The sequence below is a fragment of the Ranitomeya imitator genome, chromosome 2 (assembly GCF_032444005.1).
Source record: "Ranitomeya imitator isolate aRanImi1 chromosome 2, aRanImi1.pri, whole genome shotgun sequence".
NCBI classification, from domain to species: domain Eukaryota; kingdom Metazoa; phylum Chordata; class Amphibia; order Anura; family Dendrobatidae; genus Ranitomeya; species Ranitomeya imitator.
This window is the reverse complement of record NC_091283.1, coordinates 7,035,895-7,180,073: the sequence shown is the minus strand read 5'-3', so window position 1 is coordinate 7,180,073 and position 144,179 is coordinate 7,035,895.

The following is a 144,179-nucleotide window of genomic DNA, read 5'->3' as shown; positions in this document are numbered from 1 at the left end:
CCACCATCAGTAGAGAAATACATCGCCAGAACCACCATCAGTACATGAAAACATCAACAGAAACACCATCAGTGCATGAATACATCAAAAGAAACAACATCAGTACATGAATACATCAACAGAAACAGCATCAGTACATGAATACATCAACAGAAATACCATCAGTACATAAATACATAACCAAGCTTAGTACAGCAATCAATTGCATTGTCAGTTCAGCCCCATGTACAAATGTATCACATGAACCTTCAACTCCCAGTATGCCCTTAAAAATTGTAAGGTAGTACACAATGTTGCTGCTATTAGCCATCATCAGACTGCGGACTTTGCAGAAACCACAGTACTAATGAGACACAGACTCATAAACAAATATTTACATCCAAGTACTTTATAGACTTCTTCATCTCTGATTGGAATAATTCTCTTTCTTTTGTTCTTCATCTTGTTCAGACGCCATGATGACTTTTCTCATTTACAACTCGTCTCTGCAGACTTCCATCTTGTATGATCTTCTGCAGCACATCCCAACATGGTGCCCTTATTAATAACAGCATGATTATAATGCTCATGCATAAAAATATCTGCCATGTGCTGTGTCCCTGAGTAAATATTTGCCCCTCACTTTGTTCCTTGCACAAAATATGACGCTACACTAGTAGCTTTCCATTCTGGGCCCCATCTTCATGCTATTATCTGACACTGTGTCCCCCCTATAGTGCTCATTCACTATACTGAATCCCATTATTGTACTCCCTCTCCTTAGCATACTGTTCTGTCTTTGCTATGTCATCACACTGCCCCCCATGCTGTCTCCCACACTACCCAGTCTCTATTCAGTGCCATCTCAAACTTTTCTCCCCCGATATTATCCGCTTACACTATTCCCCGCAATAGTTTCTTCAAACATTTCCTCCTACATCTTCATACTGTGTCCTCATACATTTCACACCCTCATTCTCCATAGAGTCTTTTCATATATCTCCATTTCCCATACTGTTTACACATCCATTGCCTTTGCTCCTTATACTGTTCCCTCACATATTTCACACTGTCCATACTGTCTTCTCACGGAACCCACTCGCTCCCTATACTATCATATTGTCTCATTACAGGTTCCCCTTGCTGTCCAAACTATCATCCTGTCTCCTTACAGGTCTCCTTCGCTCCCCATACTGTGACCATACCAATACCCCCACCCCCTTCCTCATACTGTGTCTGTGCACCAATCCCCCCACTTCTCATACTGTCTTTGCACTACTTACCCTCTCATACTGTGTCCGCACCAATTCACCCTCTCACACCTCTTATTGCATCCACACCAAACTCCCCACACTTCTCTTTATACTATGTCCACACTAATCTCCCTCTGGCTACTCATTCTGTGCCCACATCAATTCCTCCCTCTCTCTCCTCATACTGTGTCCGCCCCAATACGCTGCTCTTTATACTATATCTGCATAACCCCTCACTCTTCATACTGTGTCCACACTAAGCTCCTCTATCCTCATAGTGTATCTGCACCATTCCCTTCTCTCTTTACAATGTCTGCACAACCCCACCGCTCCTCATACTGTGTCCACACTAATCCCCCTCCTCATTCTGTCTTGCACAAATGCCCCGCACCCTCTCCTCAGTGTATCTGAACACTCTGCTCCTTATAGTGTGTCCACACCAATCGTTATACCCCCATTTAATTTACGGAGCAGGCCGGAGCGAGCCGTCCCCTCCCCCACAGATGGCATACGTGCAGGCCGTCATGACAGGAGTTTGGGAGCAGAAGGTCAGAAGAGGTAGGGGTTGTTTATGGGAGGAGGGTCGTATGCATGAGGAGGGGGTTTATAGGGTAGGAGGGGGTGGTGCTTACCAGTTCCCGCTCTGGAAGAGATCGGCACCATGTCGGACATTGACGGCGTGCTGCAGCAGCTGCGGGCGGAGGTGGAGAATCAGCCTCCTGGCTGGCTGGAAGCCCAGGTGGCTGGAATACTGGGGAGCGGCAGCGGAGATGTGCAGGCTGCGTCCAGCGGTGAGCGGCACTCCCGGCGCATACGGCCTCCAGAGCGGCTGTCCCCTGATGCCCTCCAACCCCAGCGCAGGCGCAGGAGCTCCTCCAGGGACCCTCCGGACCGAGCGCCCACCTGCAATCATCCTAGCAGGGCCCAGTCCGAGAGGAATCCGCCTGCTGCGCTGGGGCCTGCGGCGGTGGAGAGACCTGCTTCTCCTGCACTTCGGGGGGCGGGGCCTCCATGCGTCGGAGCTTCATGTGCCGGTGACGTCACGGTGGGTCGCCGTGGTGCAGCTCCTGCCGGGCGACCTGCTCCTGCCACAGCACAGCGACAGCAAGGGAGAGCCACTACTGCAGCGGCCGCAGCGCCGCCGGTTCCCTGGGGCTGCCAGGCCCGTCCAGCGAGCCGGGATCATCGCCAGGGTCGTCAGCCGGATCTGGAAAGAGCCGTGGTCGGGGGTCCGAGGAGCCTGCATCCTACGGTGGGCCTGCGCCGGGTGTCCTTTCCCACTGGGCCGCATCGGGATCGTCGGCAGCGGGCCTGGACGGGGCCGGATCTTCTCTTTTCTCATCACGTGGTGAGACGCAGCCTCGCGGGGTTCCACGGAGCGGAGCGGGAGGAGATGACGGCCGGACGAGCGGGATGTCGGCGGCTGGGGGGACCCCGGCTCCCCTGCAGCCTGGTGAGCAAGACTTTATGTCTGTTTTGTTACCGGCGCTATCTTTTTCCCTGGCGGTTGGGGTTAGTCAGGTGAGTGGGGTGGCGGTTTTGGGGGAGCAAGGAGTGATTCGGTCGGCTTCGGGGAACGAAGGGGTGGGCGAGTTGTTGTCTAGTGTCTGTGAGTTGCTCGCACGATTGGGAGGTGCTAGGTCGGTGCCGTCCCCTTTGGCCGCTTGGATTGGTCCTACGGATTTGGGTTTGGGGGTGTCGGGAGGGGATGCATTGGCACCCAGTAGCTAATCTGAGCCCGTGTCGGTGTCTGTGCAGACCGAAAAGGAGAAGGAAGGCGGGATTTGTTTGGATGATAAAGCGCGGGGTGAGGTTTATGTCTGTTTTGAGGGGCCGCTTGGGGCTCATTTGAAAAAGAAGGTGAGGGAGAAGATCTGGAAAGACGAATACGTGGAAATTTTTTCGCTTCTTCCGTTAGAAAAGTTTAATTTGGACAAGAGCAAAAAGGAGGACAGTAAGAAAGAGGATGAGGAAAAGCGGAGGTGGCGTCTTATCCCGCAGACTTTTGTGAACTTGTTGCAAATGTTCGCGATTCTGGCGAGCGTTGTTGGTGAAAAGGCGCCTGAGAATTGTTCGGCACTATTCTGTTACATGGATTCGATAGGCAAGGTGCACAGGGCGTATGGGGGTCAGGCTTGGCTCCGGTACGACGAACAGTTTAGGCAGCGGAAGGCGGTTCGTCCGGCGATCTGGTGGGATCAAAAAGACATTGGTTTGTGGTTGCGGGTAATGGCGCCGACGAAATTTGTTCATTCCTTTCAGGGCGGGGCCGGAAATGCCGGCCAAACCGCGGCACAAGGAAGTTCTTCTGGATCAAGAAGTCAGTCTGGGCAATCGGGGGGCCAGAAGCACGGTTTGTGTTGGCAGTTTAACGACGGCCAGTGCAAATTCAGGGCCACTTGTAACATAGTAACATAGTAACATAGTTAGTAAGGCCGAAAAAAGACATTTGTCCATCCAGTTCAGCCTATATTCCATCATAATAAATACCCAGATCTACGTCCTTCTACAGAACCTAATAATTGTATGATACAATATTGTTCTGCTCCAGGAAGACATCCAGGCCTCTCTTGAACCCCTCGACTGAGTTCGCCATCACCACCTCCTCAGGCAAGCAATTCCAGATTCTCACTGCCCTAACAGTAAAGAATCCTCTTCTATGTTGGTGGAAAAACCTTCTCTCCTCCAGACGCAAAGAATGCCCCCTTGTACCCGTCACCTTCCTTGGTATAAACAGATCCTCAGCGAGATATTTGTATTGTCCCCTTATATACTTATACATGGTTATTAGATCGCCCCTCAGTCGTCTTTTTTCTAGACTAAATAATCCTAATTTCGCTAATCTATCTGGGTATTGTAGTTCTCCCATCCCCTTTATTAATTTTGTTGCCCTCCTTTGTACTCTCTCTAGTTCCATTATATCCTTCCTGAGCACCGGTGCCCAAAACTGGACACTTGTAAGTTCAAGCACGCGTGCTCGCATTGCAGCGGATCCTCCCATGGCGCCGCTAAGTGCTTCAAGAAAAAGGGAAAGCCCGATGGTAATTCAAAAGGGGGTGACGTCAGTGAGGCTGGACGCGATGGTCTCCTTTCTAAATAGGTTCCCGGATAGGCCGAAAGCAGAGTTGTTGTTTTTAGGTTTTCGTGATGGTTTTCGGATACCCGCCCCTCGTTTTGGGATTCCTCAAGTTTTGAGGAATTTGAGATCCGCAGTTTTGCACGCGGCGGTTGAAGATTTGGTTGTTTCACCATTGGGTGTGGTTCCGAAGAAGGAGCCTAACAAGTTTACGCTAATTCAGCACTTGTCATACCCCACGGGGCGGTCTGTGAATGACGGGATAGACCCGGAGCTTTGTTCCGTGGTTTATACGTCTTTTGACGAGGCAACACGCTTGGTGTGTAGCTGCGGCAGGGGCGCGTTGTTGGCTAAAACCGATATCGAGGTGGCTTTTTGGTTACTTCCCGTTCATCCGGAGAGCGTGAGACTGTTGGGTTGTTATTGGGAGGTTCTATGTTGATAGATGTTTGCCGATTAGTTGTTCGTTGTCCTGCGCATACTTTGAGGCTTTTAGTTCCTTTCTTGAGTCGGTTGTTTGGGATGTGTCGGGTTTGGCCTCAGTGGTACATTATTTGGACGACTTTTTGTGCATCGGGCCTGCTCAGTCCAGTTGTTGTGACGTGGCATTGCAGACAGTGTTTTGGGTGGCAGAACGGTTCGGTGTTCCTTTGGCGCCTGGAAAAACCGAGCGGCCCAGTACGTGTATTTCTTATTTTTTGGGCATTGTCATTGATTCCGTTGAATGGGAGTTTCGGTTACCTGAGGAAAAAGTGGTCGGTTTAAGAAGCGAGGTGGCTCGTGCGCGTCACTTAAAAAAGTTGCCTTTGCGGGAGGTTCAGTCCCATCTCGGCAAAAACGTGACTTTGTTGGAGATTTTTCCTATCTTGGTTGTCGTTTATTTGTGGAAAGAGAATTTGCGCAATCGCAGGGTTCAGTTCAATTGTGATAACATGGCAATTGTTTACGTTATCAACAGCCTAACGGCATCTTCTCCGCCAGTCATCAGGGTTTTGCGTCAGTTGGTGTTGTTTTGCATGTCGATCAATGCGTATGTTACGGCGTCTCATGTGCCTGGGGTTGAGAACTCCATTGCTGTTGATCTGATTTTCAATTGTTCTTGGATGGTAGCCCTGAAAACCAGATCACAAGAACCACCAGAATATCAAGGAATCACCTGCTACATTACAAAGCTAAAGAAGAAAATAACCGGGAGCCTCTAGCAGTCACCTACAATCCAAATCTGGAGGTGCTGAGGGGAGCTGCACGGAAATTGCAACATTTAGGCCATGTTCACACAGTGCGTTTTTTACCGCGGAACCGCGGCGGTTTTGCCGCTGCGGTTCCGCAGCTGTTTTCCATGCAGGGTACAGTACACTGTACCCTATGGAAAACAGGACACACTGTGCACATGGTCCGGAAATTGTAAAAAAAAAGACGCGCTGAATAGCTCCCGGAAAAAAGAAGGAGCATGTCAATTCTTTTTCCGGAGCCGCAGCGGTTCTGCACCCATAGACCTCCATTGTGAGGTCCAAACCGCAGTAAAACCCGCAGATCAAAAATATATCTGCGGGTCTTACTGCGGTTTGATGTGCAGAACCGCTGCAGCAGGAAGTGCGGGGAGCGGGCGGAAGTGCGTGGGCGGAGTGTGGCTGCCCCCCCGTGTTCCGATCCCGCCCCCCCGTGCTCCGATGCCCCCCCCCAGTGCTCCGATGCCCCCCCCCAGTGCTCTGATGCCCCCCCCGTGCCCTAATCTCCCCCCCTTATACTCACCCGGCGTCCCGGAGTCCGTCCGGCCGTCTTCTCCCTGGGCGCCGCCATCTTGCAAAATGGCGGGCGCATGCGCAGTGTGCCCGCCGAATCTGCCGGCCGGCAGATTCGTTCCAAAGTGCATTTTGATCACTGAGATATAACCTATCTCAGTGATCAAAATAAAAAAATAGTAAATGACACCCCCCCCCCCCTTTGTCACCCCCATAGGTAGGGACAATAAAAAAAATAAAGAATTTTTTTTTTTTTTTTTCACTAAGGTTAGAATAGGGGTAGGGGTAGGGTTAGGGGTAGGGTTAGGGTTAGGGGTAGGGTTAGGGTTAGGGGTCGGGGTAGGGTTAGGGGTAGGGTTAGGGTTAGGTTTAGGGGTAGGGGTAGGGGTAGGGTTAGGGGTAGGGGTAGGGGTAGGGGTAGGGTTAGGGTATTTTCAGCCATTTTAACCCTAAAAAAATTCCTAGAAAACACACAGACTCTGGCTAGAAAACTGCATCAAAAAAACGCATCAAAAAACGCATCAAAAAACGCATCAAAAAACGCATCAAAAACGGACCAAAAAAGGACCAAAAAAAGGACCTGCGTTTTCTGCCAAGAGCTGCAGTTTTTTAAAAAACAGTCAGGAAAAAAAAAGGATGGAAATCCTGAACGTGTGAACATACCCTTACTGCAAAAAGATGCCCGCTTACAATCCATTTTTCCAGACCCCCCACTACTGTGTTTTAGGCAGCCCCCAAATCTAAGAAGCATCATTGTCAAGAGCCCCCTGTCCTCTCCAACAGCTGCAGGAACCTTTCCTTGCAACCAGAAAACACGTAAAACCCGTCCATTTATAATGACCACGGACAAGATAAAGATCACCAATTCACATCAGGACTACAAGATCTCAGGTACTTTCAGCTGCGCCACTCCCAATGTGGTGTACCTAATTATATGTACTAAATGTCCAACTGGGGGTCTGTATGTGGGGGAGACAGGGCAGAAGCTTAGAACAAGAATGAACTCCGATCGCCACACAATAAGAGAAAAAAGAATGGATCTACCTGTGGCAATACATTTCTGTCTCCCAAATCATAACATTATGGACATGAAATTACTTGTATTGAAAGGAAACTTCAAATCGCAGAAAGACAGGAGAGTCTGGGAATATAAACTGATGACGACCTTTGACACTCTTAATGCAGGAATGAATGTGTCGCACGGATTTATGTCTTTTTACATCAACTAAGGAACTTGCCCATCAGACCATGTGGGGTCATCACAACAGAGACCCTAATCACAGGACAATAAAACAATCCTTATCTAAGAATTGGCCCAATATTTATGGACGTAACTGTTTATCACCCATGGTAATTCTGCTTCATGTCACCTGGCTTATCCATGGTTTTTTTCCCCCTTATTTACTTTTTTTTTTCCTATACTATGTTGTGCATAAATATGTGATTCTTCGGAATTTGTTTTAGTCTTTGCCTGATGAAGAGACCTGTGTAGTCTCGAAAGCTGCAATTTGTTACCATCTTTTCAGTTAGCCATTAAAAGGTATCAACCACTGAGGACTCTCAATTCTAAATATTTTTCTAACAAATCTTTGGACACTTCAGCTCCAGTGCAGCGCATATCTGACTGATGTTCACCGTGCCTCTACTGCACTGGAGAGTGAGGTCAGCAGCATAGTCAAATTACCTGGTCACAGACTCCCACTCCGGGGGGACGGCAAAATGTAGCTGCCAGGGAGACATGACGGACACCTCATCAGACGGCCTGATGATGCCCCACTGCTAAATGTGCCTGGAGCAAATACCTCTCCTGCTGACCCCCCAGAACCACCCCTGCTCTGGAGGGAACATGTTCTGTGCAGTGATGGATCGCACTTCTCTATCTGCATCTGATGGAGGGGTCTGGGTTTGGTGATTCCAGGATGACATTACCACCTGACTGCATTGTGCCCCCTGTACAGATGGTGAAGGGGGATGATGCTATGTGCTCATTATCAGGGGGCAGCCACGGAAACTCAAGTCCAGGAAAATCTTAAACTTCAGCACAAGACATTGTGGACAATTGTAGCTCCAGGTTTGTGGGAACAGTTTGGGAAGACCCTTATCTGCCTCAAATGACGGCGCCCAGTGCACAAGATCCACACAGACATGGGAGTAGAACATGACTGGTTACACAGAGTCTGGACCCCAGCCCCTTCCAATACCACAGAGAATGTGAGCCCAACTTCCCCCTAATATCAGGGTCTGACCCCACAAATCTTCTCGATAAAGGGGAGAAAATCTCACAGACTCCTCCAAATTCTTGTAAAAATCTTTCCCAGAAGAGCGAGAGCCGTTATATCTGCAGAGGACCAACTCCATATTAATGTCCATAGATGAAGGATGGGAGGTCAGATTAACTTCTGGAGGGAACGGAGCACATACTTTTCACCATAAGATAGATAGATAGATAACAGAAAGATAATAGATAGATAATCAATAGATAATAGACAGATAATAGACAGATAGATAATATATAGATAATAGATAGATAATAGATAGATGATAGATAGATAGATAATATATAGATAGATAGATAATAGACAGATAGATAATAGAGATAGATAGATAGATAGATAATAGATAGATGATAGATAGATAGATAGATAGATAGATAGATAGATAATATATAGATAGATAATAGAGATAGATAGATAGACAGATAATAGATAGATAGATAATAGATAGATGATAGATAATAGATAGATAGATAGATAGATAGATAGATAGATAGATAATATATAGATAATAGACAGATAATAGACAGATAGATAATAGAGATAGATAATAGATAAATAATAGATAGATAGATAGATAGATAGATAGATAGATAGATAGATAGATAGATAATAGATAGGCATTATATATACAGTCTGCACAGACAATATGATGCAGACATAGGATTTTCTTCATTGATATCATATTCTTTGAAGTTTTCTCTTCTGTGAAGGAGCCATAAATAAAGTAACTTATTTCCATACCACCTTTTATTTCCTGACTCTTATGTTGGGTTTTGGTACCATACATCAAAGAGAAAGCAAAAATCCGCCTCCAGGATTATATGAGAGGGGACAAGTCCCAGAGCCTCCTGCTCTTCTGTCATTGTTTTTTGAGATATTTGTGTCCTGTATTTTGTTACATTGTTTCATTCTTGCTACATGTAAATATTGAACATAAAACAAATACAATGGATATTAGTAAGTATTGTAGCATAGCACTAGTGGAGCCAATGTACTGTATCTAATTCAACCATGTGTGATACCGTCTGCTGAGCTGTGTATCTAATCCTCTCTTGTGTGATACTGTCTGCTGAACGGTGTATCTAAAAATCTCTTGTGTGATACCGTCTGCTGAGCTGTGTATCTAATCCTCTCTTGTGTGATACTGTCTGCTGAACGGTGTATCTAAACATCTCTTGTGTTATACTGTCTGCTGATCTGTGTATCTAATCTAGCAATGTGTGATACTGTCTGCTGAGCTGTGTATCTAATATCGTCTTATGTGATACTGCTTCCTGGAACCATTTGTATTGGGGACGTGTTGGGGCACAGATTTCCAGAGGATGGGGAATATTCGGGAGAAGTTTTGGAGGCAATAGGGTGAGGAACGAATAAGTGAGAAGGAGAGAAGGAGGTCTTGGGAGGACCGGAGATTACGTGAGGGAAGATATTGGGATCTATTGATCTATTACTTTTTTATATAGTAGATGTTATTTAAAGGGCCGTTGGAATGTGAGGATTGGGATCCTGATTAGAGATGAGCTAAACTTTCAAGGTTCAGTTCGGTTCTAAAAAGCTAAAGTGGCACCAATTTCCACTAAGTAAAAGCAGTATAATGGCCTCTGAAACACCTTCTACTACAGGCAGCCCACCAGATGGAGACCCAACTTTGAGTCTTCACATTTCAAAAAATTGTTTGTAACATCAGCAGTAGTAACAGCATAGCACAGAAGATGGCACAGACTGCAATAACACGAGATCAATACATGACACTAAAAACAACACCATCATCTAGTCTACCCAGTCTGCAACTAGAGTGCAAAAGTGATTGCAGACCCATGACTTGTTCATCTTAATGAAAGTTAGGAGTTCTACACTTTCAGGGGACAGCCGGCTGCGCTTATACGTCAGGACACCAACAGCAGCGCTGAAGAAAAGTTCTGAGAGAACGCTCGCAGCTGGGCATGACAAAACTTCCAAGGCGTGACATGCGAGTTCATTGCCACTCTTCCATTTTTGAAGACCAAAACAGAAAAGGGTCCAATCCCCCTGATGGCATTGATATTACATAGTAACATAGTAACATAGTTAGTAAGGCCGAAAAAAGACATTTGTCCATCCAGTTCAGCCTATATTCCATCATAATAAATCCCCAGATCTACGTCCTTCTACAGAACCTAATAATTGTATGATACAATATTGTTCTGCTCCAGGAAGACATCCAGGCCTCTCTTGAACCCCTCGACTGAGTTCGCCATCACCACCTCCTCAGGCAAGCAATTCCAGATTCTCACTGCCCTAACAGTAAAGAATCCTCTTCTATGTTGGTGGAAAAACCTTCTCTCCTCCAGACGCAAAGAATGCCCCCTTGTGCCCGTCACCTTCCTTGGTATAAACAGATCCTCAGCGAGATATTTGTATTGTCCCCTTATATACTTATACATGGTTATTAGATCGCCCCTCAGTCGTCTTTTTTCTAGACTAAATAATCCTAATTTCGCTAATCTATCTGGGTATTGTAGTTCTCCCATCCCCTTTATTAATTTTGTTGCCCTCCTTTGTACTCTCTCTAGTTCCATTATATCCTTCCTGAGCACCGGTGCCCAAAACTGGGCACAGTACTCCATGTGCGGTCTAACTAGGGATTTGTACAGAGGCAGTATAATGCTCTCATCATGTGTATCCAGACCTCTTTTAATGCACCCCATGATCCTGTTTGCCTTGGCAGCTGCTGCCTGGCACTGGCTGCTCCAGGTAAGTTTATCATTAACTAGGATCCCCAAGTCCTTCTCCCTGTCAGATTTACCCAGTGGTTTCCCGTTCAGTGTGTAATGGTGATATTGATTCCTTCTTCCCATGTGTATAACCTTACATTTATCATTGTTAAACCTCATCTGCCACCTTTCAGCCCAAGTTTCCAACTTATCCAGATCCATCTGTTGCAGAATACTATCTTCTCTTGTATTAACTGCTTTACATAGTTTTGTATCATCTGCAAATATCGATATTTTACTGTGTAAACCTTCTACCAGATCATTAATGAATATGTTGAAGAGAACAGGTCCCAATACTGACCCCTGCGGTACCCCACTGGTCACAGCGACCCAGTTAGAGACTATACCATTTATAACCACCCTCTGCTTTCTATCACTAAGCCAGTTACTAACCCATTTACACACATTTTCCCCCAGACCAAGCATTCTCATTTTGTGTACCAACCTCTTGTGCGGCACGGTATCAAACGCTTTGGAAAAATCGAGATATACCACGTCCAATGACTCACCGTGGTCCAGCCTATAGCTTACCTCTTCATAAAAACTGATTAGATTGGTTTGACAGGAGCGATTTCTCATAAACCCATGCTGATATGGAGTTAAACAGTTATTCTCATTGAGATAATCCAGAATAACATCCCTCAGAAACCCTTCAAATATTTTACCAACAATAGAGGTTAGACTTACTGGCCTATAATTTCCAGGTTCACTTTTAGAGCCCTTTTTGAATATTGGCACCACATTTGCTATGCACCAGTCCTGCGGAACAGACCCTGTCGCTATAGAGTCCCTAAAAATAAGAAATAATGGTTTATCTATTACATTACTTAGTTCTCTTAGTACTCGTGGGTGTATGCCATCCGGACCCGGAGATTTATCTATTTTAATCTTATTTAGCCGGTTTCGCACCTCTTCTTGGGTTAGATTGGTGACCCTTAATATAGGGTTTTCATTGTTTCTTGGGATTTCACCTAGCATTTCATTTTCCACCGTGAATACCGTGGAGAAGAAGGTGTTTAATATGTTAGCTTTTTCCTCGTCATCTACAACCATTCTTTCCTCACTATTTTTTAAGGGGCCTACATTTTCAGTTTTTATTCTTTTACTATTGATATAGTTGAAGAACAGTTTGGGATTAGTTTTACTCTCCTTAGCAATGTGCTTCTCTGTTTCCTTTTTGGCAGCTTTAATTAGTTTTTTAGATAAAGTATTTTTCTCCCTATAGTTTTTTAGAGCTTCAATGGTGCCATCCTGCTTTAGTAGTGCAAATGCTTTCTTTTTACTGTTAATTGCCTGTCTTACTTCTTTGTTTAGCCACATTGGGTTTTTCCTATTTCTAGTCCTTTTATTCCCACAAGGTATAAACCGCTTACACTGCCTATTTAGGATGTTCTTAAACATTTCCCATTTATTATCTGTATTCTTATTTCTGAGGATATTGTCCCAGTCTACCAGATTAAGGGCATCTCTAAGCTGGTCAAACTTTGCCTTCCTAAAGTTCAATGTTTTTGTGACTCCCTGACAAGTCCCCCTAGTGAAAGACAGGTTAAACTGTACAATATTGTGGTCGCTATTTCCTAGATGCCCGACCACCTGCAGATTTGTTATTCTGTCAGGTCTATTAGATAGTATTAGGTCTAAAAGTGCTGCTCCTCTGGTTGGATTCTGCACCAATTGTGAAAGATAATTTTTCTTGGTTATTAGCAGAAACCTGTTGCCTTTATGGGTTTCACAGGTTTCTGTTTCCCAGTTAATATCCGGGTAGTTAAAGTCCCCCATAACCAGGACCTCATTATGGGTTGCAGCTTCATCTATCTGCTTTAGAAGTAGACTTTCCATGGTTTCTGTTATATTTGGGGGTTTGTAACAGACCCCAATGAGAATTTTGTTACCATTTTTCACTCCATGAATTTCGACCCATATGGACTCGACATCCTCATTTCCTTCGCTAATATCCTCCCTTAAAGTGGACTTTAGACAAGACTTTACATAGAGACAAACCCCTCCTCCTCTCCGATTTTTACGATCCTTTCTAAACAGACTGTAACCCTGTAAGTTAACTGCCCAGTCATAGCTTTCATCTAACCATGTCTCGGTTATTCCCACTATGTCAAAGTTACCTGTAGATACTTCTGCTTCTAGTTCTTCCATCTTGTTTGTCAGGCTTCTGGCGTTTGCGAGCATGCAGTTTAGAGGATTTTGTTTTGTTCCAATCTCCTCGCTGTGGATTGTTTTAGAAATGTTCTTACCTCCCTTCTGAGTATGTTTTCCTGGATCTTCTTTGTTCAAGTCTAATGTTTTTCTTCCCGTCCCCTCTTCTTCTAGTTTAACGCCCTCCTGATGAGTGTAGCGAGTCTTCTGGCGAATGTGTGTTTCCCAGGTTTGTTGAGGTGTAGTCCGTCTCTGGCGAGGAGTCCATCGTACAAGTAATTCACACCGTGGTCCAGGAATCCGAATCCTTGTTGTCTGCACCATCGTCTTAGCCAGTTGTTTGCATCAAGGATCCTGTTCCATCTCCTGGTGCCATGCCCGTCTACTGGAAGGATAGAAGAAAAAACTACCTGTGCATCCAGTTCCTTTACTTTCTTCCCCAACTCTTCAAAGTCTTTGCAGATTGTCGGTAGGTCCTTCCTTGCCGTGTCATTGGTGCCAACATGTATCAGAAGAAATGGGTGGACGTCCTTGGAGCTGAAGAGCTTTGGTATCCTATCGGTCACATCCTTGATCATCGCACCTGGAAGGCAGCATACTTCTCTTGCAGTTATGTCCGGTCTGCAGATGGCTGCTTCTGTGCCTCTCAGTAGTGAGTCTCCCACCACCACCACTCTTCATTGCTTCTTGGCTGTACTTTTTGCTGTCACTTGTTGCTGTGTGCCCGGTTCTTCAGTTGTGTGGTTGGTGATTTCTCCATGGTCTTCTTGCTTCTTTTGGTCACATGCTTCCACTCATCTGCTTTTGGAGGTTCTCTGACACTTTTTTCACCTTCTGTGACCAGTAGAGATGCTTCTGTTCTGTCTAGAAAGTCTTCATTCTCTTTGATGAGTTTCAAAGTTGCTATTCTTTCTTCCAGACCCCGCACCTTTTCTTCTAAAAGGGCCACTAGTCTACACTTCTGACAGGTGAAATTGGATTCTTCTTCTGGTCGATCTGTGAACATGTAGCACATGCTGCAGCTCACCATGTAGGTTGTCACATCTGCCATGTTGCTCCTAGATCCTTCTGACTTGCTGTGTGTTTTCCTTCTTGTGTAATCTACTCAGCCAAGCTCTCTTGCAATAATGTCCTACAGGCAAAAATTTGCGCGCCGTTGAGCTCTAGATACTCCTGCACCATCCTGTCCAGTCATTCACAACGTGTCACACTTTTACTCTGTTCTGCTGGTGCACGTGCTGGTCTAACAAATGATTTACAGCTATTAGCCAGCTTGATCACATGTGGGGATTCCCTAGCAACCAGGCTACCCCCACATGTATCAGCCTTGCTAGTAGCGGTAAATCATTCAGCTGAGGCTATGAAAACGTAATCTCCGAGCAGTTATAAATACTCGGAGACCACCCGAGCGTGCTCGGGAAAACCCGAGCAACGAGTATACTCGCTCATCACTAGCGATGGTGCCTTGACGTTCCCGGGCATGGACGTTTAGAACTGGGATGCACATTGTTTGCCTCACTGCTGTCTTGGGGAAAACCTCTCTTAAGATTGTCTACAAGTGTGTTTCGATACTCCAGCATGCGAACCTTCCGTTCCAGAGGGAAGCATCTGGCTAAATTTATTATTGTACCGTGGATCTAACAGAGTGGCCACCCAGTAGTCAGCACTATTTCTAACCCTAAGAATACGGGCATCATGTTGAAGTGCAGCAAGAAGGCGCTCATGTGTCGGGCGCTTCCATGAGGTCCAAGTCCATGCTGTGTTGGTGGTGGGGCAACACTCAAGGTTGCTTTCTCTGTGCAACCATGGACAGCAGAGAGCATATCATTATCCTCTTCATCTCCTGACTGTTGTGAGTCTATCTCCTTGTCCTCCTCTATTTATTCCTCGGCTTCTGCATCTTCACTAACAGTTTGTCTGGTACTATGAGCCCTCCTTGATCGCTGTAATCCTCCCTCCCATGGCACTGGCATGTGCGATGACAGTCTGAAAATTTGAGTTATTGTTATCCCTTTTGCATCCTCCTGTTTCCACCTCTTCCTCTTGGACCACCGCCTCCTCCTGCAGACTATTCAAAGTTTGCTCCATCATATAGATGACCGGAATAGTGATGCTAATGATGGCGTCGTCAGCGCTAACTATCTTGGTAGCCATTTCAAAACTGTGCAGAAGGGTGCAGAGGTCCTTTATCTGTGCACACTCCACAAGTATGATTTGCACCATGTTCATACTGTGTTGGCCCAGGCTATGCAAAAGGACATCCTGCACCAGGGCTCATCCCTGCTGCCACAGCCGCTGCAATATGTGCAGAGTGGAATTCCACCATGTTGGAACATCGTTAATCAAACAATTAACGGGTAGGCCGAAAGACCTCTGTAGCGATGCAAGTTGATGATCTACAGGGTGTGATCGTTGGAAGTGAGCATACAGCGATCGTGCTTTCTGCAGCAGCACATCCAGGCCAGGATAGTGGTGGAAAAATTGCTGTACCACCAGACTGAGGACGTGGGCCATGCGAGGCACATGTGGGAGGCTGCCAAGGCATAGGGCCGCCACCAGGTTTGCACGTTATCACACACAGGCTCCAGGTTTACTGGTAGACATCCATTGCTCTAACTCTGCCTGGAGAGCTGTCCACAACTCTTCAGCTGTATGACTGCGATCTACAAGGCATATTAATTTAAGCACTGCGTGATTGCGGTGAGCCCTTGCTGCACAATACAGAGGTGGGGGAGATTCTATCTGCACTATTGAAATGCGTGTCTCATTAAGGGAGAGGCTGAGGGTGCAGGTGGAGGCCCTAGAGGAGGTGGCAGGGGCAGAAACAGTGGAGGAACTGTGGAAAAAAAAGGTTTGTCCTGCAAGCCTTAGGGATTCAAAGACTTGTGGAGCAGCCCCTTCCCCACATGCCCCCACAGCCACCAGAGTCACCCAGTGCACAGTCATCGAGATGTAACGCCCCTGTCCTTGTTTGCTCATCCTGGTGTCAGTGGTGAAATGCACCTTGGCTGACAGATTTTTTCAGGGAATAGGTGAAATTGTAAAATTGTTTTTTTCCCCAAAATTCACGTAACTAAGGGAAAAAATAAACATTGTCCTGAGCGTGTCCATATCCTCTGACTTTTCTATTGCAATACCTAATAATATCTCTCAGATTGGCCGCAATTCACTATATAGAAAGCAAATAATGACTCCAAGAGCAATTTATTCCTGTATGTAAGATCTCGGCAGGACGACTTCCTCAAATATAAAGTGATGACATAATGAAGATGAAGATGGCTCGTTCTCGTGTTTGCGTGGGTTTTCTTCAGGTTCTCCGGTTTCCTCCCACATTCCACATATTGATAGGGAATTTAGATTGTGAGCCTCATCGGAGACAGTGATGATAATGTGTGCAAACTGTAAAGCTCTGCAGAATATGTTATCGCTATATAAAAATAAAGATTATTATTATTATGGCTCAGACCAGGACTGAAATGCTCTGACAGATCAGATTGTGGGCAGTTGAGCTGTCAAATTAGCGCTGTTCCTGTATAAAGAGCGAGGAGTGTGCACAGCGGTGCGGCTGCCATCACATCACTACAACCCAGTGACAGGTTTACAGCATTCCTCTCCATAAATCCAGGATGATGCTTATCTGTCCGGGCTTCTAATTTACCTCCTTTTATCAGTCCACGGAAGCAGATTATTATTGTTTATTTTTATAGCGACATTTATTCCATGTGAGGAGGGGTATACATAATAAAACCAAGTACAGTACAAGTCACGACTGGTACAGGAGGAGAGAGGACCCTGCCCACGAGGGCTCACAATCTACAAGGGATGGGTGAGGATGCAGTAGGAGAGAGGACCCTGCCCGCGAGGGCTCACAATCTACAAGGGATGAGTGAGGATACAGGAGGAGAGAGGACCCTGCCCGCGAGGGCTCACAATCTACAAGGGATGGGTGAGAATACAGGAGGAGAGAGGACCCTGCCCGCGAGGGCTCACAATCTACAAGGGATGGGTGAGAATACAGGAGGAGAGAGGACCCTGCCCGCGAGGGCTCACAATCTACAAGGGATGAGTGAGGATACAGGAGGAGAGAGGACCCTGCCCGCGAGGGCTCACAATCTACAAGGGATGGGTGAGGATACAGGAGGAGAGAGGACCCTGCCCGCGAGGGCTCACAATCTACAAGGGATGAGTGAGGATACAGGAGGAGAGAGGACCCTGCCCGCGAGGGCTCACAATCTACAAGGGATGGGTGAGGATACAGTAGGAGAGAGGACCCTGCCCGCGAGGGCTCACAGTCTACAAGGGATGGGTGAGGATACAGGAGGAGAGAGGACCCTGCCCGCGAGGGCTCACAATGTACAAGGGATGGGTGAGGATACAGGAGGAGTGGACCCTGCCCGCGAGGGCTCACAATCTACAAGGGATGGGTGAGGATACAGGAGGAGAGAGGACCCTGCCCGCGAGGGCTCACAATCTACAAGGGATGAGTGAGGATACAGGAGGAGAGAGGACCCTGCCCGCGAGGGCTCACAATCTACAAGGGATGGGTGAGGATACAGTAGGAGAGAGGACCCTGCCCGCGAGGGCTCACAGTCTACAAGGGATGGGTGAGGATACAGGAGGAGAGAGGACCCTGCCCGCGAGGGCTCACAATGTACAAGGGATGGGTGAGGATACAGGAGGAGTGGACCCTGCCCGCGAGGGCTCACAATCTACAAGGGATGGGTGAGGATACAGGAGGAGAGAGGACCCTGCCCGCGAGGGCTCACAATCTACAAGGGATGGGTGAGGATACAGGAGGAGAGAGGACCCTGCCTGCGAGGGCTCACAATCTACAAGGGATGGGTGAGAATACAGTAGGAGAAAGGACCCTGCCCACGAGGGCTCACAGTCTACAAGGGATGGGTGAGGATACAGGAGGAGAGAGGACCCTGCCCACGAGGGCTCACAATCTACAAGAGATGGGTGAGGATACAGGAGGAGAGAGGACCCTGCCCACGAGGGCTCACAATCTACAAGGGATGGGTGAGGATACAGGAGGAGAGAGGACCCTGCCCGCGAGGGCTCACAATCTACAAGGGATGGGTGAGGATACCGGAAGAGAGAGGTCCCTGCCCGCTAGGGCTCACAATCTACAAGTGATGGGTGAAAATACAGTAGGCGAGAGGACCCTGCCCGCGAGGGCTCACAATCTACAGGGAATGAGTGAGAATACAGGAGGAGAGATGTCCCTGCCCGCGAGGGCACACAATCTACAAGGGATGGGTGAGGATACAGGAGGAGAGAGGACCCTGCCTGCGAGGGCTCACAATCTACAAGGGATGGGTGAGAATACAGTAGGCGAGAGGACCCTGCCCACGAGGGCTCACAATCTACAAGGGATGGGTGAGGATATAGGAGGAGAGAGGACCCTGCCTGCAAGGGCTCACAATCTACAAGGGATGGGTGAGAATACAGGAGGAGAGAGGACCCTGCCCGCGAGGGCTCACAATCTACAAGGAATGAGTGAGAATACAGGAGGAGAGAGGTCCCTGCCCGCGAGGGCTGACAATCTACAAGGGATGGGTGAGGATACAGGAGGAGAGGGGACCCTGCCCGTGAGGGCTCACAATCTACAAGGGATGGGTGAGGATACAGGAGGAGAGGGGACCCTGCCCGTGAGGGCTCACAATCTACAAGGGATGGGTGAGAATACAGTAGGAGAGAGGACCCTGCCCGTGAGGGCTCACAATCTACAAGGGATGGGTGAGGATACAGGAGGAGAGAGGACCCTGCCCGCGAGGGCTTACAGTCTACAAGGGATGGGTGAGAATACAGTAGGCGAGAGGACCCTGCCCACGAGGGCTCACAAACTACAAGGGATGGGTGAGAATACAGTAGGTGAGGATAGAGCTGGTCATGCAGCGGTTTGGTCGATCGGTGATTACTGCAGGTTGTACATAGTAACATACATAGTAACATAGTTAGTAAGGCCGAAAAAAGACATTTGTCCATCCAGTTCAGCCTATATTCCATCATAATAAATCCCCAGATCTACGTCCTTCTACAGAACCTAATAATTGTATGATACAATATTGTTCTGCTCCAGGAAGACATCCAGGCCTCTCTTGAACCCCTCGACTGAAGGTTGTAGGCTTGCCGGAAGAGGTGGGTCTTCATGTTCTTTTTGAAGGTTTCGATGGTAGGCAAGAGTCTGATATGTTGTGCCAGAGAGTTCCAGAGTAGGGGTGATGAGTGGGAGAAATCTTCAGTTCCCTTCTAATGACTGCACGGGGATCTGCTGCAATCTCTATTCCATAGCCCCGACACCAATTGTTACCAGACCAACCATTAACTATCCGCACTGGGGTACAGTGGTAAGGGCCATAGGTGGACCCATTTATCTGAGATCCAGAGAGTCTATTTTTAAAGATTTTCTTTAAGAAAATGTAACAAAATGGAGGCCACTCATCTCACCACCTTAGTCCCCATCAGATCCTCTGGACGATCCCTCTGTGGCTCTTCCAGGATTTTGCGCTGAGATTCCGGTGCCACGTAGAGTTCGGACATCATGACTTGAACATGGAGCTGACGAGGCCTCGGGTGACGCCAATTGTGATGTGCCAAAGGCCTTGCAGGCACCAGAAGAGCTGAAGAGGATGTTGCATATGCAGTGCCGCTTGGGGCTGTGCGGTGCCGGATGGGGCTGTGCGGCTGGTCAGAGGGGGGTTGTGGTGAGAGGACAGGAGAGCGACGAGGTGAGTATTTTCGTTTTCACCCCACATTGTTTTGCTCTGGAGTCAGTATAATAAAGAACACTTCCATTTGCTTTGATTTCTGTTGATCCAAATTGAATTTCCTGTGAAAAGAATTGAGCGATCTGTCGAAATCACATTCCAGCAGATTTGCTCCGAGTCCTCACTGGTCCAACTCTACGCCGCACATGAACCCAAGACAGATATTAGCAGCCACCTATATCCATGAATTACACAGCTGAGCTCGCTGCCATGCAGAGCAAAAATGGAGACAAAATATTTTCAAGATTCTACAAGCTGAAACCACAATAAGTTTTCCTTATACAATGAAGTTCCCAAGACAACATATCGACCAAAGCCGCTGCCATTGTGCCGCCTCCCTGCTGCTCCCCGCACTCTTTGTATACAGCGTTACATCTGCGATGATGTCACTGTCCACATCACATGACACGTCCAGCCAATCACTATCCTCAGTGTTGATGACAAGATCGTGGGGGATTGGCTGCAATGGTCACATGATTTGGAGCATGACATCACCGCCTCTGTAATCCAGTGGAGGCCGCACGGAGGTAGCGCTGGAGCAACAAGGACCTCAATACTTGAGTATTAACCAGAATATCGCTACTATGCCTCACTGCCGCCTTTGCCGCCCTTTTACCTTCTCTAAGACAGACAATCCCTTCAGATTTTGTTCACAGGTTTCGCGACCTAAAAACCAATGTCAACTAAAATGTCAGCTGCAAATATAAAGAATTCAAGTCTTTCATGAGATGAAGCCTTCCAAGAAAGTGATACTTTCCCCCCACAATGTAATAATAATCCATAAAATCTACTGATAGTACAGGGGCGGTGTGAGGAGGCAGGAGAGGCGTGCGCCCCGTCAGTCCCCGGCGTCATTGCAGGACCGTCATGTCCGCTCTCCGATGATATACAGGCAGGAAGGATCGCCAGCAATTACTAAACAGGAAGGATCGACATTCGCCAGCAATTACTAAACCTTCTACTTTTCTGTGTTAAACTTGGTAAAATGGATCCAGCGAGGTCCGGAGTTCAGCCGCTCAATTAGAAATAAAGCTAATGAAATGCAGCTGCTCTTCCATCTCCCCTGGCTGCTAACATTGCCTTCTCCGGACATATCCATACAATTAAATCCTGCCTGACAGACTATAAAACGCCGGCGCGTCCCAGAGAGTAAACTGCATGTTGTGTGGGAATCGATTGACATTGAGCCGATCTTAAGATTCCGCACTTGTCGCCTTCCCATGATTTCCTCCTCGCCGGCGGTTACACCGAGCCGCGCTTCTATTTTATGGGCGCTGCTATTGGCGCCACTTATGGACCTGTCACCAGGAATATATTCATACGCGGCTGCGAGCGTTCACCTGCGGCTCAGGAGAACAACGGATGAGGCGCGTGCAGAGCCGGGGCGCCGTCCCAGCGCAGCTTCCTCTTATTATCCATTTTTACATCAGTTTCTAGTAGAAGAGTCTGTTCTCACGGGACGATGTGAAGAATATTCTCCTCTGCGGGATTCACGATGGAAATGATCTTACAAGTGGTTACATTGTAGCGAGCAGAGATAAGGAACGGTCAGAGCTCTATCTCTTAATATGCGGATTACGGCTGCGACTCCGGCGGAAGATATTTTATATGCAATGATTGAGGTGACGTTCTGTGCATGGAAGGTCGCCGGTAATAGGAGAACACAACGTGCTGTAATCAGGCCCGACCTCGACGGCTGCCGGACAAAGCCTTCTATTAATGCGACAGATCAGCAAACCTTCTAGTTCATCTAATTTTTCCCCAAATTTAAATTCGTAGTGAATTTATTCATAGCAAATCCCATGTACGACAAAGCCTCCAAATACCCAGAAAAGACGTAGATGTGTGCAACACCCTGAGGTCCCCTAGGGCTGCACTGGACACTTCTAGCTTTTTAACGCGAGCCCAACCTAAGGCCAAATGAAGTCTGAGTACAGGCCCAGATGCAGGGAGAATAGTAGGAAAACAAGTGTTAGATACACCGACAATTCTGCAAGTTTTCCCTCCTACAAAGAATGAAGAGGTCTGTCATTTTTCTACACTTCATCTGTGAGAGACAGAATGTAACAATAAAACACAAACAATGCATGATTCTTACATAATTAACCCCTGAAGGTGGATTGCACGTTAATGACCGGGCCAATTTTTACAATTCTGATCACTGTCATTTTATGTGGTTATAACTCTGGAAGGCTTCAACGGATCCCAGTTGTTGTTTTTTTTGTGATATATTATACTTCAAGATAGTGGTAACATTTATGATTTGTGTTTATTTGAGAAAAAAAAGGAAATTTCGCAATTTTCCAACTTTGAATTTTCATGCCCTTAAATCACAGAAATATGTGACACAAAATAGTTAATAAATAACATTCCCCACATGTCTACTTAAGGGTGGTTTCACATTTGCGGCAAAAAACGCAAAAAACGCATGCGTTTTTTTCCCTATATTTAACATAAAAAACGCATGCCTTTTTTTGTATGCGTTTTGACGCGTTTTTGCAATGCATGCGGTTTTCTTCTGCATGCGTTGTGTTGCAGAAATGCAACATGTAGTATTTTTAGCGGCCTTTTTTTTGCCGGGAAAAAACGCATGCGTTTTTTTTGCGGCAAAAAAATGCATTGCTGTCTATGTAAACGCATGCGTTTTTAACCACATGCGTTTGCTTGCATTAAAAACGCATGCATTTTTAAAAAAAAAACATAAAAACACACTGATAAACCACCCCACACCATAAAATTGATAAAGGGATCCTACCCCTATCCCTAAAGGGATCCTAACCCTAACCCTACCCCTAACCCTAACCCTACCCCTAACTCTAATCCCTTTAAGGGTAGGGTTACGGTTAGGGGTAGCGTTAGGAGTAGGGTTAGGGTTAGGGGTAGGGTTAGGGTTAGGATCCCTTTAGGGTTAGGGTTAGGGTAGGGTTAGGGTTAGGGGTAGGGTTAGGATCCCTTTAGGGTTAGGGTTAGGGTTAGGATCCCTACCCCTAACCCTAGCTCTTTCTGTTTGTAGTGGGTTTTTACTTTATTTTGATGATTGGCAGCTGTCACACATTTATCTGCATGCGTTTAAAAAACGCAAACGCATGAAAAAACGCATGTAAACGCTTCAAAACGCCGCGTTTTTTTCACCACATGCAAAAACGCATGCGTTAAAAAAACGCAGCGTTTGCACGCGTTTACATGCGTTTTTTCACCATGCGTTTTTTTTTTAAACGCATGCGTTTTGAAACCAGCCTTTCATCAGCACAATTTTGGGACCCAATTTTGTTTTCTTAGGATGTTATAAGGGTTAAAATTTGACCAGCGATTTTTCATTTTTTCAAACAAAATTTACAAAACCATTTATTTAGGGACCACCTCACATTTAAAGTTACTTTGAGGGGTCTATAAGATAGAAGATACCCAAAAGTGACACCGTTCTAAAATCCGCACCCCTCAAGGTGCTGAAAACCACATGCAAAAGTTTACCATCTCTTCAGGGGCTTCACAGAATTTTACATTTGAGCGGTGAAGAAAGAATAAATTACATTTTTACCACTAAAACGTTGTTTTAGCCCCAAGTTTTTAATTTTTCTAAGGGCTAATAAGATTTTTTTATTACAACAAACTGAGGTCCGTTTTTTCCTGAGTGCGCCAATACCCTACATGTAATCGGGAAATATTTTTCAGGCACAGCGCACAGCTCAGAAGGCGAGGAGCGCCAGATTTTACTGTTATGGTTTGTTTGAACCCCCCATAAATGACCCCATTTTACAAACTAAACCCCTCAATGAATTCATCTAGGGCTGCAGTGATCATATTCACATCACAGTTGTGTCACAGAATTTTATACCATTGGGCAGTGAAGAAAAAAAATGAATTTTTTTACCACCCAAAATTTAGTTTTATCCAGAGATTTTACATTTTACACAATAATTGAGTGAAAAAGGCACCAAAATTTGTCCCACAATTTCTACTGAACATTGCAGTACCCCATATGTGGCTGTACAGTACTACTTGGCCATACGGGGAGACTCGGGAGGAACGGAGCGATATTTGCCTCCTGGAGCGCAGATTTTCCTAGAACCTTTCCCGGACTCCATATACAGAGTCCTTGATTGCTAGAAGAGCAGAATCCCCCCCTCACATGACCCCATTTTGGAAATTATACCTTTTTGGGAATTTATCTGCAGGTGTAGTGACGATTTTGACTCCATAGGTATTTTCCAGAAACAAGCAGCAATGAATTTTGCTGAGTGAAAATTGCAAACGTTAATACGTTATAGTGACCAGTACGTTATAGTGACCAGTACGTTATAGTGACCAGTACGTTATAGTGACCAGTACGTTACAGTGACCAGTACGTTATAGTGACCAGTACGTTGTAGTGACCAGTACGTTGTAGTGACCAGTATGCTGCAGTGACCAGTACGTTGTTGTGACCAGTACGTTATAGTGACCAGTACGTTATAGTGACCAGTACGTTATAGTGACCAGTACGTTATAGTGACCAGTACGTTATAGTGACCAGTATGTTATAGTGACCAGTACGTTACAGTGACCAGTACGTTGTAGTGACCAGTATGCTGCAGTCACCAGTACGTTGTTGTGACCAGTACGTTATAGTGACCAGTACGTTATAGTGACCAGTATGCTGCAGTGACCAGTACGTTGTTGTGACCAGTACGTTATAGTGACCAGTACATTACAGTGACCAGTATGTTATAGTGACCAGTACGTTATAGTGACCAGTACGTTATAGTGACCAGTACGTTATAGTGACCAGTATGTTATAGTGACCAGTGCGTTATAGTGACCAGTACGTTATAGTGACCAGTACGTTATAGTGACCACTGCGTTGTTGTGACCAGTACGTTATAGTGACCAGTACGTTATAGTAACCTGTACATTGTTGTGACCAGTACGTTATAGTGACCAGTACGTTATAGTGACCAGTACGTTATAGTGAACAGTACGTTATAGTGACCACTGCGTTGTTGTGACCAGTACGTTATAGTGACCAGTACGTTATAGTGACCTGTACATTGTTGTGACCAGTACGTTATAGTGACCAGTACGTTATAGTGACCAGTACGTTATAGTGACCAGTATGTTACAGTGACCAGTACGTTATAGTGACCAGAACGTTGTTGTGACCAGTACATTACAGTGACCACTATGTTGTTGTGACCAGTACGTTATAGTCACCAGTACGTTGTTGTGACCAGTACGTTGTTGTGACCAGTACATTATAGTGACCAGTACGTTATAGTGACCAGTACGTTATAGTTACTAGTACGTTATAGTGACCAGTATGTTATAGTGACCAGTACGTTGTTGTGACCAGTACGTTATAGTGACCAGTACGTTATAGTGACCAGTACGTTATAGTGACCACTACGTTATAGTGAACAGTACGTTATAGTGACCAGTACGTTATAGTGACCAGTACGTTATAGTGACCACTACGTTATAGTGAACAGTACGTTATAGTGACTACTACGTTGTTGTGACCAGTACGTTATAGTGAACAGTACGTTATAGTGACTACTACGTTGTTGTGACCAGTATGTTATAGTGACCAGAACGTTGTTGTGACCAGTACATTACAGTGACCACTACGTTATAGTGAACAGTACGTTATAGTGGCAGACGCGGTACTGAATAAGGTGCGCGTCTCTGACTGGGGAGCACATAGAGAGAGCTGCACGTAAAGGTGGTCTGTGCCAGTTCCCCCCTAGCATCACTCCCCCCTTAGTGATGCACTAATTGGAAGACCCCCAGCCGGCCAGTGGGCACTAGAGGGGAGGGGTCCTACGGCCACTCCTACAGGGGTTAAATCCAGGTGTCCGGCCGAGAACTTTCTCTTTCACTCTCGGCAGGACACCTGGAAGCGTTTGTGCCTGCATCCCTGTAGTAATGTCGGACCCCCTGGTCGAGGCCCTGCGGAAAGGATTGGAACAGAGAGGTGAGCACTGGCTTCAGGCCATCCTTACCGGCCTCAGGGCTCACCTTCCTGGGCCTTCTCCTGACCCCGCTCTGTCTTTCCTCACCCCTTCGTCCCCTGGCCCCATAGGTCCGTCCTCCATTACCCCTTTGTCCCCTGGTCCCGTATGTCCGTCCTATATTACCCCATCGCCCTCTGGTCCCCTGGGTCCGTCCCCCAGTATCCCTTCTCCAGGGCTGTTCTCCCTCACCCCTCCGCCATCGGGCCCCCTCGGGCCTAGCTCACCTCCAATACCTTCGGGAGCACCAGCACCCTGCGGTCCGTCGTTTGGCCCGGCCCCGATCTGTGGACAGAGGCCCCTCTCTGCGCCGCTGTCGGTGCCGGACCCCTCGGCTGTAGGGGGTCTGGGGGCCTCTCGAAGGCGGCGGGGTAGAGCCGGGCGTCGCACCCGTCGGAGGGTGGCCGGCATCTCCTCGCCGGCTCTTGTCCGGACTCCGGTGGGGGCAGATGGCAGTGATGGGCAGCCGGCTCCGTCCCGGCTGTGCGGGGCTACATCCGGCGGCGCCCGGCGGCGGACGGTGTCGCCCCCTTCCCCGGCCGCTCCGGAGAGGCCGGTGGTGGCGCCGGGTGGCAGGCGATCCGCCCGCTTACTCCGCGCCCCGGAGCGGCTCCAGGTCGGGGAGGGGAGGGCCTCGCCGCCTCGCAGCTGCAGGCGTCTTCCGGAGGCCTCGGACACCGCTCGGAGTGCTGGGGAGGCTCCGCCCAGCCACTTCCGGTCCCCGCCCACCCACTTCCGGTCGCGGCAGATCAGCGCTGAACACAGCGCTGGCCAGTCCTCGGTTGCCTTCCCTGCGGGCACATATACGCCGCCCGCAGGGGGTAACCTGGGGGCTGGTGTTAACCCATCACGTTCACCACAGTGCGCTGATCGGTCGAACTCGACCGATCAGCGTGCTGATTTATCACCTGGCCTGACCACCAGCCTACCCCCGGCAGACGCAGCCCTGATGCCTGTACGGGGGTATCAGGGGTCAGGCCGGAGAGGTCACAGGGCGGCTGAAGAGCGCGTTGTTCGGTCCCATGGGACCGAGCTAGGCGCTCAACAGCCGCGCAGCGGGAATCATGGCGACACCTCAGTAAACGCACCAAGCACAAACACATTATCACCTCCCCCCACTGCCCAAAACCTAAATAAAAATTATCCGGTAACCGCTGCCCCGTCAAATCCCAGCAATGGGGATGAATATGGTTACCTCCTGACGCCCCCCCTTCCGATTAGCGTTACAGGACCATCTACGGCCAATTATCCCCCTCTGTCTACTGATAGAATCCCCCCCATTGCACCGCATAATAACGGCGGACGAAGGCGTAGGCGCCGCACGTCCTCCCAATCTTCCTCCGATAACTCCCGTCGCCGTTCCCGCTACTCCTCTAAACGCCCCTCCCGTCACCGCCGCAGATGCAGCTCCCATAGGAGCCGCCGCAGATCCCGGGCCTCAGGATGGCTTTCATCAGCAACATCCGAGGGGTCCGAGGTATCGCTAAGTCCGGATAAGATTCATCGTGAACGTGGCAAGTCCTCTAAATTGCGGGCACCCTCTAGGGCTTTCAGCCGGGGAGAACAATCCCCCGCGGCTTCCAGCCACAACAACCATCACGCAGTCGCTGAAGACGGAGCCATCAATCCGCCACTATGTGGTAGTAATCGGGCTCCCCCCGCGGCTTTCAGCCACAACTACCACCGCGCAGTCGCTGAAGACGGAGCCATCAATCCGCCACTATGTGGTAGTAATCGGGCTCCAACGCACGATACTCAGCACATCAGCCAGTCCCACGCTGTAGCGGGAGCCAGAGTTTCCCCGTCCTGCGACATCCCCCCGTCAACATCGGCGGGGGTTCCTCCAGGATCGGTGTCCACTCGTCCAGAATCACACAGCGGTGAGTGTTCCAAGGGTAGCGAGGAAACGTTACGCTACGGGGTTAATGTGAAGGAAATGGAGCTAACTTCAGCGTTAAAGGAGATAATCCTGCAATTATCTCAGGCAAGGGGAAATGTGGTGAACAATTCAAAACCACAATCCGCTACTCTACACAAAGACGCCTTCTTCTGCGGGATCAGTCCGCTAGGCGCTCATATAGATCTAGACACTAGACAGAAGATATGGAGCAATGATTACATAGATATATGGTCGCTGTTATCAGCCGACCAACAAACGGTGGATAAAGCGAACGATAGGGGTTTTGATAGGGGGAGATCGAAAATTGCTCTAACCATGAATAATTGGATCCAGGCCTTCGCAGTATTGGGCTGTATTATGGGCCAGAAACATCCGGAACGCTGCTCCGAATTGTTTATATATCAGGACATGATATATAGTTCGTACAAGTCGCACGGCGGTTCAGCCTGGCGAAGGTACGACGAGGAGTTCCGCAGGCGTCTGGCCCTACAGCCCAATCTAGGCTGGGGGGTAAAAGCGACAGACGTGTGGTTGCGTATGATGTCTCAAAAGCAGCCCCCCTTTTCAGCCACGACCACTAATTACTCCGGAGCCGCAGGTCAGAACTCAGTGGTCGTGCGAAAACCCGGGGCCTGCTGGCTATATAACGAGGGGAACTGCCGTTTCCACGCGCTATGCAAATTCAGACACGAATGCTCCGCTTGCGGGGGGGGACACCAAGCATCGAGGTGCACTCGTCAGCCGCACAAAGGGCCTACAAGGCAGAACCCCAGTGAGCGTAACCGCGATGGCCCCCTGGCTAAAGCTCTACCCCAATAAGAAGGCGGCTCAGCAGCTGCAGGCGGGATTCTCCGACGGGTTCTTTATTCCCTTTAGGCTAACAAGAACGCCAACCCTATCCGATAACCTTAAATCGGCTCGCGAATTCCCCAAAATTCTTAGGCAAAAAATTGGAAAGGAGGTAGAATTGGGTAGGGTAGCAGGCCCCTTTACGTCGCTCCCCTTCAAAAACATTAAAATATCACCGTTAGGCATCATACCAAAAAAGGAACCCGGTAAATACCGCCTAATCCATCATTTATCTCACCCAAAGGGCGATTCGGTTAACGACGCCATTACTCCAGAAGAAGCTTCTGTCTCATACGCGTCTTTTGATAGGGCGGTAGAATTAGTGCGGGCAGCCGGGACCGGCGCCCTGCTCGCCAAATCGGACATTGAATCGGCATTCCGTTTACTACCCGTGCACCCCGAATGTTTCAACCTTCTGGGCTGCAAAGTGGACCAACACTATTACTTCGACATGTGCCTCCCAATGGGATGTTCCATCTCATGTCACTATTTCGAGCTATTCAGCACCTTCCTAGATTGGGTAGTTCGGTACGAGACGGGCAGTAAATCCCTAATTCACTACCTCGACGATTTCCTGTTCGTCGGCCCCAGAAATTCTAAACTCTGCTCCGATCTACTAGAAAAATTCAAATCTATCTCACTCAAATTCGGCGTGCCATTGTCACCGGAGAAAACGGAGGGTCCATGTAATGTATTGCCCTTTCTTGGGCATTGAAATAGACACCAACTTGATGGTGTTCCGCTTACCAGAGGATAAAATACAAAAAACCCTGCAAATGTTGAAAGGCTTCCGCGAAGTTAAAAAGGTAACCCTACAGCAAATGCAGGCGTTATTGGGGCTACTGACGTTTGCCTGCCGCGTAATGCCGGTCGGCAGAGCATTCTCACGCAGACTATCTCTGGCAACAAAAGGCGCTTCGCAGCCCGGCCATAGAATTAGGCTCACTCGTTCGCTAAAAGCAGATCTGCTGGTATGGCAGACGTTCCTGCAATCGTACAACGGTCACACGTGTGTCATGGCTAGAGAGATCACAAGCAAGGAATTAGGGCTGACAATAGGGTGGAACAAAAAGGAGGGTTTCGCAGCAATCTATAAAAACCAATGGTGCAAATCTGGTTGGCCAGAAAGATGGACGACAACAAAGTGGGGGCAAGACCCAGCCCTATGGGAATTGTTTGCGGTAGTAGCAGCGTTGGAGATATGGGCCGATCTGTTGAGGAACATGAACATTCGTTTCCAAACTAAAAATGTGAAAACAGCGAGGAGTCTAAATCACATGTCGTCTTCATCCTTGCCCATACTCGCTCTCTTGCGACGGCTCGCACTGATATGCCTAGAAAACAATATTTGGTGTAGAGCCACCGTGGTGGCAGAGGTTGACGAGAATATCATTAACCCATTGTTATTTTCCAATTGGCAGGCTTTCAGAATCCAGCAGCCCAACGCGCAACCCCTGGGTATCCTGTGTCCACTGTCCCTGTGGGATACAGTGGCCAATCATTGATGCCCTTAATCCGGGCCTCCGTTTCGCCAGCTACCTGGCAGGTGTATGGTAAGGCTTGGGAGGAGTGGTGCTCACTAATTCGGGGTAGGCCAGTCGATAAATGCGATCAAGCACGAAGCGCGGTGACGACTGATTTTCTAATGCGGATGAGAGGCGATGGGGCGTCGGGCACCTCGGCACAACGGAAATTATCGGGGCTAGCATTTTTCTTTCAATTATTGGGATGGGTAGACGTAACTAAGTCCTTCTGCATAAGACAAGCCATAAAAGGTTGGAAAAGGCTTCAGCCAAGCCAAGAATGTCGCCGCCCCATTTCACTGAGACTATTGCAGGACCTGATTGCGTTATCCCCGTCAGTCTGCTCATCGCAATACGAGGCAGCCCTCTTATCGGCAGCTTTTGCGACCGTCTTTTTCGGAGCACTGCGTATCAATGAATTGCTACCGCGGTCAAAAAACGCGTCGGAAGGCGGCCTAATTAATGAGGACATAGTAATATGCAGCGACGCCCTGCGCATCAGGGTTAGAAAATCCAAATGCGATCCCACCGGTAGGGGAACATGGGTCCTGGTTAACTCCACTGATGGCCCAGCTTGCCCGCTAAAAATGGTTAGAAGATTCGCCGAGATAAGACACGCTGGTAGATTTTTCTTCACTCATACAGACGGGTCCCCCCTGACCAAGTACCAATTCCAGGCGATATTCAAGCTATGCTTGGAAAAAAACGGCGCAAACCCAAAAGAGTACGGAACACATTCGTTCAGGATAGGGGCAGCCACAGAAGCGGCTAGGGCAGGAGTGTCAGAGGCCGAGGTGCAGAGAATGGGTCGGTGGAAGTCCGCATGCTTCGCCAGATACATTAGACCCGACTTGCTTAATTAACATGTGTTGTCTCTTACAGGGGTTGAAGTTTGGGTGGTAGGAGATTCCTACGTTTACTGGGCCGAAAAGAGGGCCGAACAGCGGCCAGGAGGGATAAATCTTTACCTCCCGGGCATAAAAGTTAAATGGAGGGGTGTCAGAGGCCTCCAGTGGAAACAGGTGTTCAAAGAGATGGTTGGAATAGCAAGGATGGCGGAACACCCGGTGATAATGGTGGTACACGCGTGTGGCAATGACCTTGGCAAACAAAAGGTGGCCGAATTGTAAAAATGGGTGACAACTGATATGGAAAGGTTCAGCTGTCTATTCAGGAACATGATACTGGTGTGGTCGGATATAACACCACGGGCCGTCTGGCGAGGAGCAAGAGATAAAAAAGCCATAGAGTGGACAAGGAGCAAATTCAATGCTCGATATTGGAAAATATGTGAGAGGAAGAGGCGGTATCGTGATCCGTCACCACCAGCTACAAGGGGATAACACGCCACAACTAAGACCGGACGGCGTTCACCTAACGGACATTGGCCTCGATATTTTTCTGTCTGGTTTACAGGATGGCGTTGAACAGGCCCTAACATCGAGGGGTGGGGTCGGAGTCCCGCGTAGGTAGTACACGGGATCCTCCGTGGCGGAAGAAGCGGAGGAGGGCAAAGGTCGTAACCGCTCGTTGGGCCAATTCCCCTGTCGATCACGGACAGGAGCTCGGCGCGAGCCGCTCGTTACGATATGTAATTGCCCTTTCTCTGCTTATTTAATTAATAAACTGTGACCGACCTGTTCAACCCACCTAGGACTGTGTGTGTTTCATTACGGGATTGATGGGAGGGGGGAAGGCACTGGTTACGACACCCAGGTCTCCACAGTCTGGCAGACGCGGTACTGAATAAGGTACGCGTCTCTGACTGGGGAGCACACAGAGAGCTGCACGTAAAGGTGGTCTGTGCCAGATCCCCCCCTAGCATCACTCCCCCCCCCCCCTTTAGTGATGCACTAATTGGAAGACCCCCAGCCGGCCAGTGGGCACTAGAGGGGAGGGGTCCTACGGCCACTCCTACAGGGGTTAAATCCAGGTGTCCGGCCGAGAACTTTCTCTTTCACTCTCGGCAGGACACCTGGAAGCGTTTGTCCCACCCACCCTCCCTTTTAAAGGCTAATTATGATACTAACCCGCAGGAGAATGTAAATGTGTAAATTATGTTGTAATATTTAAAAAAAAAAAAAAAAAAAAAAAAGTGTTTTTTTTTTGCATACGTATGTGATATAACTAACCCTGGTAACCTTTATTAAGTCACAGCGGAAGAAGCGGGGGAGGGCAAAGGTCGTAACCGCTCGTTAGGCCAATTCCCCTGTCGATCACGGACAGGAGCTCGGCGCGAGCCGCTCGTTACGATATGTAATTGCCCTTTCTCTGCTTATTTAATTAATAAACTGTGACCGACCTGTTCAACCCACCTAGGACTGTGTGTGTTTTATTACGGGATTGATGGGAGGGGGGAAGGCACTGGTTACGACACCCAGGTCTCCACAGTCTGACCAGTACGTTGTTGTGACCAGTACATTATAGTGACCAGTACGTTATAGTGACCACTGCGTTGTTGTGACCAGTACGTTATAGTGACCAGTACGTTATAGTGACCAGTACGTTATAGTGACCAGAACGTTGTTGTGACCAGTACATTACAGTGACCAGTACGTTATAGTGACCAGTACGTTATAGTGACCACTACGTTGTTGTGACCAGTACGTTATAGTGACCAGTACGTTATAGTGACCAGTACGTTATAGTGACCAGTACGTTATAGTGACCAGAACGTTGTTGTGACCAGTACATTACAGTGACCACTACGTTATAGTGACCAGTACGTTATAGTGACCACTACGTTGTTGTGACCAGTACGTTATAGTGACCAGTACGTTATAGTGAACAGTACGTTATAGTGACCACTGCGTTGTTGTGACCAGTACGTTATAGTGACCAGTACGTTATAGTGACCACTGCGTTGTTGTGACCAGTACGTTATAGTGACCAGTACGTTATAGTGACCAGTACGTTATAGTGACCACTGCGTTGTTGTGACCAGTACGTTATAGTGACCAGTACGTTATTGTGACCAGTACGTTATAGTGACCAGTACGTTATAGTGACCAGTACGTTATAGTGACCAGTACGCTGTAGTGTCTAGTATGCTGCCTTCACCAGTACGTCATGCCCATCCTGAGCTTCTGGAGACACCCATGAATTAGGCGGGCTCTCAGCGCTTCAGAAATGCCAAACATGTGGACGCTATATGTGGTTTAGCCAGACTGCGGCTCAGAAGGAAGGAGGCATTTGGATTTGAGTGCGGAGAATTATCTGAATTTCTTTTGGGGGGTGAGGCGCTACTTTGTTTTTTCAGAGCCTTTGTACTACCAGTAACGCGGAAGCCCAATATATTTCCATGAACAGATGAAAGACCTTCGTGGGGACTTGCTATTTTTGAGGATTGAGTTGAAGATTTTATTGGGAATATGTTACATACTCCTTAGTGACAGAACCGACTTTGTCTTTAATGACCAAGTCAATTTTTGCAATTTTGACTACTCTCTGGAACGCTTCAACGGATCCCTCTGATTCTGAGATTGTTCTTTGTGACATATCATACTTGAAGTTAGTGGTAAAATGTCTTGGATATAACTTGCGTTTATTTATGAAAAAAAAACAGTAATTTGGCAAAAATTTTGAAAAATGTTTCAATTTTCCAACTTTTAATTTTTGTACCTTTAAATAAAAGTCATATCACACAAAATAGTTAAAAAATAACATTTCCCACATATCTGCTTTACATCAGCACAATTTTGGAAACATAATTTTTTTGTTAGGAAGTTATAAGGGTTAAAAGTTGACCAGCAATTTCTCATTTTTACAACAAAATTTACAAAACCATTTTTTTTATTTTTTTAGGGACCACATTACATTTGAAGTGAGTTTGGGGGGTCAATATGACAAAATATACCCAAAAGTGACACCTTTCTAAAAACTGCCCCCTTCAAGGTGCGCAAAACCACATTCAAGAAGTTTATTAACCCTTCAGGTGCTTCACGAGAACTAAAGCAATGTGGAAGGAAAAATTGAACATTTTACATTTTTCACAAAAAATTTACTTTAGACCCAAACTTTGCTATTTTCACAACTGTATTAGTAGAAAATGAGCCACAAAATTTGTTGAACAATTTCTCCTGAGTACACCGATACACCTATGTGGGGGAAAACAACTGTTTGGGCGCATAGCAAGGCTCAGAAGGGAAGGAGCACCGTTTGACTTTTTAACCCAAAATTGGCTGGAATCAATGGTGGGCGTCATGTTGTGTTTAGAGACCCCCTGGTGTACCTAAACAGTGGAAACCCCCAAACTTAACCACAACCCTAACACAGCCCTACCCCTGACACTGTATATCGCCTGTGTACAGACAACACAAGACCAACCATTAAAAACAATGTGAGATAAGGCCTGTATATAGACGACATATGATACACCATTAACAACAACATAAGATAACGCCTGTATATCACCTGTATATAGAAGACACAGGATCCACCATTAACAGCAACACAAGATAACGCCTGTATATCACCTGTATATAGACGACACAGGATCCACCATTAACAACAACATAAGATAACGCCTGTATATCACCTGTATATAGACGACACAGGATCCACCATTAACAACAACATAAGATAACGCCTGTATATCACTTGTATATAGACGACACAGGATCCACCATTAACAACAACACAAGATAACGCCTGTATATCACCTGTATATAGACGACACAGGATCCACCATTAACAACAACAGAAGATAACGCCTGTATATCACCTGTATATAGAAGACACAGGATCCACCATTAACAACAACACAAGATAACGCCTGTATATCACCTGTATATAGACGACACAAGATCCACCATTTACAACAACATAAGATAACGCCTGTATATCACCTGTATATAGACGACACAGGATCCACCATTAACAACAACATAAGATAACGCCTGTATATCACCTGTATATAGACGACACAGGATCCACGATTTACAACAACACAAGATAACGCCTGGATATCACCTGTATATAGACGACACAGGATCCACCATTACCAACAACATAAGATAACGCCTGTATATCACCTGTATATAGATGACACAGGATCCACCATTTACAACAACACAAGATAACGCCTGTATATCACCTATATATAGACGACACAGGATCCACCATTAACAACAACACAAGATAACGCCTGTATATCACCTGTATATAGATGACACAGGATCCACCATTAACAACAACACAAGATAACGCCTGTATATCACCTGTATATAGACGACACAGGATCCACCATTAACAACAACACAAGATAACGCCTGTATATCACCTGTATATAGACAACACAGGATCCACCATTAACAACAACACAAGATAGCGCCTGTATATCACCTGTATATAGACGACACAGGATCCACCATTTACAACAACACAAGATAACGCCTGTATATCACCTGTATATAGACGACACAGGATCCACCATTTACAACAACACAAGATAACGCCTGTATATCACCTGTACATAGAAGACACAGGATCCACCATTAACAACAACACAAGATAACGCCTGTATATCACCTGTATATAGACGACACAGGATCCACCATTAACAACAACACAAGATAACGCCTGTATATCACCTGTATATAGACGACACAGGATCCACCATTAACAACAACACAAGATAACGCCTGTATATCACCTGTATATAGACGACACAGGATCCACCATTAACAACAACACAAGATAGCGCCTGTATATCACCTGTACATAGAAGACACAGGATCCACCATTAACAACAACACAAGATAACGCCTGTATATCACCTGTATATAGACGACACAGGATGCACCATTTACAACAACACAAGATAACGCCTGTATATCACCTGTATATAGACGACACAGGATCCACCATTAACAACAACACAAGATAACGCCTGTATATCACCTGTATATAGAAGACACAGGATCCACCATTAACAACAACACAAGATAACGCCTGTATATCACCTGTATATAGATGACACAGGATCCACCATTTACAACAACCTAAGATAACACCTGTATATCATCTGTACATAGACGACACAGGATCCACCATTTACAACAACACAAGATAACACCTGTATATCACCTGTATATACACAACACAGGATCCACCATTTACAACAACACAAGATAACGCCTGTATATCACCTGTATATAGACGACATATGATCCACCATTATCAACAACACAAGATAACGCCTGTATATCACCTGTATATAGACGACACAGGATCCACCATTAACAACAACACAAGATAACGCCTGTATATCACCTGTATATAGACGACACAGGATCCACCATTAACAACAACACAAGATAACGCCTGTATATCACCTGTATATAGACGACACAGGATCCACCATTAACAACAACACAAGATAACGCCTGTATATCACCTGTATATAGACGACACAGGATCCACCATTTACAACAACACAAGATAACGCCTGTATATCACCTGTATATAGACGACACAGGATCCACCATTTACAACAACACAAGATAACGCCTGTATATGACCTGTATATAGACGACACAGGATCCACCATTAACAACAACACAAGAAAACGCCTGTATATCACCTGTATATAGACGACACAGGATCAACCATTTACAACAACACAAGATAACGCCTGTATATCACCTGCATATACACAACACAGGATCCACCATTAACAACAACACAAGATATCGCCTGTATATCACCTGTATATAGACGACACAGGATCCACCATTTACAACAACACAAGATAACGCCTGTATATCACCTGTATATAGACGACACAGGATCCACCATTTACAACAACCTAAGATAACGCCTGTATATCATCTGTACATAGACGACACAGGATCCACCATTTACAACAACACAAGATAACACCTGTATATCACCTGTATATACACAACACAGGATCCACCATTAACAACAACACAAGATAACGCCTGTATATCACCTGTATATAGACGACACAGGATCCACCATTTACAACAACACAAGATAACGCCTGTATATCACCTGTATATAGACGACACAGGATCCACCATTTACAACAACACAAGATAACGCCTGTATATCACCTGTATATAGACGACACAGGATCCACCATTAACAACAACACAAGATAACGCCTGTATATCACCTGTATATACACAACACAGGATCCACCATTAACAACAACACAAGATAACGCCTGTATATCACCTGTATATACACAACACAGGATCCACCATTAACAACAACACAAGATAACGCCTGTATATCACCTGTATATAGACGACACAGGATCCACCATTTACAACAACACAAGATAACGCCTGTATATGACCTGTATATAGACGACACAGGATCCACCATTAACAACAACACAAGATAACGCCTGTATATCACCTGTATATAGACGACACAGGATCAACCATTTACAACAACACAAGATAACGCCTGTATATCACCTGTATATACACAACACAGGATCCACCATTAACAACAACACAAGATAACGCCTGTATATCGCCTGTATATAGACGACACAGGATCCACCATTAACAACAACACAAGATAACGCCTGTATATCACCTGTATATAGAAGACACAGGATCCACCATTTACAACAACACAAGATAACGCCTGTATATCACCTGTATATACACAACACAGGATCCACCATTAACAACAACACAAGATAACGCCTGTATATCATCTGTATATAGACGACACAGGATCCACCATTAACAACAACACAAGATAACGCCTGTATATCACCTGTATATAGACGACACAGGATCAACCATTTACAACAACACAAGATACCGCCTGTATATCACCTGTATATAGAAGACACAGGATCCACCATTTACAACAACACAACATAACGCCTGTATATCACCTGTATATAGACGACACAGGATCCACCATTAACAACAACACAAGATAACGCCTGTATATCACCTGTATATAGACGACACAGGATCCACCATTAACAACAACACAAGATAACACCTGTATATCACCTGTATATAGACGACACAGGATCCACCATTAACAACAACATAAGATAACGCCTGTATATCACCTGTATATACACAACACAGGATCCACCATTAACAACAACACAAGATAACGCCTGTATATCACCTGTATATAGATGACACAGGATCCACCATTAACAACAACACAAGATAGCGCCTGTATATCACCTGTATATAGACAACACAGGATCCACCATTAACAACAACACAAGATAACGCCTGTATATCACCTGTATATAGACGACACAGGATCCACCATTATCAACAACACAAGATAACGCCTGTATATCACCTGTATATAGACGACACAGGATCCACCATTAACAGCAACATAAGATAACGCCTGTATATCACCTGTATATAGACGACACAGGATCCACCATTAAAAACAACGCAAGATAACACCTGTATATCACCTGTATATAGACGACACAGGATCCACCATTATCAACAACATAAGATAACGCCTGTATATCACCTGTATATAGAAGACACAGGATCCACCATTAAAAACAACGCAAGATAACGCCTGTATATCACCTGTATATAGACGACACAGGATCCACCATTATCAACAACACAAGATAACGCCTGTATATCACCTGTATATAGAAGACACAGGATCCACCATTAACAACAACACAAGATAACGCCTGTATATCACCTGTATATAGACGACACAGGATCCACCATTAACAACAACACAAGATAACGCCTGTATATTACCTGTATATAGACGACACAGGATCCACCATTAACAACAACACAAGATAACACCTGTATATCACCTGTATATAGACGACACAGGATCCACCATTATCAACAACACAAGATAACGCCTGTATATCACCTGTGTATAGATGACACAGGATCCACCATTAACAACAACGCAAGATAACGCCTGTATATCACCTGTATATAGAAGACACAGGATCCACCATTTACAACAACACAAGATAACGCCTGTATATCACCTGTATATAGAAGACACAGGATCCACCATTAACAACAACACAAGATAACGCCTGTATATCACCTGTATATAGACGACACGGGATCCACCATGAACAACAACACAAGATAGCGCCTGTATATCACCTGTATATAGACGACACAGGATCCACCATTAACAACAACGCAAGATAACGCCTGTATATCACCTGTATATAGAAGACACAGGATCCACCATTTACAACAACACAAGATAACGCCTGTATATCACCTGTACATAGATGACACAGGATCCACCATTTACAACAACACAAGATAACGCCTGTATATCACCTGTATATAGACGACACAGGATCCACCATTAACAACAACACAAGATAACGCCTGTATATCACCTGTATATAGAAGACACAGGATCCACCATTAACAACAACACAAGATAACGCCTGTATATCACCTGTATATAGACGACACAGGATCCACCATTAACAACAACACAAGATAACGCCTGTATATCACCTGTATATAGACGACACAGGATCCACCATTAACAACAACACAAGATAACGCCTGTATATCACCTGTATATAGACGACACAGGATCCACCATTAACAACAACACAAGATAACGCCTGTATATCACCTGTATATAGACGACACAGGATCCACCATTAACAACAACACAAGATAACGCCTGTATATCACCTGTATATAGACGACACAGGATCCACCATTATCAACAACACAAGATAACGCCTGTATATCACCTGTGTATAGAAGACACAGGATCCACCATTAACAACAACACAAGATAACGCCTGTATATCACCTGTATATAGAAGACACAGGATCCACCATTAACAACAACACAAGATAACGCCTGTATATCACCTGTATATAGACGATACAGGATCCACCATTATCAACAACACAAGATAACGCCTGTATATCACCTGTATATAGACGACACGGGATCCACCATTAACAACAACACAAGATAACGCCTGTATATCACCTGTATATAGACGACACAGGATCCACCATTAACAACAACGCAAGATAACGCCTGTATATCACCTGTATATAGAAGACACAGGATCCACCATTTACAACAACACAAGATAACGCCTGTATATCACCTGTATATAAACGACACAGGATCCACCATTAACAACAACACAAGATAACGCCTGTATATCATCTGTACATAGATGACACAGGATCCACCATTAACAACAACACAAGATAACGCCTGTATATCACCTGTATATAGAAGACACAGGATCCACCATTAACAACAACACAAGATAACGCCTGTATATCACCTGTATATAGAAGACACAGGATCCACCATTAACAACAACACAAGATAACGCCTGTATATCATCTGTACATAGATGACACAGGATCCACCATTAACAACAACACAAGATAACGCCTGTATATCACCTGTATATAGACGACACAGGATCCACCATTAACAACAACACAAGATAACGCCTGTATATCATCTGTACATAGATGACACAGGATCCACCATTAACAATAACACAAGATAACGCCTGTATATCACCTGTATATAGACGACACAGGATCCACCATTAACAACAACACAAGATAACGCCTGTATATCATCTGTACATAGATGACACAGGATCCACCATTAACAACAACACAAGATAACGCCTGTATATCATCTGTACATAGATGACACAGGATCCACCATTATCAACAACATAAGATGACACCTGTATATCACCTGTATATAGACGACACAGGATCCACCATTAACAACAACACAAGATAACGCCTGTATATCACCTGTACATAGATGACACAGGATCCACCATTTACAACAACACAAGATAACGCCTGTATATCACCTGTATATAGACGACACAGGATCCACCATTTACAACAACATAAGATAACGCCTGTATATCACCTGTACATAGATGACACAGGAACCACCATTAACAACAACACAAGATAACGCCTGTATATCACCTGTATATAGACGACACAGGATCCACCATTTACAACAACACAAGATAACGCCTGTATATCACCTGTATATAGAAGACACAGGATCCACCATTTACAACAACACAAGATAACGCCTGTATATCACCTGTACATAGATGACACAGGATCCACCATTAACAACAACACAAGATAACGCCTGTATATCACCTGTATATAGACGACACAGGATCCACCATTTACAACAACACAAGATAACGCCTGTATATCTCCTGTATATAGAAGACACAGGATCCACCATTAACAACAACACAAGATAACGCCTGTATATCACCTGTATATAGACGACACAGGATCCACCATTATCAACAACACAAGATAACGCCTGTATATCACCTGTATATAGACGACACAGGATCCACCATTAACAACAACACAAGATAACGCCTGTATATCACCTGTACATAGATGACACAGGATCCACCATTTACAACAACACAAGATAACGCCTGTATATCACCTGTATATAGACGACACAGGATCCACCATTAACAACAACACAAGATAACGCCTGTATATCTCCTGTATATAGACGACACAGGATCCACCATTAACAACAACACAAGATAACGCCTGTATATCACCTGTATATAGACGACACAGGATCCACCATTAACAACAACACAAGATAACGCCTGTATATCACCTGTATATAGACGACACAGGATCCACCATTAACAACAACACAAGATAGCGCCTGTATATCTCCTGTATATAGACGACACAGGATACACCATTAACAACAACACAAGATAACGCCTGTATATCACCTGTATATAGACGACACAGGATCCACCATTAACAACAACACAAGATAACGCCTGTATATCACCTGTATATAGACGACACAGGATCCACCATTAAAAACAACATAAGATAACGCCTGTATATCACCTGTATATAGACGACACAGGATCCACCACTAACAACAACGCAAGATAGCGCCTGTATATCTCCTGTATATAGACGACACAGGATCCACCATTAACAACAACACAAGATAACGCCTGTATATCACCTGTATATAGACGACACAGGATCCACCATTAACAACAACACAAGATAACGCCTGTATATCACCTGTATATAGACGACACAGGATCCACCATTAAAAACAACACAAGATAACGCCTGTATATCACCTGTATATAGACGACACAGGATCCACCATTAAAAACAACATAAGATAACGCCTGTATATCACCTGTATATAGACGACACAGGATCCACCATTAAAAACAACATAAGATAACGCCTGTATATCACCTGTATATAGACGACACAGGATCCACCATTAACAACAACACAAGATAACGCCTGTATATCACCTGTATATAGACGACACAGGATCCACCATTAACAACAACGCAAGATAACGCCTGTATATCACCTGTATATAGATGACACAGGATCCACCATTAACAACAACACAAGATAACGCCTGTATATCACCTGTATATAGACGACACAGGATCCACCATTAACAACAACGCAAGATAACGCCTGTATATCACCTGTATATAGACGACACAGGATCCACCATTAACAACAACACAAGATAACGCCTGTATATCACCTGTATATAGAAGACACAGGATCCAACATTTACAACAACACAAGATAACGCCTGTATATCACCTGTATATAGACGACACAGGATCCACCATTAACAACAACACAAGATAACGCCTGTATATCACCTGTACATAGATGACACAGGATCCACCATTAACAACAACACAAGATAACGCCTGTATATCACCTGTATATAGACGACACAGGATCCACCATTAACAACAACACAAGATAACGCCTGTATATCACCTGTATATAGACGACACAGGATCCACCATTAACAACAACACAAGATAACGCCTGTATATCACCTGTATATAGACGACACAGGATCCACCATTTACAACAACATAAGATAACGCCTGTATATCACCTGTATATAAACGACACAGGATCCACCATTAACAACAACACAAGATAACGCCTGTATATCACCTGTATATAGACGACACAGGATCCACCATTAAAAACAACATAAGATAACGCCTGTATATCACCTGTATATAGACGACACAGGATCCACCATTTACAACAACACAAGATAACGCCTGTATATCACCTGTATATAGACGACACAGGATCCACCATTTACAACAACACAAGATAACGCCTGTATATCGCCTGTATATAGAAGACACAGGATCCACCATTAACAACAACACAAGATAACGCCTGTATATCACCTGTATATAGACGACACAGGATCCACCATTTACAACAACACAAGATAACGCCTGTATATCACCTGTATATAGAAGACACAGGATCCACCATTAACAACAACACAAGATAACGCCTGTATATGACCTGTATATAGACGACACAGGATCCACCATTTACAACAACACAAGATAATGCCTGTATATCACCTGTATATAGACGACACAGGATCCACCATTAACAACAACACAAGATAACGCCTGTATATCACCTGTATATAGACGACACAGGATCCACCATTAACAACAACACAAGATAGCGCCTGTATATCACCTGTATATAGACGACACAGGATCCACCATTTACAACAACACAAGATAACGCCTGTATATCACCTGTATATAGATGACACAGGATCCACCATTTACAACAACCTAAGATAACGCCTGTATATCATCTGTACATAGACGACACAGGATCCACCATTTACAACAACACAAGATAACACCTGTATATCACCTGTATATACACAACACAGGATCCACCATTAACAACAACACAAGATAACGCCTGTATATCACCTGTATATAGACGACACAGGATCCACCATTAACAACAACACAAGATAACGCCTGTATATCACCTGTATATAGACGACACAGGATCCACCACTAACAACAACGCAAGATAGCGCCTGTATATCTCCTGTATATAGACGACACAGGATCCACCATTAACAACAACACAAGATAACGCCTGTATATCACCTGTATATAGACGACACAGGATCCACCATTAACAACAACACAAGATAACGCCTGTATATCACCTGTATATAGACGACACAGGATCCACCATTAAAAACAACACAAGATAACGCCTGTATATCACCTGTATATAGACGACACAGGATCCACCATTAAAAACAACATAAGATAACGCCTGTATATCACCTGTATATAGACGACACAGGATCCACCATTAAAAACAACATAAGATAACGCCTGTATATCACCTGTATATAGACGACACAGGATCCACCATTAACAACAACACAAGATAACGCCTGTATATCACCTGTATATAGACGACACAGGATCCACCATTAACAACAACGCAAGATAACGCCTGTATATCACCTGTATATAGATGACACAGGATCCACCATTAACAACAACACAAGATAACGCCTGTATATCACCTGTATATAGACGACACAGGATCCACCATTAACAACAACGCAAGATAACGCCTGTATATCACCTGTATATAGACGACACAGGATCCACCATTAACAACAACACAAGATAACGCCTGTATATCACCTGTATATAGAAGACACAGGATCCAACATTTACAACAACACAAGATAACGCCTGTATATCACCTGTATATAGACGACACAGGATCCACCATTAACAACAACACAAGATAACGCCTGTATATCACCTGTACATAGATGACACAGGATCCACCATTAACAACAACACAAGATAACGCCTGTATATCACCTGTATATAGACGACACAGGATCCACCATTAACAACAACACAAGATAACGCCTGTATATCACCTGTATATAGACGACACAGGATCCACCATTAACAACAACACAAGATAACGCCTGTATATCACCTGTATATAGACGACACAGGATCCACCATTTACAACAACATAAGATAACGCCTGTATATCACCTGTATATAAACGACACAGGATCCACCATTAACAACAACACAAGATAACGCCTGTATATCACCTGTATATAGACGACACAGGATCCACCATTAAAAACAACATAAGATAACGCCTGTATATCACCTGTATATAGACGACACAGGATCCACCAATTACAACAACACAAGATAACGCCTGTATATCACCTGTATATAGACGACACAGGATCCACCATTTACAACAACACAAGATAACGCCTGTATATCGCCTGTATATAGAAGACACAGGATCCACCATTAACAACAACACAAGATAACGCCTGTATATCACCTGTATATAGACGACACAGGATCCACCATTTACAACAACACAAGATAACGCCTGTATATCACCTGTATATAGAAGACACAGGATCCACCATTAACAACAACACAAGATAACGCCTGTATATGACCTGTATATAGACGACACAGGATCCACCATTTACAACAACACAAGATAATGCCTGTATATCACCTGTATATAGACGACACAGGATCCACCATTAACAACAACACAAGATAGCGCCTGTATATCACCTGTATATAGACGACACAGGATCCACCATTTACAACAACACAAGATAACGCCTGTATATCACCTGTATATAGATGACACAGGATCCACCATTTACAACAACCTAAGATAACGCCTGTATATCATCTGTACATAGACGACACAGGATCCACCATTTACAACAACACAAGATAACACCTGTATATCACCTGTATATACACAACACAGGATCCACCATTAACAACAACACAAGATAACGCCTGTATATCACCTGTATATAGACGACACAGGATCCACCATTAACAACAACACAAGATAACGCCTGTATATCACCTGTATATAGACGACACAGGATCCACCATTTACAACAACACAAGATAACGCCTGTATATGACCTGTATATAGACGACACAGGATCCACCATTTACAACAACACAAGATAACGCCTGTATATCTCCTGTATATAGACGACACAGGATCAACCATTTACAACAACACAAGATAACGCCTGTATATCACCTGTATATAGACGACACAGGATCCACCATTAACAACAACACAAGATAACGCCTGTATATCACCTGTATATAGACGACACAGGATCCACCATTTACAACAACACAAGATAACGCCTGTATATCACCTGTATATACACGACACAGGATCCACCATTAACAACAACACAAGATAACGCCTGTATATCACCTGTATATAGATGACACAGGATCCACCATTAACAACAACACAAGATAACGCCTGTATATCACCTGTATATACACAACACAGGATCCACCATTAACAACAACACAAGATAACGCCTGTATATCACCTGTATATAGACGACACAGGATCAACCATTTACAACAACACAAGATAACGCCTGTATATCACCTGTATATACACAACACAGGATCCACCATTAACAACAACACAAGATAACGCCTGTATATCACCTGTATATAGACGACACAGGATCCACCATTTACAACAACACAAGATAACGCCTGTATATCACCTGTATATAGACGACACAGGATCAACCATTTACAACAACACAAGATAACGCCTGTATATCACCTGTATATAGACGACACAGGATCCACCATTAACAACAACACAAGATAACGCCTGTATATCACCTGTATATAGACGACACAGGATCCACCATTAACAACAACACAAGATAACGCCTGTATATCACCTGTATATAGACGACACAGGATCCACCATTAACAACAACACAAGATAACGCCTGTATATCACCTGTATATAGACGACACAGGATCCACCATTTACAACAACACAAGATAACGCCTGTATATCACCTGTATATACACAACACAGGATCCACCATTAACAACAACACAAGATAACGCCTGTATATCACCTGTATATACACAACACAGGATCCACCATTAACAACAACACAAGATAACGCCTGTATATCACCTGTATATAGACGACACAGGATCCACCATTTACAACAACACAAGATAACGCCTGTATATGACCTGTATATAGACGACACAGGATCCACCATTAACAACAACACAAGATAACGCCTGTATATCACCTGTATATAGACGACACAGGATCAACCATTTACAACAACACAAGATAACGCCTGTATATCACCTGTATATACACAACACAGGATCCACCATTAACAACAACACAAGATAACGCCTGTATATGACCTGTATATAGATGACACAGGATCCACCATTAACAACAACACAAGATAACGCCTGTATATCACCTGTATATAGACGACACAGGATCCACCATTAACAACAACACAAGATAACACCTGTATATGACCTGTATATAGATGACACAGGATCCACCATTAACAACAACACAAGATAACGCCTGTATATCACCTGTATATAGACGACACAGGATCAACCATTTACAACAACACAAGATAACGCCTGTATATCACCTGTATATACACAACACAGGATCCACCATTAACAACAACACAAGATAACGCCTGTATATCACCTGTATATAGACGACACAGGATCCACCATGTACAACAACACAAGATAACGCCTGTATATGACCTGTATATAGACGACACAGGATCAACCATTTACAACAACACAAGATAACGCCTGTATATCACCTGTATATAGAAGACACAGGATCCACCATTAACAACAACACAAGATAATGCCTGTATATCACCTGTATATAGACGACACAGGATCCACCATTAACAACAACACAAGATAACGCCTGTATATCACCTGTATATACACGACACAGGATCCACCATTAACAACAACACAAGATAACGCCTGTATATCTCCTGTATATAGACGACACAGGATCCACCATTAACAACAACATAAGATAACGCCTGTATATCACCTGTATATAGAAGACACAGGATCCACCATTTACAACAACACAAGATAATGCCTGTATATCACCTGTATATAGAAGACACAGGATCCACCATTAACAACAACACAAGATAATGCCTGTATATCACCTGTATATAGACGACACAGGATCCACCATTAACAACAATACAAGATAACACCTGTATATCACCTGTATATAGACGACACAGGATCCACCATTAACAACAACATAAGATAACGCCTGTATATCACCTGTATATACACAACACAGGATCCACCATTAACAACAACACAAGATAACGCCTGTATATCACCTGTATATAGATGACACAGGATCCACCATTAACAACAACACAAGATAGCGCCTGTATATCACCTGTATATAGACGACACAGGATCCACCATTAACAACAACACAAGATGACGCCTGTATATCACCTGTATATAGACGACACAGGATCCACCATTTACAACAACACAAGATAACGCCTGTATATCACCTGTATATAGATGACACAGGATCCACCATTTACAACAACCTAAGATAACGCCTGTATATCATCTGTACATAGACGACACAGGATCCACCATTTACAACAACACAAGATAACACCTGTACATCACCTGTATATAGACGACACAGGATCCACCATTAACAACAACATAAGATAACGCCTGTATATCACCTGTATATACACAACACAGGATCCACCATTAACAACAACACAAGATAACGCCTGTATATCACCTGTATATAGACGACACAGGATCCACCATTTACAACAACACAAGATAACGCCTGTATATCACCTGTATATAGACGACACAGGATCCACCATTAACAACAACACAAGATAACGCCTGTATATCACCTGTATATAGACGACACAGGATCCACCATTAACAACAACACAAGATAACGCCTGTATATCACCTGTATATAGACGACACAGGATCCACCATTTACAACAACCTAAGATAACGCCTGTATATCATCTGTACATAGATGACACAGGATCCACCATTTACAACAACACAAGATAACACCTGTATATCACCTGTATATACACAACACAGGATCCACCATTAACAACAACACAAGATAACGCCTGTATATCACCTGTATATAGACGACACAGGATCCACCATTTACAACAACACAAGATAACGCCTGTATATGACCTGTATATAGACGACACAGGATCCACCATTAACAACAACACAAGATAACGCCTGTATATCACCTGTATATAGACGACACAGGATCAACCATTTACAACAACACAAGATAACGCCTGTATATCACCTGTATATACACAACACAGGATCCACCATTAACAACAACACAAGATAACGCCTGTATATCACCTGTATATACACAACACAGGATCCACCATTTACAACAACACAAGATAACGCCTGTATATCACCTGTATATAGACGACACAGGATCCACCATTTACAACAACCTAAGATAACGCCTGTATATCATCTGTACATAGACGACACAGGATCCACCATTTACAACAACACAAGATAACGCCTGTATATGACCTGTATATAGATGACACAGGATCCACCATTTACAACAACACAAGATAACACCTGTACATCACCTGTATATAGACGACACAGGATCCACCATTAACAACAACACAAGATAACGCCTGTATATCACCTGTATATAGACGACACAGGATCCACCATTAACAACAACACAAGATAACGCCTGTATATCACCTGTATATAGACGACACAGGATCAACCATTTACAACAACACAAGATAACGCCTGTATATCACCTGTATATACACAACACAGGATCCACCATTAACAACAACACAAGATATCGCCTGTATATCACCTGTATATAGACGACACAGGATCCACCATTTACAACAACACAAGATAACGCCTGTATATCACCTGTATATAGACGACACAGGATCCACCATTAACAACAACACAAGATAACGCCTGTATATCACCTGTATATAGACGACACAGGATCAACCATTTACAACAACACAAGATAACGCCTGTATATCACCTGTATATACACAACACAGGATCCACCATTAACAACAACACAAGATAACGCCTGTATATCACCTGTATATAGACGACACAGGATCCACCATTTACAACAACACAAGATAACACCTGTATATCACCTGTATATACACAACACAGGATCCACCATTAACAACAACACAAGATAACGCCTGTATATCACCTGTATATAGACGACACAGGATCCACCATTTACAACAACACAAGATAACGCCTGTATATGACCTGTATATAGACGACACAGGATCCACCATTAACAACAACACAAGATAACGCCTGTATATCACCTGTATATAGACGACACAGGATCAACCATTTACAACAACACAAGATAACGCCTGTATATCACCTGTATATAGACGACACAGGATCCACCATTAACAACAACACAAGATAACGCTTGTATATCACCTGTATATAGACGACACAGGATCCACCATTAACAACAACACAAGATAACGCCTGTATATCACCTGTATATAGACGACACAGGATCCACCATTAACAACAACACAAGATAACGCCTGTATATCACCTGTATATACACAACACAGGATCCACCATTAACAACAACACAAGATAACGCCTGTATATCACCTGTATATACACAACACAGGATCCACCATTAACAACAACACAAGATAACGCCTGTATATCACCTGTATATAGACGACACAGGATCCACCATTTACAACAACACAAGATAACGCCTGTATATGACCTGTATATAGACGACACAGGATCCACCATTAACAACAACACAAGATAACGCCTGTATATCACCTGTATATAGACGAAACAGGATCAACCATTTACAACAACACAAGATAACGCCTGTATATCACCTGTATATAGACGACACAGGATCCACCATTTACAACAACACAAGATAACGCCTGTATATCACCTGTATATAGACGACACAGGATCCACCATTTACAACAACACAAGATAACGCCTGTATATCACCTGTATATACACAACACAGGATCCACCATTAACAACAACACAAGATAACGCCTGTATATCACCTGTATATAGACGACACAGGATCCACCATTAACAACAACACAAGATAACGCCTGTATATCACCTGTATATAGACGACACAGGATCAACCATGTACAACAACACAAGATAACGCCTGTATATCACCTGTATATAGAAGACACAGGATCCACCATTAACAACAACACAAGATAACGCCTGTATATCACCTGTATATAGACGACACAGGATCCACCATTTACAACAACATAAGATAACGCCTGTATATCACTTGTATATAGACGACACAGGATCCACCATTTACAACAACACAACATAACGCCTGTATATCACCTGTATATAGACGACACAGGATCCACCATTAACAACAACACAAGATAACGCCTGTATATCACCTGTATATAGACGACACAGGATCCACCATTAACAACAACACAAGATAACGCCTGTATATCACCTGTATATAGACGACACAGGATCCACTATTAACAACAACATAAGATAACGCCTGTATATCACCTGTATATACACAACACAGGATCCACCATTAACAACAACACAAGATAACGCCTGTATATCACCTGTATATAGATGACACAGGATCCACCATTAACAACAACACAAGATAGCGCCTGTATATCACCTGTATATAGACGACACAGGATCCACCATTATCAACAAAACAAGATAACGCCTGTATATCACCTGTATATAGACGACACAGGATCCACCATTAACAGCAACATAAGATAACGCCTGTATATCACCTGTATATAGAAGACACAGGATCCACCATTAAAAACAACGCAAGATAACGCCTGTATATCACCTGTATATAGACGACACAGGATCCACCATTATCAACAACATAAGATAACGCCTGTATATCACCTGTATATAGAAGACACAGGATCCACCATTAAAAACAACGCAAGATAACGCCTGTATATCACCTGTATATAGACGACACAGGATCCACCATTATCAACAACACAAGATAACGCCTGTATATCACCTGTATATAGACGACACAGGATCCACCATTAACAACAACACAAGATAACGCCTGTATATCTCCTGTATATAGACGACACAGGATCCACCATTAACAACAACACAAGATAACGCCTGTATATCACCTGTATATAGATGACACAGGATCCACCATTTACAACAACACAAGATAACGCCTGTATATCACCTGTATATAGGCGACACAGGATCCACCATTAACAACAACACAAGATAACGCCTGTATATCACCTGTATATAGACGACACAGGATCCACCATTGTCAACAACACAAGATAACGCCTGTATATCACCTGTGTATAGAAGACACAGGATCCACCATTAACAACAACACAAGATAACGCCTGTATATCACCTGTATATAGACGACACGGGATCCACCATTAACAACAACACAAGATAACGCCTGTATATCACCTGTATATAGACGACACAGGATCCACCATTAACAACAACGCAAGATAACGCCTGTATATCACCTGTATATAGACGACACAGGATCCACCATTAACAACAACACAAGATAACGCCTGTATATCACCTGTATATAGACGACACAGGAGCCACCATTTACAACAACACAAGATAACGCCTGTATATCACCTGTATATAGAAGACACAGGATCCACCATTAACAACAACACAAGATAACGCCTGTATATCACCTGTATATAGACGACACAGGATCCACCATTAACAACAACACAAGATAACGCCTGTATATCACCTGTATATAGACGACACAGGATCCACCATTAACAACAACACAAGATAACGCCTGTATATCACCTGTATATAGACGACACAGGATCCACCATTAACAACAACACAAGATAACGCCTGTATATCACCTGTATATAGACGACACAGGATCCACCATTAACAACAACACAAGATAACACCTGTATATCACCTGTATATAGACGACACAGGATCCACCATTATCAACAACACAAGATAACGCCTGTATATCACCTGTATATAGACGACACAGGATCCACCATAATCAACAACACAAGATAACGCCTGTATATCACCTGTGTATAGAAGACACAGGATCCACCATTAACAACAACACAAGATAACGCCTGTATATCACCTGTATATAGAAGACACAGGATCCACCATTAACAACAACACAAGATAACGCCTGTATATCACCTGTATATAGACGATACAGGATCCACCATTATCAACAACACAAGATAACGCCTGTATATCACCTGTATATAGACGACACGGGATCCACCATTAACAACAACACAAGATAACGCCTGTATATCACCTGTATATAGACGACACAGGATCCACCATTAACAACAACGCATGATAACGCCTGTATATCACCTGTATATAGACGACACAGGATCCACCATTTACAACAACACAAGATAACGCCTGTATATCACCTGTATATAGACGACACAGGATCCACCATTAACAACAACACAAGATAACGCCTGTATATCACCTGTATAGAGACGACACAGGATCCACCATTTACAACAACACAAGATAACGCCTGTATATCACCTGTATATAGACGACACAGGATCCACCATTTACAACAACACAAGATAACGCCTGTATATCACCTGTATATAGACGACACGGGATCCACCATTAACAACAACACAAGATAACGCCTGTATATCACCTGTATATAGACGACACAGGATCCACCATTATCAACAACACAAGATAACACCTGTACATCACCTGTATATAGAAGACACAGGATCCACCATTATCAACAACATAAGATAACGCCTGTATATCACCTGTATATAGACGACACAGGATCCACCATTTACAACAACACAAGATAACGCCTGTATATCTCCTGTATATAGAAGACACAGGATCCACCATTTACAACAACACAAGATAACGCCTGTATATCACCTGTATATAGACGATACAGGATCCACCATTATCAACAACACAAGATAACGCCTGTATATCACCTGTATATAGACGACACGGGATCCACCATTAACAACAACACAAGATAACGCCTGTATATCACCTGTATATAGACGACACAGGATCCACCATTAACAACAACGCAAGATAACGCCTGTATATCACCTGTATATAGACGACACAGGATCCACCATTTACAACAACACAAGATAACGCCTGTATATCACCTGTATATAGACGACACAGGATCCACCATTAACAACAACACAAGATAACGCCTGTATATCTCCTGTATATTGACGACACAGGATCCACCATTAACAACAACGCAAGATAACGCCTGTATATCACCTGTATATAGACGACACAGGATCCACCATTTACAACAACGCAAGATAACGCCTGTATATCACCTGTATATAGACGACACAGGATCCACCATTAACAACAACACAAGATAACGCCTGTATATCACCTGTATATAGACGACACAGGATCCACCATTTACAACAACACAAGATAACGCCTGTATATCACCTGTATATAGGCGACACAGGATCCACCATTTACAACAACATAAGATAACACCTGTTATGGCTGGCAATCAGGCAACACAGCGTGCAGTAATCAGCGCACATACAGAGATCTGGCAATAACCAAAAACAATAGGACGAGCTCTGAGACGTGGAATCTCTGTAGACTGCAGTACCTGATCTATCCTCACACAACTATAAGCAGCAGTGGATTGCGCCTATCACTACCTATGCAACTCGGCACTGCCTGAGGAGCTGACTAGCCTGAAGAAAGAAATACAAGCCTGACTTACCTCAGAGAAATACCCCAAAGGAATAGGCAGCCCCCCACATATAATGACTGTTAGCAAGATGAAAAGACAAACGTAGAAATGAAATAGATTCAGCAAAGTGAGGCCCGATATTCTAGACAGAGCGAGGATAGCAAAGAGAACTATGCAGTCTACAAAAAACCCTAAAACGAAAACCACGCAAAGGGGCAAAAAGACCCACCGTGCCGAACTAACAGCACGGCGGTGCACCCCTTTGCTTCTCAGAGCTTCCAGCAAAAGTTAATAGCAAGCTGGACAGAAAAAACAGAAAACAAACTAGAAGCACTTATCTAGCAGAGCAGCAGGCCCAAGGAAAGATGCAGTAGCTCAGATCCAACACTGGAACATTGACAAGGAGCAAGGAAGACAGACTCAGGTGGAGCTAAATAGCAAGGCAGCCAACGAGCTCACCAAAACACCTGAGGGAGGAAGCCCAGAGACTGCAATACCACTTGTGACCACAGAAGTGAACTCAGCCACAGAATTCACAACAGTACCTCCCCCTTGAGGAGGGGTCACCGAACCCTCACCAGAACCCCAGGCCGACCAGGATGAGCCACATGAAAGGCACGAACAAGATCTGGGGCATGGACATCAGAGGCAAAAACCCAGGAATTATCTTCCTGAGCATAACCCTTCCATTTGACCAGATACTGGAGTTTCCGTCTAGAGACACGAGAATCCAAAATCTTCTCCACAATATACTCCAATTCCCCCTCCACCAAAACAGGGGCAGGAGGCTCCACAGATGGAACCATAGGTGCCACGTATCTCCTCAACAACGACCTATGGAATACATTATGTATGGAAAAGGAGTCTGGGAGGATCAGACGAAAAGACACCGGATTGAGAATCTCAGAAATCCTATACGGACCAATAAAACGAGGTTTAAATTTAGGAGAGGAAACCTTCATAGGAATATGACGAGAAGATAACCAAACCAGATCCCCAACACGAAGTCGGGGTCCCACACGGCGTCTGCGATTAGCGAAAAGCTGAGCCTTCTCCTGGGACAAGGTCAAATTGTCCACTACCTGAGTCCAGATCTGCTGCAACCTGTCCACCACAGAATCCACACCAGGACAGTCCGAAGACTCAACCTGTCCTGAAGAGAAACGAGGATGGAACCCAGAATTGCAGAAAAATGGAGAGACCAAGGTAGCCGAGCTGGCCCGATTATTAAGGGCGAACTCAGCCAACGGCAAAAATGACACCCAATCATCCTGGTCAGCGGAAACAAAACATCTCAGATATGTTTCCAAGGTCTGAGTGGTTCGTTCGGTCTGGCCATTAGTCTGAGGATGGAAGGCCGAGGAGAAAGATAGGTCAATGCCCATCCTACCACAAAAGGCTCGCCAGAACCTCGAGACAAACTGGGAACCTCTGTCAGAAACAATATTCTCAGGAATGCCATGTAAACGAACCACATGCTGGAAGAACAAAGGCACCAAATCAGAGGAGGAAGGCAATTTAACCAAGGGCACCAGATGGACCATTTTAGAAAAGCGATCACAGACCACCCAAATGACCGACATTTTTTGAGAAACGGGAAGGTCAGAAATGAAATCCATCGAAATATGTGTCCAAGGCCTCTTCGGGACCGGCAAGGGCAAAAGCAACCCACTGGCACGTGAACAGCAGGGCTTAGCCCTAACACAAATTCCACAGGACTGCACAAAAGCACGCACATCCCGTGACAGAGATGGCCACCAGAAGGATCTAGCAACCAACTCCCTGGTACCAAAGATTCCTGGATGACCGGCCAGCACCGAACAATGAAGTTCAGAGATAACTTTACTAGTCCACCTATCAGGGACGAACAGTTTCTCGGCCGGACAACGATCAGGTTTATTAGCCTGAAATTTCTGCAACACTCTCCGCAAATCAGGGGAGATGGCAGACACAATGACTCCTTCCTTGAGGATACTCGCCGGCTCAGATAACCCCGGAGAGTCGGGCACAAAACTCCTAGACAGAGCATCCGCCTTCACATTTCTAGAGCCCGGAAGGTATGAAATCACAAAATCAAAACGAGCAAAAAATAACGACCAACGGGCCTGTCTAGGATTCAAGCGCTTGGCAGACTCAAGATAAGTAAGGTTCTTATGATCAGTCAAAACCACCACGCGATGCTTAGCACCCTCAAGCCAATGACGCCACTCCTCGAATGCCCACTTCATGGCCAGCAACTCTCGGTTGCCCACATCATAATTACGCTCAGCAGCAGAAAATTTCCTGGAAAATAAAGCACATGGTTTGAACACTGAGCAATCAGAACCTCTCTGTGACAAAACCGCCCCTGCTCCAATCTCAGAAGCATCAACCTCGACCTGGAACGGAAGAGAAACATCAGGTTGACACAACACAGGGGCACAGCAAAAACGATGCTTCAACTCCTGAAAAGCTTCCACGGCAGCAGAAGACCAATTAACCAAATCAGCACCCTTCTTGGTCAAATCGGTCAATGGTCTGGCAATGCTAGAAAAATTACAGATGAAGCGACGATAAAAATTAGCAAAGCCCAGGAATTTCTGCAGACTTTTTAGAGATGTCGGCTGAGTCCAATCCTGGATGGCTTGGACCTTAACTGGATCCATCTCGATAGTAGAAGGGGAAAAGATGAACCCCAAAAATGAAACTTTCTGCACACCGAAGAGACACTTTGATCCCTTCACGAACAAGGAATTAGCACGCAGTACCTGGAAAACCATTCTGACTTGCTTCACATGAGACTCCCAATCATCTGAGAAGATCAAAATGTCATCCAAGTAAACAATCAAGAATTTATCCAGATACTCACGGAAAATGTCATGCATAAAAGACTGAAAAACAGATGGAGCATTGGCAAGTCCGAACGGCATCACCAGATACTCAAAATGACCCTCGGGCGTATTAAATGCCGTTTTCCATTCATCTCCCTGCCTGATTCTCACCAGATTATACGCACCACGAAGATCAATCTTAGTAAACCAACTAGCCCCCTTAATCCGAGCAAACAAGTCAGAAATCAATGGCAAGGGATACTGAAACTTAACAGTGATCTTATTAAGAAGGCGGTAATCAATACACGGTCTTAGCGAACCATCCTTCTTGGCTACAAAAAAGAACCCTGCTCCCAATGGTGACGACGATGGGCGAATATGTCCCTTCTCCAGGGACTCCTTCACATAACTGCGCATAGCGGTGTGTTCAGGTACGGACAAATTAAATAAACGACCCTTAGGGAATTTACTACCAGGAATCAAATCGATAGCACAATCACAATTCCTATGCGGAGGTAGGGCATCAGACTTGGACTCTTCAAATACATCCTGAAAGTCCGACAAGAACTCTGGGATGTCAGAAGGAATGGATGACGAAATAGACAAAAATGGAACATCACCATGTACCCCCTGACAACCCCAGCTGGTTACCGACATAGAGTTCCAATCCAATACTGGATTATGGGTTTGTAGCCATGGCAACCCCAACACGACCACATCATGCAAATTATGCAGTACCAGAAAGCGAATAACTTCCTGATGTGCAGGAGCCATGCACATGGTCAGCTGGGCCCAGTACTGAGGCTTATTCTTGGCCAAAGGTGTAGCATCAATTCCTCTCAACGGAATAGGACACCGCAAAGGCTCCAAGAAAAATCCACAACGTTTAGCATAATCCAAATCCATCAGATTCAGGGCAGCGCCTGAATCCACAAACGCCATGACAGAATACGATGACAAAGAGCACATTAACGTAATGGACAAAAGGAATTTGGACTGTACAGTACCAATAACGGCAGAGCTATCGAACCGCTTAGTGCGCTTAGGACAATCAGAAATAGCATGAGTAGAATCACCACAATAGAAACACAGTCTGTTCAGACGTCTGTATTCCTGCCGTTCTACTTTAGTCATAGTCCTGTCGCACTGCATAGGCTCAGGTTTACTCTCAGACAATACCGCCAGATGGTGCACAGATTTACGCTCGCGCAAGCGACGACCGATCTGAATGGCCAAGGACATAGACTCATTCAAACCAGCAGGCATAGGAAATCCCACCATGACATCCTTAAGAGCCTCAGAGAGACCCTTCCTGAACAAAGCCGCCAGTGCAGATTCATTCCACAGAGTGAGCACTGACCACTTCCTAAATTTCTGACAATATACTTCTACATCATCCTGACCCTGGCATAAAGCCAGCAGATTTTTCTCAGCCTGATCCACTGAATTAGGCTCATCGTAAAGCAATCCCAGCGCCTGGAAAAATGCATCAACATTACTCAATGCAGAATCTCCTGGTGCAAGAGAAAACGCCCAGTCCTGTGGGTCGCCGCGCAAAAAAGAAATAATAATCAAAACCTGTTGAATAGGATTACCAGAAGAATGAGGTCTCAAGGCCAAAAATAGCTTACAATTATTTCTGAAGCTCAGGAACTTAGTTCTGTCACCAAAAAACAAATCAGGAATCGGAATTCTTGGTTCTAGCATCGATTTCTGATCAATAGTATCTTGAATCTTTTGTACATTTACAACGAGATTATCCATTGAGGAGCACAGAGCCTGAATATCCATGTCCACAGCTGTGTCCTGAAGCACTCTAATGTCTAGGGGAAAAAAAAGACTGAAGACAGAGCTAAGAAAAAAAAATGATGTCAGGATTTCTTTTTTTCCTCTATTGGGAATCATTGGTGTGGCTCCTTGTACTGTTGAGGCTGGCAATCAGGCAACACAGCGTGCAGTAATCAGCGCACATACAGAGATCTGGCAATAACCAAAATCAATAGGACGAGCTCTGAGACGTGGAATCTCTGTAGACTGCAGTACCTGATCTATCCTCACACAACTATAAGCAGCAGTGGATTGCGCCTATCACTACCTATGCAACTCGGCACTGCCTGAGGAGCTGACTAGCCTGAAGAAAGAAATACAAGCCTGACTTACCTCAGAGAAATACCCCAAAGGAATAGGCAGCCCCCCACATATAATGACTGTTAGCAAGATGAAAAGACAAACGTAGAAATGAAATAGATTCAGCAAAGTGAGGCCCGATATTCTAGACAGAGCAAGGATAGCAAAGAGAACTATGCAGTCTACAAAAAACCCTAAAACGAAAACCACGCAAAGGGGCAAAAAGACCCACCGTGCCGAACTAACAGCACGGCGGTGCACCCCTTTGCTTCTCAGAGCTTCCAGCAAAAGTTAATAGCAAGCTGGACAGAAAAAACAGAAAACAAACTAGAAGCACTTATCTAGCAGAGCAGCAGGCCCAAGGAAAGATGCAGTAGCTCAGATCCAACACTGGAACATTGACAAGGAGCAAGGAAGACAGACTCAGGTGGAGCTAAATAGCAAGGCAGCCAACGAGCTCACCAAAACACCTGAGGGAGGAAGCCCAGAGACTGCAATACCACTTGTGACCACAGAAGTGAACTCAGCCACAGAATTCACTACAAACACCTGTATATCACCTGTATATAGAAGACACAGGATCCACCATTTACAACAACACAAGATAACGCCTGTATATCACCTGTATATAGACGACACAGGATCCACCATTAACAACAACACAAGATAACGCCTGTATATCACCTGTACATAGATGACACAGGATCCACCATTAACAACAACACAAGATAACGCCTGTATATCACCTGTATATAGAAGACACAGGATCCACCATTTACAACAACACAACATAACGCCTGTATATCACCTGTATATAGACGACACAGGATCCACCATTAACAACAACACAAGATAACGCCTGTATATCACCTGTATATAGACGACACAGGATCCACCATTAACAACAACACAAGATAACGCCTGTATATCACCTGTATATAGACGACACAGGATCCACCATTAACAACAACATAAGATAACGCCTGTATATCACCTGTATATAGATGACACAGGATCCACCATTTACAACAACACAAGATAACGCCTATATATAACCTGTATATAGACGACACAGGATCCACCATTAACAGCAACATAAGATAACGCCTGTATATCACCTGTATATAGAAGACACAGGATCCACCATTAAAAACAACGCAAGATAACGCCTGTATATCACCTGTATATAGACGACACAGGATCCACCATTATCAACAACATAAGATAACGCCTGTATATCACCTGTATATAGAAGACACAGGATCCACCATTAAAAACAACGCAAGATAACGCCTGTATATCACCTGTATATAGACGACACAGGATCCACCATTATCAACAACACAAGATAACGCCTGTATATCACCTGTATATAGAAGACACAGGATCCACCATTAACAACAACACAAGATAACGCCTGTATATCACCTGTATATAGACGACACAGGATCCACCATTAACAACAACACAAGATAACGCCTGTATATCTCCTGTATATAGACGACACAGGATCCACCATTAACAACAACACAAGATAACGCCTGTATATCACCTGTATATAGATGACACAGGATCCACCATTTACAACAACACAAGATAACGCCTGTATATCACCTGTATATAGACGACACAGGATCCACCATTAACAACAACACAAGATAACGCCTGTATATCACCTGTATATAGACGACACAGGATCCACCATTATCAACAACACAAGATAACGCCTGTATATCACCTGTGTATAGAAGACACAGGATCCACCATTAACAACAACACAAGATAACGCCTGTATATCACCTGTATATAGACGACACGTGATCCACCATTAACAACAACACAAGATAACGCCTGTATATCACCTGTATATAGACGACACAGGATCCACCATTAACAACAACGCAAGATAACGCATGTATATCACCTGTATATAGACGACACAGGATCCACCATTAACAACAACACAAGATAACGCCTGTATATCACCTGTATATAGACGACACAGGATCCACCATTTACAACAACACAAGATAACGCCTGTATATCACCTGTATATAGACGACACAGGATCCACCATTAACAACAACACAAGATAACGCCTGTATATCACCTGTATATAGAAGACACAGGATCCACCATTAACAACAACACAAGATAACACCTGTATATCACCTGTATATAGACGACACAGGATCCACCATTAACAACAACACAAGATAACGCCTGTATATCACCTGTATATAGACGACACGGGATCCACCATTAACAACAACACAAGATAACGCCTGTATATCACCTGTATATAGAAGACACAGGATCCACCATTAACAACAACACAAGATAACACCTGTATATCACCTGTATATAGACGACACAGGATCCACCATTAACAACAACACAAGATAACGCCTGTATATCACCTGTATATAGACGACACAGGATCCACCATTAACAACAACACAAGATAACGCCTGTATATCACCTGTATATAGACGACACAGGATCCACCATTAACAACAACACAAGATAACGCCTGTATATCACCTGTATATAGACGACACAGGATCCACCATTAACAACAACACAAGATAACACCTGTATATCACCTGTATATAGACGACACAGGATCCACCATTATCAACAACACAAGATAACGCCTGTATATCACCTGTATATAGACGACACAGGATCCACCATTATCAACAACACAAGATAACGCCTGTATATCACCTGTATATAGACGACACAGGATCCACCATTATCAACAACACAAGATAACGCCTGTATATCACCTGTATATAGACGACACAGGATCCACCATTAACAACAACGCAAGATAACGCCTGTATATCACCTGTACATAGACAACACAGGATCCACCATTAACAACAACACAAGATAACGCCTGTATATCACCTGTACATAGACGACACAGGATCCACCATTAACAACAACGCAAGATAACGCCTGTATATCACCTGTATATAGACGACACAGGATCCACCATTAACAACAACACAAGATAACGCCTGTATATCACCTGTATATAGACGACACAGGATCCACCATTTACAACAACACAAGATAACGCCTGTATATCACCTGTATATAGACGACACGGGATCCACCATTAACAACAACACAAGATAACGCCTGTATATCACCTGTATATAGACGACACAGGATCCACCATTATCAACAACACAAGATAACACCTGTACATCACCTGTATATAGAAGACACAGGATCCACCATTATCAACAACATAAGATAACGCCTGTATATCACCTGTATATAGACGACACAGGATCCACCATTTACAACAACACAAGATAACGCCTGTATATCACCTGTATATAGAAGACACAGGATCCACCATTTACAACAACACAAGATAACGCCTGTATATCACCTGTATATAGACGATACAGGATCCACCATTATCAACAACACAAGATAACGCCTGTATATCACCTGTATATAGACGACACGGGATCCACCATTAACAACAACACAAGATAACGCCTGTATATCACCTGTATATAGACGACACAGGATCCACCATTAACAACAACACAAGATAACGCCTGTATATCTCCTGTATATAGACGACACAGGATCCACCATTAACAACAACATAAGATAACGCCTGTATATCTCCTGTATATAGACGACACAGGATCCACCATTAACAACAACGCAAGATAACGCCTGTATATCACCTGTATATAGACGACACAGGATCCACCATTTACAACAACACAAGATAACGCCTGTATATCACCTGTATATAGACGACACAGGATCCACCATTAACAACAACACAAGATAACGCCTGTATATCTCCTGTATATAGACGACACAGGATCCACCATTAACGACAACGCAAGATAACGCCTGTATATCACCTGTATATAGACGACACAGGATCCACCATTTACAACAACACAAGATAACGCCTGTATATCACCTGTATATAGACGACACAGGATCCACCATTAACAACAACACAAGATAACGCCTGTATATCACCTGTATATAGACGACACAGGATCCACCATTTACAACAACACAAGATAACGCCTGTATATCACCTGTGTATAGACGACACAGGATCTACCATTTACAACAACATAAGATAACACCTGTATATCACCTGTATATAGACGACACAGGATCCACCATTTACAACAACATAAGATAAAACCTGTATATCACCTGTATATAGAAGACACAGGATCCACCATTTACAACAACACAAGATAACGCCTGTATATCACCTGTATATAGACGACACAGGATCCACCATTAACAACAACACAAGATAACGCCTGTATATCACCTGTACATAGATGACACAGGATCCACCATTAACAACAACACAAGATAACGCCTGTATATCACCTGTATATAGACGACACAGGATCCACCATTTACAACAACACAAGATAACGCCTGTATATCTCCTGTATATAGACGACACAGGATCCACCATTTACAACAACACAAGATAACGCCTGTATATCACCTGTATATAGACGACACAGGATCCACCATTATCAACAACACAAGATAACGCCTGTATATCACCTGTATATAGACGACACAGGATCCACCATTATCAACAACACAAGATAACGCCTGTATATCACCTGTACATAGATGACACAGGATCCACCATTTACAACAACACAAGATAACGCCTGTATATCACCTGTATATAGACGACACAGGATCCACCATTTACAACAAAATAAGATAACGCCTGTATATCACCTGTACATAGATGACACAGGATCCACCATTAACAACAACACAAGATAACGCCTGTATATCACCTGTATATAGACGACACAGGATCCACCATTTACAACAACACAAGATAACGCCTGTATATCACCTGTATATAGACGACACAGGATCCACCATTTACAACAACACAAGATAACGCCTGTATATCACCTGTACATAGATGACACAGGATCCACCATTAACAACAACACAAGATAACGCCTGTATATCACCTGTATATAGACGACACAGGATCCACCATTTACAACAACACAAGATAACGCCTGTATATCTCCTGTATATAGAAGACACAGGATCCACCATTAACAACAACACAAGATAACGCCTGTATATCACCTGTATATAGACGACACAGGATCCACCATTATCAACAACACAAGATAACGCCTGTATATCACCTGTATATAGACGACACAGGATCCACCATTAACAACAACACAAGATAACGCCTGTATATCACCTGTACATAGATGACACAGGATCCACCATTTACAACAACACAAGATAACGCCTGTATATCACCTGTATATAGACGACACAGGATCCACCATTAACAACAACACAAGATAACGCCTGTATATCTCCTGTATATAGACGACACAGGATCCACCATTAACAACAACACAAGATAACGCCTGTATATCACCTGTATATAGACGACACAGGATCCACCATTAACAACAACACAAGATAACGCCTGTATATCACCTGTATATAGACGACACAGGATCCACCATTAACAACAACACAAGATAACGCCTGTATATCACCTGTATATAGACGACACAGGATCCACCATTTACAACAACATAAGATAACGCCTGTATATCACCTGTATATAGACGACACAGGATCCACCATTAACAACAACATAAGATAACGCCTGTATATCATCTGTATATAGACGACACAGGATCCACCATTTACAACAACACAAGATAACACCTGTATATCACCTGTATATACACAACACAGGATCCACCATTAACAACAACACAAGATAACGCCTGTATATCACCTGTATATAGACGACACAGGATCCACCATTAACAACAACACAAGATAACGCCTGTATATCACCTGTATATAGACGACACAGGATCCACCATTAACAACAACACAAGATAACGCCTGTATATCACCTGTATATAGACGACACAGGATCCACCATTAACAACAACGCAAGATAACGCCTGTATATCACCTGTATATAGAAGACACAGGATCCACCATTTACAACAACACAAGATAACGCCTGTATATCACCTGTATATAGACGACACAGGATCCACCATTAACAACAACACAAGATAACGCCTGTATATCACCTGTACATAGATGACACAGGATCCACCATTAACAACAACACAAGATAACGCCTGTATATCACCTGTATATAGACGACACAGGATCCACCATTAACAACAACACAAGATAACGCCTGTATATCACCTGTATATAGACGACACAGGATCCACCATTAACAACAACACAAGATAACGCCTGTATATCACCTGTATATAGACGACACAGGATCCACCATTTACAACAACACAAGATAACGCCTGTATATCACCTGTATATAGACGACACAGGATCCACCATTTACAACAACACAAGATAACGCCTGTATATCGCCTGTATATAGAAGACACAGGATCCACCATTAACAACAACACAAGATAACGCCTGTATATCACCTGTATATAGACGACACAGGATCCACCATTAACAACAACGCAAGATAACGCCTGTATATCACCTGTATATAGACGACACAGGATCCACCATTAAAAACAACATAAGATAACGCCTGTATATCACCTGTATATAGACGACACAGGATCCACCATTAACAACACAAGATAACGCCTGTATATCACCTGTATATAGAAGACACAGGATCCACCATTAACAACAACACAAGATAACGCCTGTATATCACCTGTATATAGACGACACAGGATCCACCATTTACAACAACACAAGATAACGCCTGTATATCACCTGTATATAGATGACACAGGATCCACCATTTACAACAACACAAGATAACGCCTGTATATCACCTGTATATAGACGACACAGGATCCACCATTAACAACAACACAAGATAACGCCTGTATATCACCTGTATATAGACGACACAGGATCCACCATTTACAACAACACAAGATAACGCCTGTATATCTCCTGTATATAGACGACACAGGATCCACCATTTACAACAACACAAGATAACGCCTGTATATCTCCTGTATATAGACGACACAGGATCCACCATTAACAACAACACAAGATAACGCCTGTATATCTCCTGTATATAGACGACACAGGATCCACCATTAACAACAACATAAGATAACGCCTGTATATCACCTGTATATAGACGACACAGGATCCACCATTTACAACAACACAAGATAACGCCTGTATATCACCTGTATATAGACGACACAGGATCCACCATTAACAACAACACAAGATAACGCCTGTATATCACCTGTATATAGACGACACAGGATCCACCATTAACAACAACATAAGATAACGCCTGTATATCACCTGTATATAGATGACACAGGATCCACCATTTACAACAACATAAGATAACGCCTGTATATCACCTGTATATAGAAGACACAGGATCCACCATTTACAACAACACAAGATAACGCCTGTATATCACCTGTATATAGACGACACAGGATCCACCATTTACAACAACACAAGATAACGCCTGTATATCACCTGTATATAGACGACACAGGATCCACCATTATCAACAACACAAGATAACGCCTGTATATCACCTGTATATAGACGACACAGGATCCACCATTAACAACAACACAAGATAACGCCTGTATATCACCTGTATATACACAACACAGGATCCACCATTTACAACAACACAAGATAACGCCTGTATATCACCTGTATATAGATGACACAGGATCCACCATTTACAACAACACAAGATAACGCCTGTATATCACCTGTATATAGAAGACACAGGATCCACCATTAACAACAACATAAGATAACGCCTGTATATCACCTGTATATAGATGACACAGGATCCACCATTAACAACAACACAAGATAACGCCTGTATATCACCTATATATAGAAGACACAGGATCCACCATTAACAACAACACAAGATAACGCCTGTATATCACCTGTATATAGACGACACAGGATCCACCATTAACAACAACATAAGATAACGCCTGTATATCACCTGTATATAGATGACACAGGATCCACCATTAACAACAACACAAGATAACGCCTGTATATCACCTGTATATAGACGACACAGGATCCACCATTAACAACAACACAAGATAACGCCTGTATATCACCTGTATATAGACGACACAGGATCCACCATTAACAACAACATAAGATAACGCCTGTATATCACCTGTATATAGACGACACAGGATCCACCATTGACAACAACATAAGATAACGCCTGTATATCACCTGTATATAGATGACACAGGATCCACTATTTACAACAACACAAGATAACGCCTGTATATCACCTGTATATAGACGACACAGGATCCACCATTAACAACAACACAAGATAACGCCTGTATATCTCCTGTATATAGACGACACAGGATCCACCGTTAACAACAACATAAGATAACGCCTGTATATCACCTGTATATAGACGACACAGGATCCACCATTTACAACAACACAAGATAACGCCTGTATATCACCTGTATATAGATGACACAGGATCCACCATTAACAACAACACAAGATAACGCCTGTATATCACCTGTATATAGACGACACAGGATCCACCATTAACAACAACACAAGATAACGCCTGTATATCACCTGTATATAGACGACACAGGATCCACCATTAACAACAACACAAGATAACGCCTGTATATCATCTGTACATAGATGACACAGGATCCACCATTAACAACAACACAAGATAGCGCCTGTATATCACCTGTATATAGACGACACAGGATCCACCATTAACAACAACATAAGATAACGCCTGTATATCATCTGTACATAGATGACACAGGATCCACCATTAACAACAACACAAGATAGCGCCTGTATATCACCTGTATATAGACGACACAGGATCCACCATTAACAACAACACAAGATAACGCCTGTATATCACCTGTATATAGACGACACAGGATCCACCATTAACAACAACATAAGATAACGCCTGTATATCACCTGTATATAGATGACACAGGATCCACCATTAACAACAACACAAGATAACGCCTGTATATCACCTGTATATAGATGACACAGGATCCACCATTTACAACAACATAAGATAACGCCTGTATATCACCTGTATATAGACGACACAGGATCCACCATTAACAACAACACAAGATAACACCTGTATATCACCTGTATATAGACGACACAGGATCCACCATTAACAACAACACAAGATAACGCCTGTATATCACCTGTATATAGAAGACACAGGATCCACCATTATCAACAACACAAGATACCGCCTGTATATCACCTGTATATAGATGACACAGGATCCACCATTAACAACAACATAAGATAACGCCTGTATATCACCTGTATATAGACGACACAGGATCCACCATTTACAACAACATAAGATAACGCCTGTATATCACCTGTATATAGATGACACAGGATCCACCATTTACAACAACACAAGATAACGCCTGTATATCACCTGTATATAGACGACACAGGATCCACCATTTACAACAACATACTCCTCTACACAATCATCGATTTTGGGGGCTGTCCCCAATTAAAAGTAAAGGCATTAAAAGAATTAAAAATTAAACATATCTAGTATCATTTTCCGATCAGATACACAGTTATATAACTAATTTTATAAAATGCTGTTAAATAATTAAAAAAAAATTCCAAAATTGCCATATTGGTCACCACATCTATCCCAAAAGAGCAGTAAAAAGTGTTTAAACATCCCACGTCCTCGGACAGCGCCATCAGCAGAGAAGTGTAAAAAAAAATATGACTTTCAGAAATAACATTTTTTATTTACAAATTTCTAAACCACAAATCCCCAAAGAATGGCGCAGTTGTATCCTTCCCCATTTCACACCGCTAGGAATCATTTTTCCATATGGTGAAGTGAGTGACGTCATTCAGATCTACAACTCATCCCGCAAGAATCACACGGAAACGGGGACGGAAAAATACAAAGTTATGGAAGACGGGCAAACGTGACAGCTGTCCGGGAAGGGAGGGGTTAATACTTCTTAGTTTGCTGTTAATGGATCTTCTTTCTTTCCAGCTTTTAAATAGTATCTTTAACCTTTCTGCATTTTATGCTTCCAGGCAACAAACCTTTCCGTTATTCCGCCTCTTTATAATCGGATGCATGCTAATGGCGGCGCTGCGTCGTGTTCCATATGGCGATGGCGTCCCATTAATGAATACACTCGGTAAACTGCACACTCGCAGGGTTTTATTGTCTTTTAATGTAATCACTGACCTTTCGGAGGAATATTTAACTTGCAGCAAGGTGCCGGGCGCTCCCCGCAGACTGCGCCTGTTTACCTCGCTCCGGGGGGGGACGAGCGGATCATATGTGATCGTAGCGGATCTTCATAGAAGGACCGCTAACCAAAGAAAGTGTGGGGGAACAATGGCTGCCAGCGCCGACACAAAGCTCCGTAACGCAGGCATAGGATTAATAATCACACCGCCGTATTCGCGATTCTCGGGCGTAATGCGCTTTTCTCACAGAACTAATTGCTGATGAAGAATTCGGAACAATCATTACAGATTCAGCGCGGACGATGCAGAGGAGCGATGGAGCTTCACGCTGACACCTGCATTGCTCTGCTTGGTCACAACCTTCCCATAGAAGTCCACGAAGACGTCCATCCGTGCAGCATTGTGCCGCTATAATGAAGCCGCTCATCTCTGCGCTGGCGCCCAGGAGTGTAGAGAGGAGCTGCAGAGGGAAGGGGTACATGTCTGGGCTCCACAATGGCCACCAAAATCTATGCCCCTGGGTATTCCTGCACCCTGGGCCTGAGTCTCTACATAAGGTGGGGTTGCTCTGTGTTCTGTATTTAGGAGGGGTCTGGTCTGGGGTCTGCATATAGGAGGGTCTGGCCTGTGGTCTCTATATAGAAAGGGTCTGGTCTAGGGTCTGTATATAGAAGGTGGTCTGGTCTAGGGTCTATATATAAAAAGGGTCTGGTCTAGGGTCTGATAATAGAAAGGGTCTGGTCTAGGGTCTGCATATAGGAGGGTCTGGTTTAGGGTCTGTATATAGAAGGTGGTCTGGTCTAGGGTCTGATAATAGAAAGGGTCTGGTATAGTGTCTGTATATAGAAAGGGTCTGGTCTAGGGTCTGTATATAGAAGGTGGTCTGGTCTAGGGTCTGATAATAGAAAGGGTCTGGTCTAGTGTCTGTATATAGAAAGGGTCTGGTCTAGGGTCTGTATATAGAAGGTGGTCTGGTCTACGGTCTGATAATAGAAAGGGTCTGGTCTAGTGTCTGTATATAGAAAGGGTCTGGTCTAGGGTCTGTATATAGAAGGTGGTCTGGTCTACGGTCTGATAATAGAAAGGGTCTGGTCTAGTGTCTGTATATAGAAAGGGTCTGGTCTAGGGTCTGTATATAGAAGGTGGTTTGGTCTAGGGTCTGATAATAGAAAGGGTCTTGTCTAGAGTCTGTAAATAGAAGGGGTCTGGTCTGGGTTCTGTGTATTGAAGGCGTCTGGTCTAGAGTGTGTATATAGAAGGTGGTCTGGTCTAGGGTCTGTATATAGAAAGGGTCTGGTCTAGGGTCTGATAATAGAAAGGGTCTGGTCTAGGGTCTATATATAGAAAGGGTCTGGTTTAGGGTCTGTATATAGAAGGTGGTCTGGTCTAGGGTCTGTATATAGAAGTTGGTCTGGTCTAGGGTCTATATATAGAAAGGGTCTGGTCTAGGGTCTGATAATAGAAAGGGTCTGGTCTAGGGTCTATATATAGAAAGGGTCTGGTTTAGGGTCTGTATATAGAAGGTGGTCTGGTCTAGGGTCTGTATATAGAAGTTGGTCTGGTCTAGGGTCTATATATAGAAAGGGTCTGGTCTGGGGTTTGTATATAGGAGGAGTCTGATCTAGTGTCTGTATATAGAAAGGGTCTGGTCTAGGGTCTGCATATAGGAGGCTCTGGTTTAGGGTCTGATAATAGAAAGGGTCTGGTCTAGTGTCTGTATATAGAAAGGGTCTGGTCTAGGGTCTGTATATAGAAGGTGGTCTGGTCTAGGGTCTGATAATAGAAAGGGTCTGGTCTAGTGTCTGTATATAGAAAGGGTCTGGTCTAGGGTCTGTATATAGAAGGTGGTCTGGTCTAGGGTCTGATAATAAAAAGGGTCTGGTCTAGTGTCTGTATATAGAAAGGGTCTGGTCTAGGGTCTGTATATAGAAGGTGGTTTGGTCTAGGGTCTGATAATAGAAAGGGTCTGGTCTAGAGTCTGTAAATAGAAGGGGTCTGGTCTGGGTTCTGTGTATTGAAGGCGTCTGGTCTAGAGTGTGTATATAGAAGGTGGTCTGGTCTAGGGTCTGTATATAGAAAGGGTCTGGTCTAGGGTCTGATAATAGAAAGGGTCTGGTCTAGGGTCTATATATAGAAAGGGTCTGGTTTAGGGTCTGTATATAGAAGGTGGTCTGGTCTAGGGTCTGTATATAGAAGCTGGTCTGGTCTAGGGTCTATATATAGAAAGGGTCTGGTCTGGGGTTTGTATATAGGAGGAGTCTGATCTAGTGTCTGTATATAGGAAGGGTCTGGTTTAGGGTCTGTATATTGAAGGTGGTCTGGTCTAGGGTCTGATAATAGAAAGGGTCTGGTCTGGGTTCTGTGTATTGAACGGGTCTGGTCTAGAGTGTGTATATAGAAGGGGTCTGGTCTAGAGTCTGTATATAGTAGGAGTCTAATCTTGGTCTGTGTACAGAAAAGATCTGGTCTGGGATCTGTACATGGAAGGGGTCTAGTATGGGATCTAGTAGCTAGTTCTAGCTAGTTGTGTATACTTGAGGCTAGTTGTGGCTAGTTGTAGCTAGTTGTGGCTAGCTGTGGCTACTTGAGGCTATTTTTCGGCTAGTTGTGTCAAGTTGTGGCTATTTATGGCTTTCTGTGGCTACTTGAGGCTAGTTACATAGTAACATAGTAACATAGTTAGTAAGGTCGAAAAAAGACATTTGTCCATCCAGTTCAGCCTATATTCCATCATAATAAATCCCCAGATCTACGTCCTTCTACAGAACCTAATAATTGTATGATACAATATTGTTCTGCTCCAGGAAGACATCCAGGCCTCTCTTGAACCCCTCGACTGAGTTCGCCATCACCTCCTCCTCCTAGTTGTGGCTAGTTGTCGATAGCTATGGCTAGCTGATGCTAGTGATGGCTAGTTCTGGATCGGTATGGCTACTTGAGGCTAGTTATGGCTAGTTGTCGATAGCTATGGCTAGTGATGGCTAGTTGAGGCTAGTTCTGGATAGTTATGGTTACTCAGGTCCAGGATCTCCCTTCCACCAGTCTCCGGCTTTCTTCAGTGGTTCTCGCCATCTGATCCCCTCCTTCGCCCTGTGATATCATCTGTACAGTTATATCCTGAGACCCACAGCCTGGAGCTCCCCTCATAGTGAAGCCCGGACCACCGTATCCAGTGCTGAGCCTCCTGCCATACTGTCACTATGATTGCCTTGCACTAGTTAATTATCTGATTGGCGTGTATACATTCTTGATTTATTCCAGTTTTCTGATTCTACAATGTTACTGATAGGTGAAATGACTTCTTATCAGCGCGGTGATAATAGATGATGATGACGTAGACAGTCCCGGCGACCGACATCCGCACATTGCGCTGTAACGCGTCAGATACAATCCAGCGTTATCATCATTGTTTCCTGTAGACCCTCGTATATCTGTACGGCGAGGATGTCATGTAAGCTCACACTGCCCTGCGACACATCAGTCCCCTGAGCCAGGCACATGAAGGGGTTAATGGAAACCTTGGGTCTCGATGACATGTCATTGAAAGAAATCTGATCATATTGAGGCAATGCAATGTACTTAATCCCTGTGTAACGGCGGCGCCTAAAGGGAAGGGCTGAGCGCGGTCCCAACTTGTCACTTTGATAATGACATTTCTGCTGAGCTCCTCCACTTTCATGGTCGACGCCAATAAACTAAGTCACCTCTTTTGGCCTTTTCCAAATATCCTCTTTAAGACTTAAGCAGGCTCATGGCTCTGTCTGTTACTCATCCTCGCTCCCCTGACCCGTATTATTCCCCGCCATATCTCCCTGATGCTTCTGACCTTCCACCTCCGGAGAAATCTTCTCATTTCCCCTTTCACTAAATTCAATCCAAACTTGTCTGACCGTATTTTATAAAGGATCTATTCCCGGCCGTCCTCATGAATTCTATCACTGTATGTCCACAATGTATCAGAATATACACAGAACGCGTCAAAGGGTAGAAAATGTATCGCTGCGTATATACAATGTATCACAACATATCACAGTATGTACAAAATATATCACTGCTGCGTATATACAATGTATCACAACATATCACTGTGTACAAAATATATCTCTGTGTATACACAATGTATCACAACATATCACTGTGTACAAAATATATCACTGTGTACAAAATATATCTCTGTGTATATACAATGTATCACAACATATCACTGTGTATATACAATGTATCACAACATATCACTGTATGTACAAAATATATCACTGCTGCGTATATACAATGTATCACAACATATCACTGTGTACAAAATATATCTCTGTGTATACACAATGTATCACAACATATCACTGTGTATATACAATGTATCACAACATATCACAGTATGTACAAAATATATCACTGCTGCGTATATACAATGTATCACAACATATCACTGTGTACAAAATATATCTCTGTGTATACACAATGTATCACAACATATCACAGTATGTACAAAATATATCACTGCTGCGTATATACAATGTATCACAACATATCACTGTGTACAAAATATATCACTGTGTATATACAATGTATCACAACATATCACTGTGTACAAAATATATCTCTGTGTATATACAATGTATCACAACATATCACTGTGTACAAAATATATCTCTGTGTATATACAATGTATCACAACATATCACTGTGTATATACAATGTATCACAACATATCACAGTATGTACAAAATATATCACTGCTGCGTATATACAATGTATCACAACATATCACTGTGTACAAAATATATCTCTGTGTATATACAATGTATCACAACATATCACTGTGTACAAAATATATCACTGTGTATCCCTGCAGACTGTGAGCCCTCGCGGGCAGGGTCCTCCCTCCTTATGTACTCGTGTGCCTTGTTATCTGCTCATGTTTAATGTATTTGTCTATATTTGCCCCGTATTCACATGTAAAGCGCCATGGAATAAATGGCGCTATAAAAATGTATAATAATAATAATAATATACAATGTATCACAACATTTCACTGTGTACAAAATATATCTCTGTGTATATACAATGTATCACAACATATCACTGTATATACAATGTATCACAACATATCACTGTATGTACAAAATATATCTCTGTGTATATACAATGTATCACAACATATCACTGTATGTACAAAATATATCACTGCTGCGTATATACAATGTATCACAACATATCACTGTATATACAATGTATCACAACATATCACAGTATGTACAAAATATATCCCTGCTGCGTATATACAATGTATCACAGTATGTACACAACATATCACTGCATACATACAATGTATCACAACACATCACTGTGTACAAAATATATCACTGCGTATATACAATGTATCACAACATATTTCTGTGTATATACAATGTATCACAACATATCACTGTGTACAAAACATATCTCTGTGTATATACAATGTATCACAACATATTTCTGCGTATATACAATGTATCACAACATATTTCTGTGTACAAAATATATCTCTGTGTATATACAATGTATCACAACATATTTCTGTGTACAAAATATATCTCTGTGTATATACAATGTATCACAACATATCTCTGTGTACAAAATATATCACTGCGTATATACAATGTATCACAACATATCTCTGTGTACAAAATATATCTCTGTGTATATACAATGTATCACAACATATCACTGTGTACAAAACATATCTCTGTGTATATACAATGTATCACAACATATCACAGTATGTACAAAATATATCACTGCGTATATACAATGTATCACAACATATCACTGTGTACAAAATATATCACTGCATATATACAATGTATCACAGTATGTACAAAATATATCACTGTGTATATACAATGTATCACAGTATGTACAAAATAACATAGTAACATAGTTAGTAAGGCCGAAAAAAGCCATTTGTCCATCCAGTTCAGCCTATATTCCATCATAATAAATACCCAGATCTACGTCCTTCTACAGAACCTAATTGTATGATACAATATTGTTCTGCTCCAGGAAGACATCCAGGCCTCTCTTGAACCCCTCGACTGAGTTCGCCATCACCACCTCCTCAGGCAAGCAATTCCAGATTCTCACTGCCCTAACAGTAAAGAATCCTCTTCTATGTTGGTGGAAAAACCTTCTCTCCTCCAGACGCAAAGAATGCCCCCTTGTGCCCGTCACCTTCCTTGGTATAAACAGATCCTCAGCGAGATATTTGTATTGTCCCCTTATATACTTATACATGGTTATTAGATCGCCCCTCAGTCGTCTTTTTTCTAGACTAAAATATATCCCTGCGTATATACAATGTATCACAGAATGTACCTACAATATCACTGTGTATATACAATGTATCACAGTAAGTACAAAATATATCCCTGCATATATACAATGTATCACAGTACGTACCCACAATATCACTGTGTATATACAATGTATCACAGTACGTACCCACAATATCACTGTGTATATACAATGTATCACAGTACGTACCCACAATATCACTGTGTATATACAATGTATCACAGTACGTACCCACAATATCACTGTGTATATACAGTATGTATTGTATTGTCATGTCGTGTCTCCCCCTTTGATTTGGGCTCCGGTGCTGAGCCAACATCTTTCCCGGCACATGTCAGCTACTTTGAACAGCTGACATGTGCCCGGAACAGCCGCGGGTGGAATCACGATCCACCCACGGCTGTTAACCTGTTAAATGCCACTGTCAAACTCTGACAATGGCATTTAACATGCGATTCTGGCAATCATGCCAGAAATCCGCCCATCGGTGACCCCTGTCACATGATCGTGGGTCATCGATGGGTTGGCATGACAAGCAGAGGTCTCCTGCAGACCTCTATGGGTGTCACTGCTGGATTGCAATGAGCGCCTCCTTGTGGTCGGCGCTCATAGCAAGTGAGTAATTCTGCTACATAGAGGTGAACTGATCATTACCTGTATGTAGCAGAGCCGATCAGGATATGGCAGCTTCTAGTCTCCCATGGAAGCTACTGAAGCATAACAAAAGTAAAAAAAAATGTTTTTAAAAAATATTAAAAAAGTAAAAAAATATAAATGTTCAAGTCACCCCCCTTTCGCCCCATTCAAAATAAAACAATATAAAAAAATCAAAGCTACATATATTTGGTATCGACGCATTCAGAATCACCCAATCTATATCTGTATATAAAGAATTAACCAAATTGCTAAACTGTGTAACAAGAAAAAAGTCAAAACGCCAGAATTACGCATTTTTGGTCAATAAAAATGCAATAACGGGTGATCAAAAGATCATATCTGCACCAAAATGGTAAAATTAAAAACATCAAAAAATAAGCCCTCACCCAACCCCAGATCACAAAAAATGGAGACGCTACAGGTCTCGGAAAATGGCGTAATTTATGTATTTATTTTATCAACAAAGTTTGGATTTTTTTTCACCACTTAAATAAAAAGGAACCTAGACACGTTTGGTGTCTGTGAACTCGCAATGACCGGAGAATCATAAAGGCAGCTCAGATTTAGCACTCGGTGAACATGGTAAAAAAAATCCAAAAAACAATTTTGGAATTGCACTTTTTTTGCAAATTCATCACACTTAGAATTTTTTTTCCCCGATTTGGAGTACGTGATGTGGTAAAACCAATGATGTCGTTCAAAAGTGCAAGTTATCCTACAAAAACAAGCCCTCACATGGCCATAGTTATGGAAAAATAAAAAAAAAGTTATGGCTCTAGCAAGAAGGGGAGCAAAAAGCAAAAACGCAAAAATGAAAAAGGGCCTGGGGTGAAGGGGTTAAATTAATTTTTCAAGCTGGTGTTATACTTTTGGGTTTTCATTGCCCATTAGCCATAATCATCAACATTAACCCCTTTACCCCCAAGGGTGGTTTGCATGTTAATGACCGGGCCAATTTTTACAATTCTGACCACTGTCCCTTTGTGAGGTTATAACTCTGGAACACTTCAACGGATCCCAGTGATTCTGACATTGTTTTCTCGTGACATATTGTACTCCATGACAATGGTAAAATTTCTTTGATATTACCTGCGTTTATTTGTGAAAAAAATGGAAATATGGCGAAAATTTTGAAAATTTCGCAATTTTCCAACTTTCAATTTTTATGCAATTAAATCACAGAGATATGTCACACAAAATACTTAATAAGTAACATTTCCCACATGTCTACTTTACATCAGCACAATTTTGGAACCAAAATTTTTTTTTGTTAGGGAGTTATAAGGGTTAAAATTTGACCAGCAATTTCTCATTTCTACAACACCATTTTATTTTAGGGACCACATCTCATTTGAAGTCATTTTGAGGGGTCTATATGATAGAAAATACCCAAGTGTGACACCATTCTAAAAACTACACCCCTCAAGGTGCTCAAAACCATATTCAAGAAGTTTATTAACCCTTCTGGTGCTTCACAGGAATTTTTTGAATGTTTAAATAAAAATGAACATTTAACCAAGGGTAACAGGAGAAAATAGACCCCAAGCATTGTTGTACAATTTGTCCTGAGCACGACAATACCCCACATGTGGGGGTAAACCACTGTTTGGGCGCATGGCAGAGCTTGGAAGCGAAGGAGCGCCATTTGACTTTTCAATGCAAACTTGACTGGAATTGAGATGGGACGCCATGTTGCGTTTGGAGAGCCACTGATGTGCCTAAACATTGAAACCCCCCACAAGTGACACCATTTTGGAAAGTAGACCCCTTAAGGAACTTATCTAGATGTGTGGTGAGCACTTTGACCCACCAAGTGCTTCACAGAAGTTTATAATGTAGAACCGTAAAAATAAAAAATCATATTTTTTCACAAAAATTAACTTTCCGCCCCCAATTTTTTATTTTCCCAAGGGTAAGAGAAGAAATTGGACCCCAAAAGTTGTTATACAATTTGTCCTGAGTACGCTGATACCCCATATGTGGGAGTAAACCACTGTTTGGGCGCATGGCAGAGCTCGGAAGGGAAGGAGCGCCTTTTGACTTTTCAATGCAAAACTGACAGGAATTGAGATGGGACGCCATGTTGCGTTTGGAGAGCCCCTGATGTGCCTAAACATTGAAACCCCCCACAAGTGACACCATTTTGGAAAGTAGACCCCTTAAGGAACTTATCTAGATGTGTGGTGAGCACTTTGACCCACCAAGTGCTTCACAGAAGTTTATAATGTAGAACCGTAAAAATAAAAAATCATATTTTTTAACAAAAATTAACTTTCCGCCCCCAATTTTTTATTTTCCCAAGGGTAAGAGAAGAAATTGGACCCCAAAAGTTGTTGTACAATTTGTCTTGAGTACGCTGATACCCCATATGTGGGGGTAAACCACTGTTTAGGCGGATGGGAGAGCTCGGAAGGGAAGGAGCGCCGTTTGACTTTTCAATGCAAAATTGACAGGAATTGAGATGGGACGCCATGTTGCGTTTGGAGAGCCACTGATGTGCCTAAACACTGAAACCCCCCACAAGTGACTCCATTTTGGAAAGTAGACCCCCTAAGGAACTTATCTAGATGTGTGGTGAGCGCTTTGACCCACCAAGTGCTTCACAGAAGTTTATAATGCAGAGCCGTAAAAATAAAACAAAAAATTTTTCCCACAAAAATTATTTTTTAGCCCCCAGTTTTGTATTTTCCCGAGGGTAACAGGAGAAAGTGGACCCCAAAATTTGTTGCCCAATTTGTCCTGATACCCCATATGTGGGGGGGAACCACTGTTTGGGCGCATGGGAGGGCTCGGAAGGGAAGGAGCTCCATTTGGAATGAGGACTTAGATGGAATGGTCTGCAGGTGTCACATTGCATTTGCAGAGCCCCTAATGTACCGAAACAGTAGAAACCCCCCACAAGTGACACCATTTTGGAAACTAGACCCCCTAAGGAACTCATCTAGATGTGTTGTGAGAGCTTTGAACCCCCAAGTGTTTCACTACAGTTTGTAACGCAGAGCCGTGAAAATTGAAAAAAAAAATCTTTCCCCCAAAAATTATTTTTAGCCCCCAGTTTTGTATTTTTCCGAGGGTAAGAGGAGAAATTTGACCCCAAAAGTTGTTGTCCAATTTGTCCTGAGTACGCTTATACCCCATATGTTGGGGGAACCACCGTTTGGGCGCATGGGAGGGCTCGGAAGGGAAGGAGTGCCATTTGGAATGCAGACTTAGATGGAATGGTCTGCAGGCGTCACATTGCATTTGCAGAACCCCTAATGTACCTAAACAGTAGAAATCCCCCACAAGTGACCCCATATTGGAAACTAGACCCCCATGGAACTTATCTAGATGTGTTGTGAGAACTTTGAACCCCCAAGTGTTTCACTACAGTTTATAACGCAGAGCCGTGAAAATAAAAAATCTTTTTTTTTCCCACAAAAATTATTTTTTAGCCCCCAGTTTTGTATTTTCCCAAGGGTAACAGGAGAAATTGGACCCCAAAAGTTGTTGTCCTATTTGTCCTGAGTACGCTGATACCCCATATGTTGGGGTAAACCCCTGTTTGGGCACACGGGAGAGCTCGGAAGGGAAGAAGCACTGTTTTACTTTTTCAACGCAGAATTGGCTGGAATTGAGATCGGACGCCATGTCGTGTTTGGAGAGCCCCTGATGTGCCTAAACAGTGGAAACCCCCCAATTATAACTGAAACCCTAATCCAAACACACCCCTAACCCTAATCCCAACAGTAACCCTAACCACACCTCTAACCCAGACACACCCCTAACCCTAATCCCAACCCTATTCCCAACTGTAAATGTAATCTAAACCCTAACCGTAACTTTAGCCCCAACCCTAACTTTAGCCCCAACCCAAACTGTAGCCCTAACCCTAACCCTAATCCTAACCCTAGCCCTAACCCTAGCCCTAACCCTAACCCTAATCCTAACCCTAATCCTAACCCTAGCCCTAACCCTAGCCCTAGCCCTAACCCTAGCCCTAACCCTAATGGAAAAATGGAAATAAATACATTTTTTTAATTTTTCCCTAACTAAGGGGGTGATGAAGTGGGGTTTGATTTACTTTTATAGCGGGTTTTTTAGCGGATTTTTATGATTGGCAGCCGTCACACACTGAAAGACGCTTTTTATTGCAAAAAATATTTTTTGCGTTACCACATTTTGAGAGCTATAATTTTTCCATATTTTGGTTCACAGAGTCATGTGAGGTCTTGTTTTTTGCGGGACGAGTTGACGTTTTTATTGGTAACATTTTCGGGCACGTTACATTTTTTGATCGCTTTTTATTCCGATTTTTGCGAGGCAGAATGACCAAAAAACAGCTATTCATGAATTTCTTTTGGGGGAGGCGTTTATACCGTTCCGCATTTGGTAAAATTGATAAAGCAGTTTTATTCTTCGGGTCAGTACGATTACAGCGACACCTCATTTATATCATTTTTTTATGTTTTGGCGCTTTTATACGATAAAAACTATTTTATAGAAAAAATAATTATTTTTGCATCGCTTTATTCTCAGGACTATAACTTTTTTTTTTTTTGCTGATGATGCTGTATGGCAGCTCGTTTTTTGCGGGACAAGATGACGATTTCAGCGGTATCATGGTTATTTATATCTGTCTTTTTGATCGCGTGTTATTCCACTTTTTGTTCGGCAGTATGATAATAAAGCGTTGTTTTTTGCCTCGTTTTTTTTTTTTTTTCTTACGGTGTTTACTGAAGGGGTTAACTAGTGGGCCAGTTTTATAGGTCGGGCCGTTACGGACGCGGCGATACTAAATATGTGTACTTTTATTGGTTTTTTTTTATTTAGATAAAGAAATGTATTTAGGGGAATAATATTTTTTTTTTTTTTTCATTATTTAGGAATATTTTTTTTAATTTTTTTTTTTACACATTTTGAAAATTTTTTTTTTACTTTTTTACTTTGTCCCAGGGGGGGACATCACAGATCAGTGATCTGACAGTGTGCACAGCACTCTGTCAGATCACTGATCTGACATGCAGCGCTGCAGGCTTCACAGTGCCTGCTCTGAGCAGGCTTCTGTGAAGCCACCTCCCTCCCTGCAGGACCCGGATCCACGGCCATCTTGGATCCGGGGCTGGAGGAAGCAGGGAGGGAGGTGAGACCCTCGCAGCAACGCGATCACATCGCGTTGCTGCGGGGGGCTCAGGGAAGCCCGCAGGGAGCCCCCTCCCTGCGGGAAGCTTCCCTATACCGCCGGCACATTGCGATCATCTTTGATCGCGGTGTGCCAGGGGTTAATGTGCCGGGGGCGGTCCGTGACCGCTCCTGGCACATAGTGCCGGATGTCAGCTGCGATAAACAGCTGACACCCGGCCGCGATCGGCCGCGCTCCCCCCGTGAGCGCCGCCGATCGCGCTGGACGTACTATCCCGTCCGTGGTCATAGGGGCCCACCCCACCTCGACAGGATAGTACGTCCCATGTCAGAAAGGGGTTAACAGAAATAAACATGTGACATAGATCACTCTGTGTGTAATGACTATAGAATATAGGAGATTCACTTTTTGTATTGAAGAACTGAAATAAATTCACTTTTTGATGATATTCTAATCTTGTGAGAAGCACCTGTATGTACAATGTGTCACTGCATATACACAATGTATCACTGCATATACACAATGTGTCACTGCATATACACACTGCTTATACACACTATCGCTGCATATATACACTGTATCACTGCATACAGACAATGTTTACTGCATATGCACAATGGATCATTGCATACACACATTGTATCGCTGCATATACACAATGTATCACTGCATATACACACTGTATCACTGCATATACACACTGTATCACTGCATACACACACTGTATCACTGCATATACACACTGTATCACTGCATATACACACTGTATCACTGCATACACACACTGTATCACTGCATACACACACTGTATCACTGCATATACACACTGTATCACTGCATACACACACTGTATCACTGCATACACACACTGTATCACTGCATACACACACTGTATCACTGCATATACACACTATCACTGCATACACACACTAGCACTGCATATACACAATGTATCACTGCATATACACACTGTATCACTGCATACACACACTGTATCACTGCATACACACACTGTATCACTGCATATACACACTGTATTACTGCATATACACACTGTATCGCTGCATATACACAATGTATCACTGCATATATACAATGTATCACTGCATATACACACAATGTGTCACTGCATACACACACTGTATCACTGCATACACACACTGTAGCACTGCATATACACAATGTATCACTGCATACACACAATGTATCACTGCATATACACACTGTATCGCTGCATATACACAATGTGTCACTGCATATACACAATGTATCACTGCATATACACACACTGTATCACTGCATATACACAATGTATCACTGCATATACACACACTGTATCACTGCATATACACAATGTATCACTTCATATACACACACTGTTTCACTGCATATACACAATGTATCACTGCATATACTTAATGTGTCACTGCATATACACAATGTGTCACTGCATATACACACTGTATCGCTGCATACACACACTGTATCACTGCTTATACACAATGTATCACTGCATATACACACTGTATCACTGCATACACACACTGTATCACTGCATATACACACTGTATCACTGCATATACACACTGTATCACTGCATACACACACTGTATCACTGCATACACACACTGTATCACTGCATATACACACTGTATCACTGCATACACACACTGTATCACTGCATACACACACTGTATCACTGCATACACACACTGTATCACTGCATATACACACTATCACTGCATACACACACTAGCACTGCATATACACAATGTATCACTGCATATACACACTGTATCACTGCATACACACACTGTATCACTGCATATACACACTGTATTACTGCATATACACACTGTATCGCTGCATATACACAATGTATCACTGCATATATACAATGTATCACTGCATATACACACAATGTGTCACTGCATACACACACTGTATCACTGCATACACACACTGTAGCACTGCATATACACAATGTATCACTGCATACACACAATGTATCACTGCATATACACACTGTATCGCTGCATATACACAATGTGTCACTGCATATACACAATGTATCACTGCATATACACACACTGTATCACTGCATATACACAATGTATCACTTCATATACACACACTGTTTCACTGCATATACACAATGTATCACTGCATATAATTAATGTGTCACTGCATATACACAATGTGTCACTGCATATACACACTGTATCGCTGCATACACACACTGTATCACTGCTTATACACAATGTATCACTGCATATACACACTGTATCACTGCATACACACACTGTATCACTGCATATACACACTGTATCACTGCATACACACACTTTATCGCTGCATACACACACTGTATCACTGCTTATACACACTGTATCACTGCATATACACACTGTATCACTGCATACAGACAATGTTTACTGCATATGCACAACGGATCACTGCATACACACATTGTATCGCTGCATATACACAATGTATCACTGCATACACACACTGTAGCACTGCATATACACACTATCACTGCATACACACACTAGCACTGCATACGCACACTGTATCACTGCATACACACACTGTAGCACTGCATATACACAATGTATCACTGAATACACACACTGTATTACTGCACATACACAATGTATCGCTGCATATACACAATGTATCACTGCGTATACACAATGTATCGCTGCATACACACACTGTATTACTGCATATACACAATGTATCACTGCATATACACAATGTATCACTGAATACACACACTGTATTACTGCATATACACAATGTATCGCTGCATACACACAATGTATCACTGCATATACACAATGTATCACTGCGTATACACAATGTATCACACACATGCACATTGTTTATCACTGCACATCCACAAAGTGGCATTGCATATAGGCATCATATCATTGTATATCCTGTGATAAAGTCACTGGTCAGATAATAGAGCGGAGATATGTGTAACTGCACGTGTCAGTGATATGAAAACAGAGTAGGTTCCTCCAGCATACTAGGTGTTGTGAGGGTTAAGTTAAAGAAGTACTGGGCTGGTTTAATGTGGACCTCCATAGAGCTAGGAGGAGGTCCACTTTATCTCCACCTGCAGAGCTGACAGGACCTGTGTGATGTCATAATCATGTGGACAGTCATGTGATTAAGAGTCACATGGTCTGAGGTTTAAATGAGCTCTCGAGGCAGTCTGTGGTCAGCAGGGCTGGAGAGAGGATCTCCAGTGGTTTGTGTCTTGTGGAGGAAAGACTGAAGCCGGGATGTTACCCGTAATGCCTGGACTGTGTTACAGCGTTTTCTTTTCTTCGTTGTTTTCCTGTTTTGCCCGAGGGGCTGTGTTTACTTTCCACATCTAGTTGGTTTATGCTGGCATATAATAAGCCAACTGAAGATTTAAAGGAACAGTGTTCCTGTTTCCTACGTCCGCATACCGTCACGTGAGTTGAACTACCACAAGACACTGTACGTCACTGCACATACTTAGCGTATACCCACATGTCTACAATATATCATTGCGGAGAACTTGGTGCTGATTTGATTTTTATTTTCAATGTCAGAAAGGATTCTTTACAGTAAGTGCCGTAAGCCCAGTTATAAGCGATAGGAATAGTGATGCCAATAATCCTGCGCTGCATTGAGCGGGGGACGGACACGATGACCCTTCAGGTCTCTTCTATTCTGGGATTCCAATGTGTCTTTTATCACAACACTGATGGCACCAAAATATAAATTTAATAGAGGGAAATATGAAGTTCATCTGACCCAAGGAACTTATCTGATTGCCTCATTAAAATCAAATGAGCAGCAATTCCCAAGTCTGAGAAAGGTTCATGTTGTTGTATGTCATTATGTGTGTAAATGCAGCTCTGGTTGGGACTAGAGTAACAGGCCTAAATGAACTCCAGGAAAGTTGAGCTAAGTTTTTATAAAAGTTTGATATTACAGATGTGGGGAGGATGCGTGAATTCATCTCTATAACAATGTAATTACCAGCGTCTCCCATGTTATGAGCTGTTATTAGACCTTGCTGTTACCGGCTAATGAAAGTTTGCAAGAAGGATAAAGACTAATTCTGGTCCTGGAATTTATATTGATCTTCTGAATTCTCCACCATTGCTGCAATTGTCATCTGATGCTCCACAAAACATGTCACATAATAAGGGACGGTCAGGAATCGGAGGAGACACTGAGGGTCCGGGGTAAAATAATGAGGGATCAGTGTCGGCTTTATTCTACACCGCCCTCAGAAGATGACATGTGCATCTCGGAGGGTTCAGATTTCGACAGATCCCACGGTCCTTGCAATGGAGTAATTGAATGACCTTCACCATCAGCGAGGGGGTCACGTATCTGTCTCTGATAACTACACCTATAGTCCACAAAAATGATCAAATGGCTTCAGTCCAACCGGCCTCATAACAAGCAAGTGATGTCCTTCATCCATATAGAAACCAAAGGTGATGATCCATGTCCTTCATCCTAATATAATGAGCATGTGAGATCCCGCAGGCTTCACCCTAATATACTCTCCCTACCATCAAGATTATGGAAATCAATGATCTGCAAAAGGGGAGAAAATGGAAACAACATTTTTTAAAAACATTTCAGTGTCTTTAGTATTGAATATACATGAAGCTTCACGTGCAGAAATCTCGGCACCTCCAGCCTCGGCTGCTGTAACTGAGGTCGTTACATAGTAACTAGTGTTGAGCGATACCGTCCGATATTTGAAAGTATTGGTATCGGATGGTATCGGCCGATATCCGAAAAATATCTGATATCGCCGATACCGATATCCGATACCATTACAAGTCAATGGGACACAAATATCGGAAGGTATCCTCGATGGTTCCCAGGGTCTGAAGGAGAGGAAACTCTCCTTCAGACCCTGGGATCCATATTCATGTGTAAAATAAAGAATAAAAATAAAAAATATTGATACACTTACCCTCGGACGCGCCCTGGTTGTCACCGCTGCAACCGCCATGCTTCCCTTCATGTGACCGCTCACGCGATCAATCACAAGCCGCGACGTCATCGAAGGTCTTTAACGTGCTCATTTTTAGGAGGGGATTCATGGCGGTTGCAGCGGTGACAACCAAGGCGCGTCCGAGGGTAAGTATATCAATATTTTTTAGTTTTATTCTTTATTTTACACATGAATCTTAATCCCGATACCGATTCCCGATATCACAAAAATATCGGAACTCGGTATCGGAATTCCGATACAGCAAATATCGGCCGATACCCGATACTTGCGGTATCGGAATGCTCAACACTAATAGTAGCATAGTGTCAAAAAAGGGGACAAAACGTCAATGCATGAACATAGCGCTCTCCTGCATGAAACAAAAATCCAAATACTTTATTGAGGACAGACAAAAAACCACCCAAGATGACTAAAAGCATTTAAAAACAATATGAAACAACACAATCACATCCCTGGAATAATGGAGTCCACACATGAATCAGAATGAACAAACTCATGAACATACCATAGGGGTCTATATACAGAGCTGTAAATAAATGGGACCTTCCCTGCCGGGGCGACTCGGACAGAAAAACAACCAACGCATGGTATGCAGTATACACAATATCAAAGAATATCAGTAACCGTAGGTGGGCGTCCCCAAGGGCGCTGATAAAGTGCCCAACATAAAAAATCGTAAGCAGGTGGAGGCAGCTGGAGAAAAACGACCTTGGAATGTAAAGGAGCGTATATAGTATACAGTATATAGGCATGTGATGTGGGAGCCAAGAGGAGATCAATCTAGTGAAGGTAGACCGCCCAAGGTATAATAGCCTATTAGTAGGGATAAAGCAGAGTAAATGGGTACTAGATACTGCAATGGCATCAGCATATATCACCTAAAAAGAGCAGTCAGAGAGTCAGACCAAAGATGTCAGGGATGTCCATGATCAGAAGGAAGCAGTCACGTGATCAGGGAGAGGTAAGAGACGTCCCATGCAAGTTGTCCTCCTCAAGCTTCAATCCCTGGTTTGGTGATGCTTTCCAAGCAGCTGGTATCGGCTGTACCCAACAATATTCTTGCTAAGGGAGATTCTTCGCTTTTCCCAGGAGGCACCTGGAATATGGAAATTGTCCTCCTCAAGCTTCAGACCTTGGTTTGGTGATACTTTATAAGCAGCTGCTCCCAGCTGTACCCAAACGATCTTCTTGCTGAAGGAGACAATGCAAATTGTCCTCCTCAAGTTTCAAGGTGATGCTTTCCAATCAGCTGCTCCTGTCTGTACCCAACAATCTTCTTGCTGTGGGAGACTCTTCGCTTTTCCCAGAAGACACCTGGAATATGTAAATTGTCCTCCTCAAGCTTCAATACTTGGTTTGTTGATACTTTACAAGTAGCTGCTCCCGGCTGTACCTAATGATCTTCTTGCTGAGGGAGACGATTCACTTTTCCCAGAAGGCACCTGGAATATGAAAATTATCCTCCTCAAGTTTCAATCCCTTGTTTGATTAAACTTTCCAAGCAGCTGGTCCCGGCTGTACGCAACGATCTTCTTGCGGAGGGAGATTCTTCACTTTTCTCTAAGGCACCTGGAATATGCAAATCGTCCTCCTCAAGTTTCCATTCCTGGTTCGGTGATGCTTATATACAGCTGCTCCTGGCTGTACCTAACGATATTCTTGCTGAGAGAAACTCTTCGTTTTTCCCAGAAGCCACCTGGAATATGCAAATTGTCCTCTTCTAGCTTCAATCCCTGGTTTGGTGATGCTTTCCAAGCAAATGGTCCCGGCTGTACCCAATGATCTTCTTGCTGAGGGAGACTCTTCCAAGAAGCCACCTGGAATATGTAAATTGTCCTCCTCAAACCTCAATCCCTGGTTTGTTGATGCTTTATATGCAGCTGCTCCTGACTGTACCCAACGATCTTCTTGCTGAGGGAAACGCTTTGCTTTTCCCAGAAGGCACCTGGAATATGCAAATTGTCCTCCTCAAGCTTCAATCTCTCGTTTGGCGATGCTTTCCAAGCAGCTTGTCCCGGCTCTACCCAACGATCTTCTTGCTGAGGAAGGTTCTGCCGCTAAATGTACAAATCATGAGGATCTGCTGTCGACAGCTCCTGTGTAATCACTGACTAATGATGTCCCCAATGTGCTCCATGGGAGACATGTCTGGAGGTGCTGCCAGCAGCTCCCGTGTAATCACCGACCAATGATGTCCCCAATGTGCTCGATGGAGACAAATCTGATGAAGCTGCTGGCAGCTCCTGTGTAATCACTGACCAATTACGCCCTCAATGTGCTCCATGGAAGGCACGTCCAGGGATGATGCTGGCATCTTCTGTGTAAACACCGACCAATGATGTCCCCAATGTGCTCCATGGGAGACATGTCTGGAGATGCTGCCGGCAGCTCCTGTGTAATCACTGACCAATTACGTCCCCGATCTGCTCCATTGGGAGAAATGTCTGGATACGCTGCTGTCAGCTCCTGTGTAATCACCGACCAATGACGTTTCCAATGTGCTTGATGGAGAGAAGTTTAATGACACTGCCGGTAGCTCCTCTGTAATCACCGACCAATTACACCCTCGATGTGCTCTACGGGAGACTCATCGGAAACGCTGCCTTCAGCTTCTGTTTAGTCACTGACCAATTTTTGATTGAAGCAACTTCCAAGGCTCTGAAAAATGTGACCGAAGTCACACCAAAACAGCGCACAAGGCGAGGATTCATGTGGACCCTTCCCGGAGGAGAGGGTCCCCAATAAACCACACCCATCCCTCTGAGCCAGAAGGCCAGAGTGAGGGTCAGGGATCTTCGATGCTCCCCCTAGCCGGGGGAGAGCTGTTTTCGTGCTCACAGCGTCCAACCAGACTGGCACTCTAGTGTAGCTAGGAGCCCTGTTTCATGTGGGTTTCTCAGCCCAAAGCTGACTGGACCTTCGACTGGGTTTAAAAAACAAATCCTCATCCTGACCAGAAGGCCAGGGATAGGAGGGGTTGCTTAAAAAAGTATGAAAGGCCTGGTGTGGCGTGCTACGGACTCTTAGACTTACCCACTCCAAGCAAGCTCACACTCCCACCAGGACGCCCACTCCTGGGGCACATTGCACCATAAGCCCTCACACTTACTCAGCCCAATGACTTTGATCCTGGGGTCATGGTTTCCACCAGATGGCTATATGAGTCAACTGGTGTACTAGCAAGTGCATCAACCCAGTGTGTATTGACGTATCAATGTACTAGGGTGGTAGGAGCAGGCCACCTTTTCGAAAGATACTACTCTTGATGTTATACAAAAGGCTGAGAGGCCTGACCTATCACGTCCCCAATCTGCTCCATGGTAGACATATCTGGAGACGCTGCCGACAGCTCCTGTGTAGTCACCGACCAATGACGTTCCCAATGTGCTCGATGGAGAAAAGTCTGATGGCGCAGCTGGCAGTTCCTGTGTTATCACCGACCAATTACGCCCTTGATGTGCTCCATGGGAGACACATCCAGAGACGCTGCTGGCAGTAATCCCTGACTAATGACGTCCCCGATGTGATTGATGGAGACAAGTCCGGAGATACTGCCGGCAGCTCCTGTGTGGTCACCGACCAATGACGTCCCCAATGTGCTCAATGGGAGATAAGTCTGGAGATGCTGCTGACAGCTCCTGTGTAATCACTGTTCAATGGCATCTGCGATGTGCTCGATGGAGACAAGTGAGGAATTACTGCCAGCAGCTACAGTGTAATCACCGACCAATGACATCCTCAACATGGTAGATGGAGGCAAATTCGAAGACACTGCTGGCAGACCCTGTGTAATCTCCAACCAATGACTTCGCCAAATTCTTGAAAGAGAAAAGTCCAGAGATTCTGTAACCATGGGAGCAGGTTCAGACCATGCAGATGACTCAAGGTAGTGCATGGAACACGTGATATAGTGTTGTCATTTTGGAAAACAGCTCCTGGGACACTTTGGAGGAATGCTTGGTCCGCAGTAGATACATTCTGTACTTCAACTGAAATTGTATGTCAAATACCAGGTCTAAGGCATCAAGATTTCTACACAAATCATCAGAAATATTTACATGACAATGGGCTGCGAGCCGGACATCCACCTATAGCTGTTCCATTGACTTCACAGCACTGTTCTCAGAGGCAATCATGAAAGGCAGCAATATTCTCTTTGGCGATCAGTGCATTTTTTTTCTTTCATTCCTGCCATGCACACTTTTGTTGCTTATTGTCCTTCTGATGGTGGATTAATGAACATTAACATTGGTTAATGTGAGGGTGGCCTTTAGTTGCTTAGAAGTCACCTTGGGTTCCTTTGTGGCCTTTTGGTCTATTATATGCCTTGCTTTTGGAGTGATTGTTGTTAGTCATTTCATCCTGGGGAAGTTGATCTGGATAAGTTGGAAACTTGGGCTGAAAGGTGGCAGATGAGGTTTAACAATGATAAATGTAAGGTTATACACATGGGAAGAGGGAATCAATATCACCATTACACACTGAACGGGAAACCACTGGGTAAATCTGACAGGGAGAAGGACTTGGGGATCCTAGTTAATGATAAACTTACCTGGAGCAGCCAGTGCCAGGCAGCAGCTGCCAAGGCAAACAGGATCATCGGGTGCATTAAAAGAGGTCTGGATACACATGATGAGAGCATTATACTGCCTCTGTACAAATCCCTAGTTAGACCGCACATGGAGTACTGTGTCCAGTTTTGGGCACCAGTGCTCAGGAAGGATATAATGGAACTAGAGAGAGTACAAAGGAGGGCAACAAAATTAATAAAGGGGATGGGAGAACTACAATACCCAGATAGATTAGCGAAATTAGGATTATTTAGTCTAGAAAAAAGACGACTGAGGGGCGATCTAATAACCATGTATAAGTATATAAGGGGACAATACAAATATCTCGCTGAGGATCTGTTTATACCAAGGAAGGTGACGGGCACAAGGGGGCATTCTTTGCGTCTGGAGGAGAGAAGGTTTTTCCACCAACATAGAAGAGGATTCTTTACTGTTAGGGCAGTGAGAATCTGGAATTGCTTGCCTGAGGAGGTGGTGATGGCGAACTCAGTCGAGGGGTTCAAGAGAGGCCTGGATGTCTTCCTGGAGCAGAACAATATTGTATCATACAATTATTAGGTTCTGTAGAAGGACGTAGATCTGGGTATTTATTATGATGGAATATAGGCTGAACTGGATGGACAAATGTCTTTTTTCGGCCTTACTAACTATGTTACTATGTTACTATGATAATAGTCTTGTATTTCCACTATTTCAACACAATCTGTCTGACTGCGGATTATTGGAGTCCAAACTCAATAGAGATGGTTTGGTAATCTTCTTCTGAGCTCTTAAAAATGTTCATTGTTCCTCCCATGCTACATTTCCACAAACGTGTTATGAAGATCAGACTTTGATAGATCAATGTTTTTTATAAAGCAAAAGCTCAAACACTCAAACCATATTGTCCTCCCATTGACTGAAAATATCATACTCTAAGCTCACCTTCCGATTACCTGCTGATTCTAAGTGTTCACATACTTGATCTATCTATTATCTATCTCTCTCTATTTTCTATCTATATTATCTATCTTTCTATCTCTCTATTATCTATCTATATTATCTATCTATCTATTATCTATCTATCTCTCTATTATCTATCTATATTATCTATCTATCCATCTATCTATTATCTATCTATCTATCTATTTTCTATCTATATTATCTATCTTTCTATCTATTATCATCTCTCTATCTATCTATCTATCTATCTAATATATATCTATTATCTATCTATCTATCTATCTGTCTATTATCTATCTAAAATCTATCTATTATCTATCTATTATTTATTATCTATCCATCTATCTAATTATAATTATCTATCTATCATATATCTATTATCTATCTACCGATTATCTACAGTATCTATCTATTATCTATCTATCTATCTATCTATCTATCTATCTATCTATCTATCTATCTATCTATCTATGTATCTATCTATTACTTATTATCTATCCATCTATCTAGTATAATAGATTATCATCTATCTATCTATCTATCTATCTATCTATCTATCTATCTATCTATCTATCTATCTATCTATCTATCTAATATATATCTATTATATATCTAACTATCTATTATCTATCCATCTATTATCTATCTATTATATCTATCTATCTATTATCTATCTATTTTCTATCTATTATTTATTATCTATCCATCTATCTATTATAATAGATTATCTATCTATCTACCTATCTAATTATAATTATCTATCCATTATTTATTTATCTATTATCTATCTATTTTTTATCTATTATCTTTTTATCTATTATCTATCTATCTATCTATCTATCTATCTATCTATTATCTATCTATTATCTATTATCTATCTATCTATCTATCTATCTATCTATCTATCATCTATCTATTATCTATCGATCATCTATCTATCTATTATAATAATAATAATAATCTTTATTTTTATATAGCGCTAACATATTCCGCAGCGCATTACAGGTTGCACACATTATCATCACTGTCCCCAATGGGGCTCACAATCTAAATTCCCTATCAGTATGTCTTTGGAATGTGGGAGGAAACCGGAGTGCCCGAAGGAAACCCACGCAAACACGGAGAGAACATACAAACTCTTTGCAGATGTTGTCCTGGGTGGGATTAGAACCCAGGACCCCAGCGCTGCAAGGCTGCTGTGCTAACCACTGCGCCAATTATCTATCTATTATCTAACTATTATCTATTATCTCTGTATCTATTACAGTAGAATGGCCGCTGGCCGCTTTATTTAGACTTGGTTAAAACCGCCAACAATAATACAGACTCCGCGGCTTTTAGGTCACTTGGGCCCTTGACTGTAGCTCTGATTCGGCCCCAGGTAAAGCTCTAATCCCATTGGTCACTAGACTTCTCTTATTTTGCTCTTCATCAGGATCCTCCGTCTGTCTTTACACTTTCCGTCAGTGAATGGAATCTTCTACATCTATTAACCTCTTGTGCTCTGCATTTTAACAATGAAGAACTTGTCCGTTCTTCCGCCCTTGCGTCTTTACTTTTTTCTCATTTTTCGATGATGATAATATCTAATTGGCAGATCACACACGTCACCTTTACAGCCTTTTTCTGCGCTAATGATTTTCGTTACAATATCAGTTTTTCACTTGCCATTTTAAATCTAGTCGCAGCCCAAACTCTCTCATTTCTTCTTTCTTTTCTCAATATTGTATGACCTCTTTTTTTGATCAAAGCCATTTCTGTCCTTTTCAAGTTCCCTCTTCTCTTTGCTGCACATTTCTTTCCTCTCCTACATGTCATCCTTTGGTTCCTCACCATTGAAGAGCAGGGACGGGAATCATAAACGGATGAACAATGAACATTTCTCTGCAATGGATTTGGCTTTTATTCCATGTTAGCACCTAATAGTGGAATAATTATCCCCGGAAAGGTCACCGGTATTTACACCACTTTTAAGCTCTCATAACGTAAAAAAAACTTTCTTCATGGGAACTTTGCTCTAAACTTCTCCCCGTACAAACATTAGAGAGTTGGGGATTTATGAATTATGATTTATTTAATGTGCAGCTGGAAAATATCCTGAAGATGGAAATAAATGTATTACTAAGGACAATGGAAAGGAGCATTGTGGATTTAATAAGATGTATGTCAGCTGTAGGTTGTCACCATCCATAGCGTGAGCCAGTGACGTCTGATGTCCTCATTATAGGATGTATCTAAGCTGTAGGTTGTGCAAACCCAACACTAACCATCACCAGAAAAACACCATGCACAGAGTGAAGCATGGTGGTGGCAGTGTCCTTATGTTGGGCATGTGATTTGCTGATGCTAGGGGGAACACATTAGCAGCTGGTGTATGTGTGAATATGAGCTGCTGGTGTCGGGGTGAACAAGAGCTGCTGGTGTCAGGGGAACATGAGCGGCTGGTGTCGTGGGGGCTACATGTCATTGATCGAATCATGAGGTAACAGATGTGCTGCTCTGTAGTGACAGAGATGAGGCGCCATCAATCCGACCCTCGGTATGATAATGACACAAAACTCAGGTGAGGGGGGAACACAGCATGAATTCATGATTTACCTATTGGCAATGTCAAAGTAACCAGACCAGTAATCAATTGCATAAAGTAACCAACTTAAACGTCCTACATCAGAATGTATAATCATGGATGTTCCAAGATAATTAATAAAAGCTGCTTGATACATTGTTAGAGGTCAAGTTCCCGCCTCCGCACAGGGGGAATCTCGGGCCATCTCCGCTGCAGTCTCCCATTCTTCTCCAGCCGCAGTGGAGCCTGTTCAGCGGAGACGTCGGTTAAAGGGTCTGACTCAGCCTGATACTGTGCGGATGGTTACTGCTGCCTTTCCAGGTTCAGCCACTGTAGCCAGTACTGGTCAGCAGCGAGCAGATGTCTCTGGGACTAAGTCCTGCTTTTCCCCTTCTGAGCATGCCCAAGGTAACATCTCTCATTGGAGGTCAGGGGTCACATGCTCAGGTACTGCAGCATTTACCATTGGTCCTCTAGGAAGGTCCTGAAGTTGCTCAGGTACTGTAGCAACTCCCAATGGTCCACTAGGAAGGTCCTGAAGTTGGTCAGGTACTGTAGCAACTCCCAATGGTCCACTAGGAAGGTCCTGAAGTTGGTCAGTTACTGTAGCAACTCCCAATGGTCCACTAGGAAGGTCCTGAAGTTGGTCAGGTACTGTAGCAACTCCCAATGGTCCACTTGGAAAGTCCTGAAGTTGCTGCAACTATAAAAGGTTCGCATGGCCACACGGTCATGCGCTAGTATCAACTAAAGTTATGTGCTCTGCGCCAGTGTGGTCTAATGCATGTGGATTCAGGGTTCGGCTGTAATAAGCCCTTAGAATACTGGCACCTCTGGTGAGGAATTTGGTGTGAGTGGATTCAGGGCCTGGCTGAAATAAACCCCTAGAATACCGGCACCACCGGTGAGGAGTTGTGTGTAAGCTTTGCTGACTGCATGACCACTGTTGGCTCTATTTGCTAGCTGTTCCCCTGTGAGGTTAACAGGGCACAGCGTTCTCTTTTCTCAAGCATCTCTGTGAAGTAACAGAGTTCGCTTATAACGCCATATAATACTGCCATCTACTAGCAGCAGGTTTCTCTCCTGCACGGTGTACCCCGGTTTGCGAACGCATCTACTATTCAATATACATTTACTCGGTGCGTTCCGCCAACCCTAACATACAGAATGGCTGTTTATTATGTTAGAGTAACAATAATGTAAATCCCCTTTCATAGGCTAAGTAGAAAAAAGCGGAGTGAAAAGCATAATACAGCTAAAGTGCCAGTGCCTGAATCTGCGTGGCTATCAGTCCAGCATTTCATCATTCCACCTTAAAATGACTTTCCTACTGTTAGGGTTGGCGGAACGCACAGAGTATATATATATGTATTAATAGGTGCTTTCTCAACCCGGAGTCCACCGTGCAGGAGAGGAACCTGCTGCTGACAAATGGCGGCGCTATATGGCGGTATAAGCGAACTCTGTTAACTCCACAGATTCGCTAGAAACAAGATGCTGTGCCCTGTTAACCTCACAGAGGTACACAGCTACCAAACAGAGCAAAACTGTGGTCATGCAGTCAGAGAAACAGGCAAACAACTCCTCACCGGAGGTGCCGGTATTCTAGGGGCTTATTTCAGCCAAACCCTAACCACATCCAGACATGACCACATTGGCGCTGAGCTCATAGACTTTGATTTAATACTAGCGCATGGCTGCGCGGCCATGCGAACCTTTTATAGCTGTAGCAGACAAGGACCTTCCAAGTGGTCCAATAGGAGCTGCTACAGGGCCAGAGCGTGTGACCCCTGACCTCTAATGAGAGGTCCTCCTGTGGGCATGCTCAGTGTGTGCAAAGCAGGACTTAGTCCCAGAAAAGCCTGCACGTCGCTGACCAGTGCTGGCTACAAAGGCAGAACCTGGAAATGCAGCAGTATCACTTTGCACAGTATCAGGCTGAGCGAGACACTGGGACCGACGTCTCTGCTGATCAGGCTCCACTGCGGCTGAAGCAGAATGGGAGACTGCAGCAGACATGGCCTGAGATTCCCTCTGGGCAGCAGCTGGAACTCAACTCCTAACACCTACATGAATAAAATAGCCTGACATACACTTAGAAAAAGATGTATATGAAAAGGGTACGTATGTTACCTAAAATTAAAGGGAGTCAGTAGGAAAAGCTGTCTCCTCCTCGCACCCAATGGTTGTCGTTTCGCTGCTCGCTTCTTCTGGAGGTGTGTGAACATCCCTGATCATACATTATGATGGAGCTGCTTCTACCTGATTATTTTATGTAACTGATTACAGGTCTGGTTACATTGATATCCCCCAATAGGTTATTCATGAATTCATGCTGTGTCCCCCCTCCTGTTTGGAAGTCTTTGCCCTGTCTTTTTGTCTTTTTACAGGATATGTTTTTTATGTTTGCAATTAATAATATATTAAGTTTTTATATTACTTTTGGTTGCAATCTCTTCTGATCTAACGGCTATGTGCTGTAAAAGATTAAGTTGTGCCATGGTGACCATGGAGGAAGGTTAGACCAGATCATCCATGATCATATTATGCACTTACATGTAATACCACTGACATGTGACTTCCCCACCACCCCAACGCGCGTTTCACCCCTTTCTTCATCTGTGGTCATGTGTTAAGGGAGTGGAGAGTCGATTTATATAGATTCTACCATCCTATCATAACTGTTTAACTCCATATCAGCATGGGTTTATGAGAAATCGCTCCTGTCAAACCAATCTAATCAGTTTTTATGAAGAGGTAAGCTATAGGCTGGACCACGGTGAGTCATTGGACGTGGTATATCTCGATTTTTCCAAAGCGTTTGATACCGTGCCGCACAAGAGGTTGGTACACAAAATGAGAATGCTTGGTCTGGGGGAAAATGTGTGTAAATGGGTTAGTAACTGGCTTAGTGATAGAAAGCAGAGGGTGGTTATAAATGGTATAGTCTCTAACTGGGTCGCTGTGACCAGTGGGGTACCGCAGGGGTCAGTATTGGGACCTGTTCTCTTCAACATATTCATTAATGATCTGGTAGAAGGTTTACACAGTAAAATATCGATATTTGCAGATGATACAAAACTATGTAAAGCAGTTAATACAAGAGAAGATAGTATTCTGCTACAGATGGATCTGGATAAGTTGGAAACTTGGGCTGAAAGGTGGCAGATGAGGTTTAACAATGATAAATGTAAGGTTATACACATGGGAAGAGGGAATCAATATCACCATTACACACTGAACGGGAAACCACTGGGTAAATCTGACAGGGAGAAGGACTTGGGGATCCTAGTTAATGATAAACTTACCTGGAGCAGCCAGTGCCAGGCAGCAGCTGCCAAGGCAAACAGGATCATGGGGTGCATTAAAAGAGGTCTGGATACACATGATGAGAGCATTATACTGCCTCTGTACAAATCCCTAGTTAGACCGCACATGGAGTACTGTGTCCAGTTTTGGGCACCGGTGCTCAGGAAGGATATAATGGAACTAGAGAGAGTACAAAGGAGGGCAACAAAATTAATAAAGGGGATGGGAGAACTACAATACCCAGATAGATTAGCGAAATTAGGATTATTTAGTCTAGAAAAAAGACGACTGAGGGGCGATCTAATAACCATGTATAAGTATATAAGGGGACAATACAAATATCTCGCTGAGGATCTGTTTATACCAAGGAAGGTGACGGGCACAAGGGGGCATTCTTTGCGTCTGGAGGAGAGAAGGTTTTTCCACCAACATAGAAGAGGATTCTTTACTGTTAGGGCAGTGAGAATCTGGAATTGCTTGCCTGAGGAGGTGGTGATGGCGAACTCAGTCGAGGGGTTCAAGAGAGGCCTGGATGTCTTCCTGGAGCAGAACAATATTGTATCATACAATTATTAGGTTCTGTAGAAGGACGTAGATCTGGGGATTTATTATGATGGAATATAGGCTGAACTGGATGGACAAATGTCTTTTTTCGGCCTTACTTACTAACTATGTATTACTGCAGCATCTCGTGTGCCATGAGTGGCGAATTAGTCATACGAAAAACAAAAATATGCCGCCAAAAATAAGCAAAGAAGTGATCAAAATGTTGTGTCTACACCAAATTAGTATCAATAAAACATCCACTCTTCATGCAAAACGCAGAGCTCCATCTATGTAATAATAAAAACATTACAAGTTTCCAAAAAGTGGCCACACAAACTCATTATTTTACCAAATTTTTTTTTTCACAAAGTAAATAAAAAATACTTTACACTTCTGGCATTGGCGTAATTGTCCGGACCTGGAGCATGATACCACCAGGTCACTTGTATTGCCCGATGAAAGCCGTAGAAACAAAACCCAAAAAACAATAGTGGAATGTAAGTGTTATTTTACACCATTTCACACCATTTGGCGATTTTTTTTTTCTCTTTTCCACTAGATTGAATGGTAAAGTGAATGGCGTCATATAAAACTGCAAAAAACAGTCCCCCATACAGTCATGTCAATGGAGCAAAAACCAGTTATGGCTCTCAGAATAAGGGGAGGGACAAAGCATATAAAAGGGAAATCGCTCGGTCACAAAGGTGTAAGAAGAGAACACGTTACCATTCCATTCTACAGGAGAAATGATACTTCCACAACACCCAATGGTCAGTCTATATAATGGAGGGAAGCATGCGGCCTCAGGTCTCTCTGCTGAGTGCTGGTAATGCTCCCTATAAAGTGTTGCCTTAAAAAAAACTTAGAAGAAGTGCGCCATTGTCTACAGGTTGTGTGAGATCAATCCTATTCCGTTTGATGTATCTGAGGTGTAATACCGGGCACCACCAGGTGTGGCACTATTTTTTGGGCAAGGCAATGCAATATTTGAAAATGAGCCTTGCAAAGTGGACAATCCCTTTAATGCCATTGATGTGTAGAGCGGACGGAGGCTGAGCTGCACTTGGTTATAAAGCATAATAGCAGAGGGAGAACGGTGTAAAATGATGGCACAACTCTCAGGAACCGGACAGAGCTGGCATTTTACAGAACATACTCTGCACACCAAGGTATTTTTCTTGGAGACTTCATATTCCCCTTGTAATTATTGTCATCCGGAATAAAATGTCATGTACAAATAATGAAACAGCGTAAATGATAAGTACTTTCTGTGAACCCTGACTGATGGCTGCTCCCCACTCCGCTTTCCTAAAAGCTTTGTGCCTTTGTGTGGATTCTGTCCACCTGTCTGAGCGGGCCACATGGGGCCGGGGTGCGTCAGAGCATTAGTCACGTCCTGCTACCCTGTGCTGGGCACTGTTACATTGTATCAAGTGAAACTGTTTATAAATACAAACATAACTAGTAAATGAGGTGAGCTCGTAATCTAGCAACTTAGTTACCGTGTATATGATACAGATTTACACCTTCTGCTTTTCTTCTCACAGATTTTCCCACAATTCAAAACATTTGGATTAATTGGACCCCTGTAATGGCGACATCAGGCCTTCTTCACATGTCCGGCATGTGTGGACCCCATATGTTTCCCGGACACCACACGTGCCATTATCAGTTATCACCTGTGGTGATCTTCACATGGACAGTGAGTCCTTCTCAACCACACAGACGTGTCCACTTTTTTCCAGGAGCGCAGATGACAAGGGCCGATACAAGTCCATGGATCCGGGTGCCGTCCGTCTTTAACATTGCAAAGTATAGGAGAAGCATTGTCATTTAGTTTCCAGTATCCATACTGGGAAAACACTGATGACACACTGATCACACACTGATCACACGCTGATGACACACTGATCACACGCTGATGACACACTGATCACACACTGATCACACGCTGATGACACACTGATCACACACTGATCACACACTGATCACACACTGATCACACAATGATCACACACTGATACTACACTGATGGCACACACATGGCAGGCACACTAATGGCACACTGATAACACACTGATGACACACTGATCACACCCTGATGACACAGTGATCACACACTGATAACACACTGATGACACACTGATCACACCCTGATCACACACAGATCACACCCTGATCACACCCTGATCACACACTGATACTACACTGATGGCACACAGATGGCAGGCACACTAATGGCACACTGATAACACACTGATGACACACTGATCACACCTTGATGACACAGTGATTACACACTGATAACACACAGATGACACAGTGATTACACACTGATCACACCCTGATCACACATGGATGACACACTGATCACACACTGATGACACACTGATCACACACTGATCACACGCTGATGACACACTGATCACACGCTGATGACACACTGATCACACACTGATGACACACAGATGACACACTGATCACACACTGATCACACGCTGATCACACATGGATGACACACTGATCACACACTGATGACACACTGATCACACACTGATCACACGCTGATCACACATGGATGACACACAGATGACACACTGATCACACACTGATGACACACAGATCACACGCTGATCACACACTGATCACACACAGATGACATACTGATGACACACTGATCACACGTGGATGACACACGGATGACACTGGTACCTGTTTTTCATGTATGGGCGCAGACTGACAGCCGTATTTCTCGTGCAAGGATCATATCGCAATCCTTGGACTGGCTGTTGACTCTCCTGAGCAGAGCGTGACAGTGACATGGGCCGGGGTCACACTTACCGTATGGAAAGTCGGTTTGAGTCTCCGTGCCGAGAGTGGCGGGAGTGTTCTCCGTACGGTCGTCCGTGTGTGATGCGTTTGCAATGTGATGATGCGGTTTTCTCCCACTCATGTATCTGTGTGACATCTGTATGACTTTACATTTCTCACTGTTTCTCCCCATTCAATTTCCTGGCTCAATGCGCTGAATTGAGGAACGTGTGCGTATTTGTCACAAGCTCGATGGATGGTCCGTGTGGCGTCCGTTTTTTCTCGCACCTATAGACTTGCATTGACGAGTCTCGGATGATATACGCGCACAGTCACAGCACGCTGCAATTTTACACGCAGGTCAAATACGCCTGAAAAAATAAACGCTGATGTGAGCTTCCCCATAGATTAACACTGGGCCGAGCGCTGCGATGTTTTCTCACATGGCACTCGCCCGTATTCTACACTGGTGACCCCGGACTTAGGACACTAGTTATCATATTTATGGTGATAATGATGCAGGATGTGCTGGATACATGCCTCCATACTTACAGTTTTATTTCTTTACTGTCTTTAATTTCTTTGTTTTGGGCAGGGGAGGAAGTTCCTAACTCGGCCCAAACATCACAGATTCATGGATCAATATTAGGCTGCCGTCACACGCTCAGTATTTGGTCAGTATTTGGTCAGTATTTGGTCAGTATTTGGTCAGTATTTGGTCAGTATTTACATCAGTATTTGTAGCCAAAACCAGGAGTGGGTGATAAATACAGAAGTGATACATTTGTTTCTATTATACTTTTCCTCTAATTGTTCCACTCCTGGTTTTGGCTACAAATACTGATGTAAAATACTGACCAAATACTGATCGTGTGACCGCAGCCATTCAAGTCAAGTCGTGAGACGCTCCATAGTGAAATTCCGCAGATCCCACTGACCAGGACTAATTACTGGCGACTTACCGGAGGTGATGTGCAGAGTATAGGCACAACCCCGCGGCACACGAGGTGAATGGCGGACGGCGCCGCACCTGCTGAATGATCCAATAATAGAGCGGCGCAGCGGCCGGCAGGATGAAAGGCGCCGTCCAAAGAGGTGGAAGGATAAAACATCGCTTTACTGCACAAACACGCGGCTCGCTTTGGAGTTGCTCCAACTCCGTCCGCAGACAGATCAATCACAGAGGAAAAGACGCACTTTACAGGTCATGAGCAGCAACAGAAATCACAGGATCAGAGGCAGGAAAAAAGAAATAATACAAATATATTCCAATTTCCAACTATAACCCAACAGCTGAGCAAAAATAAGAAGAAATGTCAACACCAAACTAAACAGATAAATAGAAAGAAAAGTATCAATACAAACACCGGCCCGAATTGTAACAATGTAGCGGTTTGATAGTCAAATACTGATGAAAATCAAAGGAAAAGCATTGATGACACATGCTGGGAGTGACAGTACGCAACAGTAGGAAAGTCAATTATGGGAGACCACTGACATTTTGGTGGTCTCAGAGCAGAAGGGTAAGGGGAGTCCACGATTACTAATCATGTCCAATAGACAGTGCAAACTATGGCGGGAGTTTATCATGAAGCCAGTGTTCCTAGTGGCTGCATTGCAGTTATTTGAGACAAACTGTTACATGATGTTTGATACATTTCCGCACACGTTTCCATGTAACACTTCTGTCCAGAAATATGGTCTCACTTTTTACATGACTGCAACCTAATGGAATGAAGATTGTGAACTTTGGGCCACTTTTTATAAAGTTGCGCTTCATACATCTGGCCTGAGGGTTTGCATCGCCAACCGCTCCCACTATCCTCACCCACTTTTAAAAAAGTTTTGCGAGCTGAGTAAAGTTGGAATTATTTGAGCAGAACAGCTTGGGAAAACATTTCTGACTTTTTTTTACCCCATAAAACTTTAATAAAATATGCCAAATGTCTCACATTCTGAGCAGTTAGTGACTCTCTTCTTAGATTACTTTGTGACACATTTGCAACTAGATTTTGCATTTTTTGCTGCATGTAGTAATTCTTACATTTCATTCTTTCTGTCTAAGATGTGACTGCGGTGAATAAGCTGCAAAAGTGTCTAAAATACATAATAAGACATAATAAAATAAATAAAATAATAATTTTCTTATCTAAAATACATAATAGTTTAATCTATAAAAATGGCAAAATTTGAGGTGCACAATAGTAGGTCAGTCCCATAGTTTCAGCAGTGAATCTGTGGCTGTCGGGCAGCTGCCCACCACACTTTGGAGAGACTTTGAGTGAGGTCTGGGCATGCTGGGAGTTGTAGTTATTCAGCAGCTGGAAGTTCAGATGATATATGGCGCCATCAGCGATGAGCCCAGGGCGCCATAGACAGCAGATCATTTACATTACACCCATATTATGATTTTTATATATTTGTTAGGGACAAGGACAATGACTGAAGCGGCTCCATTTCAGCCACAAGGTAAATCAGTAATGGTCGTTTGCATTAAAATTAATGTCATTTATACTATGCAAAGCGCTGCCGAAAAGTGCTGCCTGCATCACATAATGATGTCTTCTGGAACAGCAGAAATGTAGCGATCTTTATGTATAAATACAGACACGTGTGCAGACTTTATTCACTCTGCCATTAAAAGCTATTTGTTGGATCGCTTCAGACAAAGTGATGTATGCTAATGTGTTTTTTGAAAAAGTGACATTGTTTTTCTCTGTGTGGAAAGACTAAATAAAAAGCCGGGAGTTGATAGCAGAGGATAAATAATTGCCCATTTCTCCTTCTCCATTTTACATCTAGTTACAAAGTGGCGATTTATTCAGCCCAGAAGATGGATGCTGATTTTCAGCGCATGACTTTGTAGAGAAGCGCATGTGCCGTTATTACAGCCACATATGTGCCGGAAACAAGGGGCAGGTGAGTGACGAGCCGTCAGGACCGGCACCGGTTGGTGATGAAGCTGCACATTTTCATTAATTTTTTATGGATTTGTTGCATTCGCTCCCTGTGCACTTATAACATACACTACAGATGAAGAGCAGCTTTTCTCGATATTGGCACAACAGATCCGGACCCCAGAGGTTTCATCGGAGCCGAGACACATCGCCCCAGGCCGTGCAGCACTAGGCCACACAAGGTTCCCTTTAAAGGGGTTTTCCATTTGTCTGATAGTGGCCTAGCATTAGATCGGAGGGAGGCAGACACGCGACACCTCGCCAGTCCGCTGCCACATTTGTCTTTTGCTTCCTCTCCTGTCTTCCTCATCTAATTATTCCCCTGATTCTCCTCTTCCTCGTTTTATTCTCCCTTTATGCTTTTTTCTCCCGTCATCATTCTTTATTTATCTCCTTTTACACTTGCTTTTCATTGTTGATTCTTTTTCTTTCTCATCTTATTCCCTTCTCTCTTCTTATTCTTCTGCCTCCTTTCCTCCTTTTCATCCTCTTCGTCTGTGTCTTCTTCTTTTCCTCCTGTATGTTTTTTCTTCTTGTCCCCTTTTCCTTTTACACTTGTTGGGCTGGATTCAGACTGGCGTTTTGTGCACCTTTTAATGAAGGCAGCTCTGGAGCGCGAAGCTCCTAATGACGGGATGAGACGCTCGTCATGAATCGTTCATTGCTATAGTGGGGTAAATCTTAATGAATTTGCTTTGAGGCTTCGCTGCGCCCCATCATGCCCAACCTCCGGCCACTTTGGTGAACCTGGCCGGGACTATCGTAAAAAATGCCAAAAGTCACAAAGTTTTTGTGCCACTTTGAGTTGCCAGATAATTGGTGAAAACAATTTGATTGTTTTCTTTGTTTTCATCACATTCTATTTTCCTTCTTTTCATACTTTTTATATATTTTTTCCACATTTTATCTTCATGTTTTGTCTACGGTTTCTATGTTTCTTTTGTCTTTTCTTTCCCTGCTCTTTCGTTTCATCATCTTCTTCATCTTCTTCCTTCTTTCTCTCTTTTGCTCTTCGCCGTCTTTCTTCCTCCTTCTGTTTCCTCCATTATGTAGAATGAAGGCTGCACCTGATGGTGTCCGGCCGCTCCGTTCGGCGCCCGGCTTTACGCTCTGCACACAGTGTACATCTTTTAGATTTCTTTATTCTGCAGTATTTATAGGGACGTTGCAGCGGCTGGAGATCGCTTACAGGAAATAAACCAGATACATTCCAGCTCGGAGACACATTTCCTTTAACTGCATTGTAAAGATGAGTCTCGCTGCCCGATGCCGTCATCGTGTACATATACGATATATGGATGATGTGTCTGACACTGGGGCAGACCTTCTGCTCCTTCCTTTACACTGAGGCTCGTCGAGAATCAATACTACAATGACTGAAATGGGTCCCAAAAGGCCACGATTGTGAATCAGTCAGAGCAGCCGCTCAGTCACGACCCAAAACTCCGATCTGTATTTATCGGGAACAACAAAGCCAAAACAAGCTCCAGACCTGAAAGAGATGAGTAAGGCTTGTTTCACATTTGCGTTTAAAAACGCAGCGTTTTAAACGCAAACGCATTTGGTGAAAAAACGCATTTAAACGCATTTAAATGCTGCTTTTTTTAGATGCATGCGTTTTTGCATGTTTTAATACAAACGCGCCAATTTGACACGTTTACATGCGTTTTTTCCTGCGTTTGCGTTTTTGAAACGCATGATGAGAAGTGTGTGACAGCTGCCAATCATCAAAATCAGCAAGAAAACCCACTATAAACAGAAATAGCTAGGGTTAGGGTTAGGATCCCTAGTAACCCTAGGGATCCTAACCCTAACCCTATCCCTAACCCTAACCCAAACACTAACCCTAAGGGATCCTAACCCTAACCCTAACCCTAAGGGATCAAACCCTAACCCTAACCCTAAGGGATCCTAACCCTAACCCAAACCCTAACCCAACCCTAAGGGATCCTAACCCTAACCCTTAGGGTTAGGGTTAGGATCCCTTAGGGTTAGGGTTAGGATCCCTTAACGTTAGGGTTAGGGTTGGGGGTTGGCTTATCAGTGTGAATTCTTGTGTTTTTCTATTAGAACGCATGCATTTAAAAACGCATGCAAACGCATGTGCTTAAAAACGCATGCGTTTACATAGACAGCAATACGTTTTTTTGCCGCAAAAAAACGCATGCGTTTTTTTGCAGCAAAAAAACCCCGCTAAAAATTACTACATGTTGCATTTCTGCAACACAACGCATGCATAGAAACGACACATGCGGCGGCAAAACACGGCAAAACGTTTTTAATGTTAAGTATAGGAAAAAAAAGCATGCATTTTTTGGGGGTAAAACGCAGCGGCAAAAAATGCAAATGTGAAACCAGCCTAAGAGGCAGATTATCAGGACTCTGTTCCAGCAGTGGCAATAGTTGTCTGTGGCTGCCGGACTAGACCCCGCGAACCTTCCTCTACCTGCCGGCATTCCCAGCACCTCTTCTGGCTGGTCGGCCATGAACAAGTACTATGGCAGTAGCACTGTGGGTTTTCCTTGGTGGAAAGTCCAAAGAACTGTGCAGGGGTTAAACACGAGGACCTGACAATCTTTTGACCCGTTTCCTAGTTTAGCCCTAAGCCAAGTCCGTAAGTGACCTATTGGATCCAGATCTCGTCTTCCATCTTTTTATAGAGAGATTTAGTTGCAGATTCATTAATAAACCCATGTAATAATTCACTACTTTGTTCATTATCCCATGAGTTTGCACAATTAGAACCCTCTTGCACCCTAGTCCTCGCACTCCTCTACCACCCCTTTGCTTGCGCTCTTCTCGGACCCTGGTTCTTGCACTCCTCTCGCACACTGATGCTCACGCTCCTCTTGGACCCTGGTCCTCGTGCTCCTCTCGCACCCCGATGCTCGCGCTCTTCTTGGACCCTGGTCCTCGTGCTACTCTCGCACTCCGTTGCCACGCTCCTCTCGCACCCCATGCTCGCTCTCTTCTCGGACTCTGGTTTTCATGCTCCTCTCGCACCCCGATGCTTGCGCTCTTCTTGGAACCAGGTCCTCGTGCTCCTCTCGCACCTCGTTGCTGCCCTCCTCTTGCACCCTGGTCCTTGTGCTCCTCCTGCACCCCGTTGCCATGCTCTTCTCGGACCCTGGTCCTCATGCTCCTCCCGCACCCCATTGCCGCGCTCTTCTCGGACCCTGGTCCTCGTGCTCCTCCCGCACCCCATTGCCGTGCTCTTCTCGGACCCTGGTCCTTGTGCTCCTCTCGCACCCCATTGCCGCGCTCTTCTCGGACCCTGGTCCTTGTGCTCTTCCCGCACCCCGTTTTCATGCTCTTCTCGGACCCTGGTCCTCGTGCTCCTCCCGCACCCCATTGCCGCGCTCTTCTCGGACCCTGGTACTTGTGCTCCTCTCACACCCCGTTGCCGCCCTCCTCTCGCACCCTGGTCCTTGTGCTCCTCTCGCACCCCATTGCCATGCTCTTCTCGGACCCTGGTCCTCGTGCTCCTCTCTAACCCCATTGCCGCCCTCCTCTTGCACCCTGATCCTTGTGCTCCTCTCGCACCCCGTTGCCGCCCTCCACTCGCACCCTGGTCCTTGTGCTCCTCTCGCACCCCGTTGCTGCCCTCCTCTCACACCCTAGTCCTTGTGCTCCTCTTGCACCCCATTGCCGTGCTCCTCTCGCACCCCGTTGCCGCCCTCCTCTCGCACCCCGGTGCTTGCGCTCCTCTCTGTCTCTGGTCGCTCTGTATTCTACTTCTTCACTCCAGAAGGGGAAATTCAATTGGAAATCTTGTTCCTTCATGTACTTACATGCAGCATTTGCGGGGACACAGATTGCTTTCTTTCTGAAATGCTGTGAAAGATTTGAAGATGAAATATTGTCCCCACAGCATTTTCAACAAAACTCTCTGTTGCAAAGAAATTCACAGAATTACAAATTGCCTTTTCTGCACTTGACTGGAGCCTCTATTCCCTGGTTTAATACTGTCCTTTTTGCATGGCTGCCATTCCTTCCCTCTAATACCAGACCTAACAAGAGGGAATTAAGCGTTATCTTTTACATCCACAGCTTTTAAGACATTTGCCAGACGACTTTTTTTGTGTGCAAGTTACCGAGTGAAAATATGAACAAGCAGGGAATAAAATGAAAATCCGGTATGTCGGGGCGCGGAGCATAAAAGCCGCATGAAAGTATCTCACAGTCAGGACGATGCGGAAACCTCAGTGCTGCGCTAATGCTCTGTCTGCTGCAGGTGCCGAAAACGACTACTTCTCCATGATGACTCACATGGTGGTAGTCCTGTGAATCGCGCTTTGCCTCGCTCTGTGTGCAGCCTCGGTTTGTTTTGAGCCATATCTTCATCAAGAGCAAAAAGGTTATTTCAAAGTGAAGTCCAGAAAACAACAAGTGCTACTCCTGTGCCGTCACAGCCGGGCTCCTCCGCACGAGGCTACGTGTCGGATTTATGCTACATATTAACGGTCCTCACGACCCTCGAGTCCCTTAGAAAGTGCGCTTATAGGGCAGGTATCATCAGAGACCGCATCGTGTTCTCACCTGATTTTTTTGTTAAATGTCATTTTTTTATTTCCATTTTTGTCAAAATACATTTATATCATAATTTGAAAAAAGAAATAGAAATCTTGCAATTTTCCCACGGGTCACTGGAAATATTCTAGACTCATACCTCCTCCTGATCTGTACAAAAGATTTTTCAGCAGCTTCATTACCATCACAGGCATGATTACTGTGATGGAAACATCTCTGGGCACAGTAGATAACACAGGGGCCACCATTCATAATTTGAGATGTCACAGCTCACCTCCTCCTCCTGCACAATAGCTGATAACACCTCTATATTATTATTATTATTTATTTTTATAGCACCATTGATTCCATGGTCTGTACATGAGAAGGGGTTACATACAAGTTACAGATATCACTTACAGTAAACAAACTAACAATGACGGACTGATACAGAGAGGCGAGGACCCTGCCCTTGCAGGCTTACATTCTACAGGATTATGGGGAAGGAGACAGTAGGTTGAGGGTTGCGGTAGCTCCGGGGTGTTGGTGAGGCGGTAGCTCTGGTGTTGGTGAGGCGGTAGCTCCGGTAGTAGTGAGGAGGCAGCGGGGTCAGTGCAGGCTGTAGGCTTTCCTGAAGAGATGGGTTTTCAGGTTCCGTCTGAAGGATCCGAATGTGGTTGATAGTCAGACATGTTGGGGCAGAGAATTCCAGAGGATGTGAGATATTCGGGAGAAGTCTTGGAGGCGGTTGGGTGAGGAGCGAATAAGTGTGGAGGAGAGAAGGTCTTGGAAGGACCGGAGATTACGTGAGGGAAGATATCGAGAGATTAGTTCAGAGATATATGGAGGAGACAGGTTGTGGATGGCTTTGTAGGTCAGTATTAGTAGTGTGAACTGGATACGCTGAGGGAATGGGAGCCAGTGAAGAGATTTGCGGAGTGGGGAAGCGGAGGAGTAGCGAGGAGGGAGATGAATTAGTCGGGCAGCAGAGTTAAGAACGGACTGGAGAGGTGCAAGGGTGTTAGCAGGGAGGCCACAGAGGAGGATATTGCAGTAGTCAAGGCGGGAGATGATGAGGGCATGCACAAGCATTTTAGTAGATTGAGGGTTGAGGAAAGGACGGATTCTGGAGATATTTTTAAGCTGGAGGTGACAGGAGGTGGCGAGAGCTTGGATATGCAGTTTGATGGACGGGGCAGATTCAAGGGTTACTCCGAGGCAGCGGACTTCTGGTACGGGGGAAAGCAGGATGTCATTGATTGCGATAGATAGGTCAGGTAAGAAAGATCTATGAGATGGAGGAAAGATGATGATTTCAGATTTGTCCACATTGAGTTTGCGGAAGCGAGAGGAGAAGAAGGAGGATATGTCTGATAGACACTCTGGGATTCTGGACAGCAGAGCGGTGACGTCTGGGCCAGAGAGGTAGATCTGAGTGTCATCAGCATAGAGGTGGTACTGGAATCCATGGGACTTTATGAGTTGTCCCAGGCCAAGTGTATAGATTGAGAAGAATAAGGGTCCTAGAACAGAGTCTTGGGGGACTACAACACAGAGAGGGTGGGATGAGGAGGTAGTGTGGGAGTAGGATACGCTAAATGTGCGGTTGGAAAGGTATGAGAAGATCCAGGATAGGGTGAGGTCTTTGATGCCAAAAAGAGGAGAGGATCTGTAGTAGGAGGCAGTGATCAACCGTGTCGAAAGCAGAGGACAGGTCTAGAAGGAGGAGTACAGAGTATTGTCCATTAGCTTTGGCTGTAAGTAGGTCATTAGTGATTTTGGTCAGGGCTGTCTCAGTTGAGTAATGGAGGCGGAAACCAGATTGTAGATTGTCAAAGAGCAAGTTAGATGAGAGGTGGGAGGAAAGTTCAGAGTGGATGTGTTGCTCCAGGAGTTTGGAAGCGAATGGGAGCAGCGATATTGGGCGATAGCTGGACATAGCAGTTGGATCGAGGGTTGGCTTTTTAAGGATAGGCATGATTGCGGCATGTTTGAAAGCAGAAGAGAAGGTGCCAGAAGTTAGTGATAGGCTGAAGAGTTGGGTTAGGGATAGGATAAGAGTGGTGGTGAGGTTGGGGAGGAGGTGGGATGGGATGTGGTCGAGTGCACAAGAGGTGAGGTGCGATTTGGAGAGGAGACAATTAAGCCCCCTTCAGTGATCTTGGTTTGGGAGGTTATGGGGTTTGGGCATTGGTCTGGTATACAAAGGGGTTGTGGTAGATCTTCCTGCTCCTACTGATTTCAGGGGATATCTCCCCCAACCCCGGTCCACCATCCACCAACCTCAACCCCTACCCTACCTCACACAGAAACCTTAATAATCTTACAAATATTAATTGCTCTCCTTCATCCCCTTCTTTTAATTGTTCCCTTTGGAATCCACGGTCTGTATGCAACAAGCTTCCTTTCCTACACAATTACTTTCTGAAAAACTCTCTGAATCTGCTGCCCTCACGGAAACCTGGATTCAGGATTCTGAGAAAAGAAAGAAATGTCCAGCTTCACCGAGTCCGTAAAAAAGCGATTTCTTTATTAACAAACTTTAAACATGGAGGATACAGACTTCAGCACAACCATATGGGTAAGAATCTCAACGCGTTTCTGGAGACTAGGCTCCCTTAATCATGACAATTGTCATGATTAAGGGAGCCTAGTCTCCAGAAACGCGTTGAGATTCTTACCCATATGGTTGTGCTGAAGTCTGTATCCTCCATGTTTAAAGTTTGTTAATAAAGAAATCGCTTTTTTACGGACTCGTTGAAGCTGGACATTTCTTTCTTTTTTTGGATCTTGCACGCCTGGACACAGCGGGTCCGTGCTCCCGAGGTTTGGTTGCTGAATCACGGGTGAGCTGGTTTATGTTCCTTCTTATTCAGGATTCTGACATGGTCTCTCCATCAGGTGCTTTTGTCCCATCTCCCTCAGAGTAGCGGTCATATTCCGGCCCCCAGGCTCACCCACCCACTCCCTGGATCATTTCTCCGCCTGGCTGCCGCACTTCATGTCCTCAGAACAACCAACCCTTATCCTGGGAGACTTCAACATCCCCATTAACAGCCCCACTTCCACATCTGTGTCCCAGCTTCTATCACTAACCACTTCTCTCGGCCTCTCACAGCTCTCAACCTCTGAAACACACAAAGACGGTAACACCCTTGACCTGGTCTTCGCCCGGCTCTGCTCAATCTCCTACCCAGATAACTCACCGTTTCCCCTCTCTGACCACAACATTCTCTCTTTCACACTCACATATCCTCGCTCACCCCAGCACACTCCTACCTACCACACATTCAGAAATCTACAAGCCATTAACCCTCATACACTTTCAGGCTCCCTACACTCATCATTGTCCCCAATCTCCTCTTTTTCCTGTCCTGATCTGGCTGTACATCACTTCAATAACACTCTTAGAAGCACCCTGGACCAAGTAGCTCCCCTCACTCTCAGAACCTCCAAACACAGAGTGAAACAGCCCTGGCTCACATCGCAAACCAGATTTCTCCAGCGATGCTCTAGGAGTGCTGAAAGCTTATGGAGGAAAATACGCACACCAGAAGACTTCATACATTTCAAATTTATGTTAAGGATCTATAATTCTGCCCTTCACCTCGCCAATCAGACCTACTTCACCACCCTGATCTCCTCACTAGCCAACAACCCCAAAAAACGTATTGACACCTTTCACTCCCTCCTCAGGCCAAAAGCACAAGCCCCTATCACAGACATCTGTGCTGATGACCTGGCCTCCCACTTTATAGAGAAAATAGACAATATCCGTCAGGAAATCCGCTCCCAATCACCAAGTTCAGTGACTCCCATCCCTCCCTGCATTTCCCCTGGCTCACTCTCCACTTTCGATCCCATCACAGAAGAAGAAGTCTCCAGGCTCCTCTCCTCTTCTCGTCCGACTACATGCACCACCAACCCCGTTCCCTCACATCTCCTCCAGTTTCTCTCTCCAGTCGTCACAACTCACCTAACTACAATCTTTAATCTCTCCCTCTTCTCTGGCATTTTTCCCTCCTCCTTCAAACACTCTATCATTACTCCATTACTAAAGAAACCCACCCTCGACCCATCCTGCACAAATAACTACAGACCGGTCTGCAATCTCCCCTTCATCTCTAAACTCTTGGAGCGCCTGATCTACTCCCGCCTTACCCGTTACCTCTCCACTCACTCCCTCCTAGACCCTTCACAGTCCGATTTCCGCCCCCTACATTTGACAGAAACTGCACTCATCAAAGTGACCAATGACCTTCTGACAGCAAAACGTAATGGTGACCACTCTCTGCTGATTCTTTTCGACCTTTCTGCAGCCTTTGACACTGTTGACCACCCTCTCCTTCTCTCTAGGCTCCAGTCACTAGGCATTAAGGACACTGCTCGCTCCTGGTTCTCCTCCTATCTTTCTGACCGCTCCTTCAGTGTTCTGTTCTCTGGCTCCACTTCATCTCCTCTTCCTCTCACTGTCGGGGTACCTCAGGGCTCAGTCCTTGGCCCCCTTCTGTTCTCTCTCTACACGGCCCCAATTGGACAGACCATCAGCAGATTTGGCTTTCAGTACCATCTTTATGCTGATGACACACAACTATATACGTCATCCCCTGACCTTACCCCCGCTGTACTACAGAACGCCACTGACTGTCTGCAGTCTCCAACATCATGTCCGCTCTCTATCTGAAACTCAACCTCTCCAAAACTGAACTTCTTCTGCTCCCGCCATCTACTAACCTCCCTAAATCTGACATTTCCCTCTCCGTGGGTGGCACCATAATAACACCCCGGCAGCAGGCGCGCTGTCTGGGTGTTATGTTTGACTCCGATCTCTCCTTCACCTCCCATATACAATCTCTTGCCCGCTCGTGCCGCTTACACCTAAAGAACATCTCTAGAATCCGCCCTTTTCTCACCATGGAGACAACAAAAACCCTCACTGTCACCCTGATCCACTCCCGCCTGGATTACTGCAACGCTCTATTAATTGGCCTCCCCCTCACTCGACTTTCCCCTCTCCAGTCCATCCTTAATGCAGCAGCCAGGGTCATCCATCTGGCTAATCGTTACTCAGATGCATCTGCTCTTCGCCAGTCATTACACTGGCTGCACATTCATTACAGGATACAATTCAAAGTACTTGTTCTCACCCACAAAGCTCTCCACAGTGCGGCACCCCCTTATATCTCCTCCCGCATTTCTGTATATCGGCCTAACCGACCGCTGCGCTCTGCAAATGACTTTCGACTAACCTCTGCACCAATCCGTACCTCCCACTCCCGACTCCAAGACTTCTCCCATGCTGCGCCAATCCTCTGGAATGCTCTACCCCAAGATATTAGGACCATTCACAATTTGCATAGTTTTAGGCGCTCGCTAAAAACACATTTGCTCAGAGCGGCCTATCACGTTCACTAATCAAACTCATTTTATATTTGTGTGTGTGTGTGTAGCCCATTCACTATCCCCATCTATCCCCCACCCCCTGAAGATGGCTGGACCCTCATTGTAAATACATCATTGTAGATACACCTGTGCTTTGTATCTCCCCACCTCAGTGTAGACTGTAAGCTCTGATGAGCAGGGGCGGCTTATTTCGCTTTAATTATTGTATTGTTAACGTTGTTGCTTATGTCTGTTGTGTTTGATACTGTTAAACTGTAAAGCGCTGCGGAATATGTTGGTGCTACATAAATAAAGATTATTATTATTATTATATTATTGTGCCAGGATTGTCTATTGATACGTCACACTCTGCCATGAACGAGAGGGACGACCGCGTCAATAGCTGATGCGAGAGTGGCATTGTAGAAAGCAGTGGCACTGTCTGTGTCTTGGAGTGAGGATATGGATGCCAGTGGTAGAGTAGAGTCAGAGAGCGTGTGGGTGTCTAGGTGTGCGTGATTTCTGTGTGGGTGTGCATGTTGCTGGACATGGGTGACCGGTGAGGAGGACAGGGATGAAAAAGTGACCAGATGGTGGTCGGATAGAGGGAGAGGGGAGGTGGTGAAGTTATAGAGCAGAGACGGGTGAAGACCAGGTCTAGTGTATGTCCATCTATGTGGCTGGCTGAGGAAGACCACTGAGTAAGACCAAAAGATGAATTAAGGGACAGAAGTTTGGAGGCTGTTGACTTGAAGAGTATCAGTGGGGATATTGAAGTCACCCATGATGATAGTGGGAATGTCAGTGGAAAGAAAATGAAGAAGCCAGGTACAGAATTGGTCGGGCCCGGAGGTCAGTATATGACGGCCACTTGGAGGTTGGAGGGAGAGTATATACGGACAGAGTGGACTTCAAAAGAAGGAAGGATAAGGGAGGGAAGAGGTGGGATTGGGTGAAGGTGCAGTTAGAAGAAAGGAGAAGACCCACTCCTCCACCATGTCTGTTGCCGGGGCGAGGGGTGTGGGTGAAATGGAGGCCGCCGTAACACAGCGCAGCAGGGGAGGCGGTGTCAGAGGGTGTTAGCCATGTTTCTGTAAGGCCGAGGATGGCAAGCCTGTGAGAGAGAAAAAGATCATGGATCACATGAAGCTTATTGCAGATTGAGCAGGCATTCCAGAGTGCTCCAGAGAGAGGGAGCAGGGGGGTGGGCGTCAAGGGCACGGGTTTTATGTTGGAAAGATTGCGGTAGTTCATATTAGATGGGGGAGTGGTAGGAGGGGGAGTAATGGGAGGTATGAGTTGTGGAGGTCCAGGGTTGGGAGATATGTCGCAGCAGTGAGGAGAAGCATAGAAGGGGAGAGCAGGTGGGAGAAAGAGAGTGGGCGAGTTTTTTTATGTATTCTTAGGACTGATTTGAGGATGAGGAGCAGCTTAGCAGAGGAGGTTAGATGGGGATGAAAGAGGGAAGGGGAGATGATTACTTGGTTAGAGGGTGCTGGGGTTTGTGGATGGCAAAGGAGAGAGAGGATTAGTGGACCAAACACTGTAAGGGCATATGTAAACATGATGAAGGAGTAAGATGGGTTAATAGAAAAGCTAGATCCAAGTAATAAGAAGTGCTTACTCAGCAGACATACTCAAAAGAGACAGATCCATTGCTATGCCACCTGTCACGCCACCTAATACTTACCTGTCCGGCTGGCGCGCTCCCGATGCTGCTGCTGCTCGCACTCCTTCCCCAGGCTTCTCGGGCACTCGTCCTTTCTGCGGTCCGTGCATGCGCAGACACGCTCCTTTCACCGCTATGGCTTCTGGGAGGTCGTGACCCGGTGACTCCGCCCCTGATATGGCGACACCCGTCGGGTACTTCTTCCCAGCATCTGTCCAGGTAAGACGCCTTTGCGTCTATTGCGTTCGCTAGCTCCTTGCTGGCGTCACCTTAGGTTCTTTGGCTCCAGTCTATTCTTCTCCCGCTTTTACCCAGTCTTGACTCGTCTCTGTTTGCCGTCCCTGCCAGTCCTGTGTTCCTACCGTCCCTGCCAGTCCTGTGTTCCTGCCGTCCCTGCCAGTCCTGTGTTCCTGCCATCCCTGCCAGTCCTGTATTCCTGCCGTGCCTACCAGTCCTGTGTTCCTGCCGTGCCTACCAGTCCTGTGTTCCTGCCGTGCCTACCAGTCCTGTGTTCTTGCCGTGCCTACCAGTCCTGTGTTCCTGCCGTGCCTGCCAGTCCTGTGTTCCTGCCGTGCCTACCAGTCCTATGTTCCTGCCATGCCTACCAGTCCTGTGTTCTTGCCGTACCTACCAGTCCTGTGTTCCTGCCGTTCCTGCCTTACCTGTGTTTCCAGCTGTCCCTGCCCATCCTGCGTGCCTGCCTATCCTGTGTTCCTGTCGTACCCACCAGTTCTGTGTTCCTGTCGTTCTCTGCCAAACGTGTCCTTTCGCCATACCGGTCAGTATTCTGTCCTTGCAGCCACTGCCCGTCCCGTGTCTCTGCTGTTCGGCTCACCTCAGTGGCTCCGTCTCTCTCCCGTCTGCTGCCCTTCTTTAGTTCAGCCCACCGTCGTCCCTTTGGCTCCGGCAGTTGCGGCTTCACCCTCCTTGGGCCTGTCCCAAACACTCCCTGTACAAGTGGTGACGCTATCTGGTCCACTCGTCCTCGGGGGCTCTGAAGCCGCGACCCAGAGGGACCACTACTTGAGTTGTTATATCCATAGAGTGGGGTACTGACTCCTGCCGTGCCTAACTGCCCTTGAAATAACTGCACTTCACGATACTTTAGCTACCGTGATACTTTTGCTGCAGGGAGACGAGTGCAAAACCCCATACGCGTGCCCCCCATAGAATGCTACTAAATTTATAGGACTAAGTAGAGGATCAGGTGAGAGGTATTGTGAGAGCTGATTTGTGATAAATTAGCAATTGGTTAGCACACCAGGGGAGATTAGATGATCAAAGGCGCTGGGCCTGGCTACATCAATATGCTGTAACGCCTTGCACCAGATAACATTTAGAATGACCTCAACCATGGATATACAGCAATGAGTATTGGATACAATGCAGCAAATAAATTTAGCACACATTCAGCAGGCACTGTTATATACCATCAAATGGAAAGTTGCAGGATGATAAGCAGCAGATGACAGCAAGCAGATATTGTACCTGTGTGAAGAGAGGAGATGGGTGTAAATTCCACGCCGTTGAAATAACTGCAGCGTCTCGATACTTTAGCTGCCGTGATACTTTTGCTGCAGAGAGACGCGTGCCTGACCCCACACGCGTGTACCCCTTAGAATCTATATATAGTAGATAAATCAGCATTCACTAGAGTTGAGCGACCTTGACCTTTTTAGAGTCGAGCCGGGTTTTGCGAAACCCGACTATGTCCAAAGTCGGGTCGAGTGAAATCGACCGATTATGACGTAAAGTCGGGATCGACCGAAACACGAAACCCAATGCAAGTCAATGGGGCAGCATAGTCGGCAGTGAGTGGGGGCCAGGAAAACACCTAGAGTACCCATTTTAATGTCAAAACCATCCATTCTTCTTAATGAAGCTTGTCAAGCGTAATTTACCTTATAATAATTGGAAGGCATTTGAAATTGGGGGTCATTTGGCTAAAGTTGTGGGGGGTAGGGCTGGTTCAAGTAATTAGTGGGCCCAGGAAATCTGGACCACGTCACGGCAGTGGAGCAGGGAGAGGTAAGTATTTCAACTTTGCAAGTGCTGTGAACCTGAGCAAGCAGGGGGGGCCCACTCGTTGGCATTGGCACTGGCACAGGGCCCCTCAAAGTACAGCGGTGTGTTTGCACGGCGGGGGCGCCTCCCACCGGCAGCAACACTTTTGCGTACTATGAGAGGCCCTGTGCCAGTGACGTCGCCAACTAGTATTCCTCCCCCCACCTGATGAAGGAACCTGCACTTTCATCTGCACCTTCCTCTTTGTCCCCGTGTAAGGTGGTATGGTATGCGGGAAGAGCAACCTGACTTTCAGCAGGGTCACAATGTTGTTGTGTAGCGTGCACGGGGAATGTTGCGTTATGGGTCAATGTACCAGCAGACTCATCTATCACTGGCTGGGCAATGGGCACGATGAAGTGGAAACACAGATATAGGCCCAAAGAAGAAAGTGGGCTAAATGCAGTTCAAAATTGGTAACACAGGAATAACCAGGGGGCATTGCAGTGGAGGACAACTGGAATGAGAGGCTGACACAGAGAGTAGGGCCAAATCAGTAAGTAGTCGAAATGCAGTTCAAAATTGGCAACCGTAGTAAACAGGCGGCACAGCTTTGTTCAGTGGAGGAGAACAGCAAGGAGTGGCAGACACCGATAGTAGGCCCCAAACCAACTAGTTCGCCAAATGCAGTTGTTCCATTTAACCACAATTTAATGAGAGCCTGAAGATAGAAGCTCAGGAAAGGCAACCTGGGGAACACCTTGGAGTGTAACACACCATCTCTCTCCACCCCATACCCATTTTGTATGGCCTAATGCAGTGTACTTTTCTACAACTACTAAACGAGAGTCGGAAGACCGAAGCAATGGCAAGGAAACCTGGGGAACACCTTAGAGTGTAACACACCCTCTCTCTACACCCCATACCCAATTTGAAGGCCTAATGCAGTGTAGTTTCCAAGAACTACTAAACGAGAGCCGGAAGATCGAAGCTCAGGAAAGGCAACCTGGGGAACACCTTGGAGTGTAACACACCCTCTCGCTACACCCCATACCCAATTTGAAGGCCTAATGCAGCGTAGTTTCCAACAACTACTAAACGAGAGCCGGAAGATCGAAGCTCAGGAAAGGCAACCTGGGGAACACCTTGGAGTGGAACACACCATCTCTCTACACCCCATACCCAATTTGAAGGCCTAATGCAGAGTAGTTTCCAAGAACTACTAAACGAGAGCCGGAAGATCGAAGCTCAGGAAAGGCAACCTGGGGAACACCTTGGAGTGTAACACAACGTCTCTCTACACGACGGAAGGGCTGATTCTTAGGAAGGAAGGCTGTTGGAAATAAGCATTGCGCGTCCGAGGGTGATTATATTCTTATTAGGTATATACTCACCCTCGGACGCGCCCTGCTTCTTTATTTGGAATGAATGTTTATTTGCAATGTGGTGTTGACTTTCTCTATTATTTTGGTAATTAATGATTTTATTATTTTCATTATTTTGCATCTTCTCGGCAATAATATAAAGAAGACGCGACAGGACAACACTCGGTGGATGCCATATGTGTGTTTTCAATTTAAAAAAACTTTCAGTTAACTACTTGCAGGAGAAAGTAATTGTAGCTGGTGGCCATTTTTAGTACTGTACCAGATTAGAGTTGTGTGTTTGTTTTTAATGTTAAAATGTCTGCATTTGATATCTCACCAGTATTTTCTTTTTTATAAGCAAAATACTTATTTTTATATTTTCTGATGTTGGTTCCAGGGGTACACGGCCAGCAGTGCCCTGGTCAGTGTAGTAGTAGTTGAAAGAATGGACCGCAGACAGGCATCGAAGGCCTAAAATAATAACACATGGCTGTAGGCAATTTTAAATTGGTTCCAGGGGTACACGGACAGCAGTGGTGTGGTCAGTGGAGGCCTAGTGGAAGGAGTGACCGCAGACAGGCATCGAAGGCCTAAAATAATAACACATGGCTGTAGGCAATTTTAAATTGGTTCCAGGGGTACACGGGCAGCAGTGACCTGGTCAGTGTAGTAGTAGTTGAAAGAATGGACCGCAGACAGGCATCGAAGGCCTAAAATAAAAAAATTGGGCTGGCTGTAGGCAATTTTAAATTGGTTCCAGGGGTACACGGGCAGCAGTGGTGTGGTCAGTGGAGGCCTAGTGGAAGGAGTGACCGCAGACAGGCATCGAAGGCCTAAAATAATAACACATGGCTGTAGGCATCGAAGGCCTAAAATAATAACACATGGCTGTAGGCAATTTTAAATTGGTTCCAGGGGTACACGGGCAGCAGTGACCTGGTCAGTGTAGTAGTAGTTGAAAAAATGGACCGCAGACAGGCAGTCAGTGGAAGTCTAGTGGAAGGAGTGACCGCAGACAGGCTTCCAAGGCCTAACATAACAAACTTGGGCTGGCTGTAGGCACTTTTAAATTGGTTGCAGGGGTACACGGGCAGCAGTGGTCTGGTCAGTGGAAGTCTAGTGGAAGGAGTGACCGCAGACAGGCTTCCAAGGCCTAACATAACAAACTTGGGCTGGCTGTAGGCACTTTTAAATTGGTTCCAGGGGTACACGGGCAGCAGTGGTCTGGTCAGTGGAAGTCTAGTGGAAGGAGTGACCGCAGACAGGCTTCCAAGGCCTAACATAACAAACTTGGGCTGGCTGTAGGCACTTTTAAATTGGTTCCAGGGGTACACGGGCAGCAGTGGTCTGGTCAGTGGAAGTCTAGTGGAAGGAGTGACCGCAGACAGGCTTCGAAGGCCTAACATAACAAAATTGGGCTGGCTGTAGGCACTTTAAATTGGTTCCAGGGGTACATGGGCAGCAGTGTATGGTCAGTGGAAGTCTAGTGGAAGGAGTGACGGCAGACAGTCTTCGAAGGCCTAACATAACAAAATTGGGCTGACTGTAGGCACTTTTAAATTGGTTCCAGGGTAACACGGCCAGCAGTGGCCTGGTCAGTGTAGTAGTTGTAGAAAGAAGGGACCGCAGACAGGCTTCGAAGGCCTAACATAACAAAAATGTCAAAACAATGGTATTGTCAGTGCCAGGCATTGAAGGATGTCAGCGGCTAGACTACACATTGGTGAAGCTGTGAGAGATAATTTTGCTAGTGGTAGAGCACTGTTTGAGCTGGGGGGGGGAACTGTCTTGTGGCCGGCGGTACAGGCACAGGGCCCCTCATATTACAACGGTGTGTCTGACGTTGGGTGCGCACCACCACCGCCAGAGACACTTTATTGTACTATGAGGGACCCAGTGGCAGTGCCGTCGACCAAAAGCGGCCACACCCACCTCTTCAGACAAACAGCACTCTCAAGGGTCCAAGCGCAAAGTGGCGATAGCACGGCCCCGTGTGGGGAGTTTGGCCATTTCGTGAGGTGGAAACATGTCGTATGCTGGACAATCAGGTGAAGAAAATTACGAGATTGGAAAAGTCATTCAGAATAGTCCACAGGCAAGACCTTTTCATAGGAAAGCTAGGTGGCAGCCGGGCAGGGTGGGGCAAAAGATTTTGAAATCCAGTTGTGGTTCATTTTAATGAAGGTTAGATCATCTACATTTTGGGTAGCCAGACGAGTCCTTTTTTCTGTTAGTATTGAACCTGCAGCACTGAATACTCTTTCTGATAGGACACTAGCTGCCGGGCAAGCAAGCTCCTGCAATGCATATTCTGCCAATTCTGGCCAGGTGTCTAATTTGGATGCCCAGTAATCAAATGGGAATGACGGTTGAGGGAGAACGTCGATAAGGGATGAAAAATAGTTTGTAACCATACTGGACAAATGTTGTCTCCTGTCACTTTGAATTGATGCTGCAGTACCTGTCCTGTCTGCGGTCATAGAAAAATCACTCCACAACCTGGTCAGAAAACCCCTCTGTCCAACGCCACTTCTGATTTCTGCCCCTCTAACACCTCTGGTCTGCTGGCCCCTGGAGCTCGTGTGAGAACGATCACGGGCGCTGTGTGCAGGGAATGCCAGAAGCAAACGGTCAACAAGAGTTGATTGTTTTGTTGCTAATATTAGTTCCAAGTTCTCATGTGGCATAATATTTTGCAATTTGCCTTTATAGCGAGGATCAAGGAGGCAGGCCAACCAGTAATCGTCATCGTTCATCATTTTTGTAATGCGTGTGTCCCTTTTGAGGATACGCAAGGCATAATCCGCCATGTGGGCCAAAGTTCCCGTTGTCAAATCTGCGGTTGTGCTTGGTTGAGGGGCAGTTGCAGGCAAATCTACGTCACTTGTGTCCCTCAAAAAACCAGAACCCGGCCTTGCCACGCCACCAATTTCCCGTGCCCCCGGGAAAGCTTCCTCATTAAAAATATACTCATCCCCATCATCCTCCTCATCCTCCACCTCCTCTTCGCCCGGTACCTCGTCATGTACACTGCCCTGACCAGACAATCGCTGACTGTCATCAAGGCTTTCCTCTTCCTCTGGTGCAGACGCCTGATCCTTTATGTGCGTCAAACTTTGCATCAGCAGACGCATTAGGGGGATGCTCATGCTTATTATGGCGTTGTCTGCACTAACCAGCCGTGTGCATTCCTCAAAACACTGAAGGACTTGACACATGTCTTGAATCTTCGACCACTGCACACCTGACAACTCCATGTCTGCCATCCTACTGCCTGCCCGTGTATGTGTATCCTCCCACAAAAACATAACAGCCCGCCTCTGTTCGCACAGTCTCTGAAGCATGTGCAGTGTTGAGTTCCACCTTGTTGCAACGTCTATGATTAGGCGATGCTGGGGAAGGTTCAAAGAACGCTGATAGGTCTGCATACGGCTGGAGTGTACAGGCGAACGGCGGATATGTGCGCAAAGTCCACGCACTTTGAGGAGCAGGTCGGATAACCCCGGATAACTTTTCAGGAAGCACTGCACCACCAGGTTTAAGGTGTGAGCCAGGCAAGGAATGTGTTTCAGTTGGGAAAGGGAGATGGCAGCCATGAAATTCCTTCCGTTATCACTCACTACCTTGCCTGCCTCAAGATCTACAGTGCCCAGCCACGACTGCGTTTCTTGCTGCAAGAACTCGGACAGAACTTCCGCGGTGTGTCTATTGTCGCCCAAACACTTCATAGCCAATACAGCCTGCTGACGTATGCCAGTAGCTGCCCCATAATGGGAGACCTGGTGTGCAACAGTGGCAGGTGCGGATGGAGTGTTTGTGCGACTGCGGTCTGTGGACGAGCTCTTGCTTCTGCAGGAGGACGAGGAGGAGGAGGAGGAGGGGGTGCGAACGGCTACAGACAACTGTTTACTAGACCGTGGGCTAGGCAGAACTGTCCCAAACTTGCTGTCCCCTGTGGACCCTGAATCCACCACATTTACCCAGTGTGCCGTGATGGACACGTAACGTCCCTGGCCATGCCTACTGGTCCATGCATCTGTTGTCAGGTGCACCTTTGTGCTCACAGATTGCCTGAGTGCATGGACGATGCGCTCTTTAACATGCTGGTGGAGGGCTGGGATGGCTTTTCTGGAAAAAAAGTGTCGACTGGGTAGCTCGTAGCGTGGTACAGCGTAGTCCATCAGGTCTTTGAAAGCTTCGCTTTCAACTAACCGGTAGGGCATCATCTCTAACGAGATTAGTCTAGCTATGTGGGCGTTCAAACCCTGTGTACGCGGATGCGAGGCTAAGTATTTCCTTTTTCTAACCATAGTCTCATGTAGGGTGAGCTGGACTGGAGAGCTGGAGATCGTGGAACTAGCGGGGGTGCCGGTGGACATGGCAGACTGAGAGACGGTGGGAGATGGTATTGTTGCCGCCGGTGCCCTAGATGCAGTGTTTCCTACTACGAAACTGGTGATTCCCTGACCCTGACTGCTTTGGCCTGGCAAAGATACCTGCACAGATACAGCAGGTGGTGCGCTAAATGGTGGTCCTACACTGCCGGAAGGGATGTTGCGTTGATGACTAGCTTCATTGGCCGAGGGTGCAACAACCTTAAGGGACGTTTGGTAGTTAGTCCAAGCTTTCAAATGCATGGTGGTTAAATGTCTATGCATGCAACTAGTATTGAGACTTTTCAGATTCTGACCTCTGCTTAAGGAAGTAGAACATTTTTGACAGATGACTTTGCGCTGATCAATTGGATGTTGTTTAAAAAAATGCCAGACTGCACTCTTTCTAGCATCGGATACCTTTTCAGGCATTGCAGACTGAGCTTTAACCGGATGGCCACGCTGTCCTCCACCAGGTTTTGGCTTTGCCACGCGTTTTGGGCAAGATACGGGCCCGGCAGATGGAACCTGTGGCGATGTTGATGCCTGCTGCGGCCCCTCCTCCTCCTCTGCTTCAGAACTGCTGCCGCCTGCACCCTGTTCCCCCAATGGCTGCCAATCGGGGTCAAGAACTGGGTCATCTAATAACTCTTCTTGTACCTCCTGCGCAACTTCGTCTGTGTCACCGTGTCGTTCGGTGGTATAGCGTTCGTGATGGGGCAACATAGTCTCATCAGGGTCTGATTCTTGATCAGCACCCTGCGAGGGCAATGTTGTGGTCTGAGTCAAAGGACCAGCATAGTAGTCTGGCTGTGGCTGTGCGTCAGTGCACTCCATGTCAGATTCAATTTGTAATGGGCATGGACTGTTAACTGCTTCACTTTCTAAGCCAGGGACGGTATGTGTAAAGAGCTCCATGGAGTAACCCGTTGTGTCGCCTGCTGCATTCTTCTCTGTTGTTGTTTTTGCTGAAGAGGACAAGGAAGTGACTTGTCCCTGACCGTGAACATCCACTAACGACGCGCTGCTTTTACTTTTACCAGTTTCACGAGATGAGGCAAAAGAGCTAGAGGCTGAGTCAGCAAGATAAGCCAAAACTTGCTCTTGCTGCTCCGGCTTTAAAAGCGGTTTTCCTAATCCCAGAAAAGGGAGCGTTCGAGGCCTTGTGTAGCCGGACGACGAACCTGGCTCCACAGCTCCAGACTTAGGTGCAATATTTTTTCCCCCACGACCACCTGATGCTCCACCACTACCACTACCCTCATTACCAGCTGACAATGAACGCCCCCGGCCACGACCTCTTCCACTAGACTTCCTCATTGTTTTAAAAACGTAACCAAACTAACGTTATTTGTTGCAGTCACACAACTTACACGGTGAGCTATAACTTCAGTATGATTTAGCTACCCCTTTACAGGTTGGTGAGACCACAGCGAAAATCAGGCCCAATGTTACACACTCTTTTTTTGGTGGCTGCAAATTAGAGAGATGCCCCACACGCAGGACTGTCACTGAAGCACAAATGTTAATATTAATGTCACACTATTATTTTTTTTTTATTTTTATTTTTTTCAGGAACACTTTAGAAACCCCCCAAAAAAAAAAAAATAGATTTTTGCAGGGAGAATTTAGAAAACAAATGTAACAAACTATATGCTTTCTATGGGCCACTGAGTGAGAGATGACGCACACAGGAATCAGGAGTGGCACACAAGCCCAGAGGCCAATATTTTTCTACCAATGATTGATGGAGTTATTTTCTCTGGTAGATTTTGGAACCCAAATCAAGGAAAAAAAATGTAGGCTTTCTATGGACCACAATTGGAGAGAGAGAGAGAGAGAGATGGCACACCCAGGAGTCAAGACTGGCACACAAGCAGAAAGGCCAATATTAATCTCCCACTGTTTTTTTTTTTTTTTTTTTTTTTTTTTTTTTTTTCAGGGAGACTTTAGAAAAAAAAATAATAAAAAAAATATGATTTTATCAGGAAGAATTTAGAAACCAAATAAAATAAAATGATTTTTTCAGGGAGAATTTATAAAACAAATAAAAACAAAAATAGGCGTTCTATGGCCCACTGACTGAGAGATGACGCACACAGGAGTCAGGAGTGGCACACAAACCCAGAGGCCAATATTTTTCTACCAATGATTGATGTAGTTATTTTCTCTGGTAGATTTTAGAACCCAAATCAAGGAAAAAAAATATAGGCTTTCTATGGACCACAATTGGAGAGAGAGAGAGAGAGAGAGAGAGAGAGAGAGAGAGAGAGATGGCACACCCAGGAGTCAAGACTGGCACACAAGCAGAAAGGCCAATATTAATCTCCCACTGTTTTTTTTGGTTGTTTTTTTTTTTTTTTTTTTCAGGGAGACTTTAGAAAAAAAAATAATAAAAAAAATATGATTTTATCAGGAAGAATTTAGAAACCAAATAAAATAAAATGATTTTTTCAGGGAGAATTTATAAAACAAATAAAACCAAAAATAGGCGTTCTATGGCCCACTGACTGAGAGATGACGCACCCAGGAGTCAAGACTGGCACACAAGCAGAAAGGCCAATATTAATCTCCCACTGTTTTTTTTGGTTGTTTTTTTTTTTTTTTTTTCAGGGAGACTTTAGAAAAAAAAATAATAAAAAAAATATGATTTTATCAGGAAGAATTTAGAAACCAAATAAAATAAAATGATTTTTTCAGGGAGAATTTATAAAACAAATAAAACCAAAAATAGGCGTTCTATGGCCCACTGACTGAGAGATGACGCACCCAGGAGTCAAGACTGGCACACAAGCAGAAAGGCCAATATTAATCTCCCACTGTTTTTTTTTTTTTTTTTCAGGGAGATTTTAGAAAAAAAAATAATAAAAAAAATATGATTTTATCAGGAAGAATTTAGAAACCAAATAAAATAAAATGATTTTTTCAGGGAGAATTTAGAAAACAAATAAAACCAAAAATAGGCGTTCTATGGCCCACTGACTGAGAGATGACGCACACAGGAGTCAGGAGTGGCACACAAACCCAGAGGCCAATATTTTTCTACCAATGATTGATGTAGTTATTTTCTCTGGTAGATTTTAGAACCCAAATCAAGGAAAAAAAATATAGGCTTTCTATGGACCACAATTGGAGAGAGAGAGAGAGAGAGAGAGAGAGAGAGAGAGATGGCACACCCAGGAGTCAAGACTGGCACACAAGCAGAAAGGCCAATATTAATCTCCCACTGTTTTTTTGGTTGTTTTTTTTTTTTTTTTTTCAGGGAGACTTTAGAAATAAAAATAATAAAAAAAATATGATTTTATCAGGAAGAATTTAGAAACCAAATAAAATAAAATGATTTTTTCAGGGAGAATTTAGAAAACAAATAAAACCAAAAATATGCGTTCTATGGCCCACTGACTGAGAGAGAGAGAGAGATGGAACGCTTAGTACTGGCACACAAGCCCAAAGGGCAATATTAATCTCCCTTTTTTTTTCCAGGGAGAATTTCTGAAACCCAAAAAAAAAATAAAATAGGCTTTCTATGGCCCACTATTTGTGAGAGAGATGGCACGCTCAGGACTGGCACAGATGGCACGCTCAGGACTGGCACACAAGCCCAGAGGCCAATATTAATCTCCCTTTTTTTCTGGGAGAATTTATAAAACCAAAAAAATATTTAAATAGGCTTTCTATGGCCCACTATTTGTGAGAGAGATGGCACGCTCAGGACTGGCACAGATGGCACGCTCACAACTGGCACACAAGCCCAGAGGCCAATATTAATCTCCCTTTTTTCAGGGAAAATTGATAAAACAAAAAAAAAAATTAAATAGGCTTTCTATGGCCCACTATTTGTGAGAGAGATGGCACGCTCAGGGCTGGCTGGCACAGATGGCACGCTCAGGACTGGCACACAAGCCCAGAGGCCAATATTAATCTCCCTTTTTTTCTGGGAGAATTTATAAAACCAAAAAAATATTTAAATAGGCTTTCTATGGCCCACTATTTGTGAGAGAGATGGCACGCTCAGGACTGGCACAGATGGCACGCTCACAACTGGCACACAAGCCCAGAGGCCAATATTAATCTCCCTTTTTTCAGGGAAAATTTATAAAACAAAAAAAAAAATTAAATAGGCTTTCTATGGCCCACTATTTGTGAGAGAGATGGCACGCTCAGGGCTGGCACAGATGGCACGCTCAGGACTGGCACACAAGCCCAGAGGCCAATATTAATCTCCCTTTTTTTCAGGGAGAATTTATAAAACCAAAAAAAAAAATAAATAGGCTTTCTATGGCCCACTATTTGTGAGAGAGATGGCACACTCAGGACTGGCACACAAGCCCAAAGGCCAATATTAATCTCCCACTGTATTTTTATCAGGGAGAATTTATACACCCCACAAAAAAAAATACAGAAAAATGAAAAGGCTTTCTATGGCCCACTATGTGAGAGAGATGGCACACACAGGGATGGCACTCTAGCAGAAATGCCAAATTGCCAATCTTAATCTCCCACCAAAAAAAAAAAAAAAAAAAAAACAGGGAATGTCCTACAATTACTATCTCCCTGCCTGCAGTAATCTCAGCCAGGTATGGCAGGCAGCTACTATCTCCCTGCCTGCAGTAATCTCAGCCAGGTATGGCAGGCAGCAATAAGGAGTGGACTGATGCACAAATGAAATAAAAAGTGTGGACAAACAAAAAAGATAGCTGTGCAGAAAGGAAGGAACAAGAGGATTTGTGCTTTGAAAAAAGCAGTTGGTTTGCACAGCGGCGTACACACAGCAATGCAGCTATCAGGGAGCCTTCTAGGGCAGCCCAATGAGCTACAGCGCTGAGGGGAAAAAAAAAAAAAAAAAACCTTCCACTGTCCCTGCACACCGAGGGTGGTGTTGGACAGTGCAAATCGCTGCAGCACAAGCGGTTTTGTGGTTAATGGACCCTGCCTAACGCTATCCCTGCTTCTGACAAAGCGGCAGCAACCTCTCCCTAAGCTCAGATCAGCAGCAGTAACATGGCGGTCGGCGGGAACGCCTCTTTATAGCCCCTGTGACGTCGCAGACAGCAAGCCAATCACTGCAATGCCCTTCTCTAAGATGGTGGGGACCAGGACCTATGTCATCACGCTGCCCACACTCTGCGTTTACCTTCATTGGCTGAGAAATGGCGCTTTTCGCGTCATTGAAACGCGACTTTGGCGCGAAAGTCGCGTACCGCATGGCCGACCCCGCACAGGGGTCGGATCGGGTTTCATGAAACCCCGACTTAGCCAAAAGTCGGCGACTTTTGAAAATGTTCGACCCGTTTCGCTCAACCCTAGCATTCACCATTCAGAACAAGTGAGGTAAAAGCTCACCTCCTCCTTCTGTACAATGACTGCTAACACCTCTATGTACAGTAGATAACACAGAATCCACCATTCACAATAGGTGATATCACAGCTCACCACCTCCTCCTGTACAATGACTGATAACACCTCTATATACAGTAGATAACACAGGATCCACCATTCACAATAGGTGATATCACAGCTCACCTCCTCCTCCTGTACAATGACTGTTAACACCTCTATATACAGTAGATAACACAGGATCCACCATTCACAATAGGTGATGTCACAGCTCACCTCCTCCTCCTGTACAATGACCGATAACACCTCTATATACAGTAGATAGCACAGGATCCACCATTCACAATAGGTGATGACACAGCTCACCTCCTCCTCCTCCTGTACAATGACTGATAACTCCTCTATATACAGTAGATAACACAGGATCAACCATTCACAATAGGTGATGTCACAGCTCACCTCCTCCTCCTGTACAATGACTGATAACACCTCTATATACAGTAGATAACACAGGATCCACCATTCACAATAGGTGATGTCACAGCTCACCTCCTCCTCCTGTACAATGACTGATAACACCTCTATATACAGTAGATAACACAGGATCCACCATTCACAATAGGTGATGTCACAGCTCACCTCCTCCTCCTGTACAATGACTGATAACACTTCTATATACAGTAGATAACACAGGATCCACCATTCACAATAGGTGAAGTCACAGCTCACCTCCTCTTTCTGTATAATGACTGATAACACCTCTATATACAGTAGATAACACTGGATCCACCATTCACAATAGGTGATGACACAGCTCACCTCCTCCTCCTGTACAATGACTGATAACACCTCTATATACAGTAGATAACACAGGATCCACCATTCACAATGGATGATGTCACAGCTCACCTCCTCCTCCTGTACAATGACTGACAACACCTCTATATACAGTAGATAACACAGGATCCACCATTCACAATGGATGATGTCACAGCTCACCTCCTCCTCCTCCTGTACAATGACTGATAACACCTCTATATACAGTAGATAACACAGGACCCACCATTCACAATAGGTGATATCACAGCTCACCTCCTCCTCCTGTACAATGACTGATAACACCTCTATATACAGTAGATAACACAGGATTCACCATTCACAATAGATGATCTCACAGCTCACCTCCTCCTCCTCCTGTACAATGACTGATAACACCTCTATATACAGTAGATAACACAGGATCCACCATTCACAATAGGTGATATCACAGCTCACCTCCTCCTCCTGTACAATGCCTGATAACACCTCTATATACAGTAGATAACACAGGATCCACCATTCACAATGGATGATGTCACAGCTCACCCCCTCCTCCTGTACAAAGAGTGATAACACCTCTATATACAGTAGATAACATAGGATCCACCATTCACAATAAGTGATGTCACAGCTCACCTCCTCCTCCTGTACAAAAACCTGTTTCAATACAGACAGTACAGATAATAGGGTCTTAGTTAGTCTATTGCAGCTAATTTGCATATGGATTTCCTAAAAGAACAGTAAATATGATTCTAGAATGGCCCCGCCATAAATGTAATGGCAAAATGGGACCAATCCCTTAGATCATCTCTTGAGATGGGACGTGAGACCTTTATATTGAGGACTGAAGCTTGGCTTCATCATAACTTGTAAAGGGAACAAGAGCTAGCACTCTGATCACTCCATCTGTCCCTTGTTCAGTTGGGGGATCAAACAGATATCCCATCGCTGCCACCAAATTTGTCACAAGCCAACACTCCACTGCAAAAGGGGACAAAACAATTCAGTATATACAATTACATATACTGTAAAATGAGTAAACAAAAGAAAATGACTAGACTTGTGGTCGCAGAAATGGCGCAGATCTTTTTAGATGGGAACTTTCCATTTGAAAATGGTGCAGTCCTACAGAAAACGGTATCTCCCAGCACCGAACAGTGATTGTAAGTCACATTTGGCTTTTAGCAGGTACAAGACACATCTGCCTCCATCCCACAGTGACCTCAGCTGGAGGCAGGTAAATGGGATGCGGCTCCGGGACCAAAAATTATGGGACCCCAGATCTTAAGGATGTCTGCCCCCCTGGAGGTCTCAGGTGGGAGAAATTAATGCCATGCATTGGATCATGAATTTAACTTTCTATTCATAGGAAACATGGCACATTCAACTTTGCCCGTCTGGCTGATATTATTTTGGGGCTGAATGGCGGGCCATGCCACAGTGAAACTATATGCATTGCATTCATCCTGGGCCCTAAGTCCCAAAGATATATCTTCCATTACTATAGGACCTACACAAGTCACAAAAAAAATACGCAAAATTCACGACTGACCGGAATATGGTGCAATCCCGTCTAGATGTATTCTGTTGAACATAGAAAGATTTATCTCCGCAGGTGAGAAAGTAGTCACCTCCCAGCCACTTGTATAGACTTTATGTCTGCTCTCCATCAGATAACTGTTACGGATCTGCAACACAGGACTAAGGTAGAAGGGGGGAAAACTGCCCCTGCACTATGACTAGGCTGAAACCCTACGATGGAGTGGGCGACCCATTCCTTCCGAATAGACCCACCGACGATCCTAGGTTAATTTCAAGCGAAGACCTCTAGATAAGGGGAAGGGGTTCCCTAAAAGAACTAAGGAATGGGTACAAAAACGGGTCACCTCCTAGTTGAAAACACAGAGAAGGCTGCAGAAACCAATAGAAAACAGAAACTGAAGCTATCAGAACCAGAGGTACCAGCACTGCACAAATAACTACACAGAACACAAACAAAAGCACCAAGCTAGAGCTTAAGCAGATTAACACTGATGTCCAGCAAGGAATGGGAGGTAGGTGCTGGTTAATAAAGAGTGATACAAACACCTGACCCAAGACAAACCCAGCACCAGAGGAAAAAGACCAGCAGCCAGAACCCCACAAGAAAATGGCGGATAGTCACAAACTAAACAGATTATAACAGTACCTGCCCTTTAACGAGAATTCCCCCAGATCCTCTATGCTTGGCCTTATTTGGAACTCTCCTGTGAGAGACGTCCACAGCTTTCACCCAGGAATTGTCCTCGGGACCGAAACCCTTCTAGGACATGAGATACTGCAAACTTCCTCTGTGCCACCTGGAATCTAGAATGCGTGAAATCTCAAACTCGCAGTCCTCATCAATTGGAGGAGCAGACGGCATAGCCACCTTATCTGGCGTGTCAACCTTCTTCAGCAAAGATACATAAAAACTGAATTAATTTTCCAGGGCGAAGGAATGTCTAATCTCACCGTTGCCGAGTTGACAATGTGAACCACTTTGAAAGGTCCTACAAACTTCGGCCCCAACTTTTTAGAAGGGATCTTCAAACGCAGATTCCTAGAGGACAACCCAACCATGTCCCCAACAACAAACCTCACCTCCATTCTTCTCTTGTCAAAATATTTCTTAGACCTCCTGTTAGCCTGTTCAAGATTATGGCGCACACTGGTCCAAACCCTCTCCAAATTTCCAGAAAAACTCTCCTCCTCAGGCACCGCTGCCCTAATCCTAGAAAAAGGACCGAAAGATAGATTCTTCCCACTGCGACAAAAGAAAGGAGAACACCCAGCCGAAGAAGACGTATGATTGAGAGCAAACTCAGCTAATGGTAAATATTCCGACCACATCTCCTGATTGTCCACTACAAAACATTTAACATAGTAACATAGTAACATAGTTAGTAAGGCCGAAAAAAGACATTTGTCCATCCAGTTCAGCCTATATTCCATCATAATAAATCCCCAGATCTACGTCCTTCTACAGAACCTAATAATTGTATGATACAATATTGTTCTGCTCCAGGAAGACATCCAGGCCTCTCTTGAACCCCTCGACTGAGTTCGCCATCACCACCTCCTCAGGCAAGCAATTCCAGATTCTCACTGCCCTAACAGTAAAGAATCCTCTTCTATGTTGGTGGAAAAACCTTCTCTCCTCCAGACGCAAAGAATGCCCCCTTGTGCCCGTCACCTTCCTTGGTATAAACAGATCCTCAGCGAGATATTTGTATTGTCCCCTTATATACTTATACATGGTTATTAGATCGCCCCTCAGTCGTCTTTTTTCTAGACTAAATAATGCTAATTTCGCTAATCTATCTGGGTATTGTAGTTCTCCCATCCCCTTTATTAATTTTGTTGCCCTCCTTTGTACTCTCTCTAGTTCCATTATATCCTTCCTGAGCACCGGTGCCCAAAACTGGACACAGTACTCCATGTGCGGTCTAACTAGGGATTTGTACAGAGGCAGTATAATGCTCTCATCATGTGTATCCAGACCTCTTTTAATGCACCCCATGATCCTGTTTGCCTTGGCAGCTGCTGCCTGGCACTGGCTGCTCCAGGTAAGTTTATCATTAACTAGGATCCCCAAGTCCTTCTCCCTGTCAGATTTACCCAGTGGTTTCCCGTTCAGTGTGTAATGGTGATATTGATTCCCTCTTCCCATGTGTATAACCTTACATTTATCATTGTTAAACCTCATCTGCCACCTTTCAGCCCAAGTTTCCAACTTATCCAGACCCATCTGTAGCAGAATACTATCTTCTCTTGTATTAACTGCTTTACATAGTTTTGTATCATCTGCAAATATCGATATTTTACTCTGTAAACCTTCTACCAGATCATTAATGAATATGTTGAAGAGAACAGGTCCCAATACTGACCCCTGCGGTCCCCACTGGTCACAGCGACCCAGTTAGAGACTATACCATTTATAACCACCCTCTGCTTTCTATCACTAAGCCAGTTACTAACCCATTTACACACATTTTCCCCCAGACCAAGCATTCTCATTTTGTGTACCAACCTCTTGTGCGGCACGGTATCAAACGCTTTGGAAAAATCGAGATATACCACATCCAATGACTCACCGTGGTCCAGTCTATAGCTTACCTCTTCATAAAAACTGATTAGATTGGTTTGACAGGAGCGATTTCTCATAAACCCATGCTGATATGGAGTTAAACAGTTATTCTCATTGAGATAATCCAGAATAACATCCCTCAGAAACCCTTCAAATATTTTACCAACAATAGAGGTTAGACTTACTGGCCTATAATTTCCAGGTTCACTTTTAGAGCCCTTTTTGAATATTGGCACCACATTTGCTATGCGCCAGTCCTGCGGAACAGACCCTGTCGCTATAGAGTCACTAAAAATAAGAAATAATGGTTTATCTATTACATTACTTAGTTCTCTTAGTACTCGTGGGTGTATGCCATCCGGACCCGGAGATTTATCTATTTTAATCTTATTTAGCCGGTTTCGCACCTCTTCTTGGGTTAGATTGGTGACCCTTAATATAGGGTTTTCATTGTTTCTTGGGATTTCACCTAGCATTTCATTTTCCACCGTGAATACCGTGGAGAAGAAGGTGTTTAATATGTTAGCTTTTTCCTCGTCATCTACAACCATTCTTTCCTCACTATTTTTTAAGGGGCCTACATTTTCAGTTTTTATTCTTTTACTATTGATATAGTTGAAGAACAGTTTGGGATTAGTTTTACTCTCCTTAGCAATGTGCTTCTCTGTTTCCTTTTTGGCAGCTTTAATTAGTTTTTTAGATAAAGTATTTTTCTCCCTATAGTTTTTTAGAGCTTCAATGGTGCCATCCTGCTTTAGTAATTTCAAAAATTGCTCAATGTTCTGGTTCTTCCTCTCGGTCTGTCCATTGGACTGCGGATGATAGCAAGACGAAAATGACAAAAGAACCGTAAGTCTGTCACAAAAGGCACGCCAAAAGCGAGCCACAAACTGTGGTCCCCTATCGGAGACAATGTCCGTGGGAACACAATGGAGTCTGACAATCTCATGGCATGGCACCAGGAGATGGAACAGGATCCTTGATGCAAACAACTGGCTAAGACGATGGTGCAGACAACAAGGATTCGGATTCCTGGACCACGGTGTGAATTACTGGTACGATGGACTCCTCGCCAGAGACGGACTACACCTCAACAAACCTGGGAAACACACATTCGCCAGAAGACTCGCTACACTCATCAGGAGGGCGTTAAACTAGAAGAAGAGGGGACGGGAAGAAAAACATTAGACTTGAACAAAGAAGATCCAGGAAAACATACTCAGAAGGGAGGTAAGAACATTTCTAAAACAATCCACAGCGAGGAGATTGGAACAAAACAAAATCCTCTAAACTGCATGCTCGCAAACGCCAGAAGCCTGACAAACAAGATGGAAGAACTAGAAGCAGAAATATCTGCAGGTAACTTTGACATAGTGGGAATAACCGAGACATGGTTAGATGAAAGCTATGACTGGGCAGTTAACTTACAGGGTTACAGTCTGTTTAGAAAGGATCGTAAAAATCGGAGAGGAGGAGGGGTTTGTCTCTATGTAAAGTCTTGTCTAAAGTCCACTTTAAGGGAGGATATTAGCGAAGGAAATGAGGATGTCGAGTCCATATGGGTCGAAATTCATGGAGGGAAAAATGGTAACAAAATTCTCATTGGGGTCTGTTACAAACCCCCAAATATAACAGAAACCATGGAAAGTCTACTTCTAAAGCAGATAGATGAAGCTGCAACCCATAATGAGGTCCTGGTTATGGGGGACTTTAACTACCCGGATATTAACTGGGAAACAGAAACCTGTGAAACCCATAAAGGCAACAGGTTTCTGCTAATAACCAAGAAAAATTATCTTTCACAATTGGTGCAGAATCCAACCAGAGGAGCAGCACTTTTAGACCTAATACTATCTAATAGACCTGACAGAATAACAAATCTGCAGGTGGTCGGGCATTTAGGAAATAGCGACCACAATATTGTACAGTTTCACCTGTCTTTCACTAGGGGGACTTGTCAGGGAGTCACAAAAACACTGAACTTTAGGAAGGCAAAGTTTGACCAGCTTAGAGATGCCCTTAATCTGGTAGACTGGGACAATATCCTCAGAACTAATAATACAGATAATAAATGGGAAATGTTTAAGAACATCCTAAATAGGCAGTGTAAGCGGTTTATACCTTGTGGGAATAAAAGGACTAGAAATAGGAAAAACCCAATGTGGCTAAACAAAGAAGTAAGACAGGCAATTAACAGTAAAAAGAAAGCATTTGCACTACTAAAGCAGGATGGCACCATTGAAGCTCTAAAAAACTATAGGGAGAAAAATACTTTATCTAAAAAACTAATTAAAGCTGCCAAAAAGGAAACAGAGAAGCACATTGCTAAGGAGAGTAAAACTAATCCCAAACTGTTCTTCAACTATATCAATAGTAAAAGAATAAAAACTGAAAATGTAGGCCCCTTAAAAAATAGTGAGGAAAGAATGGTTGTAGATGACGAGGAAAAAGCTAACATATTAAACACCTTCTTCTCCACGGTATTCACGGTGGAAAATGAAATGCTAGGTGAAATCCCAGGAAACAATGAAAACCCTATATTAAGGGTCACCAATCTAACCCAAGAAGAGGTGCGGAACCGGCTAAATAAGATTAAAATAGATAAATCTCCGGGTCCGGATGGCATACACCCACGAGTACTAAGAGAACTAAGTAATGTAATAGATAAACCATTATTTCTTATTTTTAGTGACTCTATAGCGACAGGGTCTGTTCCGCAGGACTGGCGCATAGCAAATGTGGTGCCAATATTCAAAAAGGGCTCTAAAAGTGAACCTGGAAATTATAGGCCAGTAAGTCTAACCTCTATTGTTGGTAAAATATTTGAAGGGTTTCTGAGGGATGTTATTCTGGATTATCTCAATGAGAATAACTGTTTAACTCCATATCAGCATGGGTTTATGAGAAATCGCTCCTGTCAAACCAATCTAATCAGTTTTTATGAAGAGGTAAGCTATAGGCTGGACCACGGTGAGTCATTGGACGTGGTATATCTCGATTTTTCCAAAGCGTTTGATACCGTGCCGCACAAGAGGTTGGTACACAAAATGAGAATGCTTGGTCTGGGGGAAAATGTGTGTAAATAGGTTAGTAACTGGCTTAGTGATAGAAAGCAGAGGGTGGTTATAAATGGTATAGTCTCTAACTGGGTCGCTGTGACCAGTGGGGACCGCAGGGGTCAGTATTGGGACCTGTTCTCTTCAACATATTCATTAATGATCTGGTAGAAGGTTTACACAGTAAAATATCGATATTTGCAGATGATACAAAACTATGTAAAGCAGTTAATACAAGAGAAGATAGTATTCTGCTACAGATGGATCTGGATAAGTTGGAAACTTGGGCTGAAAGGTGGCAGATGAGGTTTAACAATGATAAATGTAAGGTTATACACATGGGAAGAAGGAATCAATGTCACCATTACACACTGAATGGGAAACCACTGGGTAAATCTGACAGGGAGAAGGACTTGGGGATCCTAGTTAATGATAAACTTACCTGGAGCAGCCAGTGCCAGGCAGCAGCTGCCAAGGCAAACAGGATCATGGGGTGCATTAAAAGAGGTCTGGATACACATGATGAGAGCATTATACTGCCTCTGTACAAATCCCTAGTTAGACCGCACATGGAGTACTGTGTCCAGTTTTGGGCACCGGTGCTCAGGAAGGATATAATGGAACTAGAGAGAGTACAAAGGAGGGCAACAAAATTAATAAAGGGGATGGGAGAACTACAATACCCAGATAGATTAGCGAAATTAGGATTATTTAGTCTAGAAAAAAGACGACTGAGGGGCGATCTAATAACCATGTATAAGTATATAAGGGGACAATACAAATATCTCGCTGAGGATCTGTTTATACCAAGGAAGGTGACGGGCACAAGGGGGCATTCTTTGCGTCTGGAGGAGAGAAGGTTTTTCCACCAACATAGAAGAGGATTCTTTACTGTTAGGGCAGTGAGAATCTGGAATTGCTTGCCTGAGGAGGTGGTGATGGCGAACTCAGTCGAGGGGTTCAAGAGAGGCCTGGATGTCTTCCTGGAGCAGAACAATATTGTATCATACAATTATTAGGTTCTGTAGAAGGACGTAGATCTGGGGATTTATTATGATGGAATATAGGCTGAACTGGATGGACAAATGTCTTTTTTTCGGCCTTACTAACTATGTTACTATGTTACTATGTAATCTCTTTCACAAATGCCCTAGCAAGTGTCTTAGCGCAGGGTAATTTATTGCATGGGAACAGGTGACACATCTTACTAAACCGATCCACTACAACCCAGATAACAGAAAAACCCTCAGAAACCATCAGGTCAGTGATAAAATCCATGCAAGATGCATACATGGAGAACTAGGAACCTCTAACGGGCAAAGCAACCCTGCCGCCGGAGCATGAGAAGCCTTAGACCTAGTGCACACGGTGCACTGACGCACCCACTTGACAATTTCTCTTAGCCACCCCGGCCACCAGAAACTCCGACTGATCAACTTTCTTGTTTCGCAATCCCTGGATGACCGGCCAAACAAGAGTCATCACATTCTGTAAACAAAGCTCTCCTCAGGGCTTTAGGCACAAATAATTTCTCATACGGAGTGTTAGTTGGTGCCACATCCTGGGCTTTAAGAATGCTATTTTCCAAGTCAGAACCTAATGTCACGACCACCCCTCTCTGCAGAATAGATTCTTCCTTTTCAGTATTAACCGCTGGGGAAAAAATTGGAGATAAAGCATCAGCTTTAACATTTTTTGTCCCAGGGATATATGTCACAGAGAAATGGAACCGGGCAAAAAACAATGCCCACCTAGCTTGACGGGCATTCAAACGTTTAGCAGCATCCAGGTAGATGAGGTTCTTATGATCAGTAAAGACTTGTATAGGATTTCTAGTGCCCTCCAAAAAATGTCGCCAATGCTCAAACGCAAGCTTAATGGCCAGCAATTCTCGGTTCCCAACATCGTAGGTGAGCTCCGCCTCTGAAAATTTCTTAGAAAAGAAAGCACAGGGATGCACCCCATCCTCTCCCTCCTGTGACAGAACAGCCCCCACACCTACTGATGAGGCGTCCACCTCTACCAGAAAGGGCTCAGTCTGATCTGTCTGGATCAAACAGGAGCAGAGCTAATCCTCTCCTTGAGATGCTGAAAAGCTTTAACAGCCTCAGGGGACCACTGGACAGTATTGGAACCCTTCTTAGTCAGATCAGTAAGAGAAAACAGAAAACAGAAACTAATGTTAGCAGAACCAGAGGTCCCAGCACTGCACAAATCACACACACAGAAGACAAAGCAAAGCACCAAGCCAGAGCTCAAACAGATAAACACTGTGGTCCAGCAATGACTGGGAGGCAGGTGCTGGTTAATAAAGAGTGGAACAAACACCTGACCCAAGACAAACCCAGCACCAGAGGAAAAAGACCAGCAGCCAGAACCGCACAAGAAAATGACGGATAGTAACAAACTAAACAGATTCTAACAATAACTCACTTCAATTACCTGTCATATTAGGGGATCACAGCTGAAGAGGGGTCAGATGGAGTGTCAGAGTGGTAGATCTTGATCATTTTACAAGTTTGTCAAAGACTGGACATCGGAAAGACTGCGCGAATCCCACCGCTGCCACCAATTGTCAAAGCATGACACCGAAGAGGCAACGCAGATCCACACCGCTGCCACCAAATGTCGAAGATCGCAGCCAGGGGGGGTCATAACTGAACCACCCACACTGTAATCTTTGTGTCACAAACTGCCCTCTACTGCCCCCTATCGTTTGGACAATTACTCAGTTGAGCAATGAATAAAGGGAACCTCTCACCCCCAAAATCGAAGATGAGCTAAGCCCACCGGCATCAGGGGCTTATCTCCAGCATTGTGTAATGCATTCTGTAATGCTGCAGATAAGCCCCCGATGTATCCTGAGAAATGAGAAAAAGAGGTTAGATTATACTCACCTGGGTGGGCGGTCGGATGCGATGGGCGTCGCGGTCCGGTCCGGGGCCTCCCATCTTCTTACGATGACGTCCTCTTCTAGTCTTTACGCTGCCGCTCTGGTTCAGGCGTACTTTGTCCTGTTGAGGGCAGAGCAAACTACTGCAGTGCGCAGCATCGGGAAAGGTCAGAGAGGCCCATCGCCTGCACATTGCAGTACTGTGCTCTGCCCTCAACAGGACCGATCAGTACACCTGTGCCGGAGCCGCAGCATGAAGAGGACGTCATCGTAAGAAGATGGGAGGCCCCGGACCGGACTGCAACGCCCATCGGACCGGATCGCAGCGGGGACCGCCCCTGGGTGAGTATAATCTAATCTCTTTTTCTCATCTTTCAGGACACATCGGGGGCTTATCTACAGCATTACAGAATGCATTACACAATGCTGGAGATAAGCCCCTGATGCCGGTGGGCTTAGCTCACCTTCGATTTTGGGGGTGACAGGTTCCCTTTAATGGACGAGTCTGCAGCTCTTTTTTACTAAGGCCGATTGTTGGGAAAATAACATTGAGCGTATGGTATATTCACGTTCAACTCCCACTCATGAGATATGTGTATATACCTCCAGTATAGCTCCACGATAACCCAAGAACTACTCGCTGCCACCACCAGTCGTTCTTTACATAAAGACCGACTGGATGCCTGGTTCTGCTAGTGTACGGCTTCAGGGTGTGGTCTACAGAACAAATGGAACAGAACTATTACATTTTACATTTAATCCAGAAGATTTTACAAAGGGGACAAAACAATACAGCATATACAATTACATGAAATAAACAGGATTAACAAAGAATTTACTAGCGTGATCACAGAGATGATTTGGCTTACCAAAGGAGAGCACTTTGATTGACAAAACATCCAGTGACAGGAATCATGCACACACTGATATGTAGCTCTCTACATGAACACTGATCATAATTTGTCTTAACCTTTTACCAACACCTAAGTTACCCCCCTCCGTGATGACCTCATGTGGGCCAGGTTGTGGGATGCTCTCAATCTTTCAGGATTTTATTAAATTCCCAACATTAACAATATCTTCATTCCTGAGGATTGCAGAAGTTCGAGATCACCACCATGTTTTTTATTGGGATTTTACCTTTGCATACTGTAGATAGTAAACATGATATGGCTGGTGTCAGTTATCTGGCCACTATTGAATTGGGGCTTATAGGCAGGTTTTATAGTAATGAGAAAATATGCTTATTCTCCCTCGATTAGTCCTCAAATTGAAGATGTACGTCACATCAATATCGGATCTATACAAGCTCTAATATTCATAACTTTTCACCGGTGCCCTGGTGTAAATATATAGCATTTCCCTAAAAGGGACAAAAGTTTAATTTCAACTCAGGATGCATTTCCTGGGGACAAAAGAGACTCTTCCACTTCTCTATCTATGTGTAAACACATGCCCCTTTTGTTATCAGACCCTCAGAAAAGGCAGTTCCTGTCTAATTACCTGTACTCTGTAGGGAGTCTTGGCTTCAAAATAAATTTTAATTAGATCTGTCTCCTCCCAACTCTATGTAATTTCTTCTATGTCAACTGGGCAGTTCTATCTCCAGATTACAAACACTTGTCCTACTACAAAAGAGAGAGAGGAGATGGGAAGGGCGAATGTAAAAATTTTCTGTAATAAAGTTATTCTTCATAATAACCAGCCATGATAATCAGCCAAAATAATCAGCCAGGCTTCAATTCTCAATATGAGGAGACACGTCCCAAGTAAAGAGATATCCCAAGGAATTGGTCCTATTCCGCCATTACATGATTTATGATAGTCCCAGTGACCAGTAGTTTTTTTTATTAAGGTTGTGATGTATAAAGTAAAAACAAAATAAACATCAAATTTGACCAAGCTTTTTTTTACAAGCATTGTCTGCTATTTTGCTTTTGCTTTTTTTTCATCTGATTCCATTCTCTCATTTTCTATGTTTTGGACGTGAAAATGTTTCCCGCTGATGGACAAATAACGGCCGTTTTGTGTTCCTAGAAAATAAGTGTTTGCAAATTGATGAAAGCAAAAAGTATAAATTTGCCGTGAATTTATCCATCTGTTTTCATCCAGATATACAATGGAAGATGAACTTGTGCTAGTGCATGCAATACTGGAAAAACAACAGATGATGCAGCGATACCCGGAGATGTGGTTGCCATTTTGCAATCTGCTCTGCTTTGTAACAAAAATATAAAAAAAAAATAACAACAACAAAAAAACTGAATGAAAATCAAACAATTTCTCAGAAGTTGAATATTGGATCATTATCTGGTTAGTGGTAATTATGTCAAGGACTGTTATCCACAATGTGCTGGTAAATGGCGGCGCGGGGTAATCAGGGTGTTCTGAGCCCGGGATTGATACATACACAACTTGTATTGTGTAACAAATGAGGCCGACCGCGCTCTACTACAATCATTGCTCATGTCAAAAATAGGAGAAAAAGGAGCATACCATGGACAATATATATAATATTAAGTCTTTATTAGTACATAAAAAACATTAAAAATCAGTAATAAATCACAGTATATATATATCCCCCAGAGTTCCAACTTTTTATTTATTACCTAAAGTCCACAAGGATGCCCTCGACCCTCCGGGACGCCCCATTGTGTCGGGGATTGATGGGATATGTGATCCCATCTGTCAATTTATTGATTACTATCTTAAACCCCTGGTACAAACTCTACCTTCATACGTCAGAGACACTACGGACGTCCTGTCGAGGGTCGATGGCATCCTTGTGGACGACGATACCATTCTCGTCACGGCCGACGTCGAGAGCCTATATACTAGCATTCATCATTCCCAGGGGCTGGATGCTGTTCGCCGCTTCCTGGGGACCTCCGACCTGGACGGCCCTTTACGTGAGCTGATCCTCGAGCTGGTCGGTTTTATCCTTACCCACAATTTTTTTGTTTTCAAAGATCATTTTTATTTGCAGAAGCGGGGCACAGCCATGGGCGCGGCCTGTGCGCCCTCGTACGCCAACATCTTCCTTGGCGCCTGGGAGAGGGGTATTTTTGGCGACGGGGGCCCACCGTCCGCTGCCCATGTGCTGTGCTGGTACCGCTATATCGATGATATTCTGTTTTTGTGGAGTGGGACTGCCGACCAGCTCGAGGAATTTATGCGATGTCTTAATGCTAATACCTGCAACATTAAACTTACATATATATCTAATCCAGTTACAGTTGACTTCCTGGATGTCCGTCTGGAGGTCGATTCTGACCGGCGCATCCAGACGGACGTGTTCAGGAAGCCTACTTCTGTTAATTCTCTGTTGCACGCTACTTCCGCTCACTATCCAGCCACAGTTAGGGCCGTCCCGGTCGGACAGTTCCTCAGGATGCGGCGTATCTCCTCCTCTGAGGCAAAATTTGAATCACAGGCTGGTGATTTAAAACAAAGGTTTCTCGCTCGTGGTTATAGCCGCAGATCCGTTAAGGCCGGCTATGATCGGGCCAGAAAAACATCTCGGGATCAATTATTGCACTCGACGAAGCGACGTCGGGCTGTTCACGAGAATGCACCCATCA